General features: G+C 43.0%; 3 protein-coding genes across 4 annotated transcripts; 1 reads left to right on the forward strand and 2 right to left on the reverse strand.

The window, feature by feature from the left end:
- Nucleotides 1-1,834: 1,834 nt before the first annotated feature.
- On the reverse strand, nucleotides 1,835-48,185 carry TMPRSS4 (transmembrane serine protease 4). The gene is made up of 13 exons (XM_069741291.1): nucleotides 48,044-48,185; nucleotides 23,655-23,697; nucleotides 22,839-23,213; nucleotides 20,135-20,287; nucleotides 18,740-18,863; nucleotides 18,035-18,133; nucleotides 12,095-12,135; nucleotides 11,810-11,972; nucleotides 8,341-8,507; nucleotides 4,896-4,994; nucleotides 4,611-4,747; nucleotides 4,033-4,188; nucleotides 1,835-3,070 (listed from the first exon to the last, which is right to left on the reverse strand). The coding sequence occupies exons 1-13, from the start codon at nucleotides 48,044-48,046 to the stop codon at nucleotides 3,059-3,061; spliced, it is 1,572 nt and encodes a 523-aa protein (XP_069597392.1). The 5' UTR covers nucleotides 48,047-48,185; the 3' UTR covers nucleotides 1,835-3,058.
- On the forward strand, nucleotides 39,983-67,039 carry SMIM35 (small integral membrane protein 35). Of its 2 annotated transcripts, none has more exons than XM_069741309.1 (4): nucleotides 39,983-40,054; nucleotides 62,501-62,611; nucleotides 64,213-64,246; nucleotides 66,807-67,039. In XM_069741309.1, exons 2-4 carry the CDS (start codon nucleotides 62,503-62,505, stop codon nucleotides 66,922-66,924), a joined length of 261 nt encoding a protein of 86 aa, XP_069597410.1. In that variant the 5' UTR covers nucleotides 39,983-40,054; nucleotides 62,501-62,502; the 3' UTR covers nucleotides 66,925-67,039. The 2 variants fall into 2 exon arrangements, with proteins under 2 accessions (XP_069597410.1, XP_069597411.1); XM_069741310.1 differs by lacking the exon at nucleotides 39,983-40,054 and adding an exon at nucleotides 52,963-53,063.
- Nucleotides 67,040-82,219: 15,180 nt separating this feature from the next.
- IL10RA (interleukin 10 receptor subunit alpha) lies at nucleotides 82,220-94,411 on the reverse strand. The gene is made up of 7 exons (XM_069741292.1): nucleotides 94,276-94,411; nucleotides 91,131-91,248; nucleotides 89,476-89,648; nucleotides 88,300-88,469; nucleotides 86,779-86,926; nucleotides 85,989-86,113; nucleotides 82,220-84,868 (listed from the first exon to the last, which is right to left on the reverse strand). Exons 1-7 carry the CDS (start codon nucleotides 94,352-94,354, stop codon nucleotides 84,155-84,157), a joined length of 1,527 nt encoding a protein of 508 aa, XP_069597393.1. The 5' UTR covers nucleotides 94,355-94,411; the 3' UTR covers nucleotides 82,220-84,154.
- Nucleotides 94,412-125,146: the final 30,735 nt, after the last annotated feature.

Raw genomic sequence — 125,146 nt, forward strand, 5'->3', positions numbered from 1 at the left:
CAAGGCACAAAGACAAAACAGGGATAACAGAAAACCTCTATCATCGAAAAACACTAAACAATAGGGAGGAGAAAAGGGACCGGGAGTAATAAACTAGATGGGACGAGGGACCAGGAGACAAACACACACGTACAACAGCAAACCACAGAATGCTGCTACAACAAATCTACTCCAACCACTTAGCTTTAGCACAAGGCACAGGAAGACTAATCTCACCAGCAGGGACAAGAATGTCTGACCAGTTTTTATAGGAAGAGGTAATGACCAGATCATAAGCAGCTGAAATGAAGCTGCAAGTTTCTGATCAGCATAGAAAGCGTTGTTAACCTCTACAGCACCAGAGAAAAAAAAAAAACATTTAATATGGCACACAAATCACACCATCTCTAAAGAAGACCTGAGATTCATTACCTGATGTGAAAATCTAACTCCAGGTCTTCCAAGGGGACATGACACCCTTGTGACAAGTTGAATGTGTGGACAGCACCCAGAAACAGCAGAGCTGAGCCAGCACCAAGCATCTACTTCTAACCAATGCTTAGGAACTGTCGATTTACTAGCAGATGGCTCCAGCTATGACAGAGGGAAGACGCATGGACCTGCCTAGAGCCAGAACAATTAACACTGTACAGATGACTTAGTCTTATTAACATAACAGACACAATTACAGTGAAAGGCAACACTTCTGTATGCATAGTAGATAACACAGGATCCACCATTCACAGCAGTTGATGTCACAGCTCACCTCCTCCTCCTGTACAATGACTGATAACACCTCTATATACAGTAGATAACACAGGATCCACCATTCACAATAGGTGATGTCACAGCTCAACTCCTCCTCCTGTACAATGACTGATAACACCTCTATATACAGTAGCTAACACAGGATCCACCATTCACAATAGGTGATGTCACAGCTCACCTCCTCCTGTACAATGACTGATAACACCTCTATATACAGTAGATAACACAGGATCCACCATTCACAATAGGAGATGTCACAGCTCACCTCCTCCTCCTGTACAATGACTGATAACACCTCTATATACAGTAGATAACACAGGATTTACCATTTACAATAGGTGATGTCACAGCTCACCTCCTCCTCCTGTACAATGACTGATCACACCTCTATATACAGTAGATAACACAGGATTTACCATTTACAATAGGAGATGTCACAGCTCACCTCCTCCTACTGTACAATGACTGATAACACCTCTATATACAGTAGATAACACAGGATTTACCATTTACAATAGGTGATGTCACAGCTCACCTCCTCCTCCTGTACAATGACTGATAACACCTCTATATACAGTAGATAACACAGGATTTACCATTTACAATAGGCGATGTCACAGCTCACCTCCTCCTCCTGTACAATGACTGATAACACCTCTATATACAGTAGATAACACAGGATCCACCATTCACAATAGGAGATGTCACAGCTCACCTCCTCCTCCTGTACAATGACTGATAACACCTCTATATACAGTAGATAACACAGGATTTACCATTTACAATAGGCGGTGACACAGTTCACAATCTCCTCTGCCCAGGTTAGAGCATTCTCCAATGTTACTCCTATTCATAGACTATTGCAGCTACCATCTAATTGTAAGCTTAAAGTTGAAGTCCAAAATTACACCTAGTGGCCAGTGTGAGAATTGCAAATGTATTTATTTTTTCATGTCTATAGCTCCAGTATCAGCCATAGCTTTCGGACAAATGAGAGGTTGTCTCTAATCTCACACAGATCCACTTTAAATAAGGAACTTCGATGACAAAAAAAAAAAAAAAAGTCAAGAGCAAATATGAGAAGTAATTGGTTTAGGAGTTATACTTTTTATTATACAAATACATAAAAGTTACAGTAATAACAGCATTTAATTGGCACTAAAAGTTATATCTCACTTAGTTCCTAAATACATTATGTACAAAAATCAGGAGACGTCTGAACAAGGAATAGCCACAGTGTAGACTGCGATTTACCCTTAGTCTCCAGTAATAAAAACACCTGCAAAATACCGCCCATTTCCAATGTAATAAAATGAGAGCACTTTGTGGGGTGCTACACTACAGCTATGAGCTATAAACCTCCAGTGACCCCATTGTGGGGTAACGTGCATTAATATATCAAGTTATAGGGTTAATCTAAAGGATAAACAACCACTTCTCCAAGTGTAACCATCGCTTTAATTTTTCTTTCATAAATCAATAGTAAAAACATAAAAATAAGCAACTTTGTAATATATCTTATCAGAGATATCTGCTTCTTTCTCCTCCTGGACTGATCTTTCACTCTCAATTCACAGGTAGAAGCTATAAATTCTGTATTTAGTGAAGACTGACATTCCCCCGTTACAGAGATGGGAGATCACAGTTGGTGCTCATAAAATTCCATGGAGAAGGAGGAAGCACAGACATTCTGCTGCAAGTTCTCATATTCTCCATAGAACTTTATGAGCACAAACTGTCATTTATCTCAGTAATGGGAAAATCTGTATTCACACATGTGAAGACTCATATTACCAATATATTGAGAATGAATGATCAATCCAGGAGGAGAAAAATATGGATTTCTCTGATAAGATTTTACAAAGTTTCTAATTTTCCTTTTATTTATTAAAAAAATAAATGAAGACGGTAGTGACTCATTAAGCGTCATACAGGATAAATATCAGCAGCTATACTAAGAGTGACTATTGGTAACGGTGCAACCATCTCAGCAATGCCCAGTGCGACGAGTGAGGGCTGAGAAATCCCTGTATAATCTTAATGGAGGTCTGCAAAACAGCCCGGAGACCGAGGAGGATGACGACGACGACGCAGTTCAGGGTTTTATAGTCATCTTATTCCTTGTAATTGGAGAGAACTGAAGAATCAGCAGCTCTGGACCGTCAAGGCGGAGGAGCGAGCCATCATCATCTTCTTAGAGAGACTAACACAGTAGTCATATCTCGTGCTCGACCAATAATCTTCACTAGGTCAGAAGGAGGTGGAAGACGAAAATGTAATAAATAGGACAGGGGCAGGTCCTCTGCAGGGGCTACAATTCTGCCTGAAAAGAAAAATAGAAACATGAATATGGATCAATCATTCATGTTTGTCTGGCTCCCTCACCCCTCTTCTTCCCCTTTGCCCCTCCTTTCTACCCCTCCTCTTCCCCCATCCTGCTCTTGCTCCTTGTCTCTCACTCCTCTTCTTGCCCCTTTCCTCTTGCCCATCATTCTACCTCATCCCCCCTTTCCACTCCTCTTGCCATCTCTTCCCACCCATCCTCTTACCCCTACCTCTTCCCCCTCCTTCCACCCCTTTGCCCCTCACTCCTCTTCTCACCTTCCCACCCCTCTTGCCCCTCCTCTCGCCCTTTTGTCCTTCTCGCTCTGCCTCTTGCCCCTCGTCTCTTCACACCCCGCCTCCGGCCCTCTCCTCCCTTGCCGCTCACTCTTCCTCATCCCCTTTGCCCCACCTCTTCCCCCTCCTTTCAGCCCGTTGCCCCTCACTCCTCCTTTTGCCCCCTCTTCCTACCCCTTCACTTGTCCCCCCACCTCTTCCCCCTCCTTACACCCTTTTGCTCCTCTCACTCCCCCTCTTGTCCCCTCTTTCCACCCCTCACCTCTTCCCCTCCTCACACCCTTTGGCCCCTTTTTCCACCCCTCACCTCTTCCCCTCCTCACACCCTTTGGCCCCTTTTTCCACCCCTCACCTCTTCCCCTCCTCACACCCCTTGGCCCCTTTTTCCACCCCTCATCTCTTCCCCTCCTCTCATCCCTTGTCCCCTCTTTCCATCCCTCACCCCTTGTTCCCTCTCACTCCTCCTCATCCCTCTTCCCCCTTTGCTTCTCTCACTCTTCCTCTTAACCCATGGCCCCTCATCTTGCCTCTCTGTCTATCTCCCCTTCTCTGCTTCTAAATTGCCCCCTTGCTCCTCTCACCACTCCTTTTGCTTCCCCACCAAATGTAATTTCCCTACAAGAAGAATATTTGTCAGGATGCAGAGCTGTCAGCAGAAGCCGTTACCTTCATTATTCCATACATCCATGACAGAAATGGCGGGACATATGTATACACTCCAACTTTGCCCGGTCGCCCGCAGCCGTCTCCCCAACTGACAATACCAACTTGTTCCCAGCGCAAATTTTCACCCAAATACACCAAAGGTCCTCCACTGTCGCCCTAGAAAAGAAAGTTTATTTTCATCCTTCTGATACATAAACTGTATATTATAAAATATGAAAGATTTTACAGTTTAATACACCAGTGACTTGGCGGTCTATTCTCTCAAATGCTATTAGTGATAGTGACCAGCTTTGGAGAGCAGTAGGGTATGGGGTCTCATTGGCTTCTCGGCTGTTTTGGGGTACTTTTCCCCTCGTCCCTGTGGAGCCAAAGCCGTGTTAAATAATTTCTGAGGAGCAACATCCCAAAACAGCCGGCAGTAGATTTGCTTATTACAATCCCGTTGAAAGCCTCGTAAAGGGTCGGACATTGGAGGAAGCAACCTGGAAGCAAAACGATGACACTACCAGAATTATCTTTCCTTCCAAAAGGGAACCAATTTGCCTAAAAACTGTGCTGAAAGCAAATTAAAAAGGTACCTGACAAGTGTCGAGCCCACCCGAGAGTCGGCCGGCGCACAGCATGGTATCCTGCACTTGACCGTAATACTCCTGGTTGCAAACACCTCTGGATATTAAATTGATAGAGACTCTCTGAAGGGTGGATGCCAAGGTTCCTGTAAAGGGGCAACATTTAGAGAAATGAGCAAAAAAAAAAAAAAATGAAAAAAATTGATTGGATTAAAGTCAAACTAGGGGAAGGACAGATCTAGAAAAACAAGGTAAAATTTGACAGAAATGACTTCAAACATGAACGTACTGTACCTCCTCCTTCCACAGTGTGACCCCAGCCTGTCACCGACAATGGTGCGTTATCCGGCAAGATGATATCAAACCCTGGAAGACAGATCGCCTGTATGGAATCTAGGATGTGAAAGATGGAAAAAAACAAAAGAAGTTTTGTCAGTGAAAATAAGGATGGACACAAACTAGAAGAGCAGGTCTCCATCCATGGTCAGCGAATTCTGGGAGTTCTCATTTAACAACTTTGGTGGTTTGAAGGCTATATACTGCATTTAGCATCCAGCTGAAAAGGACAGCTAAGTGGAGCATGGACTATCGAATGGTACTGCACATAACATTTCTACCAAATGTCTAGGAATAATACACAACGCCCTACATTCTTATCCAGTAGGAGCCCATCATAGAGAAGACCTCTATTTGCAGAATTTTGCATTATCATATTTTATGCACAGGTTTTCCGTCTAGGCTCAAAGATCCTGCCATTTTAGTTATTTGAAAAAGGAGCAATCTGCTCCCCCATCTAGGGGTGCGCGGCAAAATACTTCAGTAATAGCAACGGTCCAAATGATAGTCGGCACTCACATCTTCTTAAGAGAATTGCTTTTTTGATCCAGTAGTATAAAAGGCACCAAAAAAAAATAAATACAAAATGGTAGAACACAACAGCGCAAAAAATAAAAAATAAAAAAGTTAGAAAAATATCAGCTGTGCTTCCTGAAAACAAACCTACACGGTCGTTAGTCCTTGACCCACGAAGGTCTGAAACATGTTGCCTGGGAGCGCAGCTGACTTTTTAATTTTTGTGCTGTTCTACAATTTTTTCGTGCCTTTTATAATGAATCTACTATATAATTGTCTAAGGGGTACTTCCGTCTGTCCAGGAAATTCCACGTCGCCGATTGGTCTCGCCAGCTGCCTGTCCTGGCTGCAGCAACCAATCAGCGACGGGCGCAGTCTGGCCAAGAATTAGTCCCTCCCCACTCCCGTCCAGTCAGTGCCCGGCGCCCGCTCTATACTCCCCTCCAGTCAGCGCTCATATAGGGTTAATGACAGCGTTAACGGACCGCGTTATGCCACGGGTAATTCACTCCGTTAAAGCTGCTATTAACCCTGTGTGACCAACTTTTTACTATCGATGCTGCATAGGCAGCATCAATAGTAAAAAGATCTAATGTTAAAAATAATTTAAAAAAAAAAACCAAAAACCTGCTATTCTCACCTTCCGTCGTCCGCCGAGGCACGCACGGCTGCCGCCAGCTTCTGTTCCCAGAGATGCATTGCGAAATTACCCAGAAGACTTAGCGGTCTCGCAAGACCGCTAAGTCATCTGGGTAATTTCGCAATGCATCGCTGGGAACGGAAGCTGGTGGCAGCCGCGCATCGATACAGCTTTGCTGGACGCCGGAGGGTGAGTATAGAACTATTTTTTATTTATTTTATTTTATTTTTTTAAACAGGGATATGGTGCCCACACTGCTATATACTGCGCGGCCTGTGTTATATACTGCGCGGCCTGTGCTATATACTGCACGGCCTGTGCTATATATTACGTGGGCTGTGTTATATACTGCGCGGCCTGTGCTATATATTACGTGGGCTGTGTTATATACTATGTGGCCTGTGTTATATACTGAGTGGGCTGTGTTATATACTGTTTGGTACGTGGCCTGTGCTATATACTATGTGGCTGCTACATACATACATACTCTAGAATACCCGATGCGTTAGAATCGGGCCACCATCTAGTCAACTAATAAATTCTTTTAAGATGCGAGTGCCGGCTAGTGTTTGAACTGTTCATTTTAGTTATTGACGAGTTTGCTCAGGATGGACCTTTGTGTCTATGTGCAGATTCCTTCATTGGTGATTTGTTTTTTTTTTCGTTCTGGAATAAGGAAATAGTGCATATACGAAAGTAGGCTTAAAAAAAATAATAAACTGCATAGTCATAAAGCATTGTACATGGAGTGTGGAAGGGGAGAAGACGGATCCAAAAATATCCTGCTTGCTCGTCGGGAACGCTGCACAGTTACATGCAGACGAGTCCATTAATAGAAGCCTCTAACCCAATCCTGTCTAATCTGATGACAATAGCTTCAAGTTATGAGGTCTGTGACGAATGGCCGCGGCACGGATGGCACAGGTCCCGTTTCATTCTACCTCTGCATCCATTGACCAGTCAATCTAAAACTATGCTCAGACAATCCCAACCCCTTTTACTTTTCGTGCTATTCTTTATTCCACCCACAATCCTAAGACCCATTTATTTCTGCACCAACATCACTGTTCGAAGGCTTGGTTTTTTTTGTTTTTTTTTTGCTTTTTTCCCTTCTTTTTTGCAGAATGAGTTAAAAGCAAAATGATCCAGCAACATGATTTTCCAAGGTCAGTACAATCACGGAGATACCAAACATTTACAGTTTAAAAAACAAACTTCCTTTACAAAAGTTTATTTTTTTGTGTTGCCATTTCTGACGACAACTTTTTCTCTCCTCAGTGCAGCTGTGTTAGGGCTTATTTTTTGTGTGAAGAGCTGTGGTTTTTAATGGCACTTAGTTTTGATAACTATATTGCACACTTTTGTGGGGAGCAAAGCAAGTGGCAAGTTTAAGTTTTTGTTTTACTGTATTGGTTAACTTTTATTTATGGACCAAATAGTCTCATTTTAACTTTTTTTCCCCCCTTAATTTTTTTTTTAGCCCCCCAAGGGACTTGCTGGCTTATGCTATATAACAAAATACCTTAAAAAAAATCTGTATAAATTAAGTTTAATAAATCTCCACATAAGCCCAAGGTTGAGCTTCATGCGAGCACCAATATATTGGGCTCATAGTAGCCAGTAGTGATGACCATGGTGTTATCTGACCATGCTCTGGTGCTAGCCCAGTGTCTTCGGCGTGCTCGAAAAATATGTTCAAGTCCCCATGGCTGCATGTCTCATGGTTGTTCGACAGGCAATCTTTGCATGTGTTGCGGCTGTCGAACAACCATGAGACATGCAGCCGCAGGGACTGACATTTTTCAAGCACGCCGAAGACACTCAGTTAGCACCCAAGCATGGTCAGATAACATCTTATCCCAGCACGCTCGCTCATAACTGGTAGGCACCCAAATGCCAACATAACTCATTTACCCAGAGTTGTTGTTAAAACTGCTTAAATGCTGCGATCAGAGACTGGCAGTGTCAGCTAAGTGGTTAAACAGCAGTAATCCTCGCTCGCTCGAGTCGCTGCTGTCCCAGCACAGGTGTAATCTGTATAACACCTCCTCTCTAAAGTCTAAAAATATTCAACAGGTGAGATGTTTTGATGTGCGGGGGTCTCGGCTGAGTTGAGTCAGAAGTGATCAGTCACAAAAGCTGGCACGCGTTTCATACACCACATGTTCCAACTGGATTTAGTCTAATTTCGGAATCTTCTTACATCTGAAAATGGTGCAGAATGGACAGTAATAACAAAACAGTTACCCGAGAAGGTCAGATCGCTCTTCAGTTTAAGGATGGCGATGTCATACGGCCTTAGGTCCAGGTTGTACAAGGTGTGAATGAAGATCTTTTCCACTTGTGATGCAAAGAGGTAGTTAAGAGTGGAGAGTCCAGCCTGAACGCGCCATCGGTCCACCTGCTGCTCACTCCTAGATGTGGAGAATTCGGAATTATCTATAGGCAACATCACCATGCTGAAATATATCTCGCTGCCATACCAGGGCTTGTTTTATGCAGGACAAATTGTAGTTTATGATGACAATAGTTTCCTATTTTAGGTACTGAAAGAGCGAGGGGATATGTATTATAAAAATATATACATTTTAGATTTTACTTGTTTTAAATAGTGAACTTTAAAAAAAAAAAAAAAAAAAACATCCCCATTGCTTCTCCCCTCTCCCCATCTGCTTCTCACCTTTTATCTCTAACCTCCTCTTTCGGCCTCTCGCTGCATACTATCTCTCCAACACATGAAGATGGAAACTCCCTCGACTTGGTCTTCTCCCGGCTTTGCTCAGTGGATGATTTCACAAACTCCCCTCTCCCGCTCTCTGACCACAACCTTCTTTCATATCAAGAACTGCCATCCCGCTCAGGTCACCCCCACTTTTCACATGCATAGAAACATACAGGCCATTAACAGCCAGAAACTTATGAAGAACTTGCAGTCCTCATTGACCCCAATCTCCTCCATCTCATGTCCCGATTCTGCTCTGAAGCATTACAATGAAACCCTGCAAAGTGCCCTGGATGAAGCTGCACCTCCTATACATAGAACAACTCAGCACAGACGGCGACAACCGTGGCACACGCTGCAAACACGTTTCCTGCAGCGGTGTTCCAGGTGCGCCGAACGTCTGGAGAAAATCTAATCTACCAGAAGATTTAATCCATTATAAGTTCATGCTAAAAACATACAACTCTGCTCTTCACCTCTCCAAACAAACCTATTTCACCACCTCGCTGTCCAATAACCCTGAACGTCTCTGACACTTTCCAGTCCCTACTCAACCCAAGAGTGCAGGCCCCAACTACGGATCTCCATGCTGACGATCTGGCCAATTACTTCAAAGAAAAAGTTGATCACATTCGACAGGAAATCATTTCCCAATCTCTTCATACCATGCACTGTCCTCCCTCCCCCACTTCACCTAGTTCACTCTCTGACTTTGAACCAGTTACAGAAGAAGAAGTAATCAGGCTCCTTGCATCTTCTCGCCAGACCATTTGCACCAGTGACCCCATTCCGTCACATCTCCTCCAGTCCCTTTCCCCGGCTGTCACCTCTCACCTAACAAAAATATTCAACCTTTCTCTCACTTCTGGTATTTTTCCCTCCTCATTTAAGCATGCCATCATACATCCATTACTTAAAAAACCATCCCTCGACCAAAACTGTGCCGCTAATTATAGACCTGTCTTTAATCTTCCCTTCATCTCTAAACTCCTCGAACGCCTGGTCCACTCCCGTCTTACCCGCTATCTCTCAGATAATTCTCTTCTAGAACCTCTTCAATCTGGTTTCCGCTCTTTACACTCTACACTCTTTGTTTGTCCAATAGGGGCAGTATACAATCAGTAGATTTGGTTTCCAGTACCATCTCTATGCTGACGACACCCAATTATACACTTCTTCTCCTGATCTCACGCCTGCATTCTTAGAAAACACCAGTGATTGTCTTACCGCTGTCTCTAACATCATGTCCTCCCTCTATCTGAAACTGAACCTGTCTAAAACTGAACTCGTGTTCTCTCCCTCTACTAACCTACCTTTGCCTGACATTGCCATCTCCGTGTGCGGTTCCACCATTACTCCAAAGCAACATGCCCGCTGCCTTGGGGTCATCCTTGATTCCGAGCTTTCATTCAGCCCCCACATCCGATCACTGGCTCGCTCTTCTTACCTGCATCTCAAAAACATTTCTAGAATTCGCCCTTTTCTTACTTTTGACTCTGCAAAAACCCTCACTGTTTCACTTATTCATTCTCGTCTGGACTATTGTAACTCTCTACTAATCGGCCTCCCTCTTACCAAACTCTCCCCGCTCCAATCTGTCCTGAATGCTGCAGCCAGGATCATATTCCTCACCAACCGTTACACAGATGCCTCTACCCTGTGCCAGTCATTACACTGGTTACCCATCCACTCCAGAATCCAGTACAAAACTACTACCCTCATCCACAAAGCACTCCATGGCTCAGCACCACCCTACATCTCCTCCCTGGTCTTAGTCTACCACCCTACCCGTGCCCTCCGCTCCGCTAATGACCTCAGGTTAGCATCCTCAATAATCAGAACCTCCCATTCCTGTCTCCAAGACTTTACACGTGCTGCGCCGATTCTTTGGAATGCACTACCTAGGTTAATACGATTAATCCCCAATCCCCACAGTTTTAAGCGTGCCTTAAAAACTCATTTGTTCAGATTGGCCTACCGCCTCAACGCATTAACCGAACTATCCCTGTGTGGTCATTAAAAAAAAACAAAAAAAAAACACATAAAACAAAAAAAAACACATAATTGGGTTCCTCGCATCATGCTCTCATACACTTTATGCAGTTAATAGCCTCTGTGTCTGTACTGCTACATACTTAGGCAGTTAACTGGTTCATGCAGCTTTACATGAACACCCGAGCCTTACACTATGGCCGGTCCGAATAACTAAAGCAATTGTTACCATCCACCTCTCGTGTCTCCCCTTTTCCTCATAGTTTGTAGCTTGCGAGCAGGGCCCTCATTCCTCTCGGTATCTGTTTTGAACTGTATTTCTGTTATGCTGTAATGTCTATTGTCTGTACAAGTCCCCTCTATAATTTGTAAAGCGCTGCGGAATATGTTGGCGCTATATAAATAAAATTATTATTAAATTATTATTATTATTAAGTTAGAGGCAGGTGCCAGCTTTGTGTGGCTCAGACATGGACTTATATAATTGTACCTACCCCCTAGTGGTGCGAATCTGTGACTAGTGCAATAGCCATCTCGCAGAGGAATGCTAACTAACCTACATTTTTGTTTCCCCCCATATGTTGCATCGCCGATAAGACACCATATTTGATTGGTCTCTTTAAGGATCGGGTCACACGACTGTATTTTCTCTCATCCAAGAAAATGGTTCCGATGATGCGAATCACACTGATCAGAGGAGAGAAGATGGAAAAGAAAAATCTACATGTTCTCCTTTGTCTCAGTCAATGAAAATGAGACTTTAGTTGGAGGTCACCTGAGTGCGGATCATGGCCCGAGTGCGACCCAAATATGAATAATGAAAATTGGGCTGTGATTATTTATCTTCCCTTGAACTGACTGTTAGATGTTAAAAAAAAAAAAATAAAAAACAGGACACGGCCTCATAGAATAACATTGGTCCGAGAGCGATCCGATGTTTTGTCAGATCACACTTGGACCAAAAATACGGGCGTTTGCACCTTCCCTATGACCATGACTTACTTTTGGAAGCAATGTGCCGCACTTAGGATAATGCGGGGGGTAAGGATGCATCCTCCGCACGTGTGCTGCCCCATGTACTGCAGGCTGACCTGGCAGGGGGAATGCTCGATAGAGGAGTCCTGTCCTCCGATAATTCGTTGTTTATCATGATTAGCACCACAGGCTAAAAAAAAGGGACAAAGTGAAATAAAGGAGATTTAAAGGACTTCCGTAGAATCTACGCACCCCACACATGTGAGCCGAGGACTCGTCCGGAGATCCGGTATAGACAGCGATAATACTCACTTATACAGCTGAGCGACACAACGCTGCCAGACGAGCAGGTCCTGAAAAATCAGAAGACACCCCAATGAGCAGAGCGTCTAGGTAAAAGGCAGATACGACCATATCCAATGTTCCCACTGTTCGGCTATGTTCCCACAATGAGCTTTTGATGTTGCAGATTTTCGGCACCCATTAAGTAAAATAGGCTACTTGCATCTTTACGCAGCATAAAAAAAAAAAAAAAAAAAAAATCACCCAAAACTCATTGTGGGAATGTAGCCTTAATAGAACTATTCACACTTGTAATTTTTTTTTTTTTTTTTTAGTGGATCCTTGTGCCGGGTCCATTTAGCTCGTCGTCTGTTCTATTCTCATCCGTTTTTGCAGATCAGAATGAGCCGTTTAAGCCCAAGCGGATCCGATAAAAGTCGCCAGCAGTTTTTCATCCGTTTTTAGCGGACCAACCGTGGAATAACAATAAAAAGAAAAAAAAAAAAGTTCTAACACTTTATATTTCCTTCAGTTTTATTAAAAAAAAAAAAGCAAAAAAAAATGGGAAGCACTACGGGGGAAAAAAAATGGTGCATTTATTTTTAGTCTGGATGATGCACTTTACCTTCCATTTTAAAAACTTGGCCCATAAACCAGAGAGACCCCATAATAATCCGCGATGCCCCTTTATTTCCATTTTAAATGTTATCAAACTCATCCGTTTCGAACATTGAGGCCGGCCTCACACTAGCGAGTTTTACGGACGTAAGAGCGCAGAAACTACGTCCGTAAAACTCGCATAAAATACGGCACAATTATTCTCTATGCCCCTGCTCCTATCTGCTGTATTTTCCTGATCAGTATTATACGGCTTTCTACGGTCGCAGAAAAGCACAGCATGCTGCGTTTGTCACCGTATTGCGCAAATAAAACGTCAATGAAAGTCTATGGAAGCCCCAAAAATACGGATTACACACGGACCAGCAGTGTGACTTGCGAGGAATACGCAGCGCTGTTAGAGAGAAAAGCCGGCAATTCAGTGCGGTGTACAGTAAAATCACACTGACAGCTTACAGTAGAATAGGTAGAATAAATGTGTACACACATATATATATATATATATGTATAAAATATATAAAATATATATATATATATATATATAAAATATATATAAAATATATATATAAAATATATATATATATATAATCATTATGACACATATATGTATATATATTATTACTTCATCCAGCGCGATATAGCAGAAAGGCGGTAATTCAATTACCGGCTTTTGCTCTCTCCTTCCTAAACCCGACATGATATGAGACATGGTTTACATACAGTAAGCCATCTCATATCCCCATTTGTTTTGCATATTCCACACTACTAATGTTAGTAGTGTGTATATGCAAAATTTGGCCGTTCTAGCTAGTAAATTAAAGGGTTAAATGGCGGAAAAAATTGGCGTGGGCTCCCGCACAATTTTCTCCGCCAGAGTAGTAAAGCCAGTGACTGAGGGCAGATATTAATAGCCTGGAGAGGGTCCACGGTTATTGGCCCCCCCCCCCCCGGCTAAAAACATCTGCCCCCAGCCACCCCAGAAAAGGCACATCTGGAAGATGCGCCTATTCTGGCACTTGGCCACTCTCTTCCCATTCCCGTGTAGCGGTGGGATATGGGGTAATGAAGGGTTAATGCCACCTTGCTACTGTAAGGTGACATTAAGCCAAATTAATAATGGAGAGGCGTCAATTATGACACCTATCCATTATTAATCCAATACTAGTAAAGGGTTAAAAAAAAAGACACACATTATTAAAATGTAATTTAATGAAAAAAATCACAAAGGTTGTTGTATTAATTTATTCTACTCAATCCACTCACTGAAGACCCTTGATCTGTAAATAAAAAAAAATAATAAACCAACAATATACATACCTTCCGAGGATCTGTCACGTCCAACGATGTAAATCCATCTGAAGGGGTTAAAATATTTTGCAGCCACGAGCTTTGCTAATGCAACGTTGCTCATGTCTGCAAAACCCCGGAGAATGTAGGTACAGTAGGTCAATGACCTATATTTACCTGCATTTGCGGTGAGGCGCCCTCTGCTGGCTGTTCCTAGATCGTGGGAACTTTCCTAGAAAGCTCCCAGGCTCGAGATCATAAGAGGCGGCCTCTGCTGGTTGTCCTCATATGAACTCGAGCCAGGGAGCTTTCTAGGAAAGTTCCCACGATCTAGGAACAGCCAGCAGAGGGCGCCTCACCGCAAATGCAGGTAAATATAGGTCATTGACCTACTTTACCCACATTCTCCGGGGTTTTGCAGACATGAGCAACGTTGCATTAGTAAAGCTCGTGGCTGCAAAATATTTTAACCCCTTCAGATGGATTTACATCGTTGGACGTGACAGATCCTCGGAAGGTAAGGATATTGTTGGTTTATTATTTTTTTTTTATTTACAGATCGAGGGTCTTCAGTGAGTGGATTGAGAGTAGAATAAATTAATACAACAACCTTTGTGATTTTTTCATTAAATTAATTTTTAATAGTGTGTGTTTTTTTTTTAACCCTTTACTAGTATTGGATTAATAATGGATAGGTGTCAGAATTGACGCCTCTCCATTATTAATTTGGCTTAATGTCACCTTACAATAGCAAGGTGGCATTAACCCTTCATTACCCCATATCCCACCGCTACACGGGAATGGGAAGAGAGTGGCCAAGTGCCAGAATAGGCGCATCTTCCAGATGTGCCTTTTCTGGGGTGGCTGGGGGCAGGTGTTTTTAGCCATGGGGGGGCCAATAACCATGGACCCTCTCCAGGCTATTAATATCTGCCCTCAGTCACTGGCTTTACTACTCTGGCGGAGAAAATTGTGCGGGAGCCCATGCCAAATTTTTCCGCCATTTAACTCTTTAATTTAGTAGATAGAACGGCCAAATTTTGCAGATACACACTACTGACATTAGTAGTGTGGAATATGCAAAAAATGGGGATATGAGATGGTTTACTGTATGTAAACCATGTCTCATATCATGTCGGGTTTAGGAAGGAGAAAGCAAAAGCCGGCAATTGAATTACCGGCTTTCTGCTATATCGCGCTGGATGAAATATTAATATATACATATATGTGTCTACTGACATTATATATATATATATATATACATACATCTACTATATAAAGCTGAATGTGTGTGTGTGTGTGTGTGTGTGTGTGTGTGTGTGTGTGTGTGTGTGTGTGTGTGTGTGTGTGTGTGTGTGTGTGTGTGTGTGTATGTGTATGTGTGTGTATGTCCGGGATTGGCATCTGCACCGTCGCAGCTACAGCCACAAAATTTTGCACAGTCACACGTCTGGACCCTGAGAGCATCATAGGCTACGTTGTGAGGTGAAATTTTAACCCCGCGCTTTCCAATTCACCAAACAATTTTTCCCCTATCTACATAATGGGGAAAAGTGAAAGGAAAAGTGTTGGAGGCAAATTGACAGCTGCCAGATGTGAACAAGGGGGACTTAAAGAATGAGAGCGATGGCGCCAAAGAGTATATACCGTACAGTTGCTAAGGTGGGGCCCCGACATGAGATACTCACCACACATGGGGATATGAACACACACACAAAATGCGCCACACACTACCACGTGCTTGAACACATATACCACCCTCAGCACACATTTCACCACACATACACCAACCTCGCCACATAAAAGTCGAAACACAAAAGTCGCCGCTCAAAACTCGCCACATGCAAAAACTAGGCTCACGCAAAACTCGCCACAAGTGCAAAACTCACCTCATGGAAAACTCGCCACACACAAAACTTGCACACGCGGAAAAATTGCCACATGCACAAAATTTGCAACAAATGCAAAAGTTGCCTCACACAAAACTTGCACATACTCAAAAGGCACCAGACATAAAACTCACCACGCGCAAAACTCGTCATGCGCAAAACTTTCTGCACACAACTTGCTACACTAACCTGTCACATGCAACTTGACACACAAAAAGTTGCTACACGCATGTTGCCACACAAAACTCATCTCACAAAAGTCACTACATGCATGTCGCCACACGCAACTCAACACACACAACTTGACAAACGAAACTCGCCCTAAAACACACACAAGTCTGGTATTATCCTTTAAAAATAAAAATCTGATTAATAAGCAGACAAACTACAAGAGCAACAAATGTACCATATAGGAAATGCGGCAGCTGTCAGTCACATGACCTGTCTATTATGTGTATGTGTGAGCTAATATATACTGCCAGGGGGAGGGCTTCCTGTTGGCTGGGGATTTATCAGGCTGCCAATTTAGCTTACAAATACTGAGGTAAAAATACTGAGCAAATAACGTGTAAACGAGGTCTAATACAGGAGATCACACAGGTATATACAGGGGAGATGACACACAGATATATACTATATACAGGAGAGATGACACACAGGTATATACTATATAGAGGAGATGACATACAGGTACATACTATATACAGGAGGAGATGACATACAGCTATATACTATATACAGGAGGAGATGACACACAGGTATATACTATATACAGGAGCAGATTACCTACAGGTATATACTATATACAGGAGGAGATGACATACAGGTATATGCTATATATAGAAGATGACATACAGGTATATACTATATACAGGAGGAGATGACATACAGGTATATACTATATATAGAAGGAGATGACATACAGGTATATACTATATATAGGAGGAGATGACATACAGGTATATACTATATATAGGAGGAGATGACATACAGGTATATACTATATACAGGGGAGATGACACAGCAGGTATATACTATATACAGGGGAGATGACATACAGGTATTTACTATATACAGGAGATGACATACAGGTGTATACTATATATAAGGGAGATGACAAACATGTATATACTGAGGTGAAAATGAGAGGTGTGAGGGAAAATAGTGTAGTGATCAGAAAATGACAGATGTGAGGTCGAAATGACAAGTGTTAGGGGGGAATGAGAGGAGTGAGGGAGAAAATGAGAGGTGTGAGGGAGAAAATGAGAGATGTTAGGGGGAAAATTACAGATGTGATTGGGAAAATGAGAGGAGTGATGGGAAAATAAGAGAAGTGACGTGCTATAACTAACCACAGATATTTACTATGCCCAGGCAACGCCGGGCTCTTCAGCTAGTATATGTATATATATATATATATATATATATATATATATATATATATATATATATATATATATATATATATATATATATATATATATATATATATATATATATATATATATATATATATATATATATATATATACACACACACAGTATATATGTTTGTTTGTCTTTTAACACATGGATCCCTTGTATAGCCGTATGTCGGTTTTGCAAGCCTGCGAGAAAAACACGCAGTACGGATGACATACGGATTACATACGGAGGATGCCATGCGCAAAAAACGCTGAAACACCCTGCCTACGGAGGAGCTACGGACCACTATTTTGGGGACTTTTCAGCGTATTACGGCCGTAAAAAACGGACCGTATTTTCATACGCTGAGTGTGAAGCCGGCCTAATTCTGTGTATTCCAAAAAAAAAAATGGAACAGAATGTCCAAAAGGAAGTGTGAACATAGCCCAAGGCCAATACAGTCTGAGACCCCAAGTCCTGGCTATGATAAAGAGGATCATCTTGGAGCTTGGTCTACTCCATTTTTTTTAGGAACGGACAGACAAAATTAATGTTCAAAACATTACTGCAAGAAATGGCTTCCTTCGATAAATGGACCCAAATGGCACCAGGCGGGTCGGGTAAAGTTTCCATTCGGATGGTTTCATAGGAAAAAAAACAAAAAACAATAGCGCTACATGCTAGAAGAGGCTCCGACCCAAGTGTGAACCTAGACAAAGAGGGATTAATATCAACGATAACGGACATTGGCCATTTCTAGACTTTTACTCACCCAAAAAGAGGATTGACCTCTATCCCATGACTGCCGAGCTGAATGGTACTGAACGGCCCATTGATATCACTTCTAGTTACAAAGGTAAATGTAGGGTTACTGAAACAGAAGAACAGAATGGGTTTTATTCTCAGCGTCTGCCTCTATATGCGATTCCTACCGCAGAGGAGCCGTCATGTGTTATTGTATCGACTACAGACTAATGGATCGGGTGTAAATATACAGAAATAGACTCACAGATCAATAAACCGCACGACGCTGTACAACTATAATCAATGCTTTATAGGTTACATGCTATAGAGGTTCTGGAGAAGATGCTACTCTAACTTCAACCACTAGAGGGCAGGCGCCAACCTCATTTATGTTATGGAAGGAGTCCTATCTGGTCTGGGACAAGCCAAAGCAAGGAACATTCTTTGCTTTAGGGCTTTGCTGCAAATTCTGTAGAGCTGCAAGCCTAAGCAAGCTGTATCTTAAAAGAGGCAAGCAATATTCTGATTCAGCTACAATGCTTAAAAAGAAAAAAAAAAAAAAAAAAAAAAAAAGTCTTGAAAATTACTCATTGAAATTTAAAAAAAAAAAAAAACCCAACTAATTCTTACTGCCCAGATCTGACCTCGCACGTGTCAGATATACACTGTGACCACTTTTATTTACTGGTGATTACAGTCAGTGGTTATTATCATTTCTGTGTATAATATATACCTAGAGTATCCCAGCTCCGCACAGACAGCTTTAGCTCTTGCAGCATCAAAACCATCATAACAAATGTAGTTCCACCTTCCATAGCCGTAGATCTGTGCGATGGAGTTGGATTCTGTCAGCCGGACTGTGAAACAAGAACAAACAAACAAGACTATTGCGCCTGGTAATGTAAGAACTGTATTGTATTATTACTAGTCATATATTACCGTGCTTTGGTTTCTTAAGGCGTATTTTGGGTCCGACTGGTCTAATTGAGACTGAAATATACAGTCCCTTTAAGTACAGAGAGGTGCCACTCTATAGGGGACAGAAGCTCATGGGGGGCGCTATATAGGGTGGCAGATGCTCAGGTCTACAGTCCCTTTAAGTACAGAGAGGTGCCATTATATAGGGTGACAGAAGCTCATGGGTGGAGCTACAATATGTAGGGGTGACAGGAGCTCATGGGTGGAGCCACAATATGTAGGGGTGACAGGAGCTCATGGGTGGAGCCACAATGTGTAGGGTTGACAGAAGCTCATGGGTGGAGCTACAATATGTAGGGGTGATGAGCTCATGGGTGGAGCCACAATATGTAGGGGTGACAGGAGCTCATGGGTGGAGCCACAATGTGTAGGGGTGACAGGAGCTCATGGGTGGAGCTACAATATGTAGGGTTGACAGAAGCTCATGGATGGAGCTACAATATGTAGGGGTGATGAGCTCATGGGTGGAGACACAATATGTAGGGGTGACAGGAGCTCATGGGTGGAGTCACAATGTGTGGGGGTGACAGGAGCTCATGGGTGGAGCCACAATATGTAGGGGTGACAGGAGCTCATGGGTGGAGCCACAATATGTAGGGGTGACAGAAGCTCATGGGTGGAGCCACAATATGTAGGGGTGATAGAAGCTCATGGGTGGAGCTAGATAGGGCACTATTACTGCAAAATTCAATTTTTATTTTTACTTTCTTATCAACTTTAAAAACTGCTTGCTTATCTCCTTTTAAAAAGGAGTGTCTGCCTTGGACAGGTCCATTTCAATACGAGCTTGGGTTATCTAACGTTGCAGCTTTTAGACAGTGTGGCATTATGAACGGTTTTGCTTGAACATACAGCAACCAATAATCCTGACAAAATGGATTCCTGGAGAGAATGGCCCAAAAAAAAAAAAAAAGACCCGAGAGGTCATGCAGTAGAAGAACTGCTACACATAAACTACAACAGTTAGCACAGCGCCATCTACTATCCGCTCAAGAGAGTTAAAGCATAAGCCTGCAGCTGTTGCACAATCCAAGGCCTAATTAGCTGTTCAGTGGCTGCGGCTAACCAGCATCCAAATCCCCCATAGCGCCTCCGCAGGTGAAAGTTAGCATTACAGTCTATGTAGTGAACGGTGTTGGGGAATACTCACCCATGGAGTTATTGCTATAATCTACTTTCTGAACACAACGCAATTCATCTTCATTGCCGCTACAGTCCTGCACCCCATCGCACCATTTATCCAAGGGAATGAACTTAAAGGATTTGGTGCAGAAGAAGTAGTAATTATCTAGGACCACCTTAACTGTAAAGTAAAAAAATGTAATTATTGTAAATGATTTTTTACCATCTCTACAAAGCGTAAACTTGCAGTATTTCCCAACTCCAGTCCTCACGGACCCCACGGGTCATGTTTTCAGGATTTCCACAGTGTTGCACAGGTGAGACAATTCCTGATGCCTTGATGATACTTCCACTACTTGTGCAATACTAAAGAAATCCTGAAAACATGACCCGTGAGGTCTGTGAGGACTGGAGCTTGGGAAACACTGGTGTAAAGTAATAAGAAAAAGTAGTGCTCAAATAGTGTGCATGGGGTACAGTGGATGCTTGGTCCCGTGAGGGCCCCTGCGATTAGACACTTGTCACCTAACCTGCGGATAAGAATCATTTGGATCTGTATTCATCAGTCTTCAGTGAGCTCCCCCTAGTGGTGCCTGCGGACAGCACAAGATCTATCTGGAGTATAGGACTGTTACAGTTATGACACCTGCAGAACCTCCTCTGGGCAGAGAAAGCTGCAAGATTGAGCACAACAAGCCATATACACTGCTCAAAAAAATAAAGGGAACACAAACCGAATATAACCAAGTAAATCAAACTTCTGTGAAATCAAACTGTCCACTTAGGAGTCAACACTGATTGACAATCAATTTCACATGCTGTTGTGCAAATGGAATAGACAACAGATGGAAATTATTGGCAATTATCAAAACACACCCTATAAAAGGAGTGGTTCTGAAGGGGGGGACCACAGACCACATCTCAGTACCAATGCCTTCTGGCTGATGTTTTGGACACTTTTGAATGTTGGTTGTGCTTTCACACTCGTGGTAGCATGTGGGTCAGGTAGTGCAGCTCATCCAGGATTGCACATCAATGTGAGCTGTGGCAAGAAGGTTTGCTGTGTGTCAGCGTAGTGTCCAGAGGCTGCAAGCGCTACCAGGAGATGTGGAGGGGGCCATAGGAGGGCAACAACCCAACAGCAGGACCGCTACCTCAGCCTTTGTGCAAGGAGGAACAGGAGGAGCACTGCTAGAGCCCTGCAAAATGACCTCCAGCAGGCCACAAATGTGCATGTGTCTACACAAACAGTTAGAAACCGACTCCATGAGGATGGTCTGAGTGCCTGACGTCCACAGTTGGGGGTTGTGCTCACAGCCCAACACCGTGCCGGACGCTTGGCATTTGCCACAGAACACCAGGATTGGCAAATTCGCCACTGGCGCCCTGTACTCTTCACAGATGAAAGCAGGTTCACACTGAGCACATGTGACAGAGTCTGGAGACACCGTGGAGAGCGATCTGCTGCCTGCAACATCCTTCAGCATGACCGGTTTGGCCGTGGGTCAGTAATGGTATGGGGTGGCATTTCTTTGGAGGGCCGCACAGCCCTCCATGTGCTCACCAGAGGTAGCCTGACTGCCATTAGGTACCGAGATGAGATCCTCAGACCCGTTGTGAGACCATATGCTGGTGTGGTTGGCCCTGGGCTCCTCCTAATTCAGGACAATGCCAGACCTCATGTGACTGGAGTGTGTGAGCAGTTCCTGCAAGATGAAAGCAATGAAGCTATGGACTGGCCCGCCCGTTCCCCAGAGCTGAATCCGATTGAAGACATCTGGGACATCATGTCTCGCTCCATCCACCAACATCACGTTGCACCACAGACTGTCCAGGAGTTGGCGGATGCTTTAGTCCAGGTCTGGGAGGAGATCCCTCAGGAGACCATCCGCCGCCTCATCAGGAGAATGTCCAGGCATTGTATGGAGGTCATACAGGCACTTCCACTGAAGTTGGATCAGCCTGTAATTTGATTTTGCACTTTGATTATTAAATTTGATTTCCATTGATGATTTTTGTGTGATTTTGTTGTCAGCACATTCAACTTTGTACAGAACAAAAGTATTCAATGAGAATATTTCATTCACATCTAGGATGTGTGGAGTGTTCCCTTTATTTTTTTGAGCAGTGTATAATAGAAGAAAATAAATATCTTAATATATTAAAAAGTTGAAGAAATACTGTATGTATTGTGGCAGGGTGACTGGCACAGTAAGAGGGGAGATGTGTCACTGCACATGTTGATGTCAGTGGTATGAAACCGGGATATTTTTACTCCAGCACACTAAGTGTTGGGAGGGTTAAAGAAAGCTGCATACATGGGCTGGTTTTATGTGAACACTCAGAGTAGGAGGGAGGGTGCTCACCAAATCTCCTCCTGCAGAGCAGACATCGGCATGTGTGTTAACAAGACCTGTGATGAGGTCACAGTCAGGTGATCATCACATGGTCTGGGTTAAAAAGCCTGTGTGGAGAGTCAGTGGGGTGTTCCCACAGATCTCCAAGGAGGAGTGAAGGACATTGCCAGGTGTCTGGAGAAAGGACTGTGCTATACTTTGTTTTGCTTTCCGTTAAGCCAGGTAAACTCTGATTTTGTTTTCTGAACTCTGCCTTTGTGTATGCTGACTTTAATAAACCAGCAGGTGTTTTACCACCAAAGTGTTTGTGTCTACCTGAGGAATCAACCCCTCACTATATACACCAAGAAAAAAAAAAAGACCCTCTGTACTTACTCAGAATGCCTATAACTGCGAGAGAAGCCAAGATGAGCACCACAGTTGTGATTGGGACACAGTATCTTCTAAGTGCGGAAACTCTTCTGATCTTGTAGACTAAAGGATTAGCTCCAGGTCTTGTATTCGGCCTTGGGGTACCTCTGACAGGGCCTGGTGTCCTTGTTGGACCCGCCGGCCTAGACGCAGTAGGTTGGGCAGGTCCTGATGGTCTGTTGACCGGAGCTGGATTACGGGCAGGTCCTGGGGTAACACGAGTAGGTCCTGTTGGGGCACTATTAGGTCCTGAGGGTTGAGCATTAGTCCTTGAGGTGGCAGGCGCTGGCTGCGATGATACAGCCGGCTGCGTAGGGTTGCTTGCTCTTTCATTAGCACCTGTAATGGCCAAAACCAAAGTTACTGGTGGAAAATCAAAAAGGTCCATTGAGCCACATTCAGCCCCATAGATGACTGACAGGGTCTGTGTGATGTCTGATTCATGAGATTTACGAGGAGCGATCAAGGGTGGAGGTGGGCAGGGAGTGAAAATGCAAGTTTTGCCATGGCGGCATGGTTTGTGCCATATGAGATGTTCACATGGTACAACGCATGTTCGCACCGGCTTCATACAATGGCGCCTGCATGACAGCACTTGTAGTTAGTAAACAGCATGTTCTCCAGTGAGGCTCCGTCATCAATAATGGTTCTACATCACTGAGGTCAAGCAGTGCAGGATTGTATCCTGAATAGACCCATTGTGTGTAACTATAGGATAAGGAAAGCCATCACACCCTACGAGAGCCCGGGCCGTCTAGAGAAACAACGGCTTAGTCTTACCTGTACTGTTCAGAGGAGATGCAATGTCCTCCTCGCTCCTACTCTGTAACACAAAAGAATGGCATTAAAAGACAACATGTCAATCAACCAAAAAAATACAGATTAATTCTTGCAATTTTTATCAGAGCCTCATATTAGGACTGACACTTCCTGCTCTGCAGAGATCAATTCACAAGAGTCATCAATTCATAACAGGTAGCAAAATAATAAGCGTTAGTTATTGTAAATAAACAGGATACGCTATTCACAATAGGTGATGTCACAGCTCACCTCCTCCTCAGGGACTGATAACACCTCTATATACAGTAGATAACACAGGATCCACCATTCACAATAGGTGATGTCACAGCTCACCTCCTCCTCCTGTACAATGACTGATAACACCTCTATATACAGTAGGTAACACAGGATCCACCATTCACAATAGGTGATGTCACAGCTCACTTCCCTCCCCTCCCTGCATGATTGCCCCTGCACAAGTCACAGAGCATGCCCACAACATTCTCCAATAGGAGGAAATAGACCTCGTCAGTTTCATCGCTTCCCATGATCTATATGGCTGCTGAAAAAGATATATCTCTAATCATAAGCTCAGGTACGATGGCTTCTGGCAGTCATGCAAAGAGTTCTAAAATCAGAAAAAAAAAACCCCCAAAAAACAACAACAGATTAACCAGTTCAACACAGGGCCACCATGTATCCTACTGTAGTTCCTGACAAGGCATATTTTTAATTTTTTTTTTTTTTCATACATGCGGTTTAAAAAAAAAAGTAAATGATAAATTATTCTCATTTCGGAAAGTCAAATATATATATATATATTTTTAATGATGCATGGGGCTTCAGCTTTTCACAGTGGCACTCTTTTTTTTACCAATATTGGGCAATATTTGTGGAAAAATAAAAGTGTTTATTTTTCCCCTATTTATTATGACCAGAAAGAATTACTAAAATTAAATGTAAATTCTCTCCTTGTAGAGAGTGACATGCCAGGAGACATGCATACTCCTCTGGGAAATTAAATATGTAAATTGCCTCTTCAGAGAGGAAGATTGCTTGAACTCTAGCACCGCCTATTAGAGTTAGTTCTAGTCGGTAAACCCGTGACACCATGGTATTTTTACTTTGCAAACTCGGCTTTGGGAAAATGGCCGCCGCGATCTCTTCTGCCCACGTGCGGCATCCCGCGGCCATTTTCCTGAAGCCCCGTGCAGCAGAGCACTCCATCTGCGCATGCACGGCCCCAGGAAGATGGCCTCCCCCACCGATGACAGGGGTAATAGCGCAGATCGCGCGCTGTTTCTTCACGTGCGCGCAGTGGATTCGGCACTTGGACATGCGCACACCACTACGCCACCAACGGAAAGCTGGGGAAGAAAAGAGCGATGTCACCACGCCCACCTGACCAGACCAGCCTGATTGACAGGCGAAAACGGAGACTTTGGTAATGTATTTCACAGCATAGGTGGGGAATCAGGGTACACTACATACACTATTGTAACACACAGCGCAGGCCCTATTTAACAGTATTTTTATCTCAATCTGAAAAAACGGGGTGACAGGTTCCCTTTAAAGATTTAAAGATTTTTCTGACTATGAAAATTGTAAATTCACACTGAAGGCATCAAAACTATGAATTAACACATGTGGAATTATATACTTAACATACAAGTGTGAAACAACTGAAATTATGTCTTATATTCTAGGTTCTTCAAAGTAGCCACCTTTTGCTTTGATGACTGCTTTGCACACTCTTGGCATTCTCTTGATGAGCTTCAAGAGGTAGTCACCGGGAATGGTTTTCACTTCACAGGTGTGCCCTGTCAGGTTTAATAAGTGGGATTTCTTGCTTTATAAATGGGGTTGGGACCATCAGTTGTGTTGAGCAGAAGTCTGGTGGATACACAGCTGATAGTCCTACTGAATAGACTGTTAGAATTTGTATTATGGCAAGAAAAAAGCAGCTAAGTAAAGAAAAACGAGTGGCCACGATTACTTTAAGAAATGAAGGTCAGTCAGTCCGAAAAATTGGGAAAACTTTGAAAAAGTGTCCCCAAGTGCAGTGGCAAAAACTATCAAGCGCTACAAAGAAACTGGCTCACATGAGGACCGCCCCAGGAAAGGAAGACCAAGAGTCACCTCTGCTTCTGAGGATAAGTTTATCCGAGTCACCAGCCTCAGAAATCGCAGGTTACTAGCAGCTCAGATTAGAGACCAGGTCAATGCCACACAGAGTTCTAGCAGCAGAGACATCTCTGTTGTGATTTCTGTGGTCAGGCTCCCTCCTGTGGTCATGAGTGGTACTTCGGCTGGTTCTGTCTATGAGCTTCCTCTGGTGGATGTGAGTGGGGCTGCGGCTTCTGAGTTTCCTTCCTCAGGTGATGGGGTTAAGTCATTAGGTGCTGCTCTATTTAACTCCACCTAGTCCTTTGTTCCTGGCCTCCAGCCATAATGTTCCAGTATTGGCCTTGCTTTCTCCTGGATCGTTCCTGTGGCCTGTCTACTTTGCATGAGCTAAGTTTTGCTTATGTTATTTTGTTGCTATATTTCTGTTCAGCTTGCTATATTGGTTTTTCTTGCCTGCTGGAAGCTCTGAGACGCAGAGGGACCACCTCCGTACCGTTAGTCGGTGCGGAGGGTCTTTTTGTCCCCTCTGCGTGGTTGTTTGTAGGTTTTTGTGCTGACTGCAAAGTTATCTTTCCTATCCTCGTTCTATTCAGCAAGTCGGGCCTCACTTTGCTAAAATCTATTTCATCTGTGTATTTTCATCTTACTCACAGTCATTATATGTGGGGGGCTGCCTTTTCCTTTGGGGAATTTCTCTGAGGCAAGGTAGGCTTATTTTTCTATCTTCAGGGCTAGCTAGTTTCTCAGGCTTTGACGAGGCGCATAGGTTCGGGTCAGGAGCGCTCCACGGCTGCCTTTAGTGTGGTATTATAGGATCAGGGATTGCGGTCAGCAGAGTTCCCACGTCTCAGAGCTCGTCCTACGTTTATGTCTAAACAGGTCACTAGTGTGCTCTTAACCACTAGGTCCATTGTGGTTCTGAATCACCTGTTCATAACAGTACTGGAGGCCCAAAGTACTAATGCTTCTCAATAGTGGGAAAAGAGAAGTTCTGAGACCATTTTTTTTTCTTTGCACTGTGTTTTGTCTCTCTTTTCCCCTAGACATTTGGGTGGTTCAGAACACAGGTGTTGTGATGGACATTCAAGGTCTGTCCTCTTTGATGGATAATCTCGCTATAAGTGTACAGAATTTTCAAGATTTAGTGGTTCAGAATCCTATGTTAGAACCTAAAATTCCTATTCCTGAGTTATTTTCCGGAGATAGAGCTAAATTCCTGAATTTCAAAAATAATTGTAAACTATTTCTGGCTTTGAAACCCCGCTCCTCTGGTGACCCTGTTCAACAAGTAAAGATCATTATTTCTTTATTACGCGGCGACCCTCAAGACTGGGCATTTTCCCTTGCGCCAGGAGATCCTGCATTATGTAATATTGATGCGTTTTTTCTGGCGCTCGGATTGCTGTATGATGAACCTAATTCAGTGGATCAGGCAGAGAAAAATTTGCTGGCTCTATGTCAGGGTCAGGATGAGGTAGAGATATATTGTCAGAAATTTAGGAAGTGGTCTGTGCTCACTCAATGGAATGAATGCGCGCTGGCAGCAATTTTCAGAAAGGGTCTCTCTGAAGCTCTTAAGGATGTCATGGTGGGATTTCCTATGCCTGCTGGTCTGAATGAGTCTATGTCTTTGGCTATTCAGATCGGTCGACGCTTGCGCGAGCGTAAAACTGTGCACCATTTGGCGGTATTATCTGAGCATGTACCTGAGCCTATGCAGTGCGATAGGACTTTGACCAGAGCTGAACGGCAAAAACACAGACGTCAGAATGGGCTGTGTTTTTATTGTGGTGATTCCACTCATGCTATCTCCGATTGTCCTAAGCGCACTAAGCGGTTTGCTAAATCTGCCACCATTGGTACTGTACATTCAAAATTTCTTTTGTCAGTTACTTTGATCTGCTCTTTGTCATCCTATTCCGTCATGGCATTTGTGGATTCAGGCGCTGCCCTGAACTTGATGGACTTGGAGTATGCCAGGCGCTGTGGGTTTTTCTTGGAGCCCTTGCAGTGTCCTATTCCATTAAGAGGAATTGATGCTACGCCTTTGGCCAAGAATAAGCCTCAGTATTGGACCCAGCTGACCATGTGCATGGCTCCTGCGCATCAGGAGGATATTCGCTTTTTGGTGTTACATAATCTGCATGATGTGGTCGTGTTGGGGTTGCCATGGCTACAAGTCCATAATCCAATATTGGATTGGAAATCAATGTCTGTGTCCAGCTGGGGTTGTCAGGGGGTACATGGTGATGTTCCATTTCTGTCTATTTCGTCATCCACCCCTTCTGAGGTCCCAGAGTTCTTGTCAGATTACCAGGATGTATTTGATGAGCCCAAGTCCAGTGCCCTACCTCCGCATAGGGATTGTGATTGTGCTATCGATCTGATTCCTGGTAGTAAGTTTCCTAAAGGTCGACTGTTTAATTTGTCTGTACCTGAGCACGCCGCTATGCGGAGTTACGTAAAGGAATCCTTGGAGAAGGGTCATATTCGCCCGTCCTCATCACCATTGGGAGCAGGGTTCTTTTTTGTGGCCAAGAAGGATGGTTCACTGAGAATTTGTATTGATTACCGCCTTCTAAATAAAATCACTGTCAAATTTCAGTACCCCTTGCCCTTGCTGTCTGATTTGTTCGCTCGGATTAAGGGGGCTAGTTGGTTCACCAAGATAGATCTTCGTGGTGCGTATAATCTTGTGCGTATTAAAAGGGGCGATGAATGGAAAACAGCATTTAATACGCCCGAGGGCCATTTTGAGTACCTGGTGATGCCATTCGGGCTTTCTAATGCTCCATCAGTATTTCAGTCCTTTATGCATGACATCTTCCGAGAGTACCTGGATATATTCCTGATTGTGTACTTGGATGATATTTTGGTCTTCTCGGATGATTGGGAGTCTCACGTGAAGCAGGTCAGAATGGTGTTCCAGATCCTGCGTGCAAATTCTTTGTTTGTGAAGGGGTCTAAGTGTCTCTTTGGTGTTCAGAAGGTTTCATTTTTGGGTTTCATTTTTTCCCCTTCTACTATTGAGATGGACCCTGTTAAAGTTCGAGCCATTCACGATTGGATTCAGCCGACATCTCTGAAGAGTCTGCAAAAGTTCCTGGGCTTTGCTAATTTTTATCGTCGCTTCATCAATAATTTTTCAAGTATTGCTAAACCATTGACTGATTTAACCAAGAAGGGTGCTGATGTGGTCAATTGGTCTTCTGCTGCTGTGGAAGCTTTTCAAGAGTTGAAGCGTCGTTTTTCCTCTGCCCCTGTGTTGTGCCAGCCAGATGTTTCGCTCCCGTTCCAGGTCGAGGTTGATGCTTCTGAGATTGGAGCAGGGGCTGTTTTGTCGCAGAGAAGTTCTGATGGCTCGGTGATGAAGCCATGCGCCTTCTTTTCCAGGAAGTTTTCACCTGCTGAGCGTAATTATGATGTTGGCAATCGTGAGTTGCTGGCCATGAAGTGGGCATTCGAGGAGTGGCGTCATTGGCTTGAAGGAGCTAAGCATCGCGTGGTGGTCTTGACTGATCACAAGAACTTGATTTATCTCGAGTCAGCCAAGCGGTTGAGTCCTAGACAGGCTCGTTGGTCACTGTTTTTCTCCCGTTTTGACTTTGTGGTTTCGTACCTTCCGGGCTCTACAAATGTGAAGGTGGATGCCCTGTCTAGGAGTTTTGTGCCCGACTCTCCAGGTTTGTCTGAGCCGGCGAGTGTTCTCAAGGAGGGGGTAATTTTGTCTGCCATCTCCCCTGATTTGCGGCGGGTGCTACAAAAATTTCAGGCTAATAGACCTGACCGTTGCCCAGCGGAGAAACTGTTTGTCCCTGATAAATGGACGAGTAGAGTTGTCTCTGAGGTTCATTGTTCGGTGTTGGCTGGTCATCCTGGAATCTTTGGTACCAGAGATTTGGTGGCTAGATCCTTTTGGTGGCAGTCTCTGTCGCGGGATGTGCGTTCATTTGTGCAGTCCTGTGGGATTTGTGCTCGGGCTAAGCCCTGCTGTTCTCGTGCCAGTGGGTTGCTTTTGCCCTTGCCAGTCCCGAAGAGGCCCTGGACACATATCTCTATGGATTTTATTTCGGATCTCCCTGTCTCTCAAAAAAATGTCGGTCATTTGGGTTGTTTGTGATCGCTTTTCTAAGATGGTCCATTTGGTGCCCTTGTCTAAATTGCCTTCCTCCTCTGATTTGGTGCCATTGTTTTTCCAGCATGTGGTTCGTTTACATGGCATTCCAGAGAACATCGTTTCTGACAGAGGTTCCCAGTTTGTTTCGAGGTTTTGGCGAGCTTTTTGTGCTAGGATGGGCATTGATTTGTCTTTTTCCTCGGCTTTCCATCCTCAGACAAATGGCCAGACTGAACGAACCAATCAGACCTTGGAAACATATCTGAGATGTTTTGTTTCTGCCGATCAGGATGATTGGGTGTCCTTTTTGTCTTTGGCTGAGTTCGCCCTTAATAATCGGGCCAGCTCGGCTACTTTGGTTTCGCCGTTTTTCTGCAATTCCGGCTTTCATCCTCGTTTCTCTTCAGGGCAGGTTGAGTCTTCTGACTGTCCTAGCGTGGATACTGTGGTGGATAGGTTGCAGCAGATTTGGACTCATGTGGTGGACAATTTGACATTGTCTCAGGAGAAGGCTCAGCGTTTCGCTAATCGCAGGCGCTGTGTGGGTCCCCGACTTAGTGTTGGGGATTTGGTTTGGTTGTCATCTCGTTATATCCCTATGAAAGTTTCTTCTCCTAAGTTTAAGCGTCGTTTCATTGGTCCGTATAGGATTTCTGAGGTTCTTAATCCTGTGTCTTTTCGTTTGACCCTTCCAGCGTCTTTTTCCATCCATAACGTGTTCCATAGGTCATTGTTGCGGAGATACGTGGCACCTGTGGTTCCATCCATTGATCCTCCTGCCCCGGTTTTGGTTGAGGGGGAGTTGGAGTATATAGTGGAGAAGATTTTGGATTCTCGTATTTCGAGACGGAAACTCCAGTACCTGGTTAAGTGGAAGGGTTATGGTCAGGAAGATAATTCCTGGGTCTTTGCCTCTGATGTTCATGCTGCCGATCTGGTTCGTGCCTTTCATTTGGCTCATCCTGGTCGGCCTGGGGGCTCTGGTGAGGGTTCGGTGACCCCTCCTCAAGGGGGGGGGGGGGTACTGTTGTGATTTCTGTGGTCAGGCTCGCTCCTGTGGTCATGAGTGGTACTTCGGCTGGTTCTGTCTATGAGCTTCCTCTGGTGGATGTGAGTGGGGCTGCAGCTTCTGTTTCCTTCCTCAGGTGACGGGGTTAAGTCATTAGGTGCTGCTCTATTTAACTCCACCTAGTCCTTTGTTCCTGGCCTCCAGTCATAATGTTCCAGTATTGGCCTTGCTTTCTCCTGGATCGTTCCTGTGGCCTGTCTACTTTGCATGAGCTAAGTTTTGCTTATGTTATTTTGTTGCTATATTTCTGTCCAGCTTGCTACAGTGGGGCAAAAAAGTATTTAGTCAGTCAGCAATAGTGCAAGTTCCACCACTTAAAAAGATGAGAGGCGTCTGTAATTTACATCATAGGTAGACCTCAACTATGGGAGACAAACTGAGAAAAAAAAATCCAGAAAATCACATTGTCTGTTTTTTTAACATTTTATTTGCATATTATGGTGGAAAATAAGTATTTGGTCAGAAACAAACAATCAAGATTTCTGGCTCTCACAGACCTGTAACTTCTTCTTTAAGAGTCTCCTCTTTCCTCCACTCATTACCTGTAGTAATGGCACCTGTTTAAACTTGTTATCAGTATAAAAAGACACCTGTGCACACCCTCAAACAGTCTGACTCCAAACTCCACTATGGTGAAGACCAAAGAGCTGTCAAAGGACACCAGAAACAAAATTGTAGCCCTGCACCAGGCTGGGAAGACTGAATCTGCAATAGCCAACCAGCTTGGAGTGAAGAAATCAACAGTGGGAGCAATAATTAGAAAATGGAAGACATACAAGACCACTGATAATCTCCCTCGATCTGGGGCTCCACGCAAAATCCCACCCCGTGGGGTCAGAATGATCACAAGAACGGTGAGCAAAAATCCCAGAACCACGCAGGGGGACCTAGTGAATGAACTGCAGAGAGCTGGGACCAATGTAACAAAGCCTACCATAAGTAACACACTACGCCACCATGGACTCAGATCCTGCAGTGCCAGACGTGTCCCACTGCTTAAGCCAGTACATGTCCGGGCCCGTCTGAAGTTTGCTAGAGAGCATTTGGATGATCCAGAGGAGTTTTGGGAGAATGTCCTATGGTCTGATGAAACCAAACTGGAACTGTTTGGTAGAAACACAACTTGTCGTGTTTGGAGGAAAAAGAATACTGAGTTGCATCCATCAAACACCATACCTACTGTAAAGCATGGTGGTGGAAACATCATGCTTTGGGGCTGTTTCTCTGCAAAGGGGCCAGGACGACTGATCCGGGTACATGAAAGAATGAATGGGGCCATGTATCGTGAGATTTTGAGTGCAAACCTCCTTCCATCAGCAAGGGCATTGAAGATGAAACGTGGCTGGGTCTTTCAACATGACAATGATCCAAAGCACACTGCCAGGGCAACGAAGGAGTGGCTTCGTAAGAAGCATTTCAAGGTCCTGGAGTGGCCTAGCCAGTCTCCAGATCTCAATCCTATAGAAAACCTTTGGAGGGAGTTGAAAGTCCGTGTTGCCAAGAGAAAAGCCAAAAACATCACTGCTCTAGAGGAGATCTGCATGGAGGAATGGGCCAACATAACAACAACAGTGTGTGGCAACCTTGTGAAGACTTTCAGAAAACGTTTGACCTCTGTCATTGCCAACAAAGGATATATTACAAAGTATTGAGATGAAATTTTGTTTCTGACCAAATACTTATTTTCCACCATAATATGCAAATAAAATGTTAAAAAAAACAGACAATGTGATTTTCTGGATTTTTTTTTTCAGTTTGTCTCCCATAGTTGAGGTCTACCTATGATGTAAATTACAGACGCCTGTCATCTTTTTAAGTGGTGGAACTTGCACTATTGCTGACTGACTAAATACTTTTTTGCCCCACTGTATATTGGTTTTTCTTGCCTGCTGGAAGCTCTGAGACGCAGAGGGACCACCTCCGTACCGTTAGTCGGTGCGGAGGGTCTTTTTGTCCCCTCTGCGTGGTTGTTTGTAGGTTTTTGTGCTGACCGCAAAGTTATCTTTCCTATCCTCGTTCTATTCAGCAAGTCGGGCCTCACTTTGCTAAAATCTATTTCATCTCTGTGTTTGTATTTTCATCTTACTCACAGTCATTATATGTGGGGGGCTGCCTTTTCCTTTGGGGAATTTCTCTGAGGCAAGGTAGGCTTATTTTTCTATCTTCAGGGCTAGCTAGTTTCTCAGGCTTTGACGAGGCGCATAGGTTCGGGTCAGGAGCGCTCCACGGCTGCCTTTAGTGTGGTATTATAGGATCAGGGATTGCGGTCAGCAGAGTTCCCACGTCTCAGAGCTCGTCCTACGTTTATGTCTAAACAGGTCACTAGTGTGCTCTTAACCACTAGGTCCATTGTGGTTCTGAATCACCTGTTCATAACACATCTCTACAACAACTGTTAAGAGGAGACTTTGTGCAGCAGGCCTTCATGGTAAAATAGCTGATAGGAAACCATTGCTAAGGACAGGCAACAAGCAAAAGAGACTTGTTTGGGCTAAAGAACACAAGGAATGGACATTAGACCAGTGGAAATCTGTGCTTTGGTCTGATGAGTCCAAATTTGAGATCTTTGGTTCCAACCACCGTGTCTTTGTGTGACGCAGAAAAGGTGAACGGATGGACTCTACATGCCTGGTTCCCACCGTGAAGCATGGAGGAGGAGGTGTGATGGTGTGGGGGGGCTTTGCTGGTGACACTGTTGGGGATTTATTTTAAATTGAAGGCATACTGAACCAGCATGGCTACCACAGCATCTTGCAGCGGCATGCTATTCCATCCGGTTTGCGTTTAGTTGGACCATCATTTATTTTTCCAACAGGACAATGACCCCAAACACACCTCCAGGCTGTGTAAGGGCTATTTGACCAAGAAGGAGAGTGATGGGGTGCTACACCAGATGACCTGGCCTCCACAGTCACCAGACCTGAACCCAATCGAGATGGTTTTGGGTGAGCTGGACCGCAGAGTGAAAGCAAAAGGGCCAACAAGTGCTAAGCATTTCTGGGAACTCCTTCAAGATTGTTGGAAGACCATTCCCGGTGAATACCTCTTGAAGCTCATCAAGAGAATGCCAAGAGTGTACAAAGCAGTCATCAAAGCAAAAGGTGGCTACTTTGAAGAACCTAAAATATAAGACATTTTTAGTTGTTTCACACTTTTTTGTTACGTATATAATTCCACATGTGTTAATTCATAGTTTTGATGCCTTTAGTGTGAATGTACAATTTTCATAGTCATGAAAAGACAGAAAAATCTTTAAATGATGAGGTGTGTCCAAAATAAGTGCTGTCTAGGGCTCCCATGACTCAGCAGCCTCTGCTCCTTCCATATACACAGTAATTACATGACTGCTGTGAATGGAGGAGGAAACGGTTTAGCGTTGTGTATACAGTGATGGAGAAGGCAATGACGGTAATAAACCATATCTGCCTTCTTGTGTGACTGCCAAATCCCTGTTCTCCCAGTTACACGGGATCTATTACTGTGGGTCTCCCTGAAAGCAGCTGATCATAAAGGGGTCTCATCCTATTTCTCCAGGCTCCTCGCTGCTGTTATATGAAGAAGCTGAGTCATTGGTCAACAGAACTGAAATCTATTGGCACACCTTGTCCTGCAGAGGCCACAACGACTGACCATGTCGCCTAAAGAGTAACATACCAAATAAACAAACAAACCACCTATCAGTAATACAGTAGTAGTAACATACAGATTATATCAAAGCAATGATGAATAAATACAAAAGTCGAAGAGAAGAAACAACCCAGAAACTAACGTAAGGTCTATATTTGTACAAGTGATATCTTATGAGGTCACCCCTAGTTTCATGCTGTTTGGTTGTTTTTGCTTCTTGTCTGCCTTAGGCTGAACTTTTGGACCTACAGACAGACGTGTTTTTCCAGGTATATAATACCCAGGGGAGAAAAAATTATCATTCAGATCAGTGCATTTCGGTAGAGGATGAGTCACTCCGGCAGTACACGGGGACTGTCATCCTATCTAATTTTAGAATGTAAGATTGTTATGCACTCTACATTTTTTACCCAAGTCCTGCTCTTTATTTAAGAGGTTAGTTTTAGGAATCATGTGTACTACTTCAGACAGAGCAGTGGGGGGAGGCTCCTGCTGCAGAAAGTGGTCTTCACACACGCCGATCCAGCGATGACAGCGGGCCAAAAAAAGGTCCTGATCATTCCCCAACGACCAACGATCTCCCAGCAGGGGCCTGATCGTTGGTCGCTGTCACACATAAGGAGATAGTTAGCGAGATCGTTGCTACGTCACAAAAAGCGTGACGAAGAAGGGACGAAGGAGAAAAAGATCAAAGAAAAAAAGACAAGAAAAAGACAAAAGAAAAAAGGATGAAAGAAAAAAAAAATTACCCCTTGGGAATTTGACAAAAATGTAGATCACGGTGAGGTGCCAGTTCCTGCATTATGACTCATATTTTAATCATAATAATTCAGCGTGCGCTGTCGGTATAGCAGTGAGAAATGTCAGGAATGGGTCTAGCTTCCTCATTTGCGTTTTAACCACATAACTGCTGCTGGCAATAGCGACATTTAATTGGTTCGACAGAGGAGAGGGGGTCTCTCTATTGCCTACCACTATTGTGCTTGTCGAATGTTGACGGTTTGCACTTACTTTGGCAGCCAAGAGCTGAACAATTGCTCCCACTTTTGGTACCACGGCTAAAAGGGTTATCGCCAGTTGCAGAGCCTAGAGGTCATCAATTAGACCCTCAGTGATTAGTAAGTTAACCCCGCCTACCCTAAGGGATTCGCCTTTTAAAATTCTGAAGAGGCGGGGTCTAATAAAATGGATGTCAGTTTTACATGAGTTAATTAAGAATATAAAAAAAAAAATAAACAAACTTGTTTTGTCCTATATAGACACCAAATACAGAAAATGAACAATCATTATTATTCCTGCTTGGATATTGTCAGGTTGAAAAGCAAAGTGCTCAATCACAAGGAGAACGCTTGATGTCAATGTATTCATAGATTTCCCAGAGTAATACCAGAGGAACAGAACAACATAATTCTAAGGGGAAAAAATAAAAAAAAATAAAAATGGAGAAAGAAGGAATTCAGTACAGGACAGTAAAACTGGTGTCAGAAGAACGTAACAAGCATTCTAATGAGAGTTTCTATAGTTTATTAGTGGGTAAGATAAAGCCGACAGTCCAGAGACGCCGTCTTATTACCCTCCAGGCCCAGAGGCCGATGGTTTCACAAGGGTTTCCCAATGTTCGTGATTACAGTACAGAAGAACGTGAGCCGAGCGGCAGACGACGTCACACACGCTCCAAAATGACAATAGCCAACAAACCGGTGTCGTAAAAGCTGTTTTGAAACTTTCCGGCTTATCTTCTGCAAAGGAGATTTACGAAGAAGCCATCAGTGATTCACCGCGTAACACCCGACGGGAATAGAAAATATTTTGTTATTGATTAATCATGTTGGAAACAAGCGTGCGCCGAAATGTTGTGTCACTCGATTTACTGGTAAAGTGCAACTGGATTATCGGGGGGGGGGGGGGGGGGGTGGTGTCGACCAACGCAACAGAGACAGAAGACCTGTTTATGGCGTCAACGTTACATCTTCAGAGTGGTACAAAACCAGTCCCCATAATGGTGAAGGGATAGGAAGACATCAGTGATGAGCGAGCGTGCTCGGTTAAGGCGTTATACTCGATTAAGACACGAGCATGATCATATAACACCATTAGAAGACACCGTCCCACTGTAACCCTCGGGACCAAATTCACACCATACACAACCAAGGATCACACCGGGCAAAATAGAAGCAGTAGGGGAACTTTTTTTTTAAAATAATAATAAATTATTATTATTATTATTCACACAGATGGGGAGAATTTAGGAAATGCTATACTTGTGGTATAGAGAAGAAAAATAAATAAAAAAAATAAAAATCACAACTTGCAGCACTTATAATATTTGTTCTAAAAATATTCACAACACTACCCCGTTAAAAAAAAAAATAAAAAAAAAAATAGGCAGGATCTAGAGGGGCAGCGACTTCCATGGAATTTACCATCATTTGCACTAATTTCTGGTGTAATCACAGCAAAAACGTATAAATTGGCAGCAAAAGACATGGTGTCTCCTAGCACAATAAACTCAATACAAGGTGGAGATATATGGGAGGGAGGCTTTTGGGGAAGGCGCTCACCCTCTAGGGATTTGCAATTTCAAGCATTTATAAATGTGGAACAATATACTCAATTTCTTTTTTTTTCTTTTTTTTTTAAAATAAGATGCTTACAATATGTGAACATTTGCCATAGGAAAAAAAAAAAAATGCCTGTGCTGTCCCTTGTTGTACAAGGTTTGATACAATTGTGCAATCGCACAATCTTTAGGATAAATTACACCTCCATGTGCCAAACAAAAATGCTGAACACCGGGAGATGACAAATATGATAAATGGTAGACATGGAAAGTGTTGAAACTAAGTAAGTGATCTTGTCTATTGCTGAACAGTCACCAGGTGAAGACTAAAAATTATTTAGTATAGCTGGCACAAGAAAAAAAAAAAAAAAATTAAAGAAATAATACCAACCATATTAAAATAGATTTTTAGACCTGATGAGACTGGTGAACTTACTATGAAAATACTTCTCTAAATCGTTATTTAACCCTCTTGAAGTTTTAAACTCAATCTCCTTTTGCCTAGCCGGACTGCCGGCTCCTCAGTGTACCTCCTCCGTGCTGCTGCGGAGATTTCACACCGCTCAGTACAAGCTGCAGCTGTTAAGTCAGGCTTGGAGGATGGAGACGGAGATATTTGGACTCATGAGCTCTTTAAGAGACTCCTAAAATGCTTTAAAGAGAAGATCAAGATTATGAATTGCATAATGACTTCTTATTCTCAGTGGGAATTCTAAGGGATTTTCCCATACAACGCTGACACTTACGGTAACAGAAGAAGCTAAATTATCCTGTACCCAGTTTCTCCAGGAGCAGTTGTGCAGCAGAACGTTCTGCTAGAAGACTATTATAAATGGAACAGTGTGAAAACATGGATGGTCCCAACTTATAGTATAGGTATTGCATATGGAATTTTACAGTCATTGCAAAAAAGCAGAATTCAGAATATATATATATATATTTGTCGAAGGGTCACTTCTGTCTGTCACGGTTATTCATTCGCTGATTGGTCTCGGCAGCTGCCTGTCATGGCTGCAGCGACCAATCAGCGACGGGCACAGTCCGGAAGAAAATGGCCGCTCCTTACTCCCTGCAGTCAGTACCTGTCGCCCGTATACTCCCCTCCGGTCACCGCTAACACAGGGTTAATGCCGGCGGTAACGGACTGCGTTATGCCGTGGGTAACGCACTCCGTTACCGCCGCTATTAACCCTGTGTGTCCCCGACTTTTTACTATTGACGCTGCCTATGCGGCGTCAATAGTAAAAAATGTAATGTTAAAAATAAAAAATTTTTAAAAAAACCTGCTATACTCACCCTCCGTAGCAGCTCGCGCCGGCCGCCATCTTCTGTTGCAGGTTCCGGTGACAGAAGGACCTGCCATGACATCACGATCATGTGACCGTGACGTCATCACAGGTCCTGCGCTCATACCAACCCTGGGACTGGAAGCTGCCGTGGACTGCAAGGGGCCCTCGGAAAGGTGAGTATATGTTTTTTTTTTTGTTTGTTTGTTTTTTTAACCTGTGACAAACCTGGCTGGGCAATATACTATTTGGCTGTGCATATTCTAGAATACCCGATGCGTTAGAATTGGGCCACCATCGTGTGAGTGTGAATATATATATATTTTAAGGGACAGTTATAGGATGTACACACCGTGTAGCTCACAAACGCTCATTCACACACTGCAGAGAGAACGTAAAGCGCAAACTGACCAGTTCCGTGGATCTGCGTCTCATCAGGTTACACCGTGAACGCAAACGTACCAAGATTTGCAACACAAAATTCCACATATTTAAGCCCCACCCCTGAGGGGCCACCTTCCTCCAATATACCCCGGAATGCCCCCTTTTGTGAGCTCTAGGCACAAAAATCAAGTAATTTGACATCCATTTCATTTTAAATATGGATATTTTTCTGGCTAAAAAGTCCAAGACAGAAAAAAAAAAGTTGGGGTGCACTTTTTGGTGTATAAACCTTTTTTTTTTTTTTTTTCCTTTCTCAATCAGTTCAGCAGTAAAATTTGGATCATTTTATTTCGTAGCAGAAATGCCCCAAGAACGGACCTGCTGCTTCTTTTTCCAGATGGAAAAAAACAGAAAACTATTTCTAGGTTTATATAAAATTTATTCAAAGGGAATTTATTTAAAAAAAACCAAAAAAACAAAACAAAAAAAAAAAAAACACAACACCACTTTCTTTTTAAGGCAAATAAATGTGGTTTAGAAGTGAAATCCATGTCAGGAATTCATGTAGTTATTTAGGATTCCGCAATGTTTTTTTTTTTCTTCTGTTCAAAATTTTCTAAATCTTGAAACCCTATTATCCAGCTCCTCAAAAACAACACCCCACCCAAAAAAAAAAAAAAAAAAAAAAAATCTTCAAATACTCATCGAATACTCTTCTTACCGACTTCAATGTGAAATGAAACAGCAGGGTTTTTTTTTTGGTTTTTTTATTTTTTTCAATGCTAAAACCACATCAGAATTTATTATCCCAAATTTTGGTTGGTTTTCAAAAATTTGTATTCAGATCACTAGAACTTTTGCACATGACTGCAAAATCTATAAAATAATCACATAACATCTGCAGCGGCTAAGGAGTTAATTTACGTGTCGCAGAGAGTCTCTGAGGCCCAGAGCATCATGAGTGGGGACCAGGGAGACCACGCCGGGTGCTAAGAGACCATGGAAACAAATCACACAATCATTGGGGTTGCGGCGTCATATTGCTCAGCAGATTCTACTTCTTTTGTTCTAAAGGTAATATATATAAAAAATATCTATATATACACATCAAGGAGGAAAAAAAACACAACACAAGACTGTCTGCCATGAGGACCCACCTGCTGATATCACGCATCGAAAATCACTGAGGGTCTCCGTATTAAGCAGAAGAATAGACGGGGTATAAGCCAGGTACGTGCTCAAAATCAATCACATTAAGCCCCCTAATATAGCAGATAGCCATAAAGTGCCGATATTGGGACTACTTAAATATGGAGGGTAAACGCAGAGCTCCGCACGTAATGAGCATGCGAACTGGAGATGTAGCGTGGCTGCTCATACATATCAATTCAGAATTATTAGCATTTTTTTGATATCCCACATTTGTTATTTTATTGGGGGGGGGGTGGGGGGAGTCAATTCTGCTTTTTATTGAGTTTTTTTTTCCCATTGCATCTTTCATGGTGAAATTTAAAAAGTCAATGGGAAGGCTTAAAAGATTCCGTAAAGAGGCTCGGACTTCTCTTGAGCACTTCTGCTGCATTTCATTGGAGGGGGAAGGTGGTGGGGATTTAAAAAATAAAAAAATGGAACATTAAAAAAAAAAAAAAAAAAAGGGAATGTAGCAACAAAGACACTTGTTTAATGAAAGATACTGTAAATATTTGTCGTTTGAAGAGTAAATAGAAAAAGAAAGGATGTGAATAAGACCTAAATCTATAAAGATCACATTGATCAAAGTTATTAATTTCTACTTTAATACTTTTTCAAATTACTCGTCTTTTAAGAGATATTATATCCAAGAAATATACTATTTTCTTAAATCTGTTGTCCAAGAACCAGATCCGGTGAGGCATCAGTGCGCACAGGACGGCTCTCGGTCAGTCTGGTGTGGTATGACTGGGCACTAGGTGCCGCCATTAATGGAGCTTCACAGTACATATGGCCAGGAGCCTTTCCAGCCCCGGTTCATGGCCGGGCATACTGGAATGTTTTATTTTTGCAGGTGGCAGTGATCGGAATGTCACCCGACAGTAATGACGAGGACGGTTTGTTATGTGTGTCACCATTACCCTTTGGCCTGAGAATTCAGCATGGAACTAGAATGTTCAGCCATCAGCCACGTTTATTGCAACAACCTGATTTCTGAGTGCCAAGTTTCCCAAAAAGTCCCAGATTTTCAACCGTGCCCTGGGGCATACCCTGCTTCATCTGCTACTGTTCAAACATAGTGGATGGAGTTAACGGAAAAAAAAATTTGCTAGACGATGGCCCATCAGCCACTTTGGTAGTCCATGGCCGCCGGACCAGAACCCTCCGGACTGTCTACTACCTGCACCTTTTTCCATATCCCCGGCGCCTCTTCTGATTTGTAGGCTTGGTGCAAAGTCATCATTACGGCATGAAGCATGAATGACTGTGCGGGAATACTAGTAAAAGAGGTTCTGGGGAGGCCAGCAGGTAGGACCAGGTTTGCAGAGATCTGATCTGGCGGTGCGGACTACCGAACAGGATCCTGATAATCCATCAAAGTGGTCTATTAGTTCCAAGTTTTTAATTTTTTTAATTTTTTTTTTATTTATTTATTTTTAAGACTGGCATTTCACACTAGGCACTAGGCACAGCCACCCTGTACGTTTATTTTTGTTATTTTGGACCATCCTTAAAATTAGTGGTTCTCCAGTGAAGATAAATTATGGATAGAGGACAACCAATTGTTCATGGAGTTCTGAATGTGGGAACCTACAGAGATTGGTAGAATGGGGCACTTTTATGCCCACTAGCATGGAACAGTAAGTAGTACACGCGCGTGATCGCCACTCCAGTCATGTGTCATGGAGCTGCCAAAATTCTGATTTTTTTTTTTCTAAAGCCCTTTTTCTTTTGGCATAACAGAATCACCTTTGAGTTCAGGCGATTGGATAGTGGCAGCAATGTATACCTAGAAGTGAGGGAAAAGCAAGTTCCAGCACCTGTAGTGCTGGCAAAATGCTGATGGGAGAGGGGTGGTATAAAAAAAATAAATAAATAATTGTGGTAATCTATAGAATCAGGACAGTTCCTGGACTCCGTATATACACTAAAAGCAGTTTTGTCTTGTTGCAGTTGATGAGGTTTCCGTCGTAGACCTCTCTAAAATGATCATTTCCAGAAAGCAAAAATCTTGTGGAAACAAATTAATTTTACATTGACATCACAGTCGTAAGTGTGCAAACCAAATGAGTCTTACTAATGAATGCAAATTTCCCCAAGACCGGCTGTTAATCCTCGGAGTCGGAATGTGCGGCATCATTTGGATGTAAGAATAATAATTTTGTCCCAAGACTCCGGAGGAAGATAAGGAATGAACGCATTGCAGGCCATCGCCTTTTTCCCCCCCTTTGAGTAAAAATACAGCAATTCATTGCTTTTTGGAGGAGAGAGGAGATCACTCGCACAATAAGAAGGGCTGGATTGTTGCGTGGAAGTTTTTCAGGGCACGTTCGCACTGGGACCAATATGCAGCAGAACACACGAGAATGATGTGACATATTACAGCGCCTGCATCGTGGAGAAGATTTGCAGAAATCGCATTGATTTGCCTCCACTGATCGGATCCTTTCCTCCTGCTCCAAGCCTAGTTTCTCAGTCCAAAGGTTGAGGTCACCTTACATTAGGATTACGTACTTTGGAAGCAGGAAAGAAATATATCTTGGTACCGTGTTAGCCAGTAGATCGAAAAATATGTAGAATTGAGAGTCCTCAGTGGTTGATACCTTTTAATGGCTAATTGAAAAGATGGTAACAAATTGCAAGCTTTCGAGACTACACAGGTCTCTTCATCAGGCTAAGACTAAAGCAAATTCACATACTTATGCACAACATAGCACAGAGAAAAAAAAAAAAAAAGGGGGGGGGGAGCATGGATAAGACAGGTGACATGGAGCAGAATTACCACGAGTGATAAACAGTTATGTCCATAAATATTGGGCCAGCTCTTAGATAAGGATTGTTTTATTGTCCTCTGATTAGGGTCTCTGTTGTGATGACCCCTCATAGTCTGAGGGGCAAGTTCCTTAGTTGATGTAAAAAGACATAAATCCATGTGACACATTCATTCCTGCACTAAGACTGTCAAAGGTCGTCATCACTTTATATTCCCAGACTCTTCTGTCTCTCTGAGATTTGAAGCTACCTTTTAACACAAGTAATTTATGTCCATAATGTTATGACCCTAATCAGAGGACAATAAAACAATCCTTATCTAAGAGCTGGCCCAATATTTATGGACATAACTGTTTATCACTCATGGTAATTCTGCTTCATGTCACCTGTCTTATCCATGGTCCCCCCCCCCTTTTTTTTCTTCTATGTGTTATGTTGTGCATAAATATGTGATTCTTCAGAATTTGTTTTAGTCTTTGCCTGATGAAGAGACCGGTTTAGTCTCGAAAGCTTGCAATTTGTTACCATCTTTTATTTAGCCATTAAAAGGTATCAACCACTGTGTACTTTGGAAGGTTACTCACCAAATGGGAACCTACAAGAGTGACAAGGTGAGAGGACTCCATACCGATGGAATGGTGGCCGCGCATGCGCTTTACTGCGCCATTCATTTTCTATAGGATTGTCAGAAATAGCCGAGCCGCCTCTCTATAGGACTGCTGGAGATAGTCAAAGTGCAATGGTCCAATCTCTGGACGTCCCGTAAAGAATGAATGGAGATGTGACGTTCATGCACGGTCACTGCTTCATCCCAGTGCGGCACTGTATGGCCCATTCTTGGGAAAAGCAGGGGTCTCAGCAGTCAGATCCTCACCCATCTGCAAGCCATTACCTGTTGTACAGGAGATAAATGATTATCGCCAACATTAAAAAAAAGGTAACGGTGGCATCCAGCTGCTCCGAGGAAGATCACAGTGTGCACCAAAGAGAAGACAATGGTTGTGCCATTATATCATTTAGTCAGATTGCAAAGATTATGGACAGTTTTGGGCACCAGCAAAAGAAGTAGTAGACCTTGAGTGGGTTCAAAGGTGGGCTACCAAAGTTATTTGATCAGGCAAAGTGCAGACCCCAAGGATTAGGAGAATTGGCTTTTGTCTCATCAGGGAGACGATCTAGGGCTGTATCAACATTGCAGAAGAATGAACAGAACCGGATGAACTTATGTCCTTCCAGCCTTTGTCACCATCTCAGTGTAGGTCACATCCTGGCACGACTGGTTAGTTAACCTGCTATTAAAATGGAAATCTTACTAGGGACGGGCGTCGTTCTGTTTTACTTGGCTAAAAAATAAAATCAGTGGTCAGAGGCAGAAAACCAGAAATGCAACCAGGAGCGTTTCCCACAGTTGTCGAAACCTTTGTGGTCTCAAGCATCAACATGAAATATTTGTGATGTAGAGGTGAAGAGTTTGTATACGTTTAGCCAACTCGAAATAGAACAGAAAACATTGACGAGAAATATTTCATCGATGATGGATTGGTCCAACCATGTGCCATTTGTAATTCTGGTCACCTTTGAGCCTATTTTGTGCAGATGTACTGTATGTCGAGAGTAGGTACCTCTGGCACGTTTGACAAGTTGTTGTTGGGATACTTCTATTTATTTTTTTATCCATCCATTAAAAGGGGTTTTTAGGATATTCTGATAAATCTTGTAGGACGTCCTCATTGTGCCAACATGGTGGCCAAAAGTCTCCTGATTTTTCTGATACAGTTCTGGCAACTGTGCCAACATGGTGGCCAAAGTCTCCTGATTTTTCTGATACAGTTCTGGCAACTGTGCCAACATGGTGGCCAAAAGTCTCCTGATTTTTCTGATACAATTCTGGCAACTGTGCCAACATGGTGGCCAAAAGTCTCCTGATTTTTCTGATACAATTCTGGCAACTGTGCCAACATGGTGGCCAAAAGTCTCCTGATTTTTCTGATACAATTTTGGCAAGAATGGGGTCGTCCTGGAAAAAGAGGCGTCATGCGTTTCCAGAAAGGTCATCCCACTCTAATATTTGAGAGTATAGGACAGGTATAAGCCACATCTAACCTCCATGGGCGAAACTGAAGTTTTCTAAATGCTACCAGTCCCTGTGAAGAATACTTACGCAGGCAACATGTGGTCCAGTGATATGAATGACACGTGGCAATTCTCAGTCATGAAAGAAAATTTGCAATAGTCCAAACGACAGCCGGCACTCACATCTTCTTAAACGAATTACTTTATTAATCCGGTAGTTTAAAACAAAAAAGGCACAAAAAAAAAAAAGTTGAACACAAAAATTAAAAAGGCAGAAAAGAAATATCTGCTGCGCTCCCAGGCAACATGTTTCAGACCTGCCTGGTCTTTTGTCCAGCCTGGAAAATTGCAATCTCTTCCTTGGAAAAAAGGTATTTGCAACTTTTTTTTTTCCTTTAAAAAGGATGCGTAAAATGCAGATCAATCTCAAATGTGTGCATGGCTGAAGCAGACGTGCATCCCCAGACTTGCAAATGGCAGCACGCAAGTCTAGTGGATGGTGGAGTGCTGCCTGTGACGGTTGCAATGGCTGGAATCAGAGCTGGCATTAGTCCTGGCTACTCACTCCTGGGATGCCGTGGTCAATAGCAGCTGCGGCATCTAGGTGGGTAGAGGTCTCCCTCTGTTGGTCCTAGGGTTCCAATACTATTTAAAATATAATCTGATGACCGTCCAACAAAAGTTTGTATTAGTTCAAAACCTCAATCCGGCATGTTGGATTTTGGCTAGTGCAGCCTTTATTTTGGGCCATTGATCGAAGAACAGGTCCATTTTTTTTGATAATGTAAACGGTGGTCAAAAAATAGACCCTTGGCTGAAGGCCACGAGTCAAACAGGTTATTCTAGAATTCAGGTGTCAAACTGTGGCAAGATTTTTGCTCAAAGTTCTGAAAAAAGTTTTTGGCGTTTTTACGTCTCAATCCTGGCCAAGTTTTTGAATAGTGGACATAACGTTGTAGGAAAGCGGATTAACGGCCAGGCGCGGAAAGCAAATTCGTCATCATTTAGGTCATAAAAAGGTGGTGCAAAACTATAACAGAAACATGCTCTAGTCTGTGCGGTGGAGCACGGTAGCCCAAAGAATCGCCAAATTGATTGACGCTTGTGAGCAAAATGCTCAACTTGATGAATTGGGGCAAAGAGTTCTCTGTTTTCTGCTGCCAATTACCAGCACAGAATGAGTCCGGTTTTGTGCGCTACCGAACTTTTCAGAAAAATCCAGGTGCTCAGAGCGATGCGCGAGTAAAATAAAATAAATAAAAGTTACAAAACCATTGAACAGAACAAAGATCAAACATTAGAAAACCAAAAGGCATTAGGTAAGGACGCAAAAAAATCCATCTCACGTGATATAAAGGTGAAAGTCCGACTATAAACCTGCCGCCGCGCGGAGCATTCGCCACATTCATCCTCCGATTTATGTCACTTTATAACAGAAGGACAGATCCACTTCAATATACAGATTACAGAGCATTTGAAGCAGTTTTAGATGGGGATTTCGAAGCGGATTGGCTTTAAAATTTTCATAGAAAAACCTCCGTGTGACCGCACTACTAGGAAGCATTCACACGTGCAATATACAAACCAGATCATTTTGGACCATTTTAGCCTATTAAAAGCTCTAGGTGGAGTTTTAGAATTCTTGTTATTTGTTTGTTTACACAGTTTATATTTGCAGAATTGTTTTGTTTTTATCTTCTGTGCTTCAGTAGTTAAAAAAACAAACAAGAAACACTTAATGTTTTAAGAAATATCAGATACAAAGTGAAAAATATAGAGATTAGAACACAAAAGGCAACCAAATATGATACTATGTGTGTACAACATTACCAAAATGGTCGCATTCACACTGCGAGTAGCCAGCGTATAACATTCGCTCCAATCTTAGGCAGCGTTCACACGTTCAGTATTTTACGCCAAAACAAGGAATGGGGCAATCAGAGGAAAGGTGTAAGAAAGACGGCACCATTTCTGGATTTTTCACCCACTTCCGGTTTTGGCTTACAAATACTGAACCTGTGAATGTGGCCTTATACTATGAATCAGTGTCAGCTAGCGTTTATTTTCTCATGTAGTGTCGGCATGAGAAAAAAAAAGTAAAGTAATAATTTGCAGCATTTTGCAATTGGCAGCATATATCGGCCAGCGCTCACCCTTACAAGTCTATGGGTGCAGGGCAAACAGACTGCACTTGGATGTCATCCGAGTGCAATCTCTAATATGCAAACTCATACGATGGAGAAATTAAAGTTCTCCCTCTTCTCCGCACCTGTGATCCGATAGTGGCATGCGAAATAATCGGATCACAGTTAAATGACACAATTCAGTTTATGCCAAGACAAAAAAAAAAGTCTAGTCGGCATCGCAGCATCAAAAGCTCATCGTGGGCACACAGTCTGAAATATTACAAATCATGTGAGTTTTCTTTTTTAATTTCTCATGGTATCATATAAGCACATAGTATCACATGTGCATTGTGTTCGAAAAAAAAAAAAACTCGAGTATGTTGCGATTTAAAAAAAAAAAATTAATATAAAGCCCCAAAAGCTTTTATCAAAACCCACCTGGAAAAAGAAATGTAACATGTATCTTGTTTTGTGTTCCGAAAGTCCCCAAATAAAAAAACAAAACTAATGCAAAATTACATTCCATTTTGTGCATTAAATCAACGCACAAAATGGAATGTAATTTAACTTTTGCATTAGTTTTTTTTTTTTTTTTTTTAAATTAATGTACTTTTTTTTTTCTCTGCTGATTTTCAAAGATCTACAGATAAGTCAAATGGGGAAAAACCTCCAAAAAAACAACTGCCCCAAACCCTGTAATACGGGGTGTTTAATAAAAACAAACAAACACAAAAACCTTCTATGAAGTTTATATTATACTACCAACTTTGGCACAACATCTGGCGTGCTCGCCCAAAAAAAGGATGCAAACAACAAACGACCCGCAAAATGTATCAAGCCATGTCTGCAAAAGCGACAACTATGGAGCATCTGCTTGGGCCATGATCACCTCCATAACTACCGTAAGGCTGCATCCGTGTCCTCAATCCTATACGGCACTGATCGCGACAATTTTCAGCAATGCTCCAGGATGGATTCCGACTCCCCAAAAGAACCCAACACACAAAACCCCGGCTACGATTCTTCCTACCAAGAGCCGCATGAGTTGGCCACTTACCATGGTGATCCTGGACCGTCAACCCTTCCACTTCCCAGATCACTTATGGGACACTAGAGCTGGCGGTTTCTCCGAAGCCCAGACTCGGCTTTAGCTACCTCGGCATGACGGTTTCCTTCTTTCGATTCCTTATCTGCATGTCTATTTTAGAAAAAAAAAAAAAAAAAAAAAGGAGCATAAGAGCATTGAAAGTTGTCAAACTGGTTTAGCCCTGCCTTGCACACCTTGACTACGCCGCTCCTTCCGCCCTGACTCACCTGGACATGCGAGAGGCGGCAGAGCCTCCTGACAGGTCTTCAGGCACAGTCAATGGCTTTCGGCTCTCTCCATTGTTAGAAATAAGGAAGTAAATCCAGAATTAGATCAATTATGTTTACCGGAGTTCTTACAAAATATCTCTTGTAGCAACAACTAAGCGGAAAAAATGGCGATTTACCGGCAAAATAAAAAAAAAATACGCACATCCGGGTTAAATTAAGAGTATCAAACCTGCGGAATGTGTTTTATTGGAAGGCGGAGAACTAATTAATGTCATCTGATAATCATCGCCTACTTAACGAAGCGTTGGCAGAGAAGGCCCCATTCTAGACAACGGCAAAGTTTTAGGTCACACTGACACTCAGCGAAAACTTTTTTTTTTTTTTTTGGCGGGGAGTTCAAGCAAGATGGATGTAATTTCATAAAAATTTCTGCCCGCTCTGAATATAAAATTGATGCTGAACTCTGTGGGGGAGGGGAGGGGAGGGGTTTATGCACTTTTTTCCGCATTAGGGGGTTTGAAAAATACGTGTAATAAATTAAATTGTGTTTTTAAAGTTTAGAATTTCAGCATTTCTGCACACACACACAAAAAAAGCTGCTTCAAGTTTGCATCAAAAAGGGAAAAAAATGGATAAATATCCTCCGCAGTAAAATCAGAGCAGATTGCTGTTCCGGATTTTGAAAATCGCAGGAGGGTGAAACTTAATTTGTGCTCATGGTCTTACGGTGTTTTTTTTTTGTTTTTTAAGCTTTTTTTTCCCCCAGATGCACATTTTGGAATAAGGGGAGGAAAAAAGCCAGAGTTGAAGAGGTTTACATTTTCATAATGATAAATAAATAAGTTAAATGATAATAATTGTTATTATTAAAGTAAGTTTTGGGTGAAAGAAAAGCCACCCAAGGAAAGATAATAAAAAAAAAGCAAGAAACAAGCTCAAATTACAATTAGAATATTTCCCCCCAAACAATAGATGTCAAGTCTGAGAATATGACCCCGAGAGGTGAATTTCCTAAGATCACATTTGGATGGCGCCTATAAACAAGCAGGAGACTATGGTACCATCTCTTGGGTTTAGATCTAGGAGTCTGTCTAATGCTCTAATTAAAAGCACCTTTAACCAAATGGGAGGGACCGGGGCAAATTTATTGGATCTTATCTCCTAAATATCAGGATAGAGTGGCACACAGTGATCTGCAACGTTTTTTGTTGCATTTCCATTGGCGGTTGTAAAACTTAAAGGGAACATGTCACCTGAATTTGGCGGGACTGGTTTGCGGTCATATGGGCGGGGTTTTCGCGTGTTTGATTCACCCTTTCCTTACCCGCTGGCTGCATGCTGGCCGCAATATTGGGTTGAAGTTCATGCTGTGTCCTCTGTGGTACACGCCTGCGCAAGGCAATCTTGCCTTGCGCACGCGCAGTATGCTTTGCCCAACTGCGGGCAAAGCCGAAAAGCATTAGCACGCATGCGCCGGCGCACTATGTTCCGGAACACAGTGAAATACTTCCGGGACATAGTACGCCGGCGCATGCGCACTTATGCTTTTCGGCTTTGCCCGCAGTTGGGCAAAGCATACTGCGCGTGCGCAAGGCAAGATTGCCTTGCGCAGGCGTGTACCACAGAGGACACAGCATGAACTTCAACCCAATATTGCGGCCAGCATACAGCCAGCGGGTAAGGAAAGGGTGAATCAAACACCCGAAAACCCCCGCCCATATGACCGCAAACCTGTCCCGCAAAATTCAGGTGACAGGTTCCCTTTAATGCACATACCCTCTGAGCCTAATGTCTGACGTTTACACTCATGAGCCAGAAAAAGTCCAAAAAACTGAGTTTTTTTCCACCTTCTGCTGAACGGAAATATGAAAATATACAGCTAAGTGCATGAATGCAGGGTGCACAGCGTGCGTGTGAAGGATTGCCGTGAAAATGGCTTCAAAATTCGCACCAAATTCTCACGCGTTACTTGCAGATTCCGTCCTTGGATTTGGTGCCAGGTCTAGCAGCGGATTTCTCATATAACATTGCAATGAATGAAGGCCACAAAACCACAGATAGCGCGATGGAGCACACTGGGGATCAGAAAATGTGCAGATGGTGGAGTGGAGAAACAGCAGAGGATTTTTTGCGCGGGGGTTTGTTGTACACCATCTAGTAATATCGCACTGTCCGTTGTTGCAACATGTAATTCCACAAAGGTTCTTTCCCAGGTGAAATTCACGGCTCTCGACAGTCCTAGATCTGCTGGGAAAGTACCTATTTTATTTTTTTTTTGATTTTTAGGACCATAAAAGCCCCGTCAGAAAGTCGGTGGTCTTAGAAGAGTCTGGATGCGTTCTCCGTGCCGGATTGGGGTCGCCTCCTAAACATTGTGGTTCCTCCAACGCTATTTTTGAACAAGTGTTCTAATGATACCGTCTTTGCGCCGCGCGGCTAAATATCGAGCTAAAAAAAAGAAGACCTTTCAATTTGTACTGCAAAAATGCAAAGTTTTCGAAGACACAGTCCAAAAATACCGAGCTACAATTTTCAAGGTACAAGTCCAGTCCTCAAATTTTAGGAGACATGTACTGGCTGAAGAAAGTTGACTTGAAGGTAGGAATTCCAGAAAACTGGGTAGAAAAAAGACGAGATTTTGTAAAGCCATGGCCAAGAGTTGAGACTGACTGCAATAAAATTTGCAAGATTAGTAAAAAAAAAAAAATTGGGATTTTTTTTTAAATGAGCGTCAGACAAATTTTCAGTACAAGGCAGGAGAAGTTTGTGAGCACCATAATGTGGACAACACAAATCTATAACACGTGCATGAGCTGTAAATAATGTGGAGCACGGCAGTATCGGTAACACAAAGGAAGGTTAATTATAGACTACAACGTGTCTTTATGGATGGCAGAAAACATTTTTTTTCTACTAAAAGGTGTTGTCTAATCCAGGGGCAGACACGGAGGGAAAAGGGTTCTTTGCAGTCCAATAGCTCATTGTAATGCACAATTCGACCTGCTTTGTAGCGGGTAGTGGCTCTTTTACCTCTTGGGCCCCTGTGTGGCTGCACAGGTTGCACCAATGTTATTTCCAGCCCTTGTCTAATCTACTTTCTTCAGGTTCACACCACTCCTCTGCATCTCTGCCTCCTGCTTGCCAGAGGGCGGTTGCACTCCAGGAGACTGACAATTCAGACCAGTGGCATGGTCGTCTGAACTACAGGCTTCGGAAGCTCCCAGATAGGCAGGATAGGCGGAAACTCCCAGTTAGGCAGGATAGGCAGAGGCTCCCAGATTGGTAGGATAAGTGGAGGCTCCTAGATAGGCAGAATAGGCAGCGGCTTCCAGATTGGCAGGATAGCCAGAGGCTCCCAGATAGGCAGGATAAGCGGAGGCTCCCAGATTGGCATGATAGGCAGAAGCTCCCAGATAGGCAGGATAAGCGGAGGCTACCAGATTGGCAAGGTAGGAGGAAGCTCCCAGATTGGCAGGATAGGCGGAGGCTCCCAGATTGGCAGGATAGGCAGAAGCTCCAAGATAGGCAGGATAAGCGGAGGCTCCCAGATTGGTAGGATAAGTGGAGGCTCCTAGATAGGCAGGATAGGCAGTGTAACCTGAGTGTGATGGAGGTTCTGCTGAGGAGAATGTCAGAATATTGTTGTAAGTATCAGTAAGTGGTGGAAAGCCAAGTGTTACAAGTGTAAAACCAATTGACCATAAAGCAGGTTGGGACCAGCACTGTGAGTGTGTGCAGAGATGCTGAGAAAGTGACACAAAGACTGTTGAAGAGTAAAGGATGTGCTGCTGAGGAGTTTGCCAGCATACCAATGCAAGTGTCAGAAAATTATCAAAAATGTGACCCATGGTTATGAGGACTAATTGTCTACCTATGTACAATTTATCAGGTTGCCTCTTGTGAGACTTTTAAACCATCAAGCTTCTTCCCTCATGTAAGACTTTTCTTCATCAAGCACATTACATCATGTCAGACTGTGCAACCATCAAGCTTCTTGCCTCATGTAAGGCTTTTCTTCATCAAGCACATTACCTCATGTAGGACCTTGTATCCTCATGTAATACTGTGCACTCGGCCAAGTGTTACAAGTGTAAAACCAATTGGTCATAAAGCAGGTTGGGACCAGCACTGTGAGTGTGTTCTGAGATGCTGAGAAAGTGACACAAACGCTGTTTAAGAGTAAAAGATGTGCTGCTGAGGAGTTTGCCAGCATCCCAATGCAAGTGTCATCAAATTATCACAAATGCAACCCACTGTTATGGGGACTAATTGTCTACCTCTGTACAAGTTATCATGTTGCCTCTTGTGAGACTTTAAAACCATCAAGCTTCTTGCCTCAAGTCAGACTGTGTAACAATCAAGCACATTACCTCATGTCAGACTGTGTAACCATCAAGCTTGTTGCCTCATGTAAAACTGTTTATTGTTAAGTTTGTTTCTTTCTTGTGTGCAAAAGTATTGAACTGAAATCTGTGTGTGACTGCATTCTTCTGCCATCTCTGAGTGGGGAGTCACTTGACCACCAAAGTCCACTACATCCTAATATAATTAAAGGGCCATACGCTTCTTCATATCTTCCCAAGAGGGAGTTCTAGCTATTATCAACATTCAAGCAAGCCTAACCCATTAACATGCAGACAGTGGTAGCCTACGAATGAGTGACGATCTGAAAACTTGAGATGATGCTACACTAGGGAGGGGAGTCCTAGCATATGGGAGAGAGAAGCTCATCGCCAAGCACCATGAGATGGCTAGCTAAGGTAGGTAAGCTATCCCTAGGATAACGTCAGCAGATGCCTTGTCCTAAGCACCTATTCTCTAAGTAACGAGCTGAGTGATGGGTGGAGGGTCCAGAATAAGTGCCACAGCCGGATGAGAGGATGCTAAGGGTGCAGGTCTGGACTGTGATGATATCTGAGAGATGTTTGGGAGCCACTAATGATACTACCACCATGCCGAAGTCAGGCCGATCATTTATTTATATTGCCATAGTGACGATCCGCCATTAGTCACACTTTATAATAGGGACTTGTCATTTCTGCACCATACAATAACATCTAGTCCTCATATAACCTTAAAGTCGTAGCCGTTCCTGCACACAGCGGGGCCAGATCACTGGGATCCTCCGTGTAAATGTGTGTCACTGTGTTACTCTCTGTTTGTGTGTGAAGAGCACAGATTACCCGTCAGGTTGCGAGAAATGCAGGTGACATGCACCATGAGTGATTGTACCCGAGCTCTCGTAGGACGAGTTTGGTGAGTGATGCATCACCCGCGTTTCTCTGGCAGATCCAGGGCCCCTCACGTGTCTTCATTATTCTCAGGGAGGAAATAGGTCACAGGTGATGACACCTAAGGAGGTGACGATTGTCAATAGCGCTAGCCTAGCCCTCAACTATTCTGAGTATTTATACGCTGTTTACAATCCCTGTGCTCCAGATTTGCCAACTTGAGGACTTTTTCAGGTGTGAATACATCCTGCGCCCCGGAAGGCTGAAAGATTACAGCAGTGTGCTGTAGAGTGCTGCATACCACGGGCTGACGTGTACAGAATGTATTCTGTATCATGGAGGGCTATAAGTGGTCTGAGTACAGAAAATACAAGTTTTATTTCTTACAGTGATACACCTGTCCCCGGTATCCCGGGCTCTGTTTCCTTCCCCTGATTTCACTGCCCTCTGTTGCGCTCCACATCGGGTTTTGCAGGTTGCTTGGAGTGGATCAGTTGACAATGTCTCCCCAGACTTATTTAGAGTCCACTTAGATACTCTATCCCTATGTTTGGTGAGCGCCATCATCTGTTCTTCTGTATTTGTGCTTGCATTCATCCCTGACAGATATTCTCAGTGTACAGAACAGCACAGCGCCCTACACTGCGTAGTGGTCGTTCTCAGGTACCGCAGCTCCGTTCACATTGACTGCAATGAGCGCTGAGCTGTAGTACCCAAGAATGACCACACACAGTGCGGGGAGCTGTTCTGTCTTCATACATTGTGTCCTCCCTGTGGTCATGGCTCCTGATATCTGCTGATTAGTTGGGGGTGCCGGGTGTTGGACCCCCCCACTGATCCGATATTGATGACAGTTCTTATTAGTCCTATTGAAGGAGAAATTTTTTTTTGTTTGTTTCAGTTTCCATTCATACTGTCAGCGATAATTTTTTTATTTTCAGTCTTATGCATTCATTTAAGGCAATGTTTTGTTGCAGGACAGATCGCATATATATTTGGAATAATTTTCAGATAACTATTTAGTAGCATGGGGAAATGCATGAAAAATATTTTTCTTTTTTTTAATGCGCCAAGGCACGTGTATATATAATATGGTTAAATAAACTTTAATTATTGCAAAATATTTGTTTATTGTACTTTTTTTTTTGCTTATGTAGTCCAATAACAGAAAATACAGTGATCCATCACTGCACAGAACACGTCTCCTCCAGAGTCCAGTGGTGGCGGCTTTACACCACTCCATCCGACGCTAGGCATTGTGCTTGGTGATGTACGGCTGCATGCAGCTGCTCGGCCATGAAGCTCCCGGAGGGGCGAGGTGTTTGTGCTGATGTTATACCAGAGGAGGTCTGGACTCTGCAGTTATGGGGTCAGCAGAGCGTTGGTGACTTTTCTGCCCTCTGCTCCTCAGTATTCGGCCCCCCAGTCTGTAACGTTATGGGGTCTCCACTTCATGGCTGAGTTGCTGCGGCTCCTTCCACGTCTCACTAATGTCACTCACACGTGATGGGGGAAGATTTAGGAGGAAGAAATGTCATGGATGGACTTGTTATACACTGGGGTCAATGGTGCCGAAGGCTACACACCAGGGGCAATGTGGTTGAAGGAGAAACCTGAATTCAATGAATGAGACGTGCGTCCTATACCTTTAATTAGTATTGCACGTTCATCAGCACAAATAATTAGCACAGATTACTCATTATTACATTCATTAATGAATTTTGCTGTGCTGTAGAGGGCACGCTGCGTACCTGTCAGACTCGGCAGCATTGTTTCTGCATGACCTCAGTAAGGCAGTGGTATAAATACACAATGAGCTGCAGATACAATTAGTGGGTGAGGTCATGTCAATTCTACGTATCCGCATAGTTAATATGTAAATTGGACCAATCATTTCTTGGATCCAGGAATCTTCCAGTATCGGATTCTGGGCAGAAGAGATGACCATGAAATGCTTAGGAATCCTGAGAAGTAAAAAAATCATGAAGAAACCTGAATAAAAGTATTCCCTGTCCCAATCAATTAAAGGGGTTGTCCTCTTCCAGAAAACTTTTGCCTGTTAGCTTAGTTTGTTGTTAAAAAAAAAAAAGGCGCTTTACGTATCCTCCTGGGTCCTCCTGACTCTGCTGCTCAGCTGCAACGATGATGTCACATCCACAGCGCTGCAGCCAATCACTGAGCTGCTGCGCTCAGTGATTGGCTGCAGCACCGTCATCGCTGCAGCCCATACACAGTCCGATCAAAAGAACGTATCTGCACAAACACGGTATCATTAAAACCGTCAGCTCGTCTCGCAAAAAAAAAAAAGTCCTCACACGGCCATATTGACGGAAAAATAAAAAAGTTACGGCTCGGGAAAGAAGGTGAGCGAAAAACGACGAAGGGGTTAAAAACCATACGTGATACAGACTTTTGGAGCACATATTCATGTTCAGCATATCAAAATCTATAAGATGCAATAAGATTTTCTCAGGGGACAAGAACCTCCCTGAAATTTTGTTGCGCAGTGTAATCCGTGTTTTTTTAGAATTATAACAGAATATTATAATGTTTCGTAACATTTCTCAAAAACCTTACGTGATAGGGAAAATCTGAAGTCATTTCTGGAATCAGCATGAAAAAAATCTATCGGGAACACTCAAAATTGTCCGAGGGACAAAACCCTGGTAACACAGTGTAATTAGTGCCTTGCATGTGTAGCTTACTATACATGTAGTAACCTAATAAATAAATAAATGAAAAAAAATCACATGGGGTAACCAGCACAGGTAAAGCAGATAGCTGAGAGCTGATATTATTTGGGAAGGTCCCTGGTTATTTGGCCCTTCCCAGCCTAAAAATACCCTCCTACAGCCTCCCCAGAAGTGGCGCATCACATGAGACGCTCCAATTCTGGAAGTTCACCTTCTCTCTTCCCGATTGTCCTGGTGCGTTGGCAATCTAGAAAGGCCATACTGGGCCTCTGGCCATCAGGGGAGGCCGACGTGACGAGGAGACGTGGGAATATAGGGAGCTCATAAGTCTGGTGTGTGCTAGAGCAGGGGTGTCAAACTGCATTCCTCGAGGGCTGCAAACAGGTCATGTTTTCAGGATTTCCTTGTACTGCACAGGTGATAATTTAATCAACTACACAAATAATGAGTTGGTGATTAAATTATCACCTGTGCAGTACAAGGAAATCCTGAAAACATGACCTGTTTGCAGCCCTCGAGGAATGCAGTTTGACACCCCTGTGCTAGAGGGTTAATGTTAGGATTATGGGAGGAGTGGAGTTTGAATCTGGGGGGAGTAGGTGGGGTCAGAGGTGGGGTTGAGGGGACCTTATAAATGGGGGTGGCCATGTTAGTGGGGCAACCATTTTAGGTACTCACCGGCTGAATCCTGAAGCTCCCACGCACCCTCCCTTGCTTTGAGGTTTAAGGTTTTAAAACTCAATTATGTTAATGGGTATGAGTTTTGGACTGCGGTTTGTTATTTCAAAGGTAGTTTTTTATTGAGTAAGGAAGAATAACTGTCATGGCAGCATGGCATGGGGTGGTGGTCCTCGAAGTTGGTGGAATTGGAAAATGGCGGATTGCTGGGGGGGGAGGGGCATCGCAACAGGTCCTGAACTCCCCTGGGTGAATTAAAATTGTCAAGGGATATATATAATCCCAAGGAAGGGATTAGGTGTATGGTTTGGCCAGGTTGGTTGATATCTGCCTCCGAGCTGGTGCGTAGCGGCTGGGGATAAGGCTGACCTAAGGCCATAAAGGTGGGACTTTTTTCTGGAAAAAATTTTCCGTTATAAGTTTCGGGCTTCGAGGATCATCCACTTCCGGGGTTCATTGTTTCAATATGTTGTATATTAAAATGTTAATTAATGGCTGCTGTGGCCAATTAATCCAATCTATGCTTATCGTGTGTTTATTAGGGTTAGTTTCTTGGTATAGGAGAGGGGGGAGGAGGTTATAATTCTGGAATAATATGGGGTGAAAAAATGGGGTCTTGTTATTGAGCTCACATGAGTCACGGATACCCTTTGTCATGGTAATGGCAGTTGGGGTTGATGTCAGCTGCGAATTGTCCATAAACACTGCTGGCATTAACCCCCGGAGTTAATAATGAAGAGGGGTCTGTCAGACACCCCCATTACTAACCCAGTAATAAAAAAACAACCTCACAAAAAATACTTGATATGAACACTCCCCAACACTTTCCCTGATTCACCAATTTATTTTTTTTTAAAAATCCCACGCAGGTCTGACGTAGTCCAGGGAATCAGACTTGGTCCACAAATGGAAACCTGAAAAACATAAAAAGAGAGAAATAGAAACAAGACTCCGTTCACCAATTTATTCTAAAAAAAAAGTTTCCACGCAGCTCCGATGTAGTCCAGCGCCTCCCATGACGTTCCCCAAATCTGGCTCAACGCTGCGTTCAGCGAGACCCGGCGACTGTGAAGAGCGTGTGAAATCGCGGACACGTGCGCAGCCCCATACATTGTAATGGGTGTGTGTGTATGGAAGTGTGAATGGGGCCCAAGTTATAAAAAAAAATGTCCTGAAAGGTGGACAATCCCTGTAATTGGCAGTATTGACACTGCCATGTATTTGGTCTGTGTGAAGTCCAAAAAAGTGTAGAGAGGGAAAAAAAAACACAATAACTACAATTTTGGTCTGAGCAAGTGATCCTATATAATTTCATAATAATAAATGAAAAAAAAAAAAAAAAAAAATCACCTGTGAAAATGTCATGAATTGTACAGTATATGTTTTTATTAAATATTTTCTTTTTTTACATGAAGCTTTTTCATGTTTTTTTTCTTTAAAATAAAATATCTTATAGAAAAAACGCATGAAAAATCCTATCTACATTTAGAAAAAAAACTGCAAAATTGGTAAAAATATGCAAATGCGGCAAAAAAATTGTAGTTTATCGTACATTTCATATTTCCATACTGTCTTGAAAGTAACATCCGGCCGACACTGATCAGACTTAATGTCACCATTATAGTGGATTTATTTTTCTGTATTGGGCGTCCTCTAGCGGCAGGAAAAGGAGACGCGAGCGTGCACGGAGGAGCTGTATTCAAGGATGGTGTCATCAGAAATGTACAAGTGATTTATTGAAGAATGCACATGGTAATAGCTAATGCAGTTTAGATAAAGCAGTGATCAACATCATTTAGCCACTGGGAGGAAGTTTTATAAAAAAAAAATAGTTCGAATTGTGATGTATTGTGGTAAATTATTTTTTGCTGTGTGGAAACCTAGAAAGGGATCAGGGAGAATGACAATGGCTTGATGATGGACTGCTAAGCCGTGGTCGAGCTGTCGCTCCATGTCGTCCTGGTACTTTACAGGATATTTGTGTCCCAGGCCCAGTGTGCTGTCTAATGTAGGGTGCGTTACACTCACTTGTAGGCCGCAGGCCTCTGCTGTCTTCTGGTCTCCATCTTCAGGAACAGCCGCTCACATCAGGGAACACCAAGTTTGTTTCAACATTTGAAAGGTACCTGGTCAGTTCAAGAACATCAGATTGTAACATGCAGTATCGGGCACAGCACCCTCCTGCTTGTATTTCAGCAATAACGTACATTTTCTGCTTCACTTTTAATTCCGCCTGGACTATCCCTGCGCTCACTGATTCCTTCAGCCCCAGGGATTTCAAATCTGGCCCCGCAGTATTAGCGAGATCCGTTTCTTTTTCCTCAAGCAATTCCACATCCATCTTGCTTTGTTCGGAGGGAGTTAAAGTACGCTCCATAGCACCTGTTACGAGCCTTAGGCTCTAGACATTGCAGCAATGTCTGCATAAAGTCTTGCACAGTCTCATACCGCCCAACACCAACTGTACTCCTCTAACTGTCAGCCCACTGCTTCTTGAACTTGACTTTGTCACTGTCACCAATGAACTCTCTCACTAACTGTCTCTGGTGTGTCACATGTTTCAGACAGTCGCTCTGCATCTGGCTGCAGAAGGTCTCTGCGTTTGCCATTGCAAACGCCTTTTTAATCCTTCTGACTTTTCGACCCAGTGACAACCTCCCTCCGGCTCTAATTGACACACCAGGACCTGGGTGTTTATAGACTCCCAGTCTACTTCAGGGAGTCGCCTGTGATCTTCCCATTTTCCCTTGTGAAGGCTTGGAGCTGTATCAGTCAGCTTACTTCCTCTCTGATGCTATTGGAGGACGTATGGTGTTACCTCTCTGAGTCTGCTCAAGCTTCCCCTTCTTTGTCTCCCTTTTTATCTTTAGTGTACAGTGCGGACTGACCAGAGCTCATCCCCTCTTCGCTCTTCAGGGCCTAGCTCTAGGGATATACAGGGCTTAGGTTCCTGCTCGGCGATTGGTGTGGAACCAATATAGGAATGCTAGGGGCGGCAGGGAGCTATTAGATCTGCCTAGGGGTCTCCACTCCCCCTTTCCCTTCACCTCTTCCCCTCGTGTTGCACTTAGTCTTCCACGCTGTGCGTGACACTAACTCCCAAAACAGGAAGTGGTTTCCTTTTTACTTACCCAACCCCCTTCTAATCTGGGCTAGTCCCAAACACTAACTGTATCTTGCCCTAATGTACCTACAGTCACTACCTATCTTTAACCTAAGCACTAAACTATGTCCTATCCTGTGCTCACCCTATACTTGTGCTGGAGTGTACCTTACTCACACTATGCAGTACCTTTACAGTTCCTACACAGCAGCGCCATTATCTAAAATACTATGCATTATTACACACTACAACCCTAAAACCGCATGACATAGTTTACACTTCACATATCACAATACATGTACAACAATGCATGACACCATTCACTTTGACAGCTGTAAGGGTGTGGACAGCGAGCGTCGTGTTTCTGCCCTGAAGACAACAATCGCGCAGAGATTGATATGAAAAATGGATGTGACATGAATGTCAAAGAAGGACCTACAAAATATAGATCTTCCGTATACTTGTCTGAGTCAAATTGTAATAAAGAGTCGTGTAGCTGACATGAACCATCTGCCTGCTGCACAGATATATCCACAGATCTCTAGGCATGTCCTGGGACCGGACAGCGCTCTTTATATTAATTAATTCCCGAGATCGGCCCATGGGAGCAGAATATCAGCTCAGACAATATCACAAAGTGCTTCCTGATGACAGTGACAGCTTAATAGGGATGGAAATGACTCTGTATCACTTCTTCCTGCAGTTGAGAAGGATTGTCCGCAGGAATCCGCTAAATATCTACAACGCATGATGGCTTTATAATATGGCAATAAGTCCTAGTTACCGACTGAGCCGTGCATCTGCATGGCTGCGTGCAAATGACCACTGCATGGTGTATGTTATTCATAGTAGGGTGTATATGGTAAATGTCAGGGTATCTGTAGGCATGGCTGGCACCCGGCAAACCCAGGCAAGTGCAGGGGTCCTCTGTGTCTGTGGGGCCCAATCGGCCCATGTATGGAAAAAAGTCAGGAGCTGTATTTTAGGCCTCTTTTACACTTGCCGTGGTATTGCGTCCCGTTTTTGCGGCCCCAATAGATTTCTATAGGGTTGCAAAAAATAATTCCGCAGAGCGCCGTATGGCCATGAGGGCCGTATTTACGGCCGTGAAAAAATATCGAGCCTGCTTGATATTTTTCACGGCTTACGGACACGGCCCCCATTGAAAATCAATAGGGCCACAAAAACAACGGAAGCTTGTTTTTGCGGTGCACCGTGAATACCGCTTTTGTGGATCTCCGTTTTTCTTTTCCAATACCTTTTCCATAGTATTGGAAACCAGAAAAACGGCGATCCGCAAGTTTTTTGCGGCAAACCGTGAAAATTGCGGCTATACGGCCTGCAAAAAATATGGCAAGTGTAAAAGAAGCCTTAGGCTTAGGCTTAGTTCACATTAGGCATTTTTTTTGCAACAAAACCTGCTCTCTTCGCAGTAAAGAAGCAGATTTTGCTTGTTTTTTTCTTGCATTTTTCTACGTTTTTTACTATGTTCTTATCAATCTATATTTGTGTCTTGTGCATGCTGATAAAGTTTAGTGCAAACATGAAATTTATTTTGGCGCAAAACCTGACACCTGACAAAACCTATTAAAAATGAAAGACAGGGTCTCGGGTATAGAAAAACCATAGGAAAAAGGGGGCCCTATAAAATATAAGTTTTATTAATAATTTTAAAGGACTGTACGAAAATCCCCACACAATCAATACAGGGTGTATAGCAGGAAAAGAAACAGGGTAGAAGTCTATTCGCCAAATAGCAATTATTAATTGCCAAAATGAATTACCCCTAAGATAAAAATCTGGGCATTTAGTGTCATGCTGCTGCAATGCAGGTAGGTGCAGGCTCCACTAGATGGCAGTTGAGTGGAAGCAGGACTGCACCTAAACAGAGCTGACCTGCAGTGCAGCAGTGAGGCTACCACAGGTGGCAGCAGAATAGTCAAAGAATCCGGGTCAAATCCTAGACTTCAGTGCAGTACCAAAGGAATAAGCAAACTCGTGGTCAGAGACAAGCCAGGGGGTCCGTAACGGTCAGGAGCAGATAAGCCACAAGGTAAAGGACAGAAGCAGGTCAGGATACAAGCCAAGTCAAAACCAGAGAGTCAAGACGGGAACAGAGGAAAACAGAGACATGGGTTAAGACAGCAAATACAGCAGGACCAATCCGAGCAATCAGAGTCAGCTACAGCAGCACTAAGCAAAAACTATAACTGACATCGCCTGCAGGAAGCAGCGGCGATTTAAAAGCCAACCTGAACCCAGACAGAGACTGAGAAAGGTTAGCTCTTGACATGACCAGACCGGGAAAAAGGGAAAACAGGACTCAAAACCCAGTCTGGATCATGACATTTACTAACTCTATTCCTGCGTATTATGGAAAAATACCCAAATCGTGAATAAAGTGCCAAAAATAGACTTTATTTTGGGGTTTGTGCCTGTCAGGAAGTTTGGCGCGGTCATATAGTAATTGTTATCTCCCTTCTCTCCCGTAGCCATGGTGGATGCGCTAGGTGTCGTGTTGGGCAGTAGTTTGACAGTGATGCTTGGCGCCACAGCCCTGTACATCTTGATTCGCTGGTATCAAAGCGGACGTTGTTGTTATGGTGGGTATAATTGTTTCAGCATGCATCATTTATCAAAACTGTGTTGCCCATAGCAACCAATCAGAGCTCAGCATTCATTTTATAAACAGCTTGGGGGAAAATGAAACGTGCAATGTGATTGGTTGCTATGGGCAACAATGACAGGAATCCTGACAACAAGTGTCACTCTCGCAGGGTAGTTTAAGGTCACATTTAGACGTGCCGACACTTGAGTTAAATGACCGCCGATCGCACCCTTTTGCACTGCAATCAGCATTTTAGAATTGACCCTCCAATAATACATATTTTCTTAAGGGGGTTTTAGAGGTTACTTTTTTATTTTATAGTTATTTTCTTAGTAAAAAAAATATACAGAATGATTCATCCCCAACCTCCAGTGATGCCTGCAGTCTTGAGCCGATGATATCAAGACAACTCCATGTGACCGCTGCCACCAATCACTGGGTTTAATAGTCATGCCAAGCTAGGTGATTGACTGCATCAGTCAAATGCTTTATTGGTGACATCCTAATTTTAGATGTGACAACAAAAACCAGAAGCAGCGCTGGGGCGTGAGGGGTTAAGTAGGGACCATTTAGTTACTTTTAATAAAACGATGCCTTACAAAAAAACGCATATGTAACCTGTAAAAACCCCTTTAATGGTGAAAACGTTCAGCATAGCTCCATATGTGGCGGATTTTTCTACCGTAAATATATTCAAACAGCATAAAAACCTGCATATGATTTTGCTGCTGATTCGTAGAGCATAGATCACCTTCTACTGGGTTCAAAAGGGTAAAAGATGCCGTAAAAATCTGCAAAAAATCCCAGAAATGCTATAGATTTTTTTTTTTTAATTAAAATCTACACGGCAGAATTTGCAGCATGTGGACAAAATTTGATAAATCATATCCATTTGCCCACTACTGTGATCCATTGCAGATATTAATGGCGCAAATCTGCAGCAATTCTGCCAATTCAGTAGGGGTTATTTTGGTAAAATGTGTGAATACTGGTAAGAAAAACAACTAAAAATAGGTTGGGACCCTCTTATAGGGGTTATCACTTCTGCACCTTGCAATGGTTGGCATTCACAATGTTATATCTTTGTATACCCGCCAGAACACGTGGATCCACGATGCATGATACCTGCCGATTGTGCAGCGGTGTAACTACAAAAGATGCAGGGGTTGCAAGCGCACCCGGGCCCTGGAGCCTAAGGGGTTCAAAAAGACATTTTGGCCTATATAAAAAGACCAATATTAGATTTGCAATCATTGGGGGTCCCGTTTATGCGTTTGCATTGGGTCCCATGAGTTTAAAGTTACGCCACTGCAATTGTGCACATGTCCCGGTAGATGGGTCATCGGTGCGGCCCCCAAGTGAGCAGCGCAGGACCACCATTTTATTAAATTATTAAATTATGTCCAACCGCTCACAATGATGTTCAGTGACTGATTGTAAAATCACTCCAGCCAATATAAACAGTAAAAAAGAAACTGCAAGAACGTGCCTCTCGTCAAAAGGCTTTGTGGTGTGCGTGATATTCCCCCCTCCTTACTGTATATGTTAAAGGTTAATCAACATAAATAATGATTTAATTTCTGCTTTCATTTCTAGAGACAAGTTTTGTCTTCAATCTTTACAACATTCGGTAAGTGAGGCAAAGGCTCAAACTTTCTAGGGTTTGATTTCTATCAAATTAATCTTGGCTACGGCAGCTACTTAATATATAATGGGTATGATCACTGTCATGCTGCTGCAATGCAGGTAGGTGCAGGCTTCACTAGATGGCAGTAGAGAGGAAGCAGGACTGCAGTGAGGCTACCACAGGTGGCAGCAGAATAGTCAAAACAAACCGGCTCAAATCCTAGACTGTAGCGCAGTACCAAAGGAATAAGCAAACTCGGGGTCAGAGACAAGCCAAGAAGTCAGTAACGGTCAGGAGCGGATAAGCCAAAGATAAAGGTCAGAAACAGGCCAGCATACAAACCAAGTCAAACCAGGGAGTATGCACACTAAAGGGAAACACTGAGTCAAGATGGGAACAGGGGAAAACAGAGACACGGGTTCAGACCGCAAACGCAGCAGGACAAATCGGAGCAATCAGAGTCAGCTACAGCAGCACTAGGCAGAAACTATAACTGACATCACCTGCAAGACACAGCGGGGCTAAATAGCCAACCTGAGACCAGACTGAGGCTGAGAAAAGTTAACCCCTGACATGATCAGATCGGGAAAAGGGAAGACAGGACTCAAAACCCGGTCTGGATCATGACAATCGCGCTGGGATTGTGCACTGAAAATACGCTGCTGATTACAGTATCCGCATTGCGGATGATATGTTACAAAATCTCATCCACGCACGGTGTAAAAAATCCACAATGGAAATGGACCTGAGCTGCAAATTTACAAACAACGACATGTCAATTTATGCTGCGGATTTTCACATTTTGCAACACATCAAATCTGCAGCATTTCTGCAAAGATATTCCGAGCAATTTTACAGATCAGGTCCAGGGCTGCGGAGTTGGAGTCGTGGAGTTGGAGCCCTGTTTGGTGGAATCGGAGTCTGTGTCATGGAAACTGAGGAGTCGGAGGTTTGGTTTACCAACTCCACAGCCCTGGTTAAATCTGCTGCAAAATTAAGGAATATCAGCACTGTAAAGATTTATAGATCTGCGGCGTGTCAATTTATAATACGGATTTTCAGTTTCCAATGGTGAAATTTTCCTAATTAATCACACTGTGTTCAAAAGAAAATCTGCAGCTGTATTGACATCTGTGGATATCTCAGACTTTTCTGCTAAAGAAGATGCATAATGACTATATGTCTGGTGTGCACATACCCTAAAGGTTTAGAAAACCAAAAAGGTAATGTTGCATGTAACGGTCAAGAGCATTCGGGATCAGTTATCCTTGTATTAGGTGATACCAATATCAGCACCTGGCTGATATATACTATTGATTCCAATAATTCCCTTTATGAGAAGAAATAAGAAGAGCGGGTACCGGTGGGCAAACTCTATTATTTAGAAAGTTCCCTGACTCCTAGAAGACTTGGAAACTCTCTTAGATGCCAAAGAAAACCGGTAGAAACCTCCTGAAAAGTCATGTTCCCCCAACGTATTTTTTGCTGTGACTCCAAGTCATGAAGAACATTTGGAGGTGGTCATCTACGCCGCTCAGTGCCACAAATTTTGAATGATATGGCAGGATGTATTCTCAACCAGCGCTCCATTTAAGTCTTCCTGGATGTGGTCTAGCTAAAGGGTTTATCCAGGATCTGCCTGTTCTACCTGGCGCCGGTACAGAGCCGTCACCCACTGCTCCTGCCAGCGATTCAGCTGGTCAACGTCAACAGAGCAGCTTTTCCTCTTTTGGGCTGCTCTGTTGATAGGGCATGACTGCTGACATCATTCTCCCCGCAATTAGGCAATCAGCATGATGTCGGCAGTCACTTCCTGTCAACAGAGCAGAGAGGAAGACAAGCAGCTGATCTGTCAATGTAACATGAGCGGAAGCCACTTAATCTCCGGCAGGAGCGGTCTGTAACCACATTGGCACTGCACGCAACAGGCAGGTAGGTACAACTACCTGTCTATTAGTTTTTACACCATTGGCGCCACTGGTGGGCACAGACCGAAGAGGGCCCCTATGCAATAACAATATATGGGCCCTTTCCAGCCCAATAGCTCATAATAATGCACAATTACACTTGCTGCGCAGGTGGAAATGGACTGTCTTACCTCTTGGGCCCCTGTTCCACTGCACAGGTTGCACCAACGATAAGTCTGCCCCTGAGTGGCAACACATACTACCCAGTTAGCAGACCAGCAAAGGTAGAAATGAAGTCCTGCACAAGAGCAAGATTTCGATCACCTCCAAGATGATGTGGGCGGGGTGGAAAATGTCAATCATACTCAATGAGGACTGGACTAGAGAGTCAGAGGCCAGACAAGCCCTGGCGGACAAGTCTGAGAAAATTTGCATATGCTTGGCGATAGTAAAAAAGTTTGTTTTTGCGGATAAATCAATAACGGTATGGGATAAGGACATGGCTGTAATGCTGGATTGTGGATGCGGTTTGGGAGTTTTGTGGGACCTGACTACATTTTTTGCATTGATGTGAGCTGGGTAGAATAAGTAAATAACATTTATTCTGCAGTTACGAATGGTCTAATTGTATTATTGCTGTGTCCTTTTCCCTGCAGACAGCTGAAGTCCATGGACCTGGAGCTGGCACCTCCCTTTACCGTCAGCGGCACAATGCACGCGCATGGTCCCATGCCTGGTTACTATTACTCTCAATTCCAGGACAGTGAAGTCTAAGCGCACATGAAAAAAAAAAAAGAGATATGGGGACGGGAGGGGCGAATACATTGCTACCTTCTCTTTTATGTAAAGTCCTTGCTAAAAACTGGTCCTGCACACTCATTGTAAAAAGTAGAAGTGAACATCTACTGGTTAACCAGCAATAGTACAAGATCGCAACGCTAGTCTGTGAGAACGGATCAGATGAGCTGGAGTCATGTGACGGACAGAGACAGACGGGGGTTGAGTAATACGGCAATACCCAGGGACCCAGCACCTTGGGGGGTTGATAGGGGGAAACCCCGATCCCATGCAGTGCACTGTCCAGAACTGTCATTGAGGAACTAGACTTTCCATCCATTTTTTGACAATAATTCTCCATTCACATTATTTGCAATGCATATGTTCGGCATAGAAATCTGATGTGTTCTGCCACATGTCTGGACTATATATATATATAACTTTATTCCCATCATTTTAATTAAAAAAAAATTGCTGTATTTTTTTCTTTTGCATCTTTTGTATTTAAAAAGTTTTCTGTACAGTTAACAAAAAAATGACAACATAGTGGGCAAAAGCGTGCCATCTAGCCACTTTATTAGCAAATATGTTACTATTAGGTGATTCATCAATTACTTTGCTATCAACCTTTGTATTTACAGGAGTTAAAGCGCCGAATCTGAGTTTTCTTTAATCACACCAGATGTAATATTCATTGCATGAAGCTATTGGTGGGCAAAAAGCTTAAAGGTGTTGTCCACTATGGGACAACCCCATGTTATGTGTCCCAAAAAGATGGAATAAAAATAGTGATTGGCTGCAGCGTTCTCGGTTCATTCGAGGTCAAAGAAACAATGTTATTTCTGCTTGGATGAATTTGCAGACTGTGTCGTGTCTAATTATGGACACCGTCCGCCAAGGTTTTACGTAGTGACCTCCAAATACTGTGTATAATATAGAATATTCTTCACACTCATTACATTCTGTTACTTTCGTTAACTGCTGCCAACAAAAATTTACTTTTCGTTCTAATTTTTGCAATAAATGAAACTCCGGTTTCATTTCCCTTTTCAGATAATGTCACTGCCATCTTCCTGTTTCTTTCATTCTAATACTGTGCAATATGAGAAGTGCTTATGTTAAGTGCCTGGCGTCTTACAGACCTTCTTGTCGCACAGATTCTGCAAAAATTCTTACATTTTCTCGCCCCAATTGAACACATTTTTGGATGTTAAAATCTGATTTAAAAAATAATAATACTGGGAACTGAGATGAGATATAGGTCAAAGTTTAGGCAGTGGAATAGGTAGCTGGTTGTGGGGCCCCAAACACCATGGGACATAACTACATAGGTGCATGGGTAGCAATCACACCTGGGCCCTGGCTCCTCGGGGGCCTGTAAAGTCCATTGTGCCTATCCAAAAAGACCATTGTTATTAAAGACTTGCAATAATTGAGGGCCCTGTTTGATTTTTTTTACATTGGGCCCATGAGCTACACTGCCTAGCCCCCTTACATAATAGGGCATATCATTGGGTGGGACTACCACCATAGTATCCATTGTAGCGGCTAAAGTATTTTTGGTGGCCCAGTCCCGGTGTCCTACAGTCTTTCACACTCAGAGTTGGTGATGGCCACTCTGGAAGAATCTAAGGATTTCTTTGGTTTTCACCATTAACAACCCCACGAAATTACTACAACTGATGATAAATCTATATTTTTACACTGTGATGAGCACTGAGGAGGCAGAGCGGAGAGCAGCAGTCTGAGCCAATCATGATACAGTGTGTCTCAGACTACCACAAGCTATCTGTAAGCACTGTAGCTAAGCGGTAGTCACAAATAAAAGCTCTTTTTATTATAAGCAAAGAGCTAAAAATCAGTCAAACTACATGAAAATGAAAACAAAATTGCAGGTTATCCCCAGGGAGTTATCTTATAAGGCATTTATAGAAAGCATGGAAGGAAAGAAGGAAGGAAAGGTGTGGAGGAGAAAAGAAGGAAGGGTGGACTAAGGGAGGTAGAAGGAAGTAGAGGAAGAAAGAAGACAGAAGGAAGAGAAGGAGTAGGTGGAGGAGCAAGGAAAAAAGCGGAAGAGGAAAAAGGAAGGGGAGGAGCAAGGAAGGAGAGGACAAAGGAATGGAGGATGTTGTGGAGAAAGGAAGGAAGGAACAGGAAGGGTTGAAGGAAGGAAGAAGGAGAGGAGAAAGGAAGGAAGCAGTGGAGGAAGAGGATGGAGAGGAAGTATGAAGGGGAGGAGGAATGAAGAGAAGGAGGAAAGGGGGTGGATGGAGGGAAGGAGAGTGGGGAGAGGAGGATGAAATAAAAGAAAGGGATGATGAGGAAAGGAGGGAAAAAATAAAGGGATGATGGAAGAGGAGAAAGAAGAAAGGATGAGGTGGAGCAAGGAAGGGAAGGAAGAAGGAGAGGAAGAAGAAAAAAAGGAAGGGGAGGAGAAAAGAAGGAAAGGCAGGAGGATGGGCAGAAGGAAGTGAGAACAGAAAAAAAGGAAAGAAGGGGATGGAGGAAGAAAGGATATTTTAGTTTTACTCTGAGTCTCCACAATTAAGATGTACAATATTTATATTGGATATGGTGATACCGTGTTAGCACAAAAAATCTGTGTAAATACTTTTATGCCCAAAAAGGCAAAAATATTTTAAGAGTGATATCATTATTGGCTAACCTCCAATCCAATCCAATAACCTCCACTCCAATCCATCCTACACCCTGCTGCCCGACTAATCTACCTGTCTCCCCGTTATTCCCCGGCCTCTCCCCTATGCCAAGCCCTTCACTGGCTTCCTATCATCCAGAGACTCCAGTTCAAAACCCTTACTGTTACTATGACATACAAAGCCATCCACAACCTGTCTCCTCCATACATCTGTGACCTCGTCTCCCGGTACTTTCCTGCACGCAACCTTCGATCCTCACAAGAACTCCTTCTCTACTCCCCTCTTATCTCTTCTTCTCACAACCACATCCAAGACTTCTCCCGTGCTTGCCCCATACTCTGGAACTCTCTACCCCAACACATCAGACTCTTGCCTACCATAGAAACCTTCAAAAAGAACCTGAAGACCCACCTCTTCCGACAAGCCTACAACCTGCAGTGATCCTCAACCTACTGAACTGCCGCACAACCTGCCCTACCCTCTCCTAGTGTATCCTCACCCATCCCCTGTAGACTGTGAGCCCTCGCGGGCAGGGTCCTCTCTCCTGTACCTGTTAGTGCCTTGTTTTTTGCTCATGTTATTGTATTTGTCTATATTTGCACCCTTTTCCCATGTAAAGCACCATGGAATAAATGGCGCTATAAAAATGTATGATACTAATAATAATAACTTGAAAAATGATATTTGCAAGCATGCAGAGTACAGAGGCTTCTTTCTAACCTTGCCTGATGAAGGAGTCTCTGTGCTCTGAAAGCTTGCAAATATATTTTTTTCTGGTTAGCCAATACCGGTATTAGTCTTAGAATACTTTTCTCCACAATTAAAAAACAAAACCCAATAAACTCACGTCACCCCTCAACGAACCTAGCTCAGCCGCTCCCCAACCGTCCCTCTGTTGGATCACTTCCATTCTCCGGTTCCAGTCTTATCTTCTGTCTTCAGTCTTCTTCACTCTTTGGCTTTTCTGGTTCTGAATAGACCTCACATGGAGATGCTTGAGGTCTAGTGAGCACCAAAGTTGCCAAAGAGTCTAAAAAAAACCTGAAGACAGAAGAGCAGACACTGGAGCTGGAGAAGAAGCGAAGGTGAAGGGTGAGGCGAGTATAACATTTTTATTTTTTAACCTTTCTGTTTATTACAAGTTTGGAGAGGAGGACAATGAATGGCGTTTCCTGGCCATTTGATTTGCGTCAAATATATTTAGAATAAGTTTAATTAATCGAATTTGGTCAGATTCACTCATTTCTAGATTATACTGTAGTTCTAATAATTAATTAAGATAAATTATAAATTCCTTCTAGAGAGGAAACACTGAACTCGGAGACAGAGTCAATATGTGGTCAATGTGTTATCTGTGGTTTTCCGCACAACTGCTGATAAAGCCACTCCATTATCTAAGAATGGTGATACATGATGCAAGTCCCAAGAATTCTATTACAAACTCAATTCTTTAGAATTTTATCGTTTAATCTTCCCCCTTTTTATATTTGGTTTTACAGGTTTTAACACGATGAAATGCCGTTTTCCATTTTATGTGGTTTTCCTGATATTTAAGAACTATAGACACGTCATTCTGATCAGTTTGTTATTAGTCTCCGTTGTGTCCGGATATCTTAGTTTTTTAATGTTTGCTAGTATTAGGCAAAGTAAACTGCATAACCTTTCTTACCTGGTATTGGCACATGTACAATACATCTCTGCGGTATCGTGTTTGATCATGTATTTCTCACCTAGGTTATGAAAGGTCCCCAAGGGTGGATGTAATAGATGAAATGATAAGGTGGTAACTTTCCACAGATCACTATTCTTTTTTTGCGGTAAAATAGTCTCTGGTTAGAAGATAGGAGCAATGACACGTTCTGACTGTTATATTGCAGTTGTGCCGCTCTTTTCAAGAACTTTGCCTCCCGACAAGCTCACTGTGACTTACTGATACTCCTACATCTGCCTCTGGGACCAGCACTAATCTCTGAACCAACAATAGTCCCCCTGTCTAGGGATTCTGGGGGGTCCTAGCAATTAGTAAGTGTTGACATATCTTCATCCTTATTTGGAACATTCCACAACTTGAACTCATCAAAACCTCCGATATCTCATTGTTGCAGGTTTTTATTATTGCAGACATTAATTTTTCCTTTTATTCCATCACTCTGACATTTATTTTCCAGCCTTACACAATAGTCCAGTCATTTTTTTTTTCATGTTACAAAGGTGTCCATTTGGTGTAAAAAAATAAATAAATTAAAAAAGAAGATATATTCATCCTTTTGCACAACTGTCTATGTCCTCCTGACTTCTTCCTATGTGGGACATCATGAGACCGCTGCAGCCAGTTAGGGTCCACCGGGTGTCTGCAACACTGACATTCTATAGAATCTAAAGACACATTGTTTCTTCCGTCTCAGAATCTGCAAAATCCGATCAGGCCTCCTTCTTGGCACACAACGTCCCCCCCACCCCCCGGAAAAAGAAGCCAGAAGACCAGCAGATGACACCAGCAGTGGTGCGGGGAATGGTTGCCAGTCAAGTAGGCGAGTATGAGTATATGCTTTTTTTTAATGTTTTTAAACCCACATGAATCCCTTTGTAATATACAAAAGTACAGAACAACCACTTTAATGGCAAGATCTATGGCCCCACATTCCACTATTCATACCAGTACAAACCAGGGCCGGACTGGCCATCTGACAATTCTGGCAAATGCCAGAAGGGCCTGTCTGGTCGTGGGCCACCTTGTCTACTACGTTGTTAACAGAATCAGTGTTCTCAAGATACCCATACTGTTAAGAGTTGTGATGGGGCACAAAGATGCTGACTCCATCACTTACCCCAGCAGGCCACGGGTTTCATTAGAAATATTGGTCTTGTAGAAAATCTTCCTTTCCTCCATCCAGGGTAATATTAGTAATATATCCCATCTGGTTTATGGTGACAGGGACCATATGGGCCTGTGTGATCTCAAATGCCAGGACTGCATTTCAGCCCCAGTCGGTACCTGGTACAAACCCTCCCTCTCCAGTCGCGTATGTGTACTCGGGGCAGGTCAGCTCCTTGGATGGCCATTGATTATTGGCATCAGGAGAACTTTCACACTAACAATGCTTTATTGTCTTCATAACCAGTAAAAAGAAAACAATTACATCACTAGTACAAAAATCACCCTCCCATCTGAGCAGAAGTCCTTGGTGGTGCGGCGTTCTGTGGGTCAGGCTTGTGCAGCTCTCTCGTATTTGGAAGCTGCATAAAGTAGACAGTACAAATGTGAGACAGTTTTAATGCCGTAAAAACGCATTTGGTTGACCGCCTCTGTGGGTTTTTTTTTATCATGAAAAGCATGCTAGAGTATTTTTTGACTGTATGATCTAAAATGATCAAGTGACTTTAATCAAGATGTAGCAACTGAGTAGTAATGACTCTGCTAAACATCGGTCAAGAGTGTGCAAAACCGCAATCGGCCTATATAAGGTCTCACCTATAGAAGCCAAACCTCCCCTTTCATCTTCTGCTCCTCCCAGCAGCGGTGGTGACGCCACTCACATTCCATTACTGAGCAGTCTCTCAGCTGTGTCTAGCATGAGACACTATTACATCAGGTCCCATATTGTGCAACCAAGAATGGAGTGATGGCTGGGCATGCGCAGCTTTCTTGATTCACGTCTATGACTATCACGTACCTCCCAACTTTGAAAGTTAGGAAGGAGGGGCTCAGTTTGGGGGTGTTCTGTTGTATTTTATATTTTAAGCTCAATCATTTCCCTAAACTTGCCCTGTACCTTATATGGGTCAGCACAGAAATATTGCTCCTACTGAATCCCATTAGCATTCCCCCAGAATACCATACCCCTCCAAATCCCACACAGTGCCATCTACAGCAGGGGTGTCAAACTGCATTCCTCGAGGGCTGCAAACAGGTCATGTTTTCAGGATTTCCTTGTACTGCACAGGTGATAATTTAATCACCTACACAATTAATGAGTTGGTGATTAAATTATCACCTGTGCAGTACAAGGAAATCCTGAAAACATGACCTGTTTGCAGCCCTCGAGGAATGCAGTTTGACACCCCTGATCTACAGACAGTATGGTGCCCACCTCACAGACTATGATGCCCACACCGTGCCCACCAGGCACACGCATACACACTATTATGCTCCCACTATGACCACTGCACACACCATCATATCCAGCACAGCACCAACCACACACAATATGCTGCCCATAGTGACTCCCCACATAGTATGATGACCCCAGAATCCCCGACACGCAGAGTATGATGCCCACAGTTCCCGCCACACAGTATAATGCACGTTAGGATGCCCCCACCGTCCCTCACACAATACAATACCCCCACAGTCTCCCCAGCCTCCACCCATAGTATGATGACCTCACATCGCCCCTCAACACACAGTATGATGCACAAGTGCCCCCCACACATTATGGTGCCAACAGTCCCCTCCATAGTGTGATGCCCCCACATTGTCCATCCAACACATAGCATAATGCCCTCACACACCCCCACAAAGTATGATGGAGTCATAGCCTCACCAAAAAGTATAATGGCCCCACAGTGGCCCCCCATACAGGCATCATACTTTCCTGTGTCTCCTTTCAAATCTCCACTCTGTGACCAATCTGCTCTCTACTGCCCAATCTCGTGACCTTAAAAAATGTCATGTGAGCTGGAGGTCCTTGCTGGAAGAGAACGGTGTACCGGGGATCTGCTGGCTCCTTAGGACTCAGATCCAGTTGATTTCGGGACACAGTCCCATCCTCCCGAGACAGCAGGAAAGCTCCCCAAATTCCTGACTGTCCCACTGGATCTGGGAAGGTTGGGAGATATGCAGTGATGGTTGGGGGTACTATCATCTGTCCCTACATTTTCTCTACAGTGGCGATACAGGGTATTTCTCCATTGGGGCTCATAAATGGAGATAGAGGCCTCCTTTCTATTTTGCTCACATTAATTTGGACTGAGTTTACCAATGTGTGACAAAGCCTTTTAATTTGTCTTCTAGAGATATGAGAAATGTGGATTTTTTTTTTGTAATTTAACACATTTTTTATTTATGGAAAACTGGTAAAAATTTGATGTTAGGCTCTGAATAAAGCTCAGCGTGATAATGTTACACTACCAACGAGCAAAAGTGTGACAATGTTTTGAACTTTTGACTTTCAGGCTCCATATCTCACTATCCACTACTGCGTGAGATTGCCATTTTATAGACAATCATCTTGGCTATCTCATACATAAATTTGACTTACAACTATTTAGCATATGATTACCGTAGTTATGCAGATTCTTGTCATGTCACTGTATTGTTACTGTTTTGCACGTAAAATGCATTTTTACTATTTTGTAAATCCACCTTTGGCTTTCAACACTGGCTGGATCCTTTTGGGCATGTTCTCGATCAGATTCAGACATGTCCTGACTGAAATCTGATCTCAGGTCTCTTCTACACGTTCCCAAAGTTGGTGCATACTGGTTGACTCACTTGGGTATGTATACAGCTTTTTTTTTTCAACTCTACCCACAAGTGTTCGATTCGGTTGATGTCTGGGAACTGTGGTGGCCAATCCAGCACCTCTACTTCATATCATTTAACCATTTTTTTGTCAATCTCGAAGTTTGCTTTGGGTCGTTTTCCTGCCGAAACACTATGCCATCCTTTTCATCTTATGTCATCCTTTTCATACCCATAGTACTCAAGTGTATGAAGTAACTTATCTTGTAGGATACTCACAGATATCTCAGCATTAAGACCACCATTGATCCTGGTCAAATATACAAAGCCTTTGGCTGTGATACAACCCCATACCATCAGGCGGCTTACTCCACCAAACTTGACAGTTCCTTCAATTTCTTGATCCGTTAGCCCCTTTTTCCCTAGTTTCTTCTAGACACATTTGCGCCCATCAGAGCCTAGTCTACAGATTTTTTTCTCATCGTTCCATATCACCCGTTTCCAATCTTCTACTGTCAAATTTTTGTACTTTTTGGCAAACCTGAGCTGACGCTTCTTTATGGTGATATTGAAGTGGAGGCTTCTTCACCTTTTTTTGGGCCACCATTCCAGACTTATGTAACGTGCGTCACACGGTGCTTGAATGGATGTCCGTGATCTCACTATTATGAAGCATGCGTGCCACCTCCACTGCTGTGTTTGTGGCGCCAGAACTAATAGATTTTGTGACAAGTCAACTCCACCTCTTGGCTTCTGAATGGATGGAAGAACTTCATCTCATCTTCTTCCGGCTGTCCTGTCACTCACATGATGCAGTTTGACAATTTTCTTGGCCAAGAGAACGATATCGATTTGCTGGATGATGCTGTGTCTCTTTTCTTGGGAAATCGTCTTCATGGCAGGTCCACGATTCAAACCGATGACCTTTCAGTTGGGAATCAAACTAATAACACACTGAGCTATTAGGGAATGTGAGAACAGGTTGTAATTTGTAGTTTAAAGGAAGAAAAGATTATTCCACCACCAGGAGCAAAACAATAACAATGCAGTGACATGACAAGAATATGCATAACTAATCATATGCTAAATAGTTGCAAGTCACATTTATATATGATATAGCCAAGATAATTGTCTATAAAATGATGATAGTTTCACATTGGAAGCTGTAGTGGATGGTGAGATATGGAGCCTGAAAGTTAAAAGTTCAAAACATTGTTACCCTTTTGCTCGTCAGTGTAAATTAATACTGTAGTTGTATTGAACTCATATGGAAAATTCATTTTTTTATGATTCTCTGACATGTCATAGATACGTGTCACCATGCATGAATTTCTAGTACTATTGAGAAATTAGAAACTTTTTAACAATGCAGATATATATTTGATACAGGAAATGTCTGACACATCATCATGGGCAAAATACCATTGATTGAAATGATTACTTGTTTGCAAAGTGATATTACAGATTTTCAATACTGTAAATCTCTGTTTCTGTTCTGCTTTGAGCATATTCTACTTTTGTAGATTAATTTGCCTAGTTTTTAATAGGTCTCCTTTTTGGCCAAAAGACTTTAAACAGTAATCTGTGCCTTCATTATTCAAATTCAGCATTCAGAGTCCTTCGGAAAGTCATACCTGGATGCAGAAAATGCTTTGAACAAGTTCTTTGGGGCTAGAAAGTTGTTCAGGTTTTCTCAGATGTGGAGAGAAAAATATGGTTTCTCCAGTTTCTCCATCCTGTCAGTCCGTGAAAATCGAACCACACTCGGATGTCCAATTTTTTTTTCACAGACCCATAAACTTGCATTACCGATTTTGATCCACCATTCTGATTAGAATATGTCTCTGATTTCTTTCTTAGCCCGAGGAAAAAATTGGACATGTTCACAGCTCCATAGAATATCATAGGTATTCGTGAAAACCACAGAGAGCACGCATACAAGAATATCGGTCGTGTGCAGCCTCTAACAGCTTCTTATCCAAGCACTTCTTACTAGCAATGGTACCAGATGGCGCTCCTACTATAGTTATAAGACACTAGTGGAAACTATCTATCAACAAATATCCACTCATGGAACTAAAGTACGTAGGTACAGTGGAGGTGATATTATACTATCCCTAATTAAAACCTTATGTCACTTCTAAAAGTTCACATCTATTAGTAGTTAGTGATTTGTTTTTTTTTCATTTTCAGTATCCATATGAAAAAAAATCCTGAAATTTTGCAGTTTTCACTTTGAACCCATAATTAGGCTGATACTTCCTGTATTTAAGAAGTCACTTCTCAGCACTCTTGTCTTGACTGTCACTGGCAGGATTACTATAAAAGATAGTACCTATATGTAGATAATACAGGATCTACTATTCATAATAAGTGATGGTCACAGCTCACCTCCTCCCTATCCCTGCACATTCACTAAATTCTCCTGTAGAAGCCAATGAACATCTCCAGATTATTATTTCCATGTGATTGATAAGCTGTCTGCTAACAGAAGCTACGACTGCCTCTATATTCATAACGCTTACACCAGAAAAACAAACATTAATTATTTAAAATCAGATTTTAGTAAAGTTCGTTAGTTGATACTGTACACACCAATATTCCAAAATATTATGAAAAACAAAGAAAATATTACAGAATATTGGATACACAGATTTCAAGTGAATATTTTATATGGATAGTTGGATTGATACAAATAGACAGAAGTACATTCCCCTAATTACATTTAGAGGGGCCAAAAAAGGGGGAAAAATAAAAAGTTTGGAAACAATATAAACACCCACCAAAAAGAAGGAAGTTACTCTGAATAAAGAGCTGTCCATTTATTAAACCCTATACTGCCGAGGTTGGCACTCTAAATCTCAATGTGGCAACGCAACTCCTCGACGGCTCCTCCTGGCATATTCTGTTTAGTCCCTTTCACAAACAAGAATAATATCGCCCTAAATGGTCATAGACAGAACAATGCCAAAGGTTATACACAATAGAGACTTGAAAACATCATTAGTGAGTTAGATAGTGCTTATAGTTGTGGTCACGGTGATAAGTAGTAATGAAAGTGAAATTCTTGCTAAAAAAAAAGCTCTTGAGATGCAGTCACCAGAGGGCCATTGCAGTCTGCATGATATGCGGACACATTTTTTCACCCATACCAATACCGGGTTTATTAGGGTGCTTGAAATTGCTGATGCAAAGGGTAGCAGCTATGGCTCCGTGTTCACTGTATATCCATATGACCCCCTCAGGGTGGGATATGAAGCAGATCAACATATGGTGTCATCATACGTGTAATGTCATGGTTAGGACATGGTTAATGTCCTGTTCTCTCAGGGTTAATTTTGCTGGCCTCCCTTTGGATCTGGGAGAGGTATTTATACTCACTCCAGACTAGGATTCCCTGTCAGCTATACTTTCCTCTTGTCTGTGTGCCTGACTCCTGAAGTGTAAGCTCGGTTTGCAATTGTGTTCCTTGCTCTCCGTGCGTTACTCTGCTCATTTGTTCTTATGGATTTCTGACCTCTGGCTTCTGTTCTGACAATCCCCTGTCTCTCCCCTTTGGTACCTCGTGATCAACTGGTTCTGATCTTAGCTTGTTTGACTATTCTCCTGTGTGTATTGTCTCCTCTGCACCCCGGAAACTGGCTCCGCCCCTGACCACCTTCTATTCTGTCACATGGTTCAGGTACTGCTTGTTACCTGGTTAGTAACCCAGCACTTTTCTCAGCTCCCTTGCTGATGTGTGAATCTCTCCCTGCAGCAGTAATACCTGGGAGCCGTGACATGTAATAGTCCATACACTTGGCTTTGCTCCCTACACCCCGATCTTCTAAACTTTGCGTTCTATGTCGGGCTTTGCAAATTGCCCTGTGGGCTCCATGTGTTGAGCTTCCTAGGACCTTATAAGGCCTACTAAAACACACATCTTTGTCTTGGTATTAAGAATTGTAGTTTTTTTTTTACACAGTTTCCTGGTTCCAGTCTCCAGGCTGTGTCCAGGCTGCATGCAGCATCCAATACCTTTGTTACTTGTCCTAGGTCCTCCAGGACCTCTGCCACATGTCTGCTGTCTTTTGGGATCTCTCCTACACGTCCACCTCCAGCTTACAGGACGTCTCCTGTCCACTTGTGGCTTCCAGTACCTGTTACCTGTCTGCGGTCTCCCAGGTGTTTCAGGTCTGCCTGTGGCTTCCAGTAGCTCTGCTACTTGTTCCTTGTCATCCAGGACCTCTGCTACATATCTGCCTGCGGCTTCCAGGATGTGTCTTGTCCGCCTGAGGCTTCCAGTACCTCTGCAACCTGTCTGTGTCCTCCTGGATATCTCTGGTCTGCCTGTGTCTACCATTACCTTTGCTACTTGTTCCCAGTCACCCAGGACAACTGTTACGTATTTGTCTGTCACTTCCAGAATGTCTCTTGTCTGCATGCGGCTTCCAGTACCTCTGCTAACTGTCTCCTACCTGCTATCTCTGCTCTGCGTACCTCACCCATTTGCTGCACCAATGCCCGTGGCCTGTGTGCCTACCCGGACCTTTGGCTTAAAATATCTACCCCACTTAGTGAGCTCTTGATAGCTGTAAATGTGTTAATTGTGGGTCTCAGTAAATAAGACAAAAACAATTTTTTAATTTTTGCTTTTTATTTCTCAAAAGAAGTAGAAAGAAAAGGTTAAACATTGGTATTACTGCAATCATACTGACTTGCAGATTAAGCGATCTGCTTGGACAGATATATCATGTTTCAGGACAGTGAGACTGAACTGGAGCATTTAGTAGGAGGCATCCCGCATCTCATTACAAGATATGGGGCACTACATCAGTGAAAAACATCATTGTACAGCACCCATAAACTTTTACCGTTTGCATTTACGTCACACATCTGTCTTACATTTGTCTGGTTTACATCTGGATACCGTTTATGACAGAAATGAAAAGCGTTGGCTGCTCTTAGAACAACAGGAAACCACAAAAATTCACATTCTCTGTTCCAAGACAGGCACTGTTGATATGTCCTCTAACTAATTTTGTATATTGTTGTATATTAATATTTTATAATTGTCTATTTTAACTATTTAAAGGCTTTTTTCAGGATAGACATTGAAGAAGATTACATCAGAGAATGTTTACATTATTCCCCATAATGCCTTGCAGCTATCAAATCACATGGTGTAACACAACCAATCAAGAAGGACTGTTTTAGACTATATTAAAGTCAAGGCAGAGAATGCAGCTGCCAATTTGTAGTGCATCAGGATTGTGGGAGGACATCACAGCTACGCCATAGAGATCGGAAAAGAAAGTCATAAAACACTGAAGAAACTGTACGGACAATGTTTGTGACCGCACAGCAGTGAAAATTAATGTGTGAGGAAAAGAGAATACTGTCATACACATTTTTCAGCGCAATTGGAGGCTTTGGAGTATTTTTGATTTTCTGTGGATCTAACTTTCTGGGACAATTCTGCCAAACTGGCAAAATCAAATATCAAAAGATTTCGCCATCTCTTGAGGGATATCACTAGAAAGTTGAAATTCTGCAAACTCCTCCAATCACTAGGCTTAAAGGGGTGCAAAACTAAAGTATTTAAAATTTATCTTGGTCAACCATTGGTTACAATAGACTACAAAAGCCGATTGGTGCCGTCAAGAGAATAAATGATGTGCCAATTTCCTAGCCGAGCTGCCACTTCATTCTAGAAATTGGTAACAACCATCGATCGGCCATTGATGCTACATACTAGTAATATTCCATCCATGGCTATCCCTAGTCAACCTTTATTGAATGTTGTGAAGAACCCACACTCGCAGCCCCGCCTGACATCACTATTACTTTGGCGGGATGGTGCAGTACAGTCTCCCAACTTTTACCAATGTGAATTCCACACCCCCTGGAGATGCATAAGGTCAGCTTGGCACAGTTTTACATAGAAACCCCCTGTCCCCACAGGCACAGAGAGGCTCGGGAACTGAGAAAGTGTGGCCCACTTAGTCGCCGATATAGTATAATGCTCGCTCACAACCCTGATAGGCTGAGAGGCCCCTTTCACTAGCAGCAGTGAAACAGAGCACTGCCATCCCAATAGGACTGCTACCAGTTCCTTGTTAGTTATAAGCACGGTCCGTTAACATTATTATATCGGCCAGAAACCAGCCCTGGTAGCATGGAAGTTAAACTTTCAACACTGACGTGTGGATTCCTTGACCAAGATAAAAGGACAGCCCAAGGTTAAATTATAAATTTAATCACCTTAAGGGCACACTAGACAAAACACTATATACACGATGGTTATACATATACATTGGTCATGTATGCAAATACAAGAGGTAGTACAAAAAGTATAAGCAGATGATCAGTTTGATTTTGGCCATGTGAGCTGGACTGCAGGGGGAGTGTGGGCTGCCAGCTGTTTCCAGTTCCTTCCAACACGTTACTCAACACAACGCCTTCAGACGTGAACAGCAAGCAAAACCAAGCAAGAGGCAGCACATTGCCTTACACCAGCATTTAAACCCTTGGTTGGTCACTCCCTTTTCGGCTCCCAGGATGGTCCTAATTCCCCTTTCCTGGGTTTCTGTAGCTGAAACTCCAGTACCTATGGAGGATCATAAATTCCCAATGGAAGGTCAAAGGGTGGCGGTTTTGGCGCCATCAGATCCGGCTGGCTCCCTTTTATGATTGAAGCCCAAACACTGCTTAGCTACATGGCTCCTACTAGCTGTTATGTGTATCTCCACACCCTGGGGTGCAAGAACAGAGTGAGACCCCAGTAGAAGTTCATCCCATTCCAAATACCTCGAAAATTTAACCAGTGTACAGCTAGGACGTATGATAGCTCCATAATCTCTTCATGAAATTCTGACTGGGGAATTAGAATGAAGCAGTTACACAGTGTGGACCTCAGGGAGTCATCCTTTCATGATATCCTTGGTACAAGCTATGTTACTGGGGGTGTTTTTATCCTTTTTTGAAGCTGATGGGGCTGGACTACTTGCTGAACTGGGTGTCCTGTTTCAGCAGTACATTTTGAAGGAGGATTGTAATCTCGGATATGATACACTTGATGGGCATGACATTAAATCCCCTCCTCCATATTCTTCACAAATGCTTTAAAAATAATGTTGCGATCGTATTTCATCAACAAGTCATTGGCAAAGATTTTTTTCTGTAATTTTTTAATAAAAAAATAATACAAATGCAAAGTAATAAAATGTTCAGATGTAAACATGGCAACAATTAAACATTTTTAACAACATATATAAATAAATATATATACAGTATATACACACATATTACTAGTGTACAAACTGAGAGAGTAAAGTGAAATGTCAGCGTGACCAACAGGTGTAATCATCAATGAAGACACATAGTACCAGAACATTGGGGACCAACCACACCCCATAATAAATATCAGCTTTGCTGTAGATAAGGATCAGTTTGTGTCACCTGATATAAAAGACAATAAAGACTTAATAGTTGTGTGGTTGAAGATTAGTAGATATGTTATTACTTAGATTTGCCTGTGTTAAAATGTTTTCAGCAAAACTGCAAGAAGTTATGATAATTTAAAACACAAGGTGACTGATCATGTTCAGTCATTAAAACAAACCAGTGACTTTGAAAATGAAAGCCACCATGTTGTAGAGCAAAATTAGCTGAACAGATTGATGTATAGTTTTGTGGGAAAAGATTCTTTAGAACTATTAATTAATGATAAAATCCACTGATCATTGTAGGCTTAGGAGTCCAGTGGGCAGACATTGTGTAGGACCGCCTACTGGATTCCTAAGCCTAGAGTGATTACATAAAATATTGCTAATTTTACTGAATCTTATCCCACAAAACTATATATCATTCCATTCAGTTTACTTAGCTCTCAATGATGGTGCTGGTAGATTGGACTTAATTTTCAACATGATGGGTTCTGCTTAATATATAAAAGTGCAAATACAGTCCAATGTAATTCTTTCATGTTAACTATTTTATCTACTGACTTGTGGCACATACTAATAACAGCACGTCAGTCTTTAAAAAGCTGAAATACAGTCCCTTAAAGTAAATACAACACTGGCGACATATTATTATTCATCTTAATAGGAAAGGTTAATATTTTTCACCAAAAATACATTAGTGCCATTACATACAAAGCTACATCAACTTTGTAAAGATAGTTTCCTGGTCAGTTTTTCAATTACTAGTTATAGGCAATTTGGGGATTTTTGGGCCATCGTTTTACAAGTCACACCCCTTTGTGGTAATTTCCCATCCCTTAAATGAAGTGCTACTTTCTTGAAGGTTTCAGGGAGTTTCCTCAAGGTTAGCCAATACTAACAGGAGTCTAGGAAGTCTTTCTTTTTTCTGGGAGCCTCCTGGACATTTTGGGTGAGTTGGCAGGTAATGTAAAAAGTCCATGCTATTAGGTTATTATGAGGGTAGATCTTCATAGTTTGGGTACCCTGAACAGAAAAACCTGAGGAGATATAGAACTCCCTACTCTAACAACTTGGAGGCCCCAGCAAGATATAATATTCCCCTTTGACTTTCATCTCAGACTGAACTATTGATCTCCTCCTTCCTGAACAGAAAACCAAATCCCAGGTAAGTGAGTAGATTTATTACTCACACAGTTTTCTCTCCAGTAAAGGAGGCTTCCAGAGTCAGTCTCTGGGGATTTCTAGCTGAAAAACCAGAGGAGAAATAGAAATCCCTCCTCTAACAGCATCTGTAATCTTTCCTGGTACCTCTACTATTTCCTGGCTCTTCTAGTTTTTCTAGGTATCTTTACTCTTTCAAGTCACCTCTACTCTTTCCTGGCCCCTTTAGTCTTTCCTGGCACATCTTCTCTTTCCTGGCTCCTCTATTCTTTGATGACACCTTTAGTCTTTCCTGGCACATCTTCTCTTTCCTGGCTTCTCTATTCTTTGATGACACCTTTAGTCTTTCCTGGCACTTCTTCTCTTTCCTGGCTCCTCTATTCTTTCCTGACACCTTTAGTATTTCCTTAGTTCCCTAGAGTTGAGCGTCTTCACTAACGTCTACAGATGCTTTCTACTTCAGTTGCCTGGTCAACATGCTCATTACATACAGCACCAATATACCTCCCTTTACAAACTCAGGAACTAGTGTCTAGAAGTTCAACATCTCCAAGAGATGGTGCGCTGACACCTAACTCCCAAAGTACCCTACTGAAAGGACTGAAAGCTACCGTAAGGGGTATCGGAGTTTTCAATGTTTCTGGAACTGGAACCCATGTCTCTTGGAATATGTCAGAGTCTGTTATCGCCTTGCATAGATCATCTGGCCTTTGAGAAAGGTAGTCTTTAATTTGGGGTTGCCATGTGTTCTCCAGTTCCTGATCTTCAAAGGAATCTGGTTTATTCTCTGGTTCTAGTTGTTTCAGGTATCCGAGGCTTACAGTAACCTCCATTTTTTCAACACAACTCTGAGGATTTCCTCTATAGGGAGTATCGATATAGCTGCTCGTACGCTTGAGGGTTGGGGAACCTGTTGATAGGCTGATACCACTGTCTTCTTCATGGAGACTTTTATTAGGCATTTCTTCTTGTACGGAAACCTCTATAGCATCAGAATTTGTCCATGGCTCATGCACTTTTTCTGGAGAGTTCTGCAAGAACGTTGGAGAAGGTTTTAACATGTGTATAAACTGCTGACTTCCAAAGCCGCTGTCTGCACTGCTGCGCATGGGAGAGTCTCTTGGCTTTGCCATCAGATGATCTTTCAAGCTAGTCTCCCAGCATAGCATGGTTTCAATAACTGGAGAGGGAGGTTTATCCATCCAGGACCAACTTCTTTGAATGAGAGACTTCTGTTGACAGAATACATGACATTATTTTAGGGATGAATGTGCAGGTACTATGAGCTATACCTAATATAAGGGTGCAGATGCGCATATCGGATTTTTACATGACCATATTGCTGTTGTATTTTCATATCTGTATTGAAATTAAGATTCATGCCCAACCGTGGGTCTTGTGACCTGCACCATCTGAATCGTATATGCCTATAGTTTTCACTGGCAGTGCAGAGCATTGCATCCATAACTTGGACGACAAAATTTCGGTTTTAATAAAGTAACGTCAACCTTCTCTAAAAGTTAATCAATGTAAAGGATACACATCAATGTGGCTCAACTATAAAAACTGGGGAGCTTGAGCTAGTGTACTAATTATTGGCAGCCATCTGGTCGTACCATAGGATAAAAGTTGGTCAAAATGGCTCAAATTGACTATTATGGCTGGCCATCAATTGGAAACTACTGTGTACTCCATGACAGACTATTGACTTCCAGATAAGTGAACTGTCAGATTCGATTTTTGAGGGGACAGTTAAGTCATTACATGGTCTGATTTTTCATATGAATGATTCAACTTAAGACTTTATGCTACTCACACAAATAAGATATTTATCTGCATGCCAATGATCTCCAGTTCAAAATTTCATGTCAAAGGCCATCTTAAGTATTGGAAACATCTATCAAGAACCATTAAAAATTGTACAAAATGTCCCAGACATAATCCGTTTTAGTAATTAATGACCTATGTCTGCGACAATGATAGTATGTATGTACCAAAGGGTAGTATGTTTACTTATTTGCATATATTTTAAGCTAAAATGTATATTTGTAATAGAGTCTCATTAATCATGTTGGATTGTTAGGCTTCTACAGCCTCTATGGATCACAGGACCTAGCAGACTAAAGAATAAGTTACCAATGAATCCATCAGTGATTGGCAGTAGGATCTCTAACCATTATATGATGGGTAGAGGAGTCACTGTATCCATGTAAGACCTACGGGGTCAATGGACTTGGCATTTTAGACTCTTTTCACCAATATTCTGCATAATGGGTTATCCCGCGCACATTTTTGGTCTATGTATTGGAACAAAACTGTATATATGCATAGCAGTATCATCCATCAACTCACCAGAGTCTTAGGGGTCTTCACAACTCCACGGACGTACAAACAGATAAAGAAATTGACACTGATCAATAGGACCAAAAAGCTCAGAATACAGGCAGCCAGTACCAGCAGAGTAGTGCTTGCCAACCCTATGAAGACACGGGAAGAGTAGGACGTCAATAAGTGGTAGTCAGGAAATCATAGACATATGAAATCTTGCATCATCTATAGGATTCTAAAAGACTACTTCTTCTGTATGAAGCTTCATACATGTATCTACCAAAATTTGCCAACTTTTTTTAGACTATGCCAAAAATATAAAGTAAAAATAATAAGTATTTGTCATTATAAGTTCATTTTTACAATATATTATAATTCCTGAATAATAACATAACTCAAATTTTTTGTCCATAGTGTTTGCAGAGTTTTACTATTTTCCATTGTCTCTCCATGTCCCTTCTCTGCCCCTTACATTCCTCACACTTCACCCCTCAAATATGTCACTGAACTCCAAGCCACCTCCTGCACCATGCAGAAAAACCTTTTGGAAACTCTTTGTAAGATGTAATTTGGCAAATTTTTGGCCACAACCATGCCCCCTTATTGAGAGAACGCACCCCTTCTTACACATTTCCTGCCCTCTTAATCCACAAGCACTTGTTTCTGCAAGTTTCCAGGAATATTTTTGCAGAATGGAAAGAATTTTTGGACTGTAGAGCCAAGGAGGTCTCTTTTTATTCCTGGAGCCTCCTGGACTTTCCGGGAGGAGTGTTGGCAAGCATGGAATAACTACATAACCCAATCTCTGCCTTACCTTGTTCCGGAAGATAAATGCAAATCTCCGAAGATGCTTCTCCAAGGTTCTGACGAGATGCAATTGCGGGTTCAACACTCAAGCAATACTCATTCGACCTGGGAAGGTCGGGGATACTGAAACTTTCTTCAGTCTTCAGGTGCTGAAACTAATAAGAGCAAAAGTAAAATGCCAGAAACACACTAGAACATAATGGAATAGAACAGTGCAGCTACTAGAAATTTTGATCCAATTGTCAATATTTTTTGCAAGCGGCTTCAAGAACTTTTCAGGGTGTGAAAATATTTGTGAAGATCGTGGGAGGCTTACATCATAGCAGATTTCCTGGTAGTGAATGCTTAGCCTGAGAACAATACATTGTGGTAGAGCTTGGTTACATTGGTCTTGTTCCTGCCTGCATCATCTTGATACCAACTTCTTGGCTAAAGACCAAACCAACGTGCAGTTTTCTACAGTGCGGACAATGGCAGCTACTACTTGGAAGGTATCCATTAGCAAGGAGAAGATCACTGGAGAGTAAATGATCTCAACTTCCAAACAAACATCAGTCCATGATACTTATGGGAAGGTGACATATATTCTGCTTCGGGGTCCTGAAAGAGCTTAGACCAGAGGAAACATCTTCTTACTGCAATCGAAGCCCCGTAGATTTGCTGAATCAAATCTGCTGAACGTTTTGAGTGTAATTACCTGAAACCAATTCCAAGAGATTTTCTTATCTGTAGTGGTGGCACATTCTCTCTACTACTTAAGTAAACCCCCAAAAAAGTGAATGGAGCAAAACATAGTCACTACTAGACACCGTTCCAAAACGCAAAAGGACCCTATTCCTGTCCTTAGGGAGGGTCACAGTGGTCAGACCCCAATGCATTTTATAAATGATTTTAATGGGATAACCCATTTAAGGGTCCCACATCACAATGACAGCATGGAAACACAGAAACTCATATAGTATAATCATCTCCCAACAGAGTACCACTAAATTATGTGTTTTTTTTCAAAGCAGGTCATTTCGAGATATATCGTTCCCAAAAAATAACTAAAATGCATGAAATTGGGGCCTTATCAGAGACATGGAGGCATCTGTAAAGGAAGGTGGTGATGGGGTCACTGTGCTGAGGCTTGTTTTCATGGTCATATCATCAAGCTGTACGGATTTTCCAGGAACCATTGGGAACGAGCTGATATACTAGATAGGTGGCATGACTATAGGCCGAGGGCAGGAACTGGTTCCAATAGTGAACCTTTCCTATGGCCGTAGTAGAGGAAAAGGGGGCTCTCAAAAGTATCTACAGCATACGTCAGCGTACCGATTTTGCATGAACCATTGGGAACAAGCTGATATACTAGATAGGTGACATGACTATAGGCCGAGGGCAGGAACTGGTTCCAATACTGAACCTTTCCTATGGCAGTAGTAGAGGAAAAGGGGGCTCTCAAAAGTATCTACAGCATACGTCAACGTACCGATTTTCCAGGAACCATTGGAAGCATTGAACTTCCATGTGTTTTAGCACTTACCGTGTGATTATCTCTGGTTCTGCGGATTTGTACTTTATAGATGCGGCAGTATGGGAACACATCCTTGTAGTCACGAGTAATGTTGTTCTTTGTGACCCTGGCTAAAGTGAGCTCAACATGTATTGAGGAGCCATTCACAGCAAGAGCTACTGATGGCGGGGGAAGGTTCACTGTGTGAAAATCAGAGGATAATTGGTTATTAAACACTCGTAATATACAATCAATCCACTGAAATGGATCTTTGATGGTAAAGAATATGAGGTTTTGCAACTAAATCAGGTTTCATTAATGTGCATCAATTTTTTTTTTGCTGTACTTCAACCACCTAGCTTTTCCTTTCTTGGGATGAATAAGCGCTATGTGTTTGTACATGAGGAATAACACTATTACTGGTCATAATATGACTTGTATCCTGCATTTTTCTCCACTGCAGGCTTTATCTATAATTTTCAGTTATTTCTGAGCTAGTGGGTGGAGAGTAGCTGCTATGGTATTTCCCCGTGGTACCTGAGGAAGGCTGGAGACAGGAGAAACGCTTTGTGTTTTTCATAAATTTTATTTTCATTTCAAACATTTTTTGAGGGTGATTCACTTTTTATTCAGGGTGAAGCGCTTATCACCTGGATCTTCACTCCTGTACCCAGCACACAGACATAAGGGATTCCAGCTTTCCTGTCTCTTTGCATCACATGTACAGAAGCAGCAGCAGTATAGCAGACATTATAAAGGTGTATTGAGCAGTGTAGCTGTGACTCCAGCACTACAGTAAGATAAGCTCTCGCTAGAAAGTTGCATCACAATCTGTCTGTATCTCTATCTGGCAGTTCTCAAACTCAGCTTCAACTCCTATTTCTCCATATATTTTAATAGGCCTCTGTACTGTTTGAATTTTAGGTCATGATGAGTTCAGAGGCAGGGGGAGGGGAGGAGGAGGAGAAAAAGTGACTCATAAGTGGAGAAAGAAGCAGATTTCTCTGATAACATATAATATAACGTTTCTTATATTTACTTGAACTATTGATTTATGGAAAGTTTGTTGCAAGTCTGCAAGAAAATGCACATTGAATGCTGCTAACAGTTAACCAACCCCCTTTGTCTCCAAAGTTTTTTCTTACGAAGGTCACTAAGTATCCAAGATTTATACAATATGAAAACACCACAGTGCGAATCAGTTACCATCTTCAAATTTGTATCGGGTCGATTGAGTCCACTTTGATGTCTGATTTCCAAGAACACTCCTGACCCTTCCAAAATATCCTAAGCTCTTGGGCAGGGTCTCCGCTGTGAGATTGCAGTATCGGTGGCTAATAAAGTGGCAATGAGACACAGAGGTCCAGTTGGAGCCGTAACTGAAAAAAAAGAGAAATGAAACAAAATCGAGCACAATAAACAAAAGTTAAACAATTAAACAAAATACACTACACTACACTACACTAATTGGCTGCTCGTTAGACATTCTCAAAGTCCTTGGGTAACTTCTGTTGATTTCAGTAAAGATGAAATATGCACGTGCAAAACACCTCCTATGCAAAATATCCAAAAGGGCCCCAAATATCATAGGGCTTTACTAATATTGGTCTCCTCATATGGGTCAAAGAAACCTTCTGGACCCCTTAATCTCCAGGATCCCGGATATGACTGCAACTTCTGCAACCACTACAGCTATGCCCAGAAGTGTTACGTGGCGGTGGCAGGGAATACTTATGGAGTATAAACTGACTAGTTAAAGTCTGGTTTATGGTATTGACTTTACAAAGGCAAACAGGATCATGGGGTGCATTAAAAGAGGTCTCGATACACATAATGAGAACATTATACTGCCTCTGTACAAATCCCTAGTTAGACCGCACATGGAGTACTGTGTATAGTTTTGGGCGCCGATGCTCAAAAAGGATATAATGGAACTAAAGCGAGTACAAAGGAGGGCAACAAAATTATTAAAGGGGATGGGGGAACTACAATGCCCAGAGAGATTAGCAAAATTGGGATTATTTAGTCTAGAAAAAAGACAACTGAGGGGCGATCTAATAACTGTGTATAAGTATATAAGGGGACAATACTAATATCTCTCTGAGGATCTGTTTATACCAAGGAAGGTGACGGTCACAAGGGGGCATTCTTTGCGTCTGGAGGAGAGAAGGTTTTTCCACCAACACAGAAGAGGATTCTTTACTGTTAGGGCAGTGAGAATCTGGAATTTCTGCACCATTTCTGCATCTCTTGGCAGGAAAAATGCAGCTGCAAAAACACGTGTTTTTGATGTGGATGTGTTCTTGCCCTGCGTTTTTTTGACCGACCTGAATGAGGTCAATGGTGAAAAACGCACAAAGAATTGACACGCTGCAGATTATTTTCTGCACCAAATCTGCAAGTCAAAAATGCTCAAAGTGTTCATGACACGTCAGGTTTCTCAATCACTTTGCTGGCATCAGGATTGCTTCAGGTTTTGCTAACAAATCTGCATGGCAAAAACGCACCAAATCTGCAACGTGTGCATAAGCCCCATAAGGGAATTCAGTACAGGAATGAAGTTGTGCTAATACATGAGAGCTAGTGAAGACTTCAACATCCTAAACACACTGCCCTCACATCTAGCACATATTAATAGGATTCAGTCCGAAAATTAATGAAAAGAACATTGTGGCATGAAAATTATTGCAATGTTTTTATAACAAAAAGTAATCACAAACATGTATAAAAATATTTTTTTTTTCCATATCAAAGATACACATGGAGATGGAATTATTTCCTTGAAGAATACTGTCTGTTTTGCATTTTTGAGTCATGGTTTACCTGAGGTTAAGGATTAGTCCATACTATCTTTTTCTTACCTCCTATACTGAATTTCATACAAGATCCCATCATTGGTTTTATGATGATCCCAGATTAAAACGTGGTGAAAAAAATCCTTTTGGAAGCTGACATTTGTAGGGGATGCGAGATCTTCTCCTATGAAGAAAACAAAGTGTCAGTATTCACTGCATTGACATCAGAATATGCATCATACATAGTCAGAACCTGTTTTACTACTGAAACTAGTAGTATTGGAATCGTTCAAGTGCCACAATACAAATGATACCTGATTTATAGTAATCTGATAAGAAATCAAGCTGTGAAGCTGTAAGTAAACCAGCCTGGAAGTGCACGGGGGGGGCAAAGTGCACTCCGGGCTAATTTGCATATGAGGGTTGTTAGCTTGATTTCTCAGCGCCGCCACATCAGATTCCAACAAGACAGATATCATGGTTGGACTATGACGATACAGTCGCACCGCTAGTTTTAGTGGTGGAATCTTCCTGACAGATTTCTTTGAACTTTTCTTTTGTCATTTCCACGTCCCTTTTCTATACAGGAACACGACACGACGTTACCGGACGTCCCTGTACTCGTTTATTTGTAATGAAGTCAATCAAACAAGAGCGGAAGCTGCAGCAGAAACTGTCAATGTCTACAAAGGAAATGATGCGATGTGATGCGTCACTTGTGGTTTTCTGACACTGGAAATGTAATGTTTTTAAATATATTATTGGAGTCATGGAAAAAAGGATTTGGTTATTTTGTATTTGCCAATTGTTAAATATTGAGGCAAAATGAGGCGATCTGCTGTACCCGTCAGTGGCTGCTACACACTGAATGGAGCTGCGCTTTGAAAATAACAGCTGATCCTGGACCCTCACCCATCTGATCACTCATCCTACTACTGGGGTCTGCTGTGACCTGAAAACTCCTTGGCTTAGTTGTCCTCTGTTGCCTGTTCTCTTGGCAGAATTAGGGAAGTATACATTGTGGCTATGCGTCATCGATGGGGTTTTCCATTCTTGTACTATCCATCAGTATGTAATCATGGTACTCAGATGAGTGATAGATACTGCGGTTATGGAGTTCAGTATCATACCATTATTATTATTCCCTGCCGTTGGATTCAAAAAATTATCTTCTGGTACATTGTGACCCAAATGTCTATTACTAGACATTATATTCACCACATTGTATCCAATCTACAGGAAGTTCTACCTATCTATTTATCTATCTATAGATTACCTATCTATCATCTGTCCATCTGTTATCTATCTATCTATTATCTATTATCTATCTATCTATATACACTGCTCAAAAAAATAAAGGGAACACTAAAATGCCACATCTTAGATATCTCTGAATGAAATATTCCAGTTGCAAATTTTTATTCATTGCATAGTGGAAAGTGTTCAGAACAATAAAACATAACAATTATCAATTTAAATCAAAATGAATACCCCATGTAGGTCTGGATTTGGAATGATACTCAAAATCAAAGTGGAAAATCAAATAACAGGCTGATCCAACTTCAGTGGAAATGCCTCATGACAAGGAAAAGATGCTCAGTAGTGTGTGTGGCCTCCGCGTGCCTGTATGACCTCCCTACTGTGCAACGCCTGGGCATGCTCCTGATGAGGCGGCGGATGGTCTCCTGAGGGATCTCCTCCTAGACCTGGACTAAAGCATCTGCCAACTCCTGGACAGTCTGTGGTGCAACGTGATGTTGGTGGATGGAGCGTGACATGATGTCCCAGATGTGCTCCATCGGATTCAGATCTGGGGAACGGCGGGCCAGTCCATAGCTTCAATGCCTTCATCTTGCAGGAACTGCTGACACACTCCAGCCACATGAGGTCTGGCATTATCCTGCATTAGGAGGAACCCAGGGTCAACCGAACCAGCATATGGTCTCACTAGGGGTCTGAGGATCTCATCTCGGTACCTAATGACAGTCAGGCTACCTCTGGCGAGCACATGGAGGGCTGTGCGGCCCTCCAAAGAAATGCCACCCCACACCATTACTGACCCACTGCCAAACTGGTCATGCTGAAGGATGTTGCAGGTAGCAGATCACTCTCCACGGCGTCTCCAGACTCTGTCACGTCTGTCACATGCTCAGTGTGAACCTGCTTTCATCTGTGAAGAGCAAAGGGCGCCAGTGGCGAATTTGCCAATCCTGGTGTTCTGTGGCAAATGCCAAGCGTTCTGCATAGTGTTGGGCTGTGAGCTCAACCCCCATCTGTGGACGTTGGGCACTCAGACCATACTCATGGATTCAGTTTGTAACCATTTGTGCAGACACATGCACATTTGTGGCCTGCTGGAGGTCATTTTGCAGGGCTCTGGCAGTGCTCCTCCTGTTCCTCCTTGCACAAAGGCTGAGGTAGCCGTCCTTTTGCTGGGTTGTTGTCCTCCTATGGCCCCCTCCACGTCTCCTGGTGTACTGGCCTGTCTCCTGGTAGCACCTCCAGCCTCTGGACACTACGCTGACAGACACAGCAAACCTTCTTGCCACAGCTCGCATTGATGTGCCATCCTGGATGAGCTGCACTACCTGAGCCACTTGTGTGGGTTAAAGAGTCCGTCTCATGCTACCACGAGTGTGAAAGCACAACCAGCATTTAAAAGTGACCAAAACATCAGCCAGAAAGCATTGGTACTGAGATGTGGTCTGTGGTCTCCCCCTGCAGAACCACTCCTTTATTGAAGGTGTCTTGATAATTGCCAATAATTTCCATCTGTTGTCTATTCCATTTGCACAACAGCATGTAAAATTGATTGTCAATCAGTGTTGCTTTCTAAGTGGACAGTTTGATTTCACAGAAGTTTGATTTACTTCGAGTTAGATTCTGTTGTTTAAGTGTTCCCTTTATTTTTTGAGCCGTGTATTATCTATCTATCTATCTATCTATCTATCTATCTATCTATCTATCTATCTATCTATCTATCTATCTTTCTATCTATTATCTATCTATTTACTATCTATTATCTATCTATCTATTGATCATCTATCTATATATTATCTATCTATCTATCTATCTATTTATCATCCATCTATCTAATATTATCGATCATCTGTCTATTCTATCTATCTAATATTTATCTATCTTCATAGTTCTTAATTCCTCTACAATAATAACAGTAAATATGATTAATTAAGAGTTCAGAAGTAATTACCTTTGGAGGGTGACAGCAGACACACAGCAGCATTGAGAAATGTCATACATCCGAGCACGGAGAGCCCCAGCTTTGCCATAGGGACTCTCTCTCATCGCTTAGTCATAGGTTGTTACTAAGTCAGTCTCAACTTATGCCTCCTGATACTTCCTCATTGTCTTCCACGCCTTAGAGGAGGCGTCCCGATGTCCCACGCAAGGAAATACCAGGGGATATTTTACAGAGACTCATGAGAAACAAAGATGAGGTTTCTAAGTGAAAGCCATATCTGTGTACAAGGACTTCCTCCAGTGTGCGGGGCGTACAGTGTGAAGACGTCTTGTGTCTGCTCCACTGTATGAAATACAAGGAGCACACAGCAGCCTTTATCTAATGATATTTATAATATAATAACCGCAGATGTGTCCTTCTGTCCGAAACCTGGACGCCTGCGCAGTGCGGCGCCTTAATCAGCACATACCGTAGGGAAAAACAGTATTTAGTCAGCCACCAATTGTGCAAGTTCTCCCACTTAAAAAGATGAGAGAGGCCTGTAATTGACATCATAGGTAGATCACAACTATGAGAGTCAAAATGAGAAAACAAATCCAGACCATCACCTTTTCTGATTTGGCAACATTTATTTTGCAAATTATGGTGGAAAATAAGTATTTTGTCACCTAAAAACATGCAAGATTTCTGGCTCTCACAGACCTGTAGCTTCTTCTTTAAGAGGCTCCTCTGTCCTCCACTCATTACCTGTAGTAATGGCTCCTGTATGGACTTGTTATCAGTCAGTATAAATGTCACCTGTCCACAAACTCAAACAGTCACACTCCAAACTCCACTATGGTGAAGACCAAAGAGCTGTCGAAGGACACCAGAAACAAAACTGTAGCCCTGCACCAGGCTGGGAAGACTGAATCTGCAATAGGCAAGCAGCTTGGTGTGATGAAATCAACTGTGGGAGCAATAATAAGAAAATGGAAGACATACAAGGCCACTGATAATCTCCCTCGATCTGGGGCTCCACGCAAGATCTCACCCCGTGGGGTCAAAATTATCAAAAGAATGGTGAGCAAAAATCCCAGAACCACACAGGGGGACCTATTGAATGACCTGCATAAAGCAGCATGTGACCACCATAACAAAGGCTACCATCAGTAACACACTACTGTTATGAACAGGTAATTCAGAACCACAATGGACCTTGAAGTTCAGAGCACACAAAGTGACCTGACAATTACCAAAAACATTGGACGAGCTCTGAGACGTGGAAACTCTGCTGACCGCAATCCCTAATCCTAACACACCACACTAGAGGTAGCCGTGGATTGCGCCTAACGCTCCCTATGCAACTTGGCACAGCCTGAGAAACTAACTAGCCCTGAAGATAGAAAAATAAGCCTACCTTGCCTCAGAGAAATTCCCCAAAGGAAAAGGCAGCCCCCCACATATAATGACTGTGAGTATAGATGAAAATACAAACACAGAGATGAAATAGATTTAGCAAAGTGAGGCCCGACTTACTGAATAGACCGAGGATAGGAAAGATAGCTTTGCGGTCAACACAAAAACCTACAAACAACCACGCAGAGGGGCAAAAAGACCCTCCGCACCGACTAACGGTACGGAGGTGCTCCCTCTGCGTCTCAGAGCTTCCAGCAAGCAAGAAAAACCAATATAGCAAGCTGAACAGAAAATATAGCAAACAAAAGTAACACAAGCAAAACTTAGCTTATGCAGGATAGAAAGGCCACAGGAACGATCCAGGAGGAAGCAAGACCAATACTAGAACATTGACTGGAGGCCAGGATCAAAGCACTAGGTGGAGTTAAATAGAGCAGCACCTAACGACTTAACCTCATCACCTGAGGAAGGAAACTCAGAAGCCGCAGTACCACTCTCATCCACCAAAGGAAGCTCATAGACAGAACTAGCCGAAGTACCACTCACGACCACAGGAGGGAGCTTGGCCACAGAATTCACAACAGTACCCCCCCCCTTGAGGAGGGGTCACCGAACCCTCACCAGAGCCCCCAGGCCGACCAGGATGAGCCACATGAAAGGCGCGAACCAGATCGGCAGCATGGACATCAGAGGCAAAGACCCAGGAATTATCTTCCTGACCATAACCCTTCCACTTAACCAGATACTGGAGTTTCCGTCTCGAAACACGAGAATCCAAAATCTTCTCCACTATATACTCCAACTCCCCTTCAACCAAAACCGGAGCAGGAGGATCAATAGATGGAACCACAGGTGCCACGTATCTCCGCAACAATGAGCTATGGAACACGTTATGGATGGAAAAAGAAGCTGGAAGAGTCAAACGAAAAGACACAGGATTAAGAACCTCAGAAATCCAATATGGACCAATGAAACGAGGCTTAAACTTAGGAGAGGAAACCTTCATAGGAATATAACGAGATGACAACCAAACCAAATCCCCAACACGAAGTCGGGGACCCACACAGCGCCTGCGGTTAGCGAAACGTTGAGCCTTCTCCTGGGACAAAGTCAAATTGTCCACTACATGAGTCCAAATCTGCTGCAACCTATCCACCACAGTATCCACACCAGGACAGTCCGAAGACTCAACCTGCCCTGAAGAGAAACGAGGGTGGAACACAGAATTGCAGAAAAACGGCGAAACCAAAGTAGCCGAGCTGGCCCGATTATTAAGGGCGAACTCAACCAAAGGCAAAAAGGACACCCAATCATCCTGATCAGCAGAAACAAAACATCTCAGATATGTTTCCAAGGTCTGATTGGTTCTTTCAGTCTGGCCATTTGTCTGAGGATGGAAAGCCGAGGAAAAAGACAAATCAATGCCCATCCTAGCACAAAAGGCTCGCCAAAACCTCGAAACAAACTGGGAACCTCAGTCAGAAACGATGTTCTCTGGAATGCCATGTAAACGAACCACATGCTGGAAAAACAATGGCACCAAATCAGAGGAGGAAGGCAATTTAGACAAGGGCACCAAATGGACCATCTTAGAGAAGCGATCACAAACCACCCAAATGACCGACATTCTTTGAGAGACGGGGAGATCCGAAATAAAATCCATAGAGATATGTGTCCAAGGCCTCTTCGGGACTGGCAAGGGCAAAAGCAACCCACTGGCACGAGAACAGCAGGGCTTAGCCCGAGCACAAATCCCACAGGACTGCACAAAAGAACGCACATCCCGCGACAGAGACGGCCACCAAAAGGATCTAGCCACCAAATCTCTGGTACCAAAGATTCCAGGATGACCAGCCAACACCGAACAATGAACCTCAGAGATAACTTTATTCGTCCACCTATCAGGGACAAACAGTTTCTCCGCTGGGCAACAGTCAGGTTTATTAGCCTGAAATTTTTGCAGCACCCGCCGCAAATCAGGGGAGATGGCAGACAAAATTACCCCCTCTTTGAGAATACCCGCCGGCTCAGGCAAACCCGGAGAATCGGGCACAAAACTCCTAGACAGGGCATCCGCCTTCACATTTTTAGAGCCCGGAAGGTACGAAACCACAAAGTCAAAACGGGAGAAAAACAGCGACCAACGAGCCTGTCTAGGATTCAACCGTTTGGCAGACTCGAGATAAGTCAAGTTCTTGTGATCAGTCAAGACCACCACGCGATGCTTAGCTCCTTCAAGCCAATGACGCCACTCCTCGAATGCCCACTTCATGGCCAGCAACTCTCGATTGCCAACATCATAATTTCGCTCAGCAGGCGAAAATTTCCTGGAAAAGAAGGTGCATGGTTTCATCACCGAGCAATCAGAACTTCTCTGCGACAAAACAGCCCCTGCTCCAATTTCAGAAGCATCAACCTCGACCTGGAACGGAAGTGAAACATCTGGTTGGCACAACACAGGGGCAGAAGAAAAATGATGCTTCAACTCCTGAAAAGCTTCCACAGCAGCAGAAGACCAATTGACCACATCAGCACCCTTCTTGGTTAAATCAGTCAACGGTTTAGCAATACTAGAAAAATTATTGCTGAAGCGACGATAAAAATTAGCAAAGCCCAGGAACTTCTGCAGACTCTTCAGAGATGTTGGCTGAGTCCAATCATAAATGGCCTGAACTTTAACAGGGTCCATCTCGATAGTAGAAGGAGAAAAAATGAACCCTAAAAATGAAACCTTCTGAACACCAAAGAGACACTTTGACCCCTTCACAAACAAAGAATTAGCACGCAGGACCTGGAACACCATTCTGACCTGCTTCACATGAGACTCACAATCATCCGAGAAGACCAAAATATCATCCAAGTATACAATCAGGAATTTATCCAGGTACTCTCGGAAGATGTCATGCATAAAGGACTGAAACACTGATGGAGCATTAAAAAGCCCGAATGGCATAACCAGGTACTCAAAAGGCCCTCGGGCATATTAAATGCTGTTTTCCATTCATCGCCCCGCTTAATACGCACAAGATTATATGCACCACGAAGATCTATCTTGGTGAACCAACTAGCCCCCTTAATCCGAGCAAACAAATCAGACAGCAGCGGCAAGGGGTACTGAAATTTGACCGTAATTTTATTTAGAAGGCGGTAATCAATACAAGGTCTCAGCGAACCATCCTTCTTGGCCACAAAAAAGAACCCTGCTCCCAATGGCGATGATGACGGGCGAATATGACCCTTCTCCAAAGACTCCGTCACGTAACTCCGCACAGCGGCGTGCTCAGGTACAGATAAATTAAACAGTCGACCCTTAGGAAACTTACTACCAGGAATCAAATCGATAGCACAATCGCAATCCCTATGCGGAGGTAGGGCATTGGACTTGGGCTCATCGAATACATCCCGGTAATCAGACAAGAACTCTGGGACCTCAGAAGGGGTGGATGATGAGATAGACAGAAATGGAACATCACCATGTACCCCCTGACAACCCCAGCTGGACACAGACATTGATTTCCAATCTAATACTGGGTTATGGACTTGTAGCCATGGCAACCCCAACACGACCACATCATGCAGATTATGCAACACCAGAAAGCGAATATCCTCCTGGTGCGCAGGAGCCATGCACATGGTCAGCTGGGTCCAATACTGAGGCTTATTCTTGGCCAAAGGCGTAGCATCAATTCCTCTCAATGGAATAGGACACTGCAAGGGCTCCAAGACAAACCCACAGCGCCTAGCAAACTCCAAGTCCATCAAATTCAGGGCAGCGCCTGAATCCACAAATGCCATGACAGAATAGGAAGACAAAGAGCAGATCAAAGTAACGGACAAAAGAAATTTCGACTGTACCGTACCAATGGTGGCAGACCTAGCGAACCGCTTAGTGCGCTTAGGACAATCGGAGATAGCATGAGTGGAATCACCACAGTAGAAACACAGCCCATTCTGACGTCTGTGTTCTTGCCTTTCAGCTCTGGTCAAAGTCTTATCGCACTGCATAGGCTCAGGTTTGTGCTCAGATAATACCGCCAAATGGTGCACAGATTTACGCTCACGCAAGCGTCGACCGATCTGAATGGCCAAAGACATAGACTCATTCAGACCAGCAGGCATAGGAAATCCCACCATGACATCCTTAAGGGCTTCAGAGAGACCCTTTCTGAAAATAGCTGCCAGCGCACATTCATTCCACTGAGTGAGCACAGACCACTTTCTAAACTTCTGACAATAAATCTCTATCTCATCCTGACCCTGACACAGAGCCAGCAAATTTTTCTCTGCCTGATCCACTGAATTAGGTTCATCGTACAGCAATCCGAGCGCCAGGAAAAACGCATCAATATTACATAATGCAGGATCTCCTGGCGCAAGGGAAAATGCCCAGTCTTGAGGGGCGCCACGTAATAAAGAAATAATGATCTTAACTTGTTGAACTGGGTCACCAGAGGAGCGGGGTTTCAAACCCAGAAATAGTTTACAATTATTTTTAAAATTCAAAAACTTAGCTCTATCTAACTCAGGAATAGGAATTTTAGGTTCTAACATAGGATTCTGAACCACTAAATCTTGAATATTCTGTACATTTATAGCGAGATTATCCATCAAAGAGAACAGACCCTGAATGTCCATGTCCACACCTGTGTTCTGAACCACCCTGATGTAAAGGGGAAAAGAAAGACAGAACACAGTGCAAAGAAAAAAAAATGGTCTCAGAACTTCTCTTTTCCCTCTATTGAGAAGCATTAGTACTTTGGGCCTCCAGTACTGTTATGAACAGGTAATTCAGAACCACAATGGACCTTGAAGTTCAGAGCACACAAAGTGACCTGACAATTACCAAAACATAGGACGAGCTCTGAGACGTGGGAACTCTGCTGACCGCAATCCCTAATTCTATCACACCACACTAGAGGTAGCCGTGGATTGCGCCTAACGCTCCCTATGCAACTCGGCACAGCCTGAGAAACTAACTAGCCCTGAAGATAGAAAAATAAGCCTACCTTGCCTCAGAGAAATTCCCCAAAGGAAAAGGCAGCCCCCCACATATAATGACTGTGAGTAAAGATGAAAATACAAACACAGAGATGAAATAGATTTAGCAAAGTGAGGCCCGACTTACTGAATAGACCGAGGATAGGAAAGATAGCTTTGCGGTCAACACAAAAACCTACAAACAACCACGCAGAGGGGCAAAAAGACCCTCCGCACCGACTAACGGTACGGAGGTGCTCCCTCTGCGTCTCAGAGCTTCCAGCAAGCAAGAAAAACCAATATAGCAAGCTGGACAGAAAATATAGCAAACAAAAGTAACACAAGCAAAACTTAGCTTATGCAGGAAAGACAGGCCACAGGAACGATCCAGGAGGAAGCAAGACCAATACTAGAACATTGACTGGAGGCCAGGATCAAAGCACCAGGTGGAGTTAAATAGAGCAGCACCTAACGACTTAACCTCATCACCTGAGGAAGGAAACTCAGAAGCCGCAGTACCACTCTCATCCACCAAAGGAAGCTCATAGACAGAACCAGCCGAAGTACCACTCACGACCACAGGAGGGAGCTTGGCCACAGAATTCACAACACACTACGCCGCCAGGGACTCAGATCCTGCAGTGCCAGACGTGTTCCCCTCCTTGAGCCAGTACATGTACGGGCCCATCTGAAGATTGCTAGAGAGCATTTGGATTATCCAGAAGAGTATTGGGAGAATGTCATATGATCTGATGAAACCAAAGTAGAACTGTTTGGTAGAAACAAAACTTGTTGTGTTTGGAGGAAACAGAATGCTGAGTTGCCTCCAAAGAACACCATACCTACTGTGAAGCATGGGGGTGACAACATCATGTTTTGGGGCTGTTTCTCTGCAAGCGGACCAGGACGACTGATCCATGTACTTGAAAGATTGAACAGGGCCATGTATCGTGAGATATTGAGTGCAAACCTCCTTCCATCAGCAAGGGCATTGAAGATGAAATGTGGATGGGTCTTTCAGCATGATAATGATCCCAAGCACACCGCCAGGGCAATGAAGGATTGGCTTCATAAGAAGCATATGAAGGTCCTGGAGTGGCCTAGCCAGTCTCCAGATCTCAACCCCATAGAAAACCTTTGGATGAAGTTGAAAGTCCGTGTTGCCCAGCGACAGGCCCAAAACATCGAGATCTGCATGGAGGAATGGGCCAACATACCACCAACAGTGTGTGCCAACCTTGTGAAGATTTACAGAAAACATTTGACCTCTGTCATTGCCAGTAGTGTAACATGTAATCCCTTAAAACATAGATTTATTAGTATATATTAAAAATACCATTACCCAGTGAAACACAAAAACAAATAAGAAAAAACAGGATCCAATTGCGCACCTATCCTGTCAGATAGCCCTACACTTGGCTGCTATCCCTACCTATCAGTGGAGGTTGGCACCCTAATAGATCGATTTGGCACCCCCACTCAACGACGGCTGACCCCAACTCACCCTGTTAAATATCTAGCGAGCTACAGGTGGGAAAACAATAAGCCATATAAAGAGATGAAGGAAGGTCTGAAAAAATACTAAGGTGCACAAACAAGAAAAAACATTAATAAACAACCCCAAAGCTATATAGCATCCTGCAACAAAGCTTCTTATGTATGCTCAATACAAGCAAAAAATCCTGTCACATAAGAGCTAAACTCAAGTGTGCTGGCTATAGAAAACCCAAAATAGACAAATACAGTCAGCACTACAAGAGGTTACAGATTAAAGCCCAATGGCATTAATGACCAGGGTAGGAAAAATAACCTCAAAGCAACCAGGTTCAATATATGTCAGCAGACTGTTAATAACGGATCCTCTTAGAACAGTCTAAGGCAATATGTGCCACTAGTGCCAGGGTAGATGATAGGTAGTGTGACACAACATACATAACTGATATAGAAAAATAATGTTCTTGTCACAGAGTACAATAGAAAAAATCTAATCCTTCCCTAGGCATCAGACTAAGAGCAGATCAACGTAACAATAATGTACAGTCTCAGCATATTAATACAAAATAATATACAAGGCAGCCAGGGGAGGGCATCAGCCCAGATCTACTTAGCTGCCAGGTGCCAGCCCCGACGCGTTTCCCCGTAAAACGGTTCCTCAGGAGGCAAAGATGTCAGAACCAATATGCCATGGATACAGGCGCCATGATGCTTGGGCGCAATTGGATCCTGTTTTTTCTTATTTGTTTTTGTGTTTCACTGGGTAATGGTATTTTTAATATATACTAATAAATCTATGTTTTAAGGGATCACATGTTACACTACTTAATATTTTTCCCTAGGTTATATACATATTTTTTCTTGGAACGTTTACTCTGTCATTGCCAACAAAGGATATATTACAAAGTATTGAGATGAACTTTTGTTAATGACCAAATACTTATTTTCCACCATAATTTGCAAAAAAAATCAGACAAGGAGATTTTCTGGATTTGTTTTCTCATTTTGACTCTCATAGTTGTGGTCGACCTATGATGTCAATTACAGGCCTCTCTCATCTTTATAAGGGGGGGAACTTGCACAATTGGTGGCTGACTAAATACTTTTTTTCCCCACTGTAAGTGGGTTTTGAGTTGCAGTCTGGTCTCTCGGTCTCTAAAAGATTCGCCATCACTGTAGTAGTACATTACTTCAATAAAATGGTGCCGGAGTCAACTCGTGCGCATATCCCAATCTCCGGCGCCATTTTATTGAAGACACTGTATTTGCAAATTCACAGGCATAGTGTCTTCAAAAAATGGTGTAAAATTAAAACTACACCAATAAAAATGCTCACCATCCAGGTGTAGAATGGGTTCAATAGCTGGTTCTGTATATAAGGCAATGATGAGCATGAGCTAATGTTACTGCATTACTTAGGCCGGCGTCACACACAGCGTAAAACAATACGGTCTGTTTATTACACCGCAATACGCTGAAAAGTCCCCCAAATAGTGGTCCGTAGCTCCTCCGTAGGCAGGGTGTGTCAGCGTATTTTGCGCATGGCATCCTCCGTATGTAATCCGTATGTCATCCGTACTGCGTGTTTTTATCGCAGGCTTGCAAATCCGACATACGGCAATACAAGGGATCCATGTGTTAAAAAAAAAAATCTATATACTGTCTATATATATATATATATATATATATATATATATATATATATATATATGTCATTAGACACATATATGTATATATATTTTAACTTCAAACAGCGCTAGATAGGTTTAAAGCCGGTAATTCAATAACCGGCTTTTGCTTTCTCCTTCCTAAACCCGACATGATATGAGACCTGGCTTACATACAGTAAACCATGTCATATCACCATTTTTTTTGCATATTCCACACTACTAATGTTAGTAGTGTGTATATGCAAAATTTGGCCGTTCTATCTACTAAATTAAAGGGTTAAATGGCGGAAAAAATTGGCGTGGGCTCCAGCGCAATTTTCTCCGCCAGAGTAGTAAAGCCAGTGACTGAGGGCAGATATTAATAGTCTGGAGAGGGTCCATGGCTATTGCCCCCCCCCCGGCTAAAAACATCTGCCCCCAGCCACCCCAGAAAAGGCACATCTGGAAGATGCGCCTATTCTGGCACTTGGCCACTCTCTTCCCATTCCCGTGTAGCGGTGGGATATGGGGTAATGAAGGGTTAATTCCACCTTGCTATTGTAAGGTGACATTAAGCCAAATTAATAATGGAGAGGCGTCAATTATGACATCTATCCATTATTAATCCAATACTAGTAAAGGGTTAAAAACAAAGGTTGTTGTAATATTTTATTGAACGCCCAATCCAATCACTGAAGACCCTCGTTCTGTAACAAAAAAAAACATAATAAACCAACAATATCCTTACCTTCCGCAGATCTGTAAAGTCCAACGATGTAAATCCATCTGAAGGGGTTAAAATATTTTGCAGCCACGAGCTTTGCTAATGCAAGGTTGTTCGTGGCTGCAAAACCCCGGAGAATGAAGGTAAAGTAGGTCAATGACCTTTATTTACCTTCATTTGCGGTGAGGCGCCCTCTGCTGGCTGTTCCTAGATCGTGGGAACTTTCCTAGAAAGCTCCCAGGCTCGAGTTCATATGAGGACAACCAGCAGAGGGCGCCTCTTATGGGTCCTCGCCCCATTGAAGAAGCTACGGCGAAACAGCGCTTGTCGGGCGCATGGGAACCACATCTGCACTTTACCACCAGCGCTAGGTACCAATTGCTCGGCTTTACAGGTAACCTATTCCCTGGCTATATATTCTTCTCGTTGCAGCCCTCCTGTTTACATTGGCACTTTAACTTAGATGTACTCAGCAGGACATTAGCAGGTTGTTTCTTGCTCTGTATTCCTGATTAGACATGTACTCAGCCTGTGCCTTATTATTAACCCTTGAATAGGATTTTTTAGGTTGCTGGAGATTATACCACGTCTTGTGTTTATATTTACCTTGCTCTGAGTACCTAGATCGCCTTTTCTTATATCAGTATTACCACCATATTTTCATTGGGTTTATTTATTATTTTTTAACCCATTATGGTATGGTGTAGATCTGTTTCTCCTAGTCTGGTGGTTTAACCCCCTCCCCTTCCCCTTTTTCTCCCCATATTAAATGTTTTGTGTTATTTTAAAACATATTGTTTCAATAAACTTATTATTTTTTATAAAAGATATCCTCTTCCTTTCCTCACTTCTGTTTCTTTTGTGGTATCCCACAATTGAATATGTGACTCAATAAATTCTCTAGTCTGAACCAGTGACAGACCCGTTTTGAGGGTGGCTTCCCTATATATTCTGGCTGGAGGAGGAGTTAGGATTTCAGTCAAGAGAAGAATTGGAGGTGTGCAGCCATGAGGTTCTGCAGCTCCTGACAGAGCAGTCTGTGGGAGACTGTGAGGGGAGAAGAGGCAAAGGAGAGGAAAGATACTGGGAGTGGAGCTGTGAGACGGCTCACTGCAGGATCAGCGGCAGAAACTGGAAGCCGGAATTCCGAGGTTGTGGGGGTAACTGTATGCCCTACAGCAGAAACTGGTGGGCAGGAGATTGCAAGTCTCCTGGCCACCATTACACCCAAAGGCACAGCAGCATATAGAGCCCGGAGTCGCCGCAAGTAGATACACCTGTAAAAAAGCTTGTGTTGCTTGCCATGCGGGTCCGGTCCTACATATAGGACAGAGAGAGAGAGGACCTTGTGTGAAGCCTCAGGCAGCGAGGGACGCACACTACAGCACAGTAAGGAAGGCTTCCAACCCCACCTGGCTAGGGGGATTCCTAATCGCTTCCAGGCTGGCCGGACCATCACCTGTGATCCGTACCCTGGACTGTGGCTGCATACTACCAGTAAAAGGTAAAGAGACTGCAACCTTGTGTCCTCCACTTCTTTCTGGCACTACACCATCTATCATCCTTGCCGCTACAGCGGGAGCCCTGGGGACTGAGCTTCACCTGTGGAAAGCCATACCATCCCTGCTACAGTACTATCTCTTTAAGCAGCGTCGGTCATCCCTGACCGAGTACTACAGGTGGCGTCACAAACATTCTTTATTCAAAATAACCCCTTTAAAGACTTTCCCTTTAAGTTGGACACCCAGGACCACCAGACCTGGTACCGAGTAACCCCTAGGCCCTAGTGGGTGCTCCAGTCATATGGTTCATTGACTTCATATAGGTTCTTGCTGTTGTTGATTTCCATCCTTAACCCCTCCACTACCTTCAACCACTAGGGACACTTTAATTTACTATGAAATATATATATATATATTTTATTTTCTGTGCCATCTTGCAGTCCTGTGCTTCCTGTAGTCTGGTATATTCTCAAGGCTTAGGGTGCTTTCACATTGCATTTAGGCACATGTTCTGTGGCACATCGGGGCTTATGTCCAAACCTCAAGCAAAACATGATTTGTGCCGATGGGGTCATAGACTACAATGGTGTCAACCTAGAGAACGTGCGCTCTGACGTGCATCATTTTTGGGGTGCATACATTTACAGTACTGGATGAGGACACTCAGATACCGTATACTACGTCTGAGTGTCCGCCTCTAGTAGATGAATATTATTATTATTATTAATTTTTATAGCACCATTTATTCCATGGCCCTTTACATGTGAAAAGGGGGCAAATGTAGACAAATACATTAAACATGAGCAAAAAACAAGGCACACAGGTACATAAGGAGGGAGGACCCTGCCCGCGAGGGCTCACAGTCTGCAGGGGATGGGTGAGGATACAGTAGGAGAGGGTAGAGCTGGTTGTGCGGCGTTTCAGTGGGTTGAGGATCACTGCACGTTGTAGGCTTGTCGGAAGAGGTGGGTCTTCAGGTTCTTTTTGAAGGTTTCAATGGTAGGCGAGAGTTTGATGTGTTGGGGTAGAGAGTTCCAGAGTATGGGGGAAGCACAGGAGAAGTCTTAGACGCGGTTGTGGGAAGAAGAGATAAGAGGGGAGTAGAGAAGGAGATCTTGTGAGGATCGGAGGTTGTGTGTGGGAAAGTACCGGGAGACCATGTCATAGATGTATGGAGGAGACAGGTTGTGGATGGCTTTGTATTGTAGGAATATCCCGGAAATGATGCGTGGCAGCACTCACGTTCTCTCGGTTGGCACCATTGTAGTCTATGGCCCCATCGGCGCAAATCCTGTTTTGCTTGGTGTTCGGACGTAAGCCCCGACAGGCCACAGAGTGGGTGTCTAATTTAGACGACCACGTTCATTTAGCAGCTATCAGACAGTGACAATATCTCATTATTACACAATGGATTGTAAGAACTAGAACTTTTAAAACATCCAAAGTGTGGAAAACCCCTTTAAACCTTCACAGGAGGCGTAGAGCCAAATAGTTCTTCAGAGAAACCAAACACAGGCTTTTCGGTATGAGCGCCGATGAGCAATCTGAGTATTTTGGATGAACCTGTCATTATGCTCTATTAGGTATATAACTTGTAGACTTTGCGGAATTTGCTCTTCTGTAGAATGACTTGTTTACTTTTTATTAGATTTTTCGGATTATGATTTACTTTGACCTATACTGGAAAAATTGCTGCAGTTTTCTCTGCGCTTCTTTCTTGCTGTTCCCTGTGAGGGCTTGTTTTTTGCAGTGTGACTTGTACATTAGAACGACACAATCCATTTTATCATGTGTACTGGAAAGGGGGGGAGGGGAATTAAAAATCTGGCAAAATACCAAAAAAAGTGCAATCGTGCAATTGTTTGTTTTATTTTGTTTTATTTACAGCGTTGATTTTATAGTAAAAATGACTTGACAATATGATTCTCCAGGTCAGTACGAGTACGCAGATACCAAAAATGTACAGTTTTTGCTTTATTTACGGTAAGTGGTGAAAAAAAAATCAAAAATTTGTAAAAGAAAAAAAAAGTTGCTAGTGTCACCACATTCCGAGAGCTGTAACATTTTCAATTTTTGGAATATAGCGCTGTGAGAGGGCTGTTTCTTTGCACCCCAGCAGGTGCTTCTACTGATATAATTTTGGGGAAGACACAAGGTCTTGATCGCCTCTTATTACATTTTTTTCTTTTGCATCGGCCGAAAAACTGTAATTTTGGCATTTTAATTTTTTTCCTCGTTATGCCATTTACCAAACAAATTATTTTATATTAGATTTTGATAGCTTGGACTTTTACAAATGCAGTGATACCAAGTATGTGTAATTTTTTATTTCTTAACTTTTAATGAGGGAAAAGAGGGGTGTTTTCAACTTTTATATTTTTTCATTTTTTACTATACTTTTTTGTCCCCTTATGAGACTTGAATCTGCGATTGTCTAATTGTCTGTTTTGAACTTTTATATTTTTTCATATTTTTTAAGACTTTATTTTTTACTTTTTAATATATTTTTTTAGTCCCCTTAGGGGACTTGAACCTGCGATTGTGATTTTTTTCCTATTTTTTAAAACTTTTTACTATATTTTTTTAGTCCCCTTAGGGGATGAGAACCTGTGATCGTCTGATCACTTAGTGGAATAGTTGAATTCACAATCTAATATGAACGCCACCCAAAGGATAGCTTTAAAGGAGTACAGTAATGAAAGACACAGGGGTCTTCAGCAGACCCCTGGCTGTCATGGCAGTACTTAGGTGTCTATGAGTGGATAGAATAGTGTGCCCTCTCGGTAAATGCAGCTATCACAGATTGATAGAGACTTTTAGAGGCAGATGATGGCTGAATATCACAGCCATCATCTGCCGGGAAAGATTCAGACTTGTCTTGTTGTGAGTCTGCATCAGAGGCAAGGAGATGACGTACGGTGGACTTACTCGATTAAATTGTATCAGTTTTTTATCTGTTCTTCACTGACCTTGATTAAAAAAAAATACGATTGGGATAAATCCTATAAAAAAACGATCATTCCAGAACTGATGACGATTGACTCAATCTAAAGTACATTTGCAGTAAAGAACTAGCGGAAAGTTCAAAGAACTTTTATTGTAAGTGATAAGAGTCATCTAGATATAGAGTAAATCATAAATTAGTAGAGTCCAAAGTCTTTACTTCTCCAGGGAAATATTTTTTTTTCGGTTGAGGTTTCTGGCTGTACATAAAGTCCCTTTCTCACATATCTAAATTCCTCAGCATTTTAGAAATCCCCATCAGTTTTCAGGAAATTGTATCCAGAAGATAAAAACAGTACAACCCTTACAAGTCTGGGCGAGTAAACTGCTGCAGTTGGACCCCAAGTGACGTGACCGGACCTAAAACCTAATCAGTGGGATTCAGCCGGTTCTCCCCAGTTCGATGGAACCGCTTGTTAAAAAAGCAGCTTGTTCCCCGAATCGGGGAGATTCAGAGCGCGATCCGGTACCACACCTCCCAACCTTCCCGTATTCCGCTGGGGAGTCCCGATTTGAGAGTGCCCCATGGTCCAGCACTGCAGAGCTGCATCCCTCCACCCACAGAGAGCCGCACATCACATGTATGGCTGCCGCTGCTCTGTGCACACAGGACCTGTGATGAGGTCACAGGAGGGGAGGAGTCAGGAGTCACATGATCAGGGGCCTCTGTGTATTGCGGGACTCTGCTGTGCTGTCATGGTGCTAGACGGTAAGCTTATGTGTGGGGTCAGGAGTTGTTTACAGTGTGAATGTAGCAGAGCCGTGTGTGTGTGTACGAGGTGTACAGAGCGGAGCCGTGTGTGTACGAGGTGTACAGAGCGGAGCTGTGTGTATGAGGTGTACGGAGCGGAGCCGCGTGTGTGTATGAGGTGTACCGAGCAGAGCCGTGTGTGTGTATGAGGTGTACAGAGCGGAGCCGTGTGTGTACGAGGTGTACGTAGCGAAGCCGTGTGTGTATGAGGTGTACAGAGCGGAGCCGTGTGTGTGTATGAGGTGTACGGAGCGTAGCTGTGTGTATGAGGTATACATAGCGGAGCCATGTGTGTATGAGGTGTACGGAGCGGAGCCGTGTGTGTATGAGGTGTACGGAGCAGAACCGTGTGTGTATGAGGTGTACAGAGCGGAACCGAGTATGCAAGGTGTACGGAGCGGAGCTGCGTGTGTAGGAGTAACTATGTGTGGCCATTATACTGTACGCAGTATCATGTGTGGCCATTATACAGTATGTAGTATCATGTGGGGCCATCATAGAGTATGTAGCAAAATGTGTGGCCATTATACAGTATGGAGCATCATGTGGGGCTATTATACAGTATGGAGCACTGTGTGGCCATTATACAGTATAGAGCATCATGTGTGGCCATTATACAGTATATAGAGCATCATGTGTGTGTGGCCATTATACAGTATGGAGCATTATGTGTGGCCATTATACAGTATAAAGCATCATGTGTGGCCATTATACAGTACTAGATTGTGGCCCGATTCTAACGCAACGGGTATTCTAGAATGTGCATGTCCCCGTAGTATATGGACAATGATGATTCCAGAATTCGCGGCAGACTGTGCCCGTCGCTGATTGGTCGAGGCGAATTCGCGGCAGACTGTGCCTGTTGCTGATTGGTCGAGGTAACCTTTATGACATCATCATCGCCATGCTGTGCCCGTCGCTGCCTCGACCAATCAGAGACGTGGGATTTCCAGGACAGACAGACAGAAAGACAGACAGACAGACAGACGGAAAAGCCCTTAGGCAATTATATATATAGATGTCGCTTCATGTGTGGCTATTATACAGCATTGAACATCATGTGGGGCCATTATACAGTATGGAGCATCATGTGTGGCCATTATACAGTATGGAGCATCATGTGGGGCTATTATACAGTACTAGATTGTGGCCCGATTCTAACGCATCGGGTATTCTAGAATATGCATGTCCCCGTAGTATATGGACAATGATGATTCCAGAATTCGCGGCAGACTGTGCCCGTTGCTGATTGGTCAAGGCAACCTTTATGACATCATAGTCGCCATGGCAACCATTATGACATCTACGTCGATACTGTGCCCGTCGCTGAATCAGAAACGTGAGATGTCTACGTCCTTTATGACATCATCGTCGCTGTGCCCGTTGCTGATTGGTCGAGGCCTGGCGGCCTCGACCAATCAGAGACGCGGGATTTCCAGGACAGACAGACAGACAGACAGAAAGACAGACAGACAGACAGAAAGACAATTATAACCCTTAGACAATTATATATATAGATGGAGCACTGTGTAGCCATTATACAGTATGGAGCATCATGTGTGGCCATTATACAGTACTAGATTGTGGCCCGATTCTAACGCATCGGGTATTCTAGAATATGCATGTCCCCGTAGTATATGGACAATGATGATTCCAGAATTTGCGGCAGTCTGTGCCCGTCGCTGATTGGTCGAGGCAACCTTTATGACATCATCGTCGCCATGGCAACATTTATGACATCATCGTCGCCATGGCAACCATTATGACATCATCGTCGCTGTGCCCGTTGCTGATTGGTCGAGGCCTGGCGGCCTCGACCAATCAGAGACGCGGGATTTCCAGGACAGACAGACAGAAAGACAGAAAGACAGACAGACAGACAGACGGAAAAACCCTTAGGCAATTATATATATAGATGGAGCACTGTGTGGCCCTTATACAGTATGGAGCACTGTGTGGCCATTATACAGCATTGAGCATCATGTGGGGCCATTATACAGTATGGAGCATCATGTGTGGCCATTATACAGTATGGAGCATCATGTGCAGTCATTATACAGTATGGAGCATCATGTGGGGCCATTATACAGTATGATGCATCATGTGTGGCCATTATACAGTATGAAGCATCATGTGGGGCTATTATACAGTATGGAGCACTGTGTGGTCATTATACAGTATGGAGCATCATGTGTGACCATTATACAGTATGGAGCACTGTGGGGCCATTATACAGTATGGACCATCATGTGTGGCCATTATACAGTATGGAGCATCATGTGTGGCATTGAGCATCATGTGGGGCCATTATACAGTATATAGTATCATGTGGGGCCATCATACAGTGTGTAGCAAAATGTGTGGCCATTATACAGTATGGAGCATCATGTGGGGCTATTATACAATATGGAGCACTGTGTGGCCATTATACAGTATGGAGCATCATGTGTGGCCATTATACAGTATATAGAGCATCATGTGTGTGTGGCCATTATACAGTATGGAGCATTATGTGTGGCCATTATACAGTATAAAGCATCATGTGTGGCCATTATACAGTATGGAGCATAATGTGTGGCCATTATACAGCATTGAACATCATGTGGGGCCATTATACAGTATGGAGCATCATGTGGGGCCATTATACAGTATGGAGCATCATGTGGGGCCATTATACAGTATGGAGCATCATGTGGGGCCATTATACAGTATGGAGCATCATGTGTGGCCATTATACAGTATGGAGCATCATGTGTGGCCATTATACAGTATGAAGCATCATGTGGGGCTATTATACAGTATGGAACACTGTGTGGTCATTATACAGTATGGAGCATCATGTGGTGCTATTATACAGTATGGAGCACTGTGGGGCCATTATACAGTATGGAGCATCATGTGTGGCCATTATACAGTATGGAGCATCATGTGTCGCCATTATACAGTATGGAGCACTGTGTGGCCATTATACAGCATTGAGCATCATGTGTGGCCATTATACAGTATGGAGCATCATGTGGAGCCATTATACAGTATGGAGCATCATGTGTGCCCATTATACAGTATGGAGCATCATGTGGGGCTATTATACAGTATGGAGCACTGTGTGGCCATTATATAGTATGGAGCATCATGTGTGGCCATTATGCAGTATGGAGCACTGTGTGGCCATATATTTTGTTTATAATTATTGTTTATGAAACAGTGTGATCAGCAGTGCTAAATGGGTGTGGTTGGGATGTGGATATGGATGTGACTAGTTGTGAAATGGGTGTGGTCAGAGGCGTGGCTTACATTTTGTGACTCATTGTTGATGTGCACGGGCAGTAGTTCGTGCACTCTTCCTAGAGCCTCAGTGATCCGCGGGACTGGGTCTTTACATTACACATGAAAATGGGGGGGGTGAGGGGAGGAATTAATTAATCACTGGTCTAGGTAGGGGAAGGGCCGGCCCCCCTGGAATAAATGTATTAAAATGATCGATCCACTATATAGGAGGTGGATGGGGATAGAGATCTACAGAGTGCCTGGTACATGTTTAAGGTTATATGGAGTGCACAGTGACATTTGTGCATGGTTACCTCTCAGCCAATCACACACTGCCTTACAAGCACATCTGTGATTGGCTGACAGGATGATCTGCAAGTGTCTTCTGCGCAGATATGACATCAATTGCATGACTGCTTTGTGTTATATTCAGTTGTTCATTTATTATTTAGAGTTGATAGTTGTGTTCTAAACTGATAAATATTAGAACGTATATGTTTACATAACTTTTGTTTACAACAGAGTATTTTTTACCTCACTGTGCTCTTTTGTGTCTTCAAGTTTCTTGGTGGTGTGTGAACAGGTTCATACAGACTTGTTCATTGTGCAAGTAGCCCATGTTTTTCTGGTTCTGTAATTGATCTCTTGTTTCTACAAGACTAGGGAGACCACCACTCCTTGTGGGTCATTTGTATCAAAGCTGTTCCATCCAGCATGTCCACATGAAAATTCCCTCTCTGAACCCTGCTTATACAGGTACTATACAGATGATCAGGTTTTTAAATACATCAGATAGGGATTATATACATTAGGTAGGACTGCTCTATATGGGTATACCTTGACGATTGGTGGAGCAGCTTAGTATACATTGTTTTGCAAAAAAAATCAACTAAATACCCTGTTTTTTCCATCTTTTGACTAGCACTTGCTTATTACTGTGATTTGATTTTTTTTACAACAGAGTATTTTTAACCTCACTGTGCTCTTTTGTGTCTTCAAGTTTCTTGGTGGTGTGTGAACAGGTTCCTACAGACTTGTTCATTGTGCAAGTAGCCCATGTGTTTCTGGTTCTGTCATGTTTACATAACTTTGTTGTGCTATGGAGGGGGGGGGGAGGGGGCCCGGGAAGATTTCTTGCACAGGGGCCCTCTGCAGTCTGTGTCCGCCCCTGTGTTCATCAACCGGTGTCCTGTTAGGAGAACCCTCGTAAAGGGGTGTTCCCATCCCGTACATTCACATAAGCATATAGTAGATGTGGACGCCATCATCTCGAGAATGAGGACTTTTTCTATGCTCTTTTTCTGATTGAAAAATGCAAAATGTTGCAAAAACTACATGCATTTTTGGTTATTTTTATGCATTTTTTAAAGTCTTTTTACGTATTTTTTGAGGGAGGTTCTAAACTAAATTTTGGATGGCAGGGAACATTGTGGCTTTCATGATGGCTTTGTGTCTGGAAATGAGCACATGGAGGACATTATGGATGGATACTAGTGGAATTGTAGTTGTCCTGGGCTCATTGTGACTGTTGTGGGGTATTTGGCCTCCATGAGAACAGTTTGGAATTTTTGGCACCGTTGTGGCTCGTATTTATGGCATTGGGACTGATTCTATCCATTTGAGTTGAAGGTGGGGAGATTCAATTTGCAGTTATTAAATTAGGTGCAACTCAAATCTGTGAAAAAATAATGAACTGCTATTGCCTGGGTTTTATCTGTGAAATGGCCACAGTGTGAATGCGCTCTTACACCTTTCACATATAAAAACTTATGCTCCGGCTCGTTTTCTTGGTTTTGCTGTAGTTTTTTGTGCTTTCTACAAACAGTGGTGAGGCTCCTTTCTGAGCTAGGCATTTCATCTGTATAGCTTCCCATGGAATTGACCGAAGGGTAAACAGTCGGGGGCTCTTATCGTGGTGTTGAACTGGCAGGAAGGACTCTGTGAGCAAAATATATCACCAAACCCGCTCTTGAACTGATAGCGCGTCTCAGTCTATAAGCGCAATGTATCAGTCCACACGGGTCAGATCATAGAACATTGCCTGGACTAGTATAGTAAGTTCTCAGGATTAGCTCTTTAAGAGGGGTACAGACTTCGGATAAAAATAAAATTTTGCAACCCTGCACTCAACATTTTTTTTCTTTTATTATTTCACTATTTCCTGCACAAAATGTAATTTCCCTTTCGGCATAATTGCACAAATTTATTGTGAATAAAAAGTTGGACTATTCATAAAGGGGAAGTCGGCCCACGGGAGTCCAGCACTTTGCACCTTGTTCTAGCGGCAATCCTCTTTCTAAAGGGAATGTGTTGCTAACAGATTGTTTTCTGGGGTGTGCCTCTCAGTGTATGATTCAGCAAGCATACGCGCCCCAGCATACGTCTTGTGGGTTGGTTACTGTTTATAGGGGGAGTCTCATGTTTTTTCTTCAGGAGCACATTGCTCCCCTGTCTCCCGAAAGGCAGTCAGTGTGCTCCTGAGGACTGATAGTTTGGGCTGGTAGCATTGTACTCTCCAATATTGGAAGCTTTGTGGTGGAGCAAAGGGGCTTATTATTATTATACATTTTTATAGCACCATTTATTACATGGCGCTTTACATGTGAACGGGGCAAATATAGACAAGTTCAATAAACATGAGTAAAACAAGGCACACACAAGTACAGGAGGAGAGAGGACCCTGCCCACGAGGGCTCACAGGGATGGGTGAGGATACAGTGGAGAAGGTAGAGCTGGTCATGCGGCGGTTCAGTAGGCTGGGGATCACTGCAAGTTGTAGGCTTGTCGGAAGAGGTGGGTCTTCAGGTTCCTTTTGAAGGTTTTCGTGGCTTATAGCGCCATTAATTCTGCAGCATTTAACAGATATCATTGTTGTCCCCAATGGGGTCCACAATCTAGATTACCTATCAGTATGTCTTTGGAATGTGGGAGGAAACCGGAGAACCCGGAGGAATCCCACGCAAATACGTGGAGAACATGCAAACTCCTTGAAGATGTTGTCCTTTGGGAATTTTAACCCAGGAGCTCAGCACTTCAAAGCAACAATGCTAACCACTGAACCACAATACATAGTGCTAACCACTGAGCCACCATACATAGTGTTAACCACTGAACCACCATACATTGCGCTAACCACTGAGCCACCATACATAATGCTAGCCAATGAACTCCCATACATAGTGCTAACCACTGAGCCACCATACATAGTGCAAACCACTGAGCCACCATACACCATGCTAACCACTGAGCCACCATACATAGTGCTAACCACTGACCCACCATACATAGTGCTAACCACTGAACCACCATAGATAGTGCAAACCACTGAGCCACCATACACCATGCTAACCACTGAGCCACCATACATAGTGTTAACCACTGACCCGCCATACATAGTGCTAACCACTGAACCACCATACATAGTGCTATCTACTGAGCCACCATACATAATGCTAACCACTGAAGTACCATACATAGTGCTACCCACTGACCCACCATACATAGTGCTAACCACTGAACCATTGTACATAGTGCTAACCACTGAGCCACTGTACATAGTGCCAACCACTAAGCCACCGTACATAGTGCCAACCAGTGACCCACCGTACATAGTGCTAACCACTGAGCCACCCTGTCCTCCTTGTTTGAGAACCCATATAAGAAAAAAAGAAAAAAAGCTTCCATTCTTGAGAACAGAGGATTTTTAATCAGATGAACCTTGTTGTTTCATTTTATCTTGCCTTGTGCTCTGACAGGTTGCAAACATATTATTTTCTGGTTAGCCAATAACGGTATCACTCTGAGAATACTTTTGTCATCATTGGGCAGAAAAGTATTCATATCGATTTTATTAATAGAAATGATTGGCGGTGATACTACTGGACGTTCTTCTTTCATCAGGGTCATCAGTGACGACGGTCGTCATCGCCATCTACCGGCCACTGCCGTGTATATCGCAGCCTTCGCCGGCCGTCAGCTTCACATTGCTCCTGTAGATGTCGTCCTGTGACAACGTTACTCTCGGGTCACACAGGGGTTTCGCTCTCGGACCTGTGACTATTCTGTACACGCAGCGACACCGACGAGAGCGAGAAACGTCTACATTTACAGTAAATAGACCCAGAAGAACCGCTTAGTTTTAGGACAGACAAGAAATCCTGTTGTGCATCTGCAATAAATTTTGGGTCACAGTACAAGTCAGCAGGGAGAACGTCCAGACCAATACCTGGGGCAACGGTCCCAAGATTTAAGTATCAGATGTAACAAACTCACTTTTGATAAATTAATTAAGCAGAAACTTTTCAATTTCAATGGAAGGGACACTACGAACATTGCAATCACGGAGGATTAAACTTTGCCCTGACCCAAAGATATTCGAAGGAACTTAGCAGTGGCAACGAAACGTTTTGTAAAAGTGCAAAAATACATTTCTCGATACAAATGTTGTCGTCCTTGGGATCTTACCAACGCGACAGTTATCAACTCTCTATGGTCAATCAAAGAGATGTCAATAATTAACGACCTTGTGGATGGGATTGAGAGTAAAGCGTCTTATGCAGGATACTAAAATCTGACCCCGACATTACAATGTTACAGAACGATCTGGATAAGACGTCTGATGGGCAAACACTTGGCAAATGAGATGTAATGTAGATAAATGTAAAGTAGCGCACTGAGGATGGAGGGATCCTACAGCTGCATATACATTAAACGGGACCATACTGGGGACTACAGATCAAGAGAAGGACGGGGGATTCTGGTTACAAGTAAGATGAGCAGCAGCACTCAATGTCAGGCAGCAGCCGCAAAAGCCAACAAGATTTTAGCATGTATCCCACGATCAAAACGTATTATTACCCATTTATAAATCACTTGTGAGGTCACATCTAGAATATGGGATCCAGTTTCGGGCTCCACATAATGAAAAATAAAGGAGATGTCTCCTATAAGTTAGAGTCAGTTCAAAGACAGGCAATTAGATTATTACAAGGGATGGAGGTCGCTCATGTGAGGAGAGGTTGGAAAAGTTAGGCTTGTTTAGCTTAGAAAAAGGGGGTCTCAGAGGAGATCTCATTTACATGTCTGTGGTCAGTTCATAGGACGGCACATGACTTATTCCTTCCAAAGACCATACTGCGGACCAGGGGACACTCATTACGGGTGGAAGAAAGGCGATTCCGGCAGCTAAATAGGAAAGGATTCTTTACAGTTAGAGCAGTCAGAATGTGGAATGCCGACCACAGGAGGTAGTAATGGCCGACACTATAACAGGTTTTATACAAGGGCCGGATGATTTACTCAGTACACATAACATTGTGGGTTATAGGCAATTTAGGGGCAAAATGTACAATTGGTGGAGAAAGGTTGAACTTGATGGACCAAGGTCTTTTATTGTCCATGGACAATCTAGTTTTTGGTTCCATCTTGACTGGCACCGGATAGGCAACTTATTTATTCTTTAACTCCTTTCCTTCCAGGATGACTGGAGTCGTTGGTTGAAGAACTTGGACAACTGGATCCTTATCCTCTATCCAGTGGAAAGACGGTAACTTGTAATGGAGGGAGAAATTGGAGATGAGGTCACAATCTGGAGAATGGATGATTCTGGCTTGAAAAAGCACAAGTGCTTCAACCACTTCTGTTTCAACCTCATGTGATCACCGGAGGAGTCTTCACGACAGACCAAGAATAATTGCAGGATTGTGTAACAGCCGCGCGTGGAGTAGCTGGAGCTATGAAGATGTAGGTCAAGTGGCATTAATAAGGAACGCTGATTACAGGACCGAAGTATCAGTGGATCAGGGACATAAAAGCTCAAGTTCTCAAAGGCTTTGGATTGGCTAATTTGGGAATGGTGTTCGACATGATCATCAGCATTGCCCAAAATTCACACTTTGCTATCATTAAACACATTTAAAAAGTACATTGCACAATCGCTAAACGTTAACCTAGTGATTAAACATGAGTCATCACCAGTCTCGCAGGCGATCTGTGAATTAATTCCCAAAACTAAGTTATCGAAATGAATGTAGACATTCACGTAGATCCTGATATCTGCCGATCAGCATTCCTAGAATGACAGCTCCATCTTTACTGACGTTCCTAAATAGTTAGCGTTGTTTCAACAAACTTTTAATAAATGAATAATAGAAACACATATAAGAAACTTGGCCATACATCTTATTACAGAAAAACCCATTTTTTGCTCCATGTATAGGTTCGGACTAGACCACGGGGGAACAGGTGGATTCCCTGGTGGGCCCCATTGCATGAGTATACCATACATCCTCCTATATAAGCAGATTCGCCATGTACAGACAAAGGTGGCATCTTCTCATATATTTAACAAATACATAGTTTAATAATATATAGATTACTAAATGAGGCTAATGTAATATTTGCTGGGCAGTGCCTCCCCCCCCCCAGAGTTGATGTTACTAGTGAGCCCTTGGCATCCCAGTTTAACACTGTCCGTATATGAGCTGCTTCAAGTCAGCTCAGTGAAGAATCAGGTTACGTGCTGTCTATAGAAGTCTATAAAAAGCTAAAAACATAGAATTCCTGGTGCTGCATTCACAGCTACACTGCTCAATACTGCGTGAGGTATAATGTCCTCCATGCTGATGCTGCTACTTCTGAGGTTGTACTATAGATAAATAGGGGCACAGGATCTCCTCTTCGCTATGTGTGCAGCGTATTGGAGACATTATAGCAGCTAGTCTCTACCCACTAGCTTAGGCACAGTCATACTGGTTGGATACAGCACTAATCCTCGCGTGCACACATGACAAATGTAAGATTTCATTAGATTCTGATAACTTTTTGGTATAAAATGGAAACAAAGGCTAATTTACAAGTAAAAAAACACAAGTTATGATATTTTTATATTTTAAATAATAGGTATTTCATAGGCCTGGACCATTTGTCCATATGGGGTTGAGATATTTCTATTGTACGCCCTTTATGATGATGAATAGGACCCCGTCCTAGAGACCTTGATTCAATTTTGCACAGTATTACTTGGTCACCCATTCTGGGGGAAACAAGTTGTCTTCTGCAGTGATCAGTGGGTTAAAGTAAAAAATAAATAAAATGACCCTTGTCTATCATGTTGTCCAGCTAGATTCCCAGCTACAATCAACATTTCCTAGAAAGCTTTATGTAAATAGTAATATTTTTCACAATTGGAAGCACATTCAGCCTACTTAGGTGGTTTACCTGTAAATCACAGGAGATCACTACGTGTCCCTATAGGACTAGGTGTTTGAGATGCGTGCATGGCACAAATCTTTAATATTTTTTTTACATCATTGTGTGTTCACTGTCTGGGTTGTTTGTCATAAGCATTTTCAGGGGTGAGATGTCCTCTTGGGATGTTCCTCATTGAGCTTTGGGGGAGAAGTGTGTGGCCATCAGCTTCTTCAACTTCCCCTTCCGTTCCCTTTTTGGGGTAATCCAGACCTACAGTAGATATTTACTTTCCTGACTGGCTTTGTGATACTAGCCCAGGGGCTGTTCACTGATCACTCGGCTGTAGCTGCCGAGAGCCTTAGAGTTTGCGGTAGGCTCCTGGAGCCTTAGAGTTCACTGTAGGCTCCTAGAACCTTAGAGTTCCCTGTAGGCTTCAAGAACCTTAGAGTTCCCTGTAGGCTCCTAGAGCCTTAGAGTTCACTGTAGGCTCCAAGAACCTTAGAGTTCCCTGTAGGCTCCTAGAGCCTTAGAGTTCATTGTAGGCTCCAAGAACCTTAGAGTTCCCTGTAGGCTCCTAGAACCTTAGAGTTCACTGTAGGCTCCAAGAACCTTAGAGTTCCCTGAAGGCTCCTAGAGCCTTAGACTTCCCTGTAGGTTCATAGAACCTTAGAGCTTGCTGTAGGCTCCTAGAGCCTTAGAGTTTGCTGTAGGCTTCTAGAGCCTTAAAGCTTGCTGTAGGTTCCTAGAGCCTTAGGGTATGTTTCCATGTTCAGGAAACGATGCGTTTTTGACGCTGCATTGAGCCGCAGCGTCAAAAACGCAGCATCCAGATGTTACAGCATAGTGGAGGGGATTTAATGAAATCCTGTCTCCACTATGCATTTAAAGACGCATGCGGTATACCCGCGGAAACGGACATGCGGCGCATCTTTTAAGAACGCAGCATGTCCTTACATTGCTGAAACAACGCAAGGACAACGCAGGTGACCTGCCAGTGACCTCAGGTGCAGATTTGGTCAGGATTTTGCCTGCATAAAATCCTGACCAAATCCTGATGCAATCCTGAACGTGGACACATACCCTTAGAGTTTGCTGTAGGCTTCTAGAGCCTTAGAGCTTGCTGTAGGCTCCTAGAGCTTTAGAGTTTGCTGTACGGTCCTAGAGCTTTAGAGTTCATGGTAAGCTCCTAAAGCCTTAGAGTTCACTAAAGGCTTCTAGCACCTTTGAGATTCCTTTAGGCTCCTAGAGCCTTAGCATTCAGTTTAGGCTCCTAGAGCCTTAGAGTTCAGTGTAGACTTCTAGGGCCTTAGAGTTGGCTGTAGGCTTCTATAGCCTTCTTAGAGTTGGGAAAGGTCATTTTATGCCTCTTCGCCCTCCAGAAACCTCATGTTTGTGCACTTTGTTTTGTTTGACGAGCTACTTTTTTTTTTACACTTGGGTAAAAAAGTCAAATTTGGGGCTTTAAAGTAAAAATGAATTACCCAATCTAATACTATTTTAAGTCATAATTTGTATCATTCGATTACTTGCCAATTCCATGAAGACATCATTTATCACGATCACGACGCACATTGAATGCACGCATGCAGAAGAAGCACACGGTGGCCCAGAACACAAAGCCACATTCCTCTCCGCGGAGCAGTTAGTCGGGTTCCGTGTAGGACAGAAGACATTTCTAAGGAGGCCATCATTTAGTCTGATTCATCCAGCAGTCTGCCCAGAAATCTCCACTGAGAATCACCCAGCAGGAATGTTTCCATCATACATGGCCTTCATTCACACAGGTTCTCTACACGCCTACATCATCTTCAGTCACTCTTCAGGAGCCCATCAGGTCGATGACTTTTTTCTTTTTCGACCTCGTTGTTTGTCCAATGGATTGTCACAATCTTGAAAGAAGAAAAAACCCTAATGTGTTGTAAACCCAATAAAATATACCTTTATTAGAAAAACCTAAACTAAAAAAAGACAGACAACAATCACTGGGGCATCCAGGAGTTTTGAAGGGTCAGCCGCCGAGGAGCGGGGGCGCCATCTATCGTTTTTTATGTTTTAGGGTGCCAACCTCCGCTGTTAGGCAGACATCCAGCCTAGGGACTATAGCATAGAGCATAGTGAGCGCTATATCTGCACAGTGATTGTTGTCCATCTTTTTTTAGTTTAGGTTTTTCTAATGAAGGTATATTTTATTGTGTTTACAACACATTACGTTTTTTTTTCTTTGCTTTTTCTTGATTCAGTACAAAACCCAGATATACATTTTCTACTAAATTTCACAGTCTTGAAAGACCAAATGTAGAAAAATATTTGCCCCTGTGGGGCAATACTTGTAAGGTTAGAGGGGAGGTCCCAGACGAAGGTGACACAGACAAGTAATGGCTGAAATGTTGCAAGTACTTCAGTGAATAAACATTGTTTTCCTTTTGTATCAAACGAAGAATTTTTCCCTGTAAAAAAGTTTTTAGTTACTTAACTTTGCGAGCACAACTTAAAAGTTTTTTTGTAACTTTTCTAACAAGTCTTTAAAACATAGAGGATTATCTTGGAAAAGGTCCAGAAATTGAGAAAGTTTTTTGAGTTTGGCTGGTAGATGGAGGATAGGATCTGTGCACACGTCCGGATTTTTCGCGGTTTTTTTGCGGATTTTCCCGATAAAAACGCTATAAATCTGCATAAAAAACGCTCAAATTATGCATCCTATCATTTAGAATGCATTCCGCATTTTTTGTGCAGATGTATGCGTTTTTTTCCGCAAAAAAAACGCAATCCGCAAAAAGAATGGCCATGCTCATTCTTTTTGCGGATTTTCTGCGGATTTCATGCATTCAGGAAAAAAAAAAAAAAACGCGCAAAAAACGCGAGAAAAACGCGCGGAAAAAAACGCGATTTTCTGGCATATTTCTCCGGATTTTGTCAGGAAAAAAACCTGACGTGTGCACATACCCTAAGTGTGCGACCTTCACAAATTGTGTTCAGGGTCATGTAAAGTCCTGTAGTCACATATTAGTAAGCTAAACCCCCTGATTTTGGCAGGACCATGATAGACGCTCCTTCTGTAATGTTGAAATTTGTTACATTGTATTGTTTTTATTGTCCCTGCTTAATTGTAAAGCGCTGCGGAATGTGTTGGCGCCATATAATCTAAAATTATTATTATCAAAGAAGTATTGGAGAAGGTCCAGATGGTGAAACATTTTTAAGAGTATCTTGGGTTTGGATGATGGACGAAGGATGGGCTCAAAGTGGAGATTAGGGTTGTCATCCCACAAACACATTCATCATAATTAAGTATTTTAGCCAAACCAAAGCCTCTTCTGTAGGACCCCTGAAATGTCTGACTGCAGACGGATCCTTCTTCCCTTTTAGGGTAAGTTCACACTAAACTTTTTTTCAGCTTTTTTTCCTGCAGTAAAACCTGATCTCTTGGCAGGAAAGAAGCTGCAGAAAAAAAATCATCTTTTCCTTTATTTTTCACTGTGTTTTTGATGCTTTTTTGTGCGTTTTTGCGGTGGTTTAGGCATGCTAGATTTGTCTTTTCTGCATGCTGATAAATGTTAGTGTTGAAAAAAAAAAGCCATTCTATAGAATCAGGTTTTGGCCCCAAAAATGCTGCAAAACCTTATACCTGCGTTTTTGGTGCGTTTCTTTCAGCGTCCATTCAAGTCAATGGGTGGGAAAACTCTGAAAAAAATACGGAAAGAAGTGACATGCTCTATGTCCCCCCAAAAAAACAGGGAAAGCACAAAATACTGATGACAATAAAAGCAATGTGTGTACAGGAGATTTCTGAGATCTTGTAAGTGTAGAGTGTAGAGTGTGGAGTGTAGAGTGTGGAGTGTAGAGTGCGGAGTGTAGAGTGCAGAGTGTAGAGTGTAGAGTGGAGAGTGGAGAGTGCAGAGTGGAGAGTGCAGAGTGGAGAGTGCAGAGTGGAGAGTGCAGAGTGGAGAGTGCAGAGTGGAGAGTGCAGAGTGGAGAGTGTAGAGTGTAGAGTGGAGAGTGTAGAGTGGAGAGTGGAGAGTGGAGAGTGTAGAGTGTAGAGTGGAGAGTGTAGAGTGTAGGGTATAGTGTGGAGAGTGTAGAGTGGAGAGTGTAAAGTGTAGAGTGTAGAGTGGAGAGTATAGAGTGGAGAGTGGAGAGTGAAGAGTGGAATGTGTAGAGTGTAGATTGTAGAGTGGAGAGTGTAAAGTGTAAAGTGTAGAGTGTAGAGTGGAGAGTGTAGGGTATAGAGTGTAGAGTGTAGAGTGTAGAGTGTAGAGTGGAGAGTGGAATGTGTAGAGTGGAGAGTGGAGAGTGAAGAGTGGAATGTGTAGAGTGTAGAGTGGAGAGTGTAGAGTGGAGAGTGGAGAGTGTAGAGTGTAGAGTGTAGAGTGTAGAGTGTAGAGTGCAGAGTGCAGAGTGCAGAGTGGAGAGTGGAGAGTGAAGAGTGGAATGTGTAGAGTGGAGAGTGTAGAGTGTAGAGTGTAGAGTGTAGAGTGTAGAGTGTAGAGTGCAGAGTGCAGAGTGCAGAGTGGAGAGTGGAGAGTGGAATGTGTAGAGTGGAGAGTGTAGAGTGGAGAGTGTAGAGTGTAGAGTGTAGAGTGCAGAGTGCAGAGTGCAGAGTGGAGAGTGGAGAGTGGAATGTGTAGAGTGGAGAGTGGAGAGTGGAGAGTGCAGAGTGCAGAGTGCAGAGTGTAGAGAGTAGAGTGGAGAGTGGAGAGTGGAGAGTATAGAGTGGAGAGTGGAGAGTGAAGAGTGGAATGTGTAGAGTGGAGAGTGAAGAGTGTAGAGTGTAGAGTGTAGAGTGTAGAGTGTAGAGTGGAATGTGCAGAGTGGAGAGTGGAGAGTGGAGAGTGAAGAGTGGAATGTGTAGAGTGGAGAGTGCAGAGTGGAGTGTGGAGAGTGTAGAGTGGAGAGAGGAGAGTGTAGGGTATAGAGTGGAGAGTGT

Source organism: Ranitomeya imitator, chromosome 10 (assembly GCF_032444005.1).
Source record: "Ranitomeya imitator isolate aRanImi1 chromosome 10, aRanImi1.pri, whole genome shotgun sequence".
NCBI lineage: Eukaryota > Metazoa > Chordata > Amphibia > Anura > Dendrobatidae > Ranitomeya > Ranitomeya imitator.

Bases quoted from the DNA above. Each gene is read 5' to 3' on its own strand.
- IL10RA (XM_069741292.1), bottom strand. From the start codon at position 94,354: ATGGCAAAGCTGGGGCTCTCCGTGCTCGGATGTATGACATTTCTCAAT. The intron at 91,249-94,275 runs GTAATTACTTCT...TTTTCTTCATAG, and splicing joins TCTGCTGTCACCCTCCAAAG to GAGAAGATCTCGCATCCCCT. The intron at 88,470-89,475 runs GTAACTGATTCG...ATTTTCACACAG, and splicing joins CCGATACAAATTTGAAGATG to TGAACCTTCCCCCGCCATCA.
- SMIM35 (XM_069741309.1), top strand. From the start codon at position 62,503: ATGGTGGATGCGCTAGGTGTCGTGTTGGGCAGTAGTTTGACAGTGATG. The intron at 62,612-64,212 runs GTGGGTATAATT...TTTCATTTCTAG, and splicing joins AAGCGGACGTTGTTGTTATG to AGACAAGTTTTGTCTTCAAT. The intron at 64,247-66,806 runs GTAAGTGAGGCA...TTTTCCCTGCAG, and splicing joins TTCAATCTTTACAACATTCG to ACAGCTGAAGTCCATGGACC.
- TMPRSS4 (XM_069741291.1), bottom strand. The intron at 12,136-18,034 runs GTGAGTAAAAGT...CTGATTTTTCAG, and splicing joins GAGGTCAATCCTCTTTTTGG to GACCTGCTCGTCTGGCAGCG. The intron at 8,508-11,809 runs GTAAGTCATGGT...CTCCACATCTAG, and splicing joins GCGGCACATTGCTTCCAAAA to GAGTGAGCAGCAGGTGGACC.